Source organism: Watersipora subatra, chromosome 1 (genome assembly GCF_963576615.1).
Source record: "Watersipora subatra chromosome 1, tzWatSuba1.1, whole genome shotgun sequence".
Lineage (NCBI taxonomy): Eukaryota > Metazoa > Bryozoa > Gymnolaemata > Cheilostomatida > Watersiporidae > Watersipora > Watersipora subatra.
In genome coordinates, this window is record NC_088708.1 from 64,894,594 (window position 1) to 65,012,244 (window position 117,651).

At 35.6% G+C, this 117,651-nt stretch overlaps 6 protein-coding genes across 9 annotated transcripts; 3 read left to right on the top strand and 3 right to left on the bottom strand.

Annotated features, from left to right (window-relative positions):
* The first annotated feature begins 2,114 nt into the window (after positions 1 to 2,114).
* LOC137404797 (beta-TrCP-like) lies at positions 2,115 to 10,788 on the top strand. Its single transcript, XM_068091032.1, has 11 exons — positions 2,115 to 2,696; positions 3,874 to 3,997; positions 4,875 to 5,087; positions 5,400 to 5,513; positions 6,763 to 6,829; positions 6,881 to 6,913; positions 7,945 to 8,090; positions 8,654 to 8,830; positions 9,713 to 9,814; positions 9,949 to 10,044; positions 10,202 to 10,788. The coding sequence occupies exons 1-11, from the start codon at positions 2,152 to 2,154 to the stop codon at positions 10,469 to 10,471; spliced, it is 1,887 nt and encodes a 628-aa protein (XP_067947133.1). The 5' UTR covers positions 2,115 to 2,151; the 3' UTR covers positions 10,472 to 10,788.
* Positions 10,789 to 18,428: 7,640 nt separating this feature from the next.
* On the top strand, positions 18,429 to 55,795 carry LOC137385794 (putative N-acetylated-alpha-linked acidic dipeptidase). Of its 2 annotated transcripts, none has more exons than XM_068072357.1 (18): positions 18,429 to 18,683; positions 22,834 to 22,987; positions 31,814 to 31,973; positions 33,243 to 33,374; positions 36,096 to 36,221; positions 37,713 to 37,905; positions 40,853 to 41,048; positions 41,656 to 41,741; positions 44,005 to 44,124; positions 44,227 to 44,309; positions 45,550 to 45,681; positions 48,327 to 48,409; positions 48,651 to 48,741; positions 49,307 to 49,574; positions 52,055 to 52,142; positions 52,870 to 52,962; positions 54,317 to 54,434; positions 55,380 to 55,795. In XM_068072357.1, the coding sequence occupies exons 1-18, from the start codon at positions 18,557 to 18,559 to the stop codon at positions 55,449 to 55,451; spliced, it is 2,322 nt and encodes a 773-aa protein (XP_067928458.1). In that variant the 5' UTR covers positions 18,429 to 18,556; the 3' UTR covers positions 55,452 to 55,795. The 2 variants fall into 2 exon arrangements, with proteins under 2 accessions (XP_067928458.1, XP_067928457.1); XM_068072356.1 differs by lacking the exon at positions 37,713 to 37,905 and adding an exon at positions 38,164 to 38,362 and having other exon boundaries at positions 18,432 to 18,683.
* Positions 55,796 to 55,951: 156 nt separating this feature from the next.
* LOC137385795 (uncharacterized) lies at positions 55,952 to 65,846 on the bottom strand. 2 transcript variants are annotated; one of them, XM_068072359.1, is made up of 8 exons: positions 65,804 to 65,846; positions 65,328 to 65,470; positions 64,985 to 65,129; positions 63,824 to 64,009; positions 62,610 to 62,702; positions 61,391 to 61,480; positions 61,011 to 61,127; positions 55,952 to 56,401 (listed from the first exon to the last, which is right to left on the bottom strand). In XM_068072359.1, the coding sequence occupies exons 2-8, from the start codon at positions 65,373 to 65,375 to the stop codon at positions 56,337 to 56,339; spliced, it is 744 nt and encodes a 247-aa protein (XP_067928460.1). In that variant the 5' UTR covers positions 65,376 to 65,470; positions 65,804 to 65,846; the 3' UTR covers positions 55,952 to 56,336. The 2 variants fall into 2 exon arrangements, with proteins under 2 accessions (XP_067928460.1, XP_067928459.1); XM_068072358.1 differs by lacking the exon at positions 65,804 to 65,846 and having other exon boundaries at positions 65,328 to 65,783.
* On the bottom strand, positions 56,707 to 60,180 carry LOC137385420 (piggyBac transposable element-derived protein 4-like). The gene is made up of 4 exons (XM_068071875.1): positions 60,021 to 60,180; positions 59,781 to 59,927; positions 58,022 to 59,401; positions 56,707 to 56,840 (listed from the first exon to the last, which is right to left on the bottom strand). Exons 1-4 carry the CDS (start codon positions 60,067 to 60,069, stop codon positions 56,707 to 56,709), a joined length of 1,710 nt encoding a protein of 569 aa, XP_067927976.1. The 5' UTR covers positions 60,070 to 60,180.
* A 2,823-nt stretch (positions 65,847 to 68,669) lies between the features above and the next one.
* LOC137387871 (exostosin-2-like) lies at positions 68,670 to 83,881 on the top strand. Of its 2 annotated transcripts, none has more exons than XM_068074406.1 (5): positions 68,670 to 68,771; positions 69,581 to 71,140; positions 71,791 to 71,966; positions 72,916 to 73,121; positions 81,783 to 83,881. In XM_068074406.1, exons 2-5 carry the CDS (start codon positions 69,659 to 69,661, stop codon positions 82,013 to 82,015), a joined length of 2,097 nt encoding a protein of 698 aa, XP_067930507.1. In that variant the 5' UTR covers positions 68,670 to 68,771; positions 69,581 to 69,658; the 3' UTR covers positions 82,016 to 83,881. The 2 variants fall into 2 exon arrangements, with proteins under 2 accessions (XP_067930507.1, XP_067930544.1); XM_068074443.1 differs by lacking the exon at positions 68,670 to 68,771 and adding an exon at positions 68,857 to 68,907.
* A 6,058-nt stretch (positions 83,882 to 89,939) lies between these two features.
* On the bottom strand, positions 89,940 to 103,971 carry LOC137407131 (receptor-type tyrosine-protein phosphatase epsilon-like). The gene is made up of 16 exons (XM_068093735.1): positions 103,909 to 103,971; positions 103,148 to 103,232; positions 101,236 to 101,309; positions 101,088 to 101,124; positions 99,210 to 99,307; positions 98,933 to 98,992; positions 97,450 to 97,589; positions 96,777 to 96,924; positions 95,925 to 96,029; positions 95,340 to 95,481; positions 94,554 to 94,624; positions 93,552 to 93,674; positions 93,310 to 93,435; positions 92,237 to 92,370; positions 91,846 to 91,981; positions 89,940 to 90,107 (listed from the first exon to the last, which is right to left on the bottom strand). Exons 2-16 carry the CDS (start codon positions 103,221 to 103,223, stop codon positions 90,033 to 90,035), a joined length of 1,545 nt encoding a protein of 514 aa, XP_067949836.1. The 5' UTR covers positions 103,224 to 103,232; positions 103,909 to 103,971; the 3' UTR covers positions 89,940 to 90,032.
* Between the last annotated feature and the right edge of the window lie 13,680 nt (positions 103,972 to 117,651).

The following is a 117,651-nucleotide window of genomic DNA, read 5'->3' on the forward strand; positions in this document are numbered from 1 at the left end:
TGAAGTCTGATCACAGGAAACTAAAGCATGTGGCACAGGAAACTAAATGTTGTTTTTCGTGGCACAAAAAAAATCTCAAATCTTAAAGAAAAAGCAAGTGAAAATCATCAAAATCATAAGAGTATAGCAAAAGTTATTGACAGCTCGCATTGTATCTAGCCGTAAAATACTAGACAAGTCACATGATTTTGTCGGAATAAAAATTGTCCGCAGATATGCAAACATCTCTAACGCTGGTATATGATTAAAGAATCTATTCAGCTTCATGTTTTTTCCTCATACTACTACTTAATTCAAATAGCTTTGTGTTGCGTATCTGTCACACAAGCAATACAGACTAGACCCACAACTACTAAATTTTTAAAACACACTCTCAATAGAAACCCTCTTGACAGAGCGCAAAAACTGGACCTAACCAACATTCGACAATTGAAATAGATTGAAATAGACGGATATGAAACATTTTTCCATTGAGTTAATACTTATCAAATCCTACTTCACCTTTTTGAGTCTTTCAACATATCACTCAAATAACGCATAACAGTTCAATTTTTTCACTTACTGTACCTCCAATATAATCAAAATGCTAACTTAAGTAATCTATTACATGATATGTATCAACTTGGTGTAACATGAGTTGCTGTAATATACCATTTGTGATTGACTCACTTCAGTTCTAACTTCTCAGAGTTGTGTCACGAATTTAGTGCAGTTTCGTTTATTCTCTCTGGCAGTCGCAGAAACGACACTGATTAAAAACTTTTTTTAAATTTACAATATTTGTATATAAATACATAAAGACTAGCAAAATGTCATGTTAGGCTGCATGTATACTCGTAGCTACTCACATTATAACCTACCGAAATATAAGTAAAATATGACATTGTATAAAGGAAGCTCTCTGACCATTTGGACATGTGAAACGGTCAAAGCATGTTGAATTTCCCTAAAATTTATGTGGACATAAACAGTGGTAGTCATCTAAGTAACATATAATGCTTTAATTTGGATTTGAGATGTACAAAAAATAAAAAAAAATTATCAAATTAGATTAAAGCTGTTTGATTAAATGGCTTTAAACTATAGGGAATACAAGCGTGATAATTTTCAACAAGGGCAATGTTAGAAGCAATTGATGTAATATAGTCCAACTTTTGATCACATGATGAGCATTCAAATTATATTGATCACGCATTTTCTATGGCCACTTAAACTTTAAACTGGCTTTGTACTAAAACTTTCCGTTTATCGAGCTTTGGAGATTTTTGAATTGCTTAATTTAGATAATTCCAACTTTAAAATTTGCCTCATCTTAAAACTGCTGTAGTTTCAGTTTTTATTATGTTGCTTTGCATCTCTCGAAGTTCGTGAACTTTAGCTTCAAAAAGCTAAGACAAACTACCGGCTTGATTAAAACACAACAACTATTCTAGATACGTTTGTAATAAACTTTTATGGAAACATCTAGTTATACATCAAAAGGGCCAATTGTTCAAGAAAAATACACAGTTACAAAAGTAGTATTTGCCATGAAAAGCATGTATAATAATGACGAACTCCAGATGCGTCACCAAAAAATGACATCTCTCAATCTACTTTAAAACACACACTCGTAGAAGAATTTTTTTAAGTTACTTTAAAACACGAGTTACTAAAAGTCAACGATGATATGAAACTACATTATAAATATCGTAAATGTTACCAGAACTCTGTAAATTTACAGACGCAAAATATTCATACACTACGCAATATTCAATACACAAGGCACGCCATGAATATATTTGCGCAGTATGCTATAGCAATGAAATGTACATCCTGCCCGATAGTGTAATCGTTGCTATAAAACAGTTAGTCCAAAATACCAAAAGTATTGAAAGACCTCGTGAGCAGTTGTCGTCCGTTAAAGATATCTCAATTGATGTTATCTATGTTACTTTTGCCAATAGGATTTTTCTTTACCTGTAGTCTAATTATTTTGTTTGAGCGATTCCATTAAAATCATAACTTGTTTATAATTGATCTCTTTTACAAACTATACTGCTCTTCGACTGTTCATCACTGCATGACAATGGTTGCCAGGCACCGCCATTTTAGCACGAAATGGAAAGAACTAATTATCAATAGAATTGAGTAAAACCATTCACGTTTAAAATGCTTTCTGCTGCTACTCCATGGCGAGCGCACGGAAGCTCTCAATCTGTAGTTTCATTTGACAAACAACTGGACAAACTTGCTTTATGGATGGAAACTTGGAATCACGCGCAAAGATGCGAGCTCATCGAAAAACTATTACTTCACATGGAATATGAGCAGTACAGATTCCTCTGGACTGTGATGCAACCTTCTTTACATCGAGATTTTATGTATTCTGCTCAACTTTTGCATCCCTGCTCAAATTTTCAGCCACTCAGTACACATGCAAGCAGAAAACTAAGAGACAATTTAGGAAGAAATAGAAGAAATCAATTTCACCGTGTGAAAAGTGCTTATTGTGAGTTCCCAGAAGAGGTTTTAGAGAAAAACGCATTGCCTGAACTTACCCGACTTAGAAAATTATCGTTTGATTCACAAATTAGGCGAAAGCAGCGAGCAAACTTCTCAGCTAGAGTTCGATTACCAAGCATTAGCGGCGACGAAAACAGTAGTATCCTTCTGGACTCAAAACCAGACGGAGCCAGCTCATTTCCATTACTCAGGTTAATATTTGTGATGTTTAAGATTTGAAGCATTTTTTGCAATGTTAAGGAGAGCAATTGTCTTATTCTATTGCGTGTAGTGTCTAGATTGGTAAATGTTAGTGAGTGGATATATGGATTTGGAACACGTAATGTATTTTGGAAGAATGTTGTTATAGGCTACATCCACAAGTACATCAGTGTTGTGTTTAGGCTGTCGTCTTATTTCATTTTTTTACTATATTTAGTTTGTGCGCTTTTCTGTAAGTTTTGTGATCTACTTTCACTACTTTGATTAATATTGGTTCAGAGGCCGGTGAAAGTGTTAAGCTATGAGCAATACCAATACTTACTAGTAAAAGATCCATTTTATTTCTACTAGCCCAGAACTTCAAATATATAAACTAACCAAATTCTAAAACCATAGGCCTTAATAATAATAATGACAAAGCATTAAAAATGGCCAAAGAAATTTACAAAGCTAGGCGAACTGTTGTCCATGCTCCTTCGCTCAGTGTCGTCAGCTGCCAAGTCTCGACAGTCCATGGAAAGCTATGTAAAGAGAACGTATTTCAACAGTCAAAAGATAAAGACTGCAAGAGTCAGCGGAGCTGTTTTTGTAGATATCTCTGTTATCTTGTGCAAAGATGTTTAGGTGCTCTGGTTATGTTATTTATGTTGTAGAAGGTCAGTGTATGAGTAAAATTGTTTTGTGTTCATCATAGAAGTGTTCTGGTTAAAAAAATGCCTAACTTCTGTTATTCTTGTCGAGTTTGGCAAAGGTTGGTGAGGCTGATTATGTGTCATTTCCTTCAAGTTCTCTTGACAGCTTCCTGGCTTTTTAGTTAATGCATCTTCTTTGGTCGATTATTTTATTTTGGCGTTGTTTTGATCGACCGGTTGATACATCTTCCTTGATTGGTTTTCTTGAGGAGTTTTTGATGTCTCAAATGTGTTGTTAATTAAACAAATTTTGAACACTTTTCAAAAGTCCCTTTCCTCGTAGTATTTGGTTTCACTGATATCTTCATAAGGCAACATTTTTATTTTTTTTTAGTTTTGGTAATTTTAGTTTTGAGGTGCACATCAATGAATGTATCAATTTGCAGAGATTTTTAACAAAGTTTTTGCCTATTGAAGGTTTTTAGCTTTCGTCTCCTTCCTTACCAAGAACAACACTATTTATACTATATTACAGGCTGTCCGATCAGCCAATAAGAAGGCACATACAGCAAGACTCTCTTTCCGCACCTGTATCAGACACAGTATCTCCCATCTCTATATTTAAGTCATTGCAACTTCTGCCTCCTAATGCTATACAGGTAAAACTGTTTAACACTTATCAGGTCATAATGCCACTTTTTATTTTCATAAATTGGTTAGATTACTTCAATTTAAGCATAAGATGGAACTGCTCATAACAAACCTCAGCTCCTGCATTAATTGATTCATAACACTATTTTATATTATTGAATACCAGTAAAAAATAAGTTAGGTGTAGGTGATAGAATACTGTGTATTGTCCCGGCTTATCTGTTATAGTTGTTTACCTGTTGGTCATTGTTTCACAAGTTGTTTTTTTTTGTACACCCTTGAATTTTATTGCTTGCCTTTTGGTAGCCTACTACTGGATAAATTTACTGCAGTAAAAATTTAAAGTTTTGTTATGATGCGATTGAGGCGCGTGTATCTCATGCGTACCTCCAGCGACTTCTGTACAGAGCATTTACTTTGTTTATGTAATGATTTATTTCATTCTACAGGATGTGGTGGTTTCTATGACTTCCATGTGCTTATTTTATGCAAACATTTTTATCTAACAACAGACATGACTTGGGCCTTAGTTGCTGGTCTGATATCTGTTATAAGAGCAATGATTAGTTGATTATGTGGTGTGGATGCAACTAGGCTTGCTTCGCCAAGAATCAGCTGTGCTGCAATGATTATCTTTCGTGTTTTTCTATGTTACCAGCTAATGTAACAACCTTTATCAACTTTATATATGATGAGCTTGTACTGATTAGTCATTTTTCCTAGTGCTCAAGATGATTCTTTCATGTAGTCATTTGATAGCATAAAAGCTATAGCTGACCACATATGAAGATGTAACAACTAAAATTTATCTCTTAAAATTCATCTTCTACTAACTAGAAGTAGTACTGTGGGTGGTTAATGCAATGTCTATGGTTTGTTCTCCAGGTCGTTGACTGGTACACCAATGAGTGGAATGAAACTCAAAGAAGTGAGTTTCTGGTGAAGTTCCTCCTCAAACTTGATGAGCGGCAGCACTTCTTCATATCCAACCTTTTGTCTGTCAAACAGTACAAAGACTTTATATCTTTGCTGCCTCTCCATGTGACACTCAAAATCCTCTCCTACCTAACTCCAAAGCAGCTGGTTAAAGCTAGTCGGGTGGGTATTGAGATGATACTATACTGTCCCTTTTTTTCTCTAATCCAGAACTGGCATGCGTACTGTTACATCATTTCTTTTTCAGTTTATCGCTATTCGTTATACTGGCTTTTAGTGTTATTTCTTTGATAAATTATTGCGAAGATATGTTACCATCTGATATAAAAGTTTTAATTTTTGTAGATAGTCGTATAGCCGTGCATGTCTATGTGTGTAGATTAGTGGGATATTACGTCAGAGCTTCTGTGCACTATATTTTTAGATATCATTCCCAGATGGGTGGTTGTTATGCTCCTGTTCCCTATTTTACAGGTCTGCAGAGCATGGAAAAAAGTCTGTGAAAGAAACGAACTTTGGAAAGCAAAGTGTAAAGAACTGAATATGAAAGTATCTGACTACCAACCATCAACAACTGCTATCACTAAGGTATAATTCTATGACTCACTGTTATCACTAAGGTATAACTCTATGACTCATTGCTATCACTAAGGTTTAACTCTATGTCTCACTGCTATCACTAAGGTATAACTCTATGACTCATTGCTATCACTAAGGTATAACTCTATGTCTCACTGCTATTACTAAGGTATAACTCTATGACTCACTGTTATCACTAAGGTATAACTCTATGACTCATTGCTATCACTAAGGTCTAACTCTATGTCTCACTGCTATTACTAAGGTATAATTCTATGACTCACTGTTATCACTAAGGTATAACTCTATGACTCACTGCTATCACTAAGGTATAACTGTAGGACTCACTGATATCACTAAGGTATAACTCTATGACTCACTGATATCACTAAGGTATAGCTCTATGACTCACTGATATCACTAAGGTATAACTCTATGACTCACTGATATCACTAAGATGTCACTATATGACTCAGTGCTGTCAGAAAGTTATTAATTAGTGTGATCACCAAGGTGTAACTCTATTATTGGTCTAAGTATGACATTTTGGTATTCGACTGAATATTCTCTATGTATTCAAATGCTGTTAATACCTAAAATGTACATTCATTTTGTCTGTGTTCATTGTACATATTGTTACTCCACACTTGCAATGTTTGTCTGCCAAGCAGTCTATTTGTTTATGCATTTATAGGACTCCCAGCTAATTTCAGAGAATGACTCTGAATATGCAGACACACAGGTACATCGTAGGGTCTCCTACGGGAGTTGAACTGTCTGGCTGATCTTCTTTTAAAATTCTATTACACTTATCTACTTGGGCTTCATTTGCCATTCATGTGAACCCACTCTTACAACTCTCCACCCTCGATATCTTATGTTTGACAGTCTTTTATTATGTTTTCGTCTTTCTAAAAATAAGTCTTTTATGTGATACTTCGTCTGAAATCTTCTTACAATACTTCTATATAGACAGTGTATTATAAACTACTCCATCTACAGCCTTGTCAAAATAAGTAGAAATGGTAGTTTTGCCTTCCATCAACACCAGAAGATTTATCCAAGAGACTTACTTTTACATGAAGCTAGTTAACTGCCTTGACCGAGTTCTTCCCGCATCATTTTTTTTTTCGATATAATCGGCTAAGCATTGTTTAGCTGTTACTTCCCTTGTTGGTACTTAGCCGGCTGATTGCTATTTCATATAGCTCGAGTAGGTTTAGGGTTCGATCTACAAGCTGTTTTACCAAATTGACAGATAAACTACAAGAAGATGCTGAAAGACTATTTGGCCACCCTTGAGAACTGGGAGACTGGAAATTATGGTGAAAAAGAACTGAAAGGTCACACACAAAATGTGCTTTGTGTTTGCCTAGAGAAGAAAAAGTCTAACCCTCGACTTGCCTCAGGTAGCTGTATCTTCTATGTCATCCAGCGTTTAAAACAATGATTTTAACTGAGTCTTTTTCTAATCAACTTTCTACAAACCTTTTTTTAGCCAAATTATCATCATCACAATAGAAAAACAAAATGTAAATGTTCAAACACACTAGGCGATTTTATCGCGTGCGTCATGAGGAGTGGGGAGATATCGCTGGCGTGTAGCTAAACACATTTAAGCGATTCACCAGCATACGTTAACGTGGACACGCTCACGAACTGCCAATAAAATTCCGTATCAGTAGTTTCTTCGGAGTTGTTTATAATTTTAGGTAAGTCAATATGGCGCCGTCTAGGCAACGACATAAACAACTTCCGCCTTTGTTATAAGGCCTATCTCACTTTCACGAATTGCACACTACAAGGAGACATAAGAAAAAAATGATTCTTGTATTTTAAACAGTAATATTTTATGATTTCTATATATACTTTACTTTATAGTAGTTTTTTACATTCGATATATTACATATTTACCATTCTCAAGATGGTCAACCTGCGTAACGATTGACTTCAAATGTTGGTTTTCAACTGGGTTTTTGTCTGTTATGATGTACAGAACTGGGAGTGGTTTTATTAAATTTATAAACAATTTACTGTTCGTTCTGATGATGTTTCAATCGTAACAAAATAGCAAAATTGTGCTGCAGTACGTTGGTAAACATCAATAAGAAATAATTATCCGCCATAAAATTGCATTCTGGGCAAAAACAACCAATCGAAATGCATTTCGCTAGTGATAACGTTGTGATAGAGAATGTCTTACATTATCGCTCCGCATGAGCTCGCTGAGCGAGTTCTAGTGCAGATTAGCGCCACACAGCTCGGTATCGCAGTAAATATTGCCAATTGTGTTTGCAACTAAAGTGTTGAAGAATTAACCCACTTATTCACATGTTATTGTATTTGAGTAAGACTGAATGAACCCATCTTGAACACTGGTAGTTGCTACTACAGTGATCGCTATTAAGGACCAATCCTTGTAACTTATTGGTTATTACAGGCAGCATGGACAAGTCCATAAAGATATGGGATACAAAGACTGGTCAATGTACAATGACCTTGAAAGGCCACACAAAAGGAATTTGGTCTCTCAATTTTTATACAAGCACTTTGCTAATTAGTGGAAGCTATGACATGACAATCAGGGTGAGTTGTCAGTTTTAGCAGGTGTATGATAACTGGCATATATGGAGTGTCAGTCTACAGCAGGTGATAGTAACAAAAAGTTGTCTAGTACATAGATGGCCTAGTAAGGTGAAAGTTGTTTTATGAAAATGCAGTGCCACAAATTGACATTTTAGTATTTGAAGTCAATTGACATTGTTTTTGTGAATGAAATTTTTTTTGTTGAGAGAATCTGCATATGAGCTGATGGCTTTTCTTGAGACTTATCGGGTTGGCCTGACATGATCACTGTGTGTATCAGCCTTTTCATTAACGCCATCAGGACTTCTTTTTTTGCCATCAAATAATGGTAAGATTTAAATATTGTTTGATATTTGCCCCAAGCTTCTCAAAAGAGGGCATATGAAGAGCAGTTTTACGTGATACTTTGTCTCTAAGCCGTGGTAGGTGGTTATCGCTATCAAACAGCTCATAGTTAATAGCTAGTATTGTATTCTCTGTCTAAGGAAATTTCCCAAATGCACATGATATGTCGAGTGTTTGTTGGTAGCTTATCGTGATCCCTATTTTGTTCTTTTCTACAGATATGGAATATCCAAACAGGAAAATGTGTAAAGACTTTGCTTGGACACGATGGAGCCGTTTGGTCTCTTGTCCGATCGGATAATACTTTAGTCTCAGGATCTCAGGACAGGTTGGTGAAGGCGTGGGACATTCGCAGATGCGTACTCATCAGAACTCTGTTCGGGCACCAGGCTGCTGTGAGTATTGCTCAGCTTTGAATGTTTTTTCTTATCTATCTCTTCTCCTTCCATAGGTTTGAGTTTCATAGGTTAACACAGCTTAAAGCAGCTTCAGACCATGCATACAGGCCGTGTTATATATACCTGGTAATAACCAATCAGTGTTATATATACCTGGTAATAACCAATCAGTGTTATATATACCTGGTAATAACCAATCAGTGTTATATATACCTGGTAATAACCAATCAGTGTTATATATACCTGGTAATAACCAATCAGTGTTATATATACCTGGTAATAACCAATCAGTGTTATATATACCTGGTAATAACCAATCAGTGTTATATATACCTGGTAATAACCAATCAGTGTTATATATACCTGGTAATAACCAATCAGTGTTATATATACCTGGTAATAACCAATCAGTGTTGTATATACCCGGTAATAACCAATCAGTGTTATATATACCTGGTAATAACCAATCAGTGTTATATATACCTGGTAATAAACAATCAGTGTTATATATACCTGGTAATAACCAATCAGTGTTATATATATCTGGTAATAACCAATCAGTGTTATATATACCTGGTAATAACCAATCAGTGTTATATATACCTGGTAATAACCAATCAAAAAGTCACTTTCAAACCTTGTTTACTCTTTTCATGAGCAAGATTCATAAGCGCATATTGACTGAGTTGGAGAAATTCATGCTTCAATTGGTTATTAGATGTCAGCACAAAGTAGCGCTGCCTAATAGTTCTATGACCTCCTCATAATTTGTATCCTGAGTAAATTTTACTCACTAATTCTTACATTGACCTCTCTGCTTAGGATGTCAATGGCACTCTAATAACCAAGTTTAAAATGGTTTTGATAATTTCCTTGTAGGTCTTTTGCGTGGACATGGACAAAGCTGGTGAATTTGCATTCAGCTCGTCTGCAGACCACACAGTGAGAATATGGAACATCGCTGATGGTACATGCACAAAGGTGGGTATCGCCCGATCATTCATCACTTTGTGCTCCATGAGAGAAAAAAGCATAAATGTAAACACATTTTGACTAAAGAACTTATTCTTTCTTATTCGTCGATGGATGATATTGTGTCATGTGATTGGTTGCAGGTGATCTATGTGAATCAGACCATGGCTGTCATGACTGTTAGCTACAATGAGGGATACCTAGCATGCAGCTATGGAGAGTTCATATCCATCTATAGCATAGGTATGTCGGGGGCTCATTACCAGCTATCAGTAGCATCTATTACAGAATTATTGAATATTTACTGTTGTTTGCTTCATGTATGGTAAGAGTTGTCACTCCCATGTAATTTGTTTGTTGGATTTGTCTCCTCTTTCTTCAGGAGCAGGAATGGACTCCGCCAAGCAGTTGAAGACTTTCGAGGAACATCACAAGAGAATTGAGTCGATAAAGCTCGACATGACCGAAGCAGCTCTTGGTCAAGGTGTGATGGTGTCCGCGGGTAAAGACGGTCTGATAAAGTACTGGAGTGTAGAGGATGAGAAGAGCATACAGACATTTAAGGGTTCACAGGAACAGATTACCTGCGTGACCTTTGACAAGCTTCGCATCGTCATGGCTAGCAGGGAAAATAAGATTAAAATTTTTGATTTTAGCCCCAGCTAGACCGCCCACTTTGGCAGTGCCACATTCCAGAGCAATCATTTCTTAGCTATGACATTGATTAACATTTTTATGATTTGTAAATCTTGACATTTTTGGTGTTATATTCAGTTATTTTGTTAAAGTCAATATTTTCCTATATTTTGTGCTGGCGTTTTGAGTGGCCTTATTGACTTAGTCAACATTTTTTCGGAGGTTTATTTTTACCACATGCTGTAGATACTCAACCTTTGCTCAACCACCTTTCGTACTCGTGTCCCATTGCTTGCCCCTCTGCGATGATATAAGCAATTCTTTGTTTTCTTGTTTTATATGTTGTTCCCACTCTGATTCCTTGACCTGCTATTTAAAGTGCGTATTCAGTAATAAATGTGCATTTCAAGTTGTTTTTGCACTTCCATTATTTTTCTTCCATCCAGGCATTGAATGCATGAGTTGTAGCAAATATGTTCTGTGAATATTGTTGTCTTATCTCTCCTGCAATACTATCAGACGCAATTTATTTTGTTCAGAAATTTAATATTCCTACATGATGGATTTAAAGCAAAAGTGTTCAATAGTTTCAAGTATTTTGTTGGTAAAGTAAAAATGTGAAGATACCAGAACATCTTTGCGACTGTTGTTTTACCTAAAGATAAAAGTGTATGTAATGAGTATGGTGCTAATTTGGTTTTAGAGTCGTCTGCTCCCAACTTATTTCTAATAGGAAATAAATGCACATAATGTACGTACAATGTCCCTTTCTTGCAGTCGGTCATTTTGACAATGACTGGCTTAGGCTTTATCACAACACTGGTCTGTTTCGGCCTTCTTTTGCCATTTTTGTGTCTAGTCCCCTTAAATTCAGGACACTTTTCGCTATATCTGTGTATTTCAGCTTGGGTTTATCCTGATTCTTCTTTCTTTAGTAGAGTTTTGAGCATACAGAATACATGTAGTTATTTTGATAATTGTTCATGATCCATCTTGTGCAAACGTGGCAGCTATAATATATCTTTTTCTATCACAATGCCGGCCGTGAATGGGAGGTCATCCAGTTTTAGGATTTCGATGTTCATAGCCTCATCTTTCCAGACGAGCAGATTCATTATGCTCTCAGATGTATTATACTGTGTAGTAATCTCATCATGACTGCGTGCAGTTTCTTCACTTGCGTTTGGTACACTGTCCAGGTCTCAGATTCATATAGTAGGAGTGTTAGGATTACAGCTCTGTGTACCTTATATCTAGCTCTGATGGCTACATGCTTGTTCCTCTCCAAAGGTAGTACTGGCAGTTCCAATTATGTGACTATGTTCTTTATTAGTACTGCCATTTTAATATTCCTGTAATACATGTACAAGGCACAGCAATAATATGGAAGATTCGTTTTGATCTTAGCTTAATATTTAAATGTATTAACTTTGTTTTATGTTATATTTGCCTCTGACAATATTATTTATTGCTGAACTATTTTAGCTTACTTTAACACAAGCATATTATACTACAAATTTAATACAAGCGTGTTATACTACTACTTTAATACAAGCATGTTATTGTACAAATTTAATACAAGCATGATATAGTGCAAATTTAACACAAGCGTGTTATAGCACAATTTTAACACAAGCGTGTTATAGTACAAATTTAATACAAGCGTGTAATAGTACAAATTTCACACAAGCGTGTTATAGTACAAATTTAACAAAACTTATTATTTGTTTGATATTCACTACTTTGTGCTACCTGGTGTGCAGCTCTATTGCAATGATCAGCAAGTGTGGTTTATCTATGTTTAACCAGCATTGTGTTGGCTCCAAACTCACAGTTATATGAAAATACCAAGCTACTGAATATAACATTTAACCCTCCCTTGACAGCATTAAAGAGATGGTGTGCCAAAGCATTCCTCCTCCCTTTGATGAGTTTTAGTTGATTGGGGGAAGTGTTCCTATTTTTAGTCATTTCCTCAACATCCAGTTCGTATTTTAATACAATACATTGTCAAGTATGCCTATGATATCCAGAAGAGGGAGAAGACTCAATGGAATCAATCATATCAATAACCATAATTGATTGATGGATGACTCTCTGTATTCTATAACAACCCAAAATAGTAGATGAGAGGTTGTTAAACCTAGCATTGGATTCAACATCAGTCCTTCAGCAGAACATAGGAATAAGGCCAATGCCACGCCCTTATGCCCTCATCAAGCTTGCATCTTGCAACAATAAACAATGATTACGGCTAGGTTGTATATTTGCATAATGATATCTGTCACTAACCTCTTAAATTCCTATGTACACAAACCTATCATAGCTTATATCAGTGAATCTGAGATGTGTGATTGCGGATAAAGAGCAAACATCCTGGAGTCATGTCATAATTATCATTAGAGATACCATACTTAGAGTATAGCTTCGATCATATAGCTTATAGCTTCGACCATATAGCTTATAGCTTCAATCATATAGCTTATAGCTTTAATCATATAGCTTATAGCTTCAATCATATAGCTTATATCTTCAATCATATAGCTTATAGCTTCAACCATATAGCTTATAGCTTCAATCATATAGCTTATAGCTTTAATGATATAGCTTATAGCTTCAACCATATAGCTTATAGCTTCAATCATGTAGCTTATAGCTTCAATCATATAGCTTACAGCTTCAATCATATAGCTTATAGCTTTAATCATATAGCTTTTAGCTTCAATCATATAGCTTATAGCTTCAATCATATAGCTTCAACCATATAACTTATAGCTTCAATCATATAGCTTATAGCTTCAATCATATAGCTTATAGCTTCAATCATATAACTTATAGCTTCAATCACACCTTAAAGCTTCAATCACATAGCTTATAGCTTCGATCGCATAGCTTATCCCACCTTTACACAGCTTATAGATTCAAACTTTACAACTTGCAACTCACAGCCTATTATTACTAACAGCAGATCTGCATGAGGGGAAATCTGAAAACACTTCAATTTTGACATCATTAAAACTAGATGCATTGACACAGAATGGAAAATACATGGTTACTTTATTTGCATAAAACAGTCGTTATAAACTAACATTCTCTTCGTTAATCTTTCCATGTTTCCTACCTGACTTGACTGCTACAATTGATCTATGCAATAGATATATGTACTTCTTTACTGTCATACATCAGTCTCTCCTTCTAACTGGATCCCTTCTGTCAGCCTTCAAGTGCTTATTCCCTCTATTTTCTTCCTTCAGAAAAGATGGTGCCATCTTTGCTCCGAGTAACACGACTGACATCAACTTGCTAAAAATAAATTGCTAAAAATATGTGTGAAGTTTTACTGAACATGAACTGCTTGTATAAACATGAATTGTATCTAATTATTATTAAGCCTACTAGTACCGGACAGCCTTGAGTGGTACGAGCGGTCATCAGGTGTAATAGCTATACATACAATTATTCTAGATTTATTCTAGATCGATTGGGTTGAGTGTAAGGTTACCATGCTAAGCATCACAGGTTTGAATCTCAAATGATTCAATCTTTTTTGCCAACCTCCTAAATAGGCTTTAGATAAAAGATTATGTTTTATACGGTAACTGACTTATCTTCGGTTTAAGTCTCAAGTGGCAAAGTTATAGATCAATACATTACATATATTGAAAGCAGAAGATAACTTAAACGGGACTAGTATTTATAACATATAAACTACAAAGCGAGTTATACAGTGCATCCCAGGTTTAGCGACTAGTAGGTAGAGCCTTAATAATACCATCAGAGAAGCCTATTCTCTCAATACTTCAAGCGATCCTCAAAATCCTCATATCCTTACTTTTCCCAAACTAATTCAGCCCGACAACCAGGTCAACCTTCTTGTAATATGAAATAGAAAAATTCTTGCCATTTTGCTTTCTTGGCACTCCAGTCTGTAAGATTTGTATTCTTTGACAAGTTGTTTCAATATGGTTCACATTCATGAATATTCTTATTAGCAAAATATCCCTCAGGTTATAGTAGCTTTTACCATTGACCAATTCGACCTTAAATACCATGACGTGCTTTGCAGCAGACTTCATAAATTTATGTTTTCTTGATTATTTTGGTGCCTCCTACCCCCCTCTATCCCCTATATCCCCCCTACCCCCCATCTTCCCTTACCCTCCTCTCAACCAACCCCCGCCACCCAGAGTGCAGAGGTGGCATGATGTTGCTTTGGTATCATCTAGTATAACTAAAAAGGCTGCTGTTTATCTTACATTTCAATAGCTTGAGGGGTAATATGAGTTTTGCATTCCTATCTGTTGACAACACTTATTGGGATGCCTATTCAATGGTAAACAGCTCTTGATTATATACTCCAGTAGATTAAACTGGAACAGTCTGCCACTGTACATATAGCCACTCCGATATATTCACTGATAAGCTGAGCCTTGCTTATCTAATTACAAATAACATGTTGATGTGAGGGAAAATACTGTCTACAATAAAAAGATAACACTAGAAAAGTACTAGTTGTGCTACCCGACGTCAGCCCGGGTAGTAAAAATCAGCTTATAAACAATGAGAAGTAATGAGAGTTGCCTGCCACTTGCTAATAGCCTGGCATAATGCCAATGTAAAATTGTAGTAAGCTAACTAATGACAATCACTTATTTACGCAATAACCCTGCGTGGTATGCAAAGCCGTTGAGTATGTGCTCCCATATAGCGACTTATGCTAGTGAAGAACTTAATCTCTGTGGCCTACTGGGTAGGGCGTTGGACTGGTGAATGGCAGGGTGAGAGATCAAATCTTTTTTGGTACAGATTCTTCATTCCAAGATTTTAAAAGCTATAGCTGGAAGGCAGATATACAACATAAAACACAAAAAATGTACTTTGGAAAGTATATAATATGTACTTTCCAAAGTACATTTTTGTACATCATGTACATCAAAGTACATCATGACCCAATTATATTATAATTGGGTCATGATCACAGAAACCATGTTTAAGTCAAGATTGTAAGATTTGGAGTTATCTACATTAGCAGAAGGGGAAAATTCTTACAGCTATTTTGCAAAAAAAAACTTTGATTCTAGCTTAATTACAGCAGATTTTATGGTCAATAAACTGAATGCATGTTTACCATTAGTTCGAAAACATCGTTCTGAGAAAACTGGTGTTAAAGTTTGAGAAACGAAAACCATTGCACAATTTTGTTTACATTTCAAAACGTCATAGCAACCAATATCAAGATGTTGTGATATTTATCTAGATTTCTGTATTTATATCCAAAAACTTATGCTGAATTTGAAAATCTAAACAGATTTTAGCTGGTTAATTGTCATAGAAATAGCTGTATATTTATAAGAAAATGTATTACTTAATTTTGCAGATATTAAAAACGGCTTGGCTGTACCGCGATATCGGACACAGCTAAATCATCAACAAAATTTTTAAAAAAATAACCACAGTAACATATTGCACAACATCGGCCTCTATATACTTCGGTGTTGGAAATTCGAATAATTATTCTTATAATTAAATATTGTAAAAATCTTATGTAAATCGTTAGGAAAATATCATCGTAATTCCCTTTACTTTCACTGCTTCTGACATCAGTTAGAATACTAAAGTAGGCCTACTCATTATAAGTGTCCAAAATGTCAGAGTTATCTTTAAAATCGGCAAAAAGAAACGATTATATTTATCGGACGCCATTTTTCAGTACTTCTTGTTTAGCATAGCAAAGGTTTTAAGGTTTTTTTTCCGATGGTTAAAGACTTCTATTAGCTAAACTGACTTCAGATTCAGAAAGATCACTCTTTGATTGGTTCACATGCATGTGTTACAAAAATCATTACCAATGCTATAAATTCAGTTGGTGCAACTTCGAAGTCGGATAACTCAACTTCGTGATTTGCGACTTAACCATGGTTTCTGTGACCGCGACACATATAGATAGATTGTACAATGCTGTACAGTAACATACATGTATTTAGGTGATATTAGTGTAGGTCTAGATTTGGAATAACAAAAAAAAACAAAAGAAAGATTCTTTACTATATTTTTCATTGTGTTTGTGGCTCTGTTTGCCCCAACTGGAGAGTTAGTCACTTTTCTTTGCTGTATATTGTATTACCACATAAAATCTGATCAATGTGGTTGACCTTTAAAGAGTAGACCAAAAGAATAGAGTAGGAAAGGATTGTCGCAAGGTGACTACAGCTTGATATAAGAACCACAAGTCAAATAAAAAGTAACCTGCATGCACATGTTGTGGGCCTATTGATATTACGTCATCCATGTGCTAGAAATATGCAGGTTTTTTCTTTAAAAAAAATGTCAGCCACCTACATAGATTAAAAAAAGCTCATTACTGACCATCTTGTCAGCTTCCCGTGCTGCCAGTATAGCTGAGTCATCCTAAACTATCAGAGCCTTACCGGAATTAATCTTCTGGCATGTTTTGGCATGCACATCCATTAACATTCTAGGCTATATTTAAAATTTGCAAAAGCGATGGTAAAAATAGGTTTGTTATTGAGTTGCTAAAAGCCCAATTACATTCAACTGCTGACTACATGAGATATGCTGCCTGGAGAGAGGAATAATGCTCAATCATGGTTGTACAGAAAGCTCTAAAATAAAGTCTGAGAGATATTAAAGAGTGTGGAAGCTGTTCTGTTTGTTTGTCATGGTTATTCAAGGCTGACACAAATCATTTACTTATACAAGCATGACGCAAGACGTGCACATTCCTGCTGCTGCCATACAACTTAGAAGTAGTCAAGTGCTGAGGTACAGTATGACCAGACAAATTGTAGAGAAAAATGCTCACACACGAGTGCATTTGGTACCAGCATGAGGTCAATGAATTCAGTAGAAACTGCTGATAATATAAATAATATTTCCAGGATGTTTTTTGTGTTGCACGAGTCTTATTGAATAATTTTGTTGAAGTGGAGCATATTCTTTTGCGTTTTGAGAATTTGCTGAACATCTTAAAATAATCATCTTGATTATATAACACAATTATAGACGAAAGAGGCAAATAGATGCCTTTTGTCAAGTATCATCTTGTGTGGCCATCCCTTAATCTCCGCAGCACTAAACTAAACCGCAATTGCTAACAACTTTCTATTCTATGGTCTCATGTCTGAGTGTTGTTTAAATACATCAGTACCCGGAGCTAGTAGGGTGAGAGGTGAAATATTAGTTGACCAATTCCGAATGAATAGGTCAGGCTGTGTAATAGCTAGTGCTGTATGTTTTAGCCTAAGGATAGCGTTCGCTTAAACTCTTTGGGGTTGTACCAGCATCCTCCTTATCTTCATCATCAACTGTCAGTCTATGAACAATAATAATAATGACCAAGATAGTTGAAGCGTTTGACAAGAATTCAACCAGTTATCTATTACATATACATGTACATTATCCATATTTTGTCTAAAAGCCCAACAGCTTGTATGGGCTTAATATCTGCTGGACATCTGCGAACAATAACTGTAATCATCCAATCAACTCATCGGCACCTTATGATCGCATCATGCCCTTTTCTGCTAACCAGATGGGTATGCCTGTTGTACCAGAAGAAAAGGCAGTCATAAGCTAATCAAAGGCCATCCATCAAAATATGCCCAATAATTTTTATCAGTGTTAGTATTTTAAAATAAGAAACAATTTATATTGCAACATAGATAATAGATTGAAAGGGTACCGCAACAACAAAATAATTAAAATTGTTCTAGAAGAAATAAGGAGCAAATGCGTCGATGTTGAAAAGATTTGCCAATTTGTTTTGATCAAACGATTAATTTTAATAACTGTTCCTGGGCAACAATTGGTGTTAGTCATAATTATCCATAAAATATAAACACAATAATTTATACTATATACTTAAAGAATAGAATAAAAGACTCATGATGAGAAACTATATGGTTACATTTAAATATCCCATATTCATTTTTACATGCTTGCAGACCTAACGGCTCACAATATTCTTCCTGTAATTTATTACATCTTTTGGTGTGTATCAGCTCTAAACCTAACTGCTGTTTTTGCTGGCTTATTGTTCATCGTTATGTGTGCCAAATTTTTCTTCCTGTGGCTGTGAAGCCCCTTCCTCCCCTAATGCCTTCACCCAAAACAGTGCTGGGTAAGTGTTCCTTACGAGCGTACGCTTGGCCATCTTCCTCAGTTACAAACATGCAAACCAAGGTTGCCATCGCTATCTCTGTGGCTGTCGCAGCTAGTGCAGGTTCGTATGTGACGTATTACTTGTTGCACTGTTTCATGATGACTTGTTACTGTATGAGGGATACACCACTGCTTCTGTAACAGCAAATATCTGAAAGCATATTTTTGGCAATATATATTTTTTATCTATGCTGGTTTAAAGAACGGGGTGGTAACCTTAATGGGGGCTTGGCTATCAAACTAAATATTAGATCGAAAAATGATTAATTTAATATTTATACATATATTACCATAAATGATTTAGAACTCCAGCTGTCATTGTTGTCAATTTAGCTATTGAGTGGCTTGTGGCTACTGCCACCGCTGGCCTCATAACATAATACCAATAGCTGACTAGGAACTATGTAGGCCTACTGCATGAAGGACTAGGATTTCTCATACGTTGCTTTCTAGACACCTCTGGCATACTCCATATCATTGCTAAATGCCGCACAATTAAATAGTAATACGTAGTAGTTATTATATCCAACTATGTGGTAAGGCATGCCTTTGCTTGGTCCTTCAAACAACCCTGCTGAACATATAACCAGCTACGATACATGTACTAAAGTTAGCAAAAGCCAACAATGCCTTCCCACTTTCCAGTTTGCAAGGACTGAAATTCTATTTCCACAACAGTATTCTCCAGCTGTTCAGCCTGTAGAATTTTTAGTTTCATGACTTCATTCCAGCAGATTTATATCGATAAAAATATCCTGAGAGGACATTAACTTCTTCCAATGCATAACTCTTCTATAGATTGCAGGCTTAAGATATTTTGCTGCTGTTATGTTCAAGAATTTTAAATTCTCATTCGATTTGCATCAAGTTTGGTCATACTACCAAGTATCAAGTTTAGTCATACTACAAAGTATCAAGTTTAGTCATACTACAAAGTTCTATAAGGTGTTTTTAAGAGTTGGCTTCATCAAGTACAGTTTGAAGACGATTTAAAAATAAGTCACACAGTTCATGGGATTGTTACTCTAGCTTAGAGCGTGAAACCGGTGCGGGTCACAAAACCGGTTCATACAATCAAGGTTCATCGGTAGGTACCAGCATCGGTGTGTTAGCGCCTTCTTCCAGTCGTCTTCTGTTTAAAGACGGATAGTGTTAACTACTTCACTAGCCTTCAACCTGAGAAACTCAAGTGTATTCAAATCTACCATAATGAGAGCCCTCTACACTGTCTGCCCAAAACCATGTTAGACTTTATAAAATATGGTTTCCTACAGGATTTTAATTCATGTCATTCACCTTGGCAGCCCGACACCCTATCACCTAGGCAAATCATTGTATACCTTCTGGTATCTCAGAGTAGTTGTGCAAATACCAATTTTCTGCGCTTATTTGGTGCCCCTGACAATCTGACTGCACGCCAGAAGCTGCAGTGTTGAATCTCTTACCAGCTCATATTATTCTAGTGCTGACTAGCCTACTCTGAGTCCCTACTCTCAAAGAGTAGTTGGGCAGCATCCCAACTTGTGGTTGGTTTATGGTTCAAACTAGGTCATCATCTATCCACGGCAGCTTGGTCATTATTACTGCAGCCTTGTCATTACTTCTCCTAACCATCAGCAGTATTCTTTCCGACATGCAAATTCTGGTTCAGTTCTTGTCAACAGCCCCACGCAGTTTCTGGTAAACCAGGCTAGTTAAACACATCTTCAACCTAGAAGCCTACCCAGTCAATCACACTCTAAAGGTCACCCTCGCAAATACGGTGTGAATATCCTTACGCAGCTGAAAAACTATTATTGTATTAGAACTGCATGATAGTCATATGTGGGGCTAAATGTGAATGTGAAGTGGATGACACAGATTATAAGCTAACCAAAGTCAGTCAACCTGCTATTAAAACAAGTCCTCTAGTCTGATAAAAGAAGCGTAGATAAAAGCAGCCTCCTGCGCCTGATTACTTAGATAGTCAGCGAGGAGCGCTAATTTACCTGCGAGTAACTTGCAGTGAAGTAAGGAAGTTAAATGACTGCATTAGTTACGCTCTGCCATGTGCTGCAAGTGCCAAGCTTTGCTAATATGATTAACATGTGAAGCCAATATGATATATGTTATGGCTCATGTACTTCCAATTGCACATCATGATCCAATGCCTTCATTGCTAGCATCGCACTTTGCTGTCACTCACTTTCAGGTATATCTCATCTTATTAGTCAATTATTACTTTCGCATGGCTCTTCAGGGCTTTTTCAGGGGTGCCCCCCCCCCCCCCCCGAACACTAGATCTCAAGCAATCCACAAAATTAATAGAATCTTAATTGAGGTGCCCCATGTGAATGGCATGAATTGTCCATAGAGCTAGGAATCAACTGTTTACATCTTAGATGTTTGTATTTGCAAGTCGTACATTTTAGACTGATGCCTGTCCGCTAGTAAAATAACATTGAATCATTTGTTTCTAGAGCTTGTTACCCACTGCTTGTTAAAGTTTTATACATATCCTGATCGTAAAATTCAGTTGATTGTTGATTAGATATTTTAAAAACGGAATATTAAATTTATAGGGTAAGTTAGTCTTTCATGCATAATTGTAATTTTTTATTATTGCTGCTCATCTTATGATCTGATTAAAAAGTTTAACCTTTCTTCCTGGTTTTATGTTACAAGTTGTCATTCAGGGCTCCACAAGTATCCTTAATATAGTAGGCTACAGTTTTGAAAGTTATGTGACTAGGTTTGCACTGGGTTACTTATCTTTCTATTACAACATTGTATCTATTAAATTTTGGCAATGGCGATCACAGTTTATAATAAATTTTTACGAAAGTACACTGTGAATGTCATACAAATAAATGTATGACATTTCCAATAAATTGAGGCATGTTGTATGTGTACCTAAATAAAAGCTCTCATTGAAAAGACTGTATCTTTAACTGTATGTTTATAGCTAATACTACCATGTCAGTTGAAGAACAGTCGATGCTCCACTCTCCTTTATCACATGTTAAAAAATTTACATATTGAGTTGATGATAAAAGTAGTTTGACCGTATTTACTGCTAAAAGTGACAGACAATGGTCTTACAATTTAACACACTTGCGTCTCTATTATTATGGGAACAATAGATCAAATACTTGATATAATATGACAGTTGACACCAACGTAATCAACAACTCACAAGCCAGGGGTACTAGATTCAGACCTTGACTGAAATAGCGGTTTCTACGAACAACCCGAGGAAAGGCTCAAAATTGAAATATCAGATAAAATCTGGTGATTTGATAATCTTTCTATTGACCATTTGTCAACTGTCGCTATTTCTATAGAGCTCTTCTTTGCCAGTCTTTATGTTTATTGTATTGCTGGAGAGAAGCTTGCTGTCACTGGGCATGACTGACCACGTCTCATTTGTTAGACAAATTATGCTACCAGCTCCTACAAAGTATAATTGTACCTCCTATAACGGAAATTCTACATAACGTAAAGAATTTATGCGAAGTTTTTGCTTCGAACAACGTAAAAAAATCCATGTAACATAAAGTGTTAAGTCGAGACGAGTTGGCAAATTTGATTCGAATGTGAACCTATCTCACTGCACTTGCAAAAGAAGTGTTAAATCTATTATATATTGTACAACGTTCATGACATTCTAGTTCCTCGTGAAAGATCGTCAAATGTGTTGACAAAACAAAGAATAGGTATCTTTGCACTTGTTCCTAAATACTTAGAGGCAGTCGATTGGTGCATGTGTTAAAGGCTCGGTCCATCAAACTAAATTTCACAAGTTGAACTATCATCAAAAGTTATCTTTTTTCCTAACCTTGACCCCGAATACAGATCGACGATGCGCAGGTAGTACCGCTCTTTTTATAGTAAAGCATGTTGTTATTTTGCTTTGTTGTAGACTGCTATTGGTTTAACTTTACAGAATAGACCTTGCTGTTTAGAAAAAATAAGCAGATTGTTGTAAATGAAGATGTGTGCTCCCATCAACTTATTGTATAATTACCACAATTATGGTCTATAAAACCAGTGAAATTGATTAAAAAAAGGAGAAAAGTTGTCGATGCAAACCAATAATGCCCCAATTTATGGTGCGTGTAGAAACATGTGCACCAAAAGCTCATTTCAAGCAGACCCTAGTCACTCTGACACACCTTAGTATTGTTCCAAGATGTCTTCTGTTGATTTACTAAAAGTATCAAGTATTGTAGGGCTTATCATAGGAGGCCTCATTGGTCACTTCGCTACCAAGACTTCTACCGCTCCCACCTCATCTGTGAACAAGCCTGATCCTAGTCGATACCAATCTAATCGCAACTTCTTATTTGAGACAATCTCCGCAGATAATATAAAGGAGGTGAACAGGTAAACAATGTAGATGGGCCAAAATGCTTTATTTTCTGAACACGCCCATATCTGAAAGTTGGCATGTTTGTTACTCTGCTGGCCACAAGTTTACTACATTTGTTTGAGATCTATTAGTTCCATTTTAAGGCAGTTCTTTACTCACTGCTTTTAAGTAATAGTAATGAAGTAATACAAGATCTGAAGTATATGATATTATTAAGACCGTTGCAATTACTGCCTACACTGTCATATATACATAGAGAGACATCATGAAATTGATTATAAAAAGCCGATTCGGTGAGGTACAGCCGACCAATCAACAAATATTACAACTTTACACTTTGACAAAATTGGTCTTTTAGGCGATTGATCACGGATCAATGGCCGAAAGGACAGATCTGATCGACAAGACAGATCTAATCAAAATGGATGTGATCATGGATAGTGTCTGATTAGCCTAAGGATCTATGGCAGTTCAAATAGCAAACGAATTATAGAACAGGCCCTGATATTTAGGGCAAAGCCATTGAAATGCAAGACCCATCCAACTATTTGAACTACTAGATAGCTGGATAGTCGATTGACCACGAAGGTCCTTGATCAGCCTGGTTATCAGATGATTGGGAGGCGTGTCTCATGAGAATCCTTTGATTCCTGTCTATCTTCCACTTCATGCTTCTGCTAGCAAAAATAGCAATCAATCAACACTCCAGATTTGTAATGAGTATGCAGATTATACCGATAAGATAAACATGTGCATATGTTGGCATAGGGGGAGCTGGAGTCGTGATGAATAAATTATCCAGTCTTGTTAGCTGCTTCCAGATGACATTTCATTTTATCACAGCTGTTTGCATTCTTCGATATTCGCCACTTGTGGCATTCTACAATGCATGGAGACATGCAGAGCTATAAATACTAATTCTTAGCTAATAATTTTCCCTACAGCTAATTTTTCATCGAAAACCATATGTTACAAAGTACGTCCAACTTTGCAGCGATAATCATCCTCTGTATGTATAATCCAATAATACCAATATCTATACCCAATATATATATCGATATCTATATCCAATACCTATATCTAATACCTATATCCAAAATCTATATCCAACATCTATATCCAACATCTACATGTATATCCAATACCTATATCCAATATACAGTCAAACATGGATAACTCGAACTTCAAGGGACCGAGCAAAAGTGTTCGAATTATCAGAGCGTTCAAGTTATCAGAGCACTGTCACAAGTCCATATATTTACTTATTTATTAGTAGATACATGTACATATACAAACTATAATATAAATCAAAAGCACAAATGGCTTGTTTCAAATTAAATGCTTCTAATGTAAAGTTTAAAACGTTTTTATGAAAAAGTATAGAGATTTTTCTATCACTTGAGATTGGTTTGTTGTTTGAGGTGATGTAATTGCCAGGACGTTTTTCAGATTGACATTGGCAAAACTTGATCGTTGTTGAAATGCTCAAAAGAAAAGACATTTTTTTCTTTTGGGGTTTTACCCACGATCAATTTTGCCGTTTTTTCTTGAAGTTTATGCAAAGATTATCTTACTTTACCTGGGATTCGTTAAGAGCAACACTCCGAGGCAGTTCAATTAGAAGTTTTACGAGGTTTTACGTACATTCTATATCACTCACGTTTTTTTAATAAATACTTATTGAATGTACACACGTATTCTGTGTTTAGGTCAAACGATGAATAGTTTTTTGTAGCTCAGACAACGTTAAAGTTTAATTACAACAATTTTTAAGACGTTTTAAACATTCAACATTCCAATGTTGATTCAACACGGAATCAACGTCGGAAAACTATTCATCACGGGCTAGCCGGGTCACGCACTCAAGGATTTTCGCCACGCACATACAAAACAAAAACAACATGCGATTTTTGTTTTGTATGTGCGTGGCGAAAATCCTTGCGCCCGTGACCCGGCTAGCCCGTGCTACTCATCGTATAGCAGTATAAATCAAATTTCACCAAACCTTTAGAAAAGTCGTTGACAAAAATATTTTGCCGATGGTGGTAATAACGACGCTTATGAATTACGAAAAGATGAAGTTTACCTCTATGGCTTTGAATAAAGTGACTTTCTAAAGCGATAACAACCGTTTCGGTAGCCGTTGGGCAAAAAAACAGTTCAAATTAACAGTGTTGAGTTCGAGTTATCTATAGCAATTTATCATTACGTGGGAACGGACCAAAGGAAATGTTCGAATTAACCATGTGTTCGAGCTATCCGTGGACGAGTTATCCATGTTTGACTGTATATATCCAATATCTATATCCAATATCTATATCCAATACCTATATCCAATACTTATATCCAGTACCTATATCTATATCCAGTACCTATATCCAATATCTAGGTTCAATATCTATATCCAAAATCTATATCCATTATCTATATCGAATACCTATATCCAACATCTATATATCCAGTACCTATATCCAATATATATATCCAATATCTATATCCAATATCTATATCCAATACCTATATCCATTACCTATATCCAGTACCTATATCTATATCCAGTACCTATATATCCAATATCTATATCTCATACCTATATCCAATATCTAGGTTCAATATCTATATCCAAAATCTATATCCATTATCTATATCCAATACCTATATCCAACATCTATATCCAGTACCTATATCCAATATATATATCCAATATCTATATCCAATATCTATATCCAATACCTATATCCAATACCTATATCCAGTACCTATATCTATATCCAGTACCTATATCCAATATCTATATCTCATACCTATATCCAATATCTAGGTTCAATATCTATATCCAAAATCTATATCCATTATCTATATCGAATACCTATATCCAACATCTATATATCCAGTACCTATATCCAATATATATATCCAATATCTATATCCAATATCTATATCCAATACCTATATCCATTACCTATATCCAGTACCTATATCTATATCCAGTACCTATATCCAATATCTATATCTCATACCTATATCCAATATCTAGGTTCAATATCTATATCCAAAATCTATATCCAAAACCTATATCCAATATCTATATCCAATATGCAACAATCTGTCTGTATTGAAGATGATATGCAAAGGAGCACCCGCTCAGACATATCTGCCAAACTACTCATTAAGAAAATCATACTTGGTGTGTGAGTCACTCTTAAATTTTACGTGAGTCATAAAAATGGCATATCGATACTCTTAGTGTAAATATCGAGTGTTACGGGTTGATAGACCTCTAAGCTGTATGAACCTTAGCTAGATTTCCTCACCATATTCGAGTAGGCTTATCTATGTGTATATATAGACCTATATATGTATATACTTATACATACTTTTACGTACCATAAAACTGCTAATTGAATGCCACTTTTATTTGACTGCCACTATAGGAAAATAATTGAAAACAGAGCACCATGTGTACAAATATATAGGTTTTACAGTATATATGTTTTGACTGTTCGAAAGACTAGCCGTAACAGTTTCCACACAATCCCATAATTTTTGTGGTTAGATTGTTGAAAACACTTTCTTTCAAATGTGAGAGTTTTCACGAATATTAAGCCCAGTATTTTTGTGTATTTTTAGAGTTTTTTTATATTTCTGCGCTGAACAGATATTGCTATGGTCAAATCCCAAATTGCACAACAAGTTCTCATGTTTTATGCCACGTTTGATGGCAAAATTTGCATCTGATGTCTCCAAAGTGTCCTGAAAATAGAATTTCAATTTCGAGTTAAATGAGTAAGTTTGTATTGAGTTACATGGTATTCTGGGCATAATTGTGAAATATTGAAATAACTAAAGCTGTTTAACAAAGTTAGGTGTTTCCTATTATGAATGATTTTACACATGTAACATTTATAACTAAACATTCAATTTCTTTAGAAATAAGAGATTTTTCAGATTATGATGGTAGCAGATATTACTGTCAGCTGAATTGCCTCCGCAATACTTGTAGAAGTTTTGAAATAGGGTAATTTTGACAGTTTTAAACCTTATTTGCGCCATAGAGTAACCATTTTTCGCATGAGATTCAAAAGGATCAAATTTCGTTCCTCTCATAATAAAGCATAGTAGTCATTATTCTTTTGATGTCTGTCAACCTTTTGAAATCCAGTTCTTTCAATAAAGATTTTGATTGAAGGTTAACATCTGGGTGTCAGCTAGTGGCCGGAAAATCAAAAGTATATCAGCATGCTTGCTGACACGTGACTAAAGCAATATAAAAAAACATGTTTTCCCCGTGGGGTGCAATGAGTATTTTATTCCAGAATATTTCATTTAACAATAGAGAACTTTCTAGCAGCTGACCTTGACTGTCTCAGCTACTGGTCAGCCAGTCCTAGCATCAGAGCTCTGACTTTATAACTACTGAGCTAGTTCAATGGATATTCAACTCTCTATGCCAACTGGGTTGCTGCTAATAACTGCTAACAAACCACTTTACCAGCATGAAATTTTCATTTAGTATGCTCTGTGCTTAGGTTTAGTAGAGGTTCAACAGGAATTTAAACTGAAACTCGTCGTTTACAAAATTGTACGAAACTAAGATCGCAACTTATAAAGTTGGTACTTCTAGGAGACTTCTTCAACAGTCTATTTTAGTCAAATTGCAAGTATTAATAAAACTAAAACATTGAAAAAGTAAATTTAGAATTAAAACAATGTACAGCAGCAACATTCCTCTATTTTGCTTCTTACATAAACCATTTTGTTTTCAAACATTGGTGGAGTTCCCTCCCCCTAACAGGACCAAATTTTTCACCTACCAACCTATTTTATTGAGCAGGCGTTTACAGAAGTTGGAAACTGGTAAATGTTAATACTTATTTTAGGTCGTACGTGTCTCCTGCTTATCACATCTTCTTGAGTAAATATATTTAGAAGTAGGCCCATGTAACTGACACTATGCTAACTAATAGGTAAATAGGTCAATCAACACACGATGATCTCAGTGCAGTTTTTCAACACTTTTTAAGTGTGTATGAGGGGTAATATTAAGCCATTGTTGCTGGTATTTGAGCATGAAATTATAGCTCTTGTTATTGAGTAGTTCAGTATGGGTACCAGATAGGATCAATGCTAATCCTGTTCGACTGCTTTCTTTCCTAACAACTGAAGTTTCATCACTCAGTTACTAACTCTTTCTCTACCGTAAGCTGATATATCGGCTTTTCAATATGGTTTCACTTTTCTTTTAATTACGAAACCTATACAATAGCTAGACCAATAAAATTTTGTCTCCATTGAAACAACCTTGTTGCCAATCACTTGCTATCAATAAAAAACCTTTGGCTTAACATTTCCAACAATTTGCGGTGATAAAAGTACCAACCGTAAAACGATATATCGGCTTATTAATAGGGTTTCACTTTTCTTTTCATTACGAAGCCCACACATTAGCTAGACCAATCAAATATTGTCTCCAGTGAAACAACCCTGTTGCAAGTAAAGTGCTGCTAAAAGAAAATTTTTTGGTTCAACTATTCCATTTCTGATTATTTTTCAAAACGGCAAAACCAGATCGCTATCGTCATGGCAAGGAAAAACCTACGCGTTCGTTCAACGCAAATAAATTGTTGGAGATTGTACGAGAGTGAAATTCACTTTATACTTGTCTTGTAGAGAATTTTTGTTTTGGATAATATGCATTTTACAATAAAACGATATCTGCTTTTATTCTCGAGATATTGCTTAAATACTAGCGCTATATTGGTTTTTCGAAAAGTTTGTTTTATTAATTCGGGCAGAATATTCATTCGGTAAGATTTTAATGCAGTAGTGAAAGAGTTAAGAACTATACCCGGTTGCATAATTGCTAGCGCCTGTACAAGGGGATGTAGCATGAGAATAAAAAAAAACTTTTTACTGTAGTCGCGTCATCATGATGGGATTTAAACAAAAACCAATACCTCCTTTGGCGTTGATTTTTTGAAATGTAGGAAGAATTCTAAACAGTTTGTTTTTAGATAGGCCTACACTATATATACTTCATACCTGCGTATACATCAGAATGTTAGGAACCCGGGCTTGTTTTTGTGTTTTGTAGCTACAAAATGGGAAACTATGTATGTCATGTTTTCAGAAACGAAAAGACAACTAATATTAATTTTATCAGAGTTGTGAGCGATTGCAATAGCAGCATAGTAGGCCTATTACTCCTCTTCATAGACAGCAGCTAGTAAAATATCTAAATTCCTAGGAATACTTATTTCAAGAATTAGATGACACAAAAAGGGCCTGTACTTATATTTGTCGTAAGTATGGATTTGTGAACACGTATTAGTTATTTGAGGAGATAATTGATACATCTTTGCTATAATATGAACAGTGTCTGTTTGTCCATCTGTCTGGAGCCGTGCTCGGAGGTTAGGAAAAAATTGCTTTCAACAGGACTTGAACCTCAAACTTTCAACTTGAAAGACTGAAACTGTAACACCTGCACCAATCAACCTATTAAAATTGTTGTGCAGTTAGTTACTCACTCTGACTGAAACCTGCCTGCCTGGGCTTTAGTAACCATAGCAATAACACTTTTCGTTTGTCCTTGACCTGTGTTACTGCTTTCCAACTACATGCCAAATTTGATCAACAAAGTCGATGTTCTGTACTGGCGGTGTATCGGCCAATAATGTTGTGAGCCCAAGGTCATTTCAAGTTCCTTATCTTTTTAGCTCTCTATACTTGCAAACATAGTTGTTGCAGCGATGAGGCTATGTTAATCTTTACTTGTCAACACGAGATAAATACGCTCATGGCTGATGACAAGTGGGTGTGACCCGACACCAACATGCTGGTACCATGAGAAAAGGTTACTGAACGTGTTGATGTTCCTTGTGGTGCTTCCATCAGCCATGTAGCTACCCACTGTGCTAATAAAAGACACGACCAAATATGTACCAAATGATGAATTAGATATTTCTTACTTGATTTGGCATAAATCTATTTTTGGTGAACCATGACAAGAATATAAAACATTCTGATTGCAAATATTAGGTTTGCAGGTCGATACATATCCGCCAGCTTTTCATCATAATGACATAGCATTTATTGTCTTATGTGGTCTCTGACTTCCAACTTTTTGATCTGTCGAGCAACATTATGAATGAAATGGCACGCGATTGTTAAAAAAGTTTATTTGTCGACTAAAGAGCAGCGGTGCGCATAAATTTTCTTTTTATACATGCAGAGCCGTATAGTTTCACAGAGTCCCGTGACCAACAGAAGCGTATACGAGAGCTCGCTCGATTCCAAACAAACAGGCCACGCCTACTATTTTTATATAAGTTATAATGGAGAGGCCGCAACATTAATCAACAAAAACTACCACTCTCATTAGAAACCTACTCGCTTTAAAGTTGATTGTTGTATCAAAAACCATTTGGAAGAAAACAAAATTTCCTACAAAAAGCCGCTAATAAAGTTTTTGTTAAAACGTAAAGTAAATGCAAAAAAGAGCGGAATTGAGAGTGAGGTATAAATATTGCATTAGAGATCAGTATGTCGATCGGGTTTGTTTGGAATCGGACGTTTTTGTTTCCGGTTTTGGTCGCGAGACTTTGTAAGGCTATATGACTCTGCCAGTACAGAGCTGTATAACTTCACAGAGTTTCGCTGCTAACGGATGCGCATATTGGAGCTCGCACTGCTCCAAACAAACAAGCCGCGCCCACTATTGTTTTATATAAGTTATAATGGAGAGGCCGCAACACTAACCAACAAACATTACCCCCATTGGCAGTCGCTCTGAAATTGATTGTTGTATTATAAACCATTTGAAAAAAGACAAAATTCCCTACAAGAAACTACAAATGATTTTTGTAATAAAGTAAAGTAAATGCAAAAGAGTGAGATGTTGAGAGCGAGGTAAGAATGTTCCATTAGAGATCAGTATGTCGATCGGGTTTGTTTGGAATCAAGCGTTTTTGTTTCCGGCTTTTGGTCACGGGACTCTGTGAAACTATACGACACTGTCTACATGGAGTGATCTAGCAGGAGTAGGTTTAACCTAGGAACAGCCAGAGTAACCTAGCAGGAGTAGGTTTAACCTAGGAATAGCCAGAGTGACCTAGCAGGAGTAGGTTTAACCTAAGAATAGCCAGAGTGACCTATGAGGAGGATCTTTAACCTAGGAATAGCCAGAGTGACCTAGCAGGAGTAGGTTTAACCTAGGAATAGCCAGAGTGACCTAGCAGGAGTAGGTTTAACCTAAGAATAGCCAGAGTGACCTAGGAGGAGGATCTTCAAACTAGGAACAGCCAGAGTGACCTTCGTAGCAGGAGTAGGTTTAACCTAAGAATAGCCAGAGTGACCTAGCAGGAGGATCTTTAAACTAGGAATAGCCAGAGAACAGCAGTACTACACTGCAGCAGTTAGGACTATTATGTTACATGATGATAGAAGAAAGATGTTTGTCCAGATAAAAAATTAATATGGTTTCACCCAAACCAGTTTCCACGTAGCTGCCTTTGCAAATTAAAATGTAGTTTGTGTGTAACCTAACATAAATAAAATTTATGCTAGGTCATTGTTGTTTCGGATTCTGGTTGAATAATGCAGCCTTGCTGAATTAGTTTAGCATGGCTACAGCTTGTTCTCATACTAAAATGACTGTAAGTGGTTTCTGTAGATTATGGATATCAGCGCCATTTGTGGTATGCACAGTGCCCCATCAATCTAGAAGATTTCAAAAGGCTAAAATTCAACATACTATTTTGGTCGCCTATGCAATGTGACTGTCATTATTCTGAAGATTAACGAGCATCAGATGATGCTTTAAATGATGTATATTACAGAGAATACAGCAGCAAGCCTCATCTGGCAGGAAGTGAGAGAAATAATGAGCTAGCTGATATGATTGAAACCAAGTGGAGAGATGAGTATAAGTTTAAGACAAAGCGAGATGTTTTTAATGTGCTGCTCTCGTACCCAGGAGGACCGGATGAAAGAAATCGGGTAGCTATTGAACCCATCCGACTCTCACATTGTTCTTCAACTCTTTTCCTACCAAATTAATTTTTTACCGGCATTTTTAAATATTTGATAAATCCGAAAATTTATATAAATTGTCGTAATTTTTGAACCCATGGTTTATAAAAGTTATTTTGTCACCAAAATAATCCAAATAATTCTAATAAGATTCAGCAGAATGATCTAAGAGACTTCTTCAGTAATTTTCGCAGCAGGCTGTGAGCGTGCTGCGGATTCTAAATTTGAAGACATATTTTCCTTTTATATCTATATTTAACATTGGTGAATAAAAACTCACTGCAATCATTGATATGTTTGCAACAGTTTGCAGTCAAAACTAGGTTTTATGTGCAATAGAAGTGGAGTTATGAGCATCGATCCATTGTTAGCCGTGTTAAGATAGCCGCAGGGGTGCTATTAAATAACATGCTATAAATCTGCACATTTATAAGTTATATAATGATAATCTATCAAATGCTACAAATATATACCCATGAACAGGTGACATAAACTAACCATACTTATATTACATGCAGAAACAAAAATTAACGTTTTTAAAGCAAAAATATTTATATCGTTTGCTCGGATAGCTACATTCTGATTATTGCTTTTAATGAAATGAACATGGTCTAGTTGACCAATATTTTCCACAATATTTTCTGGCCTCAACTCTTTTTCTGCACTGCTAAACTAGTCGATATTAGCGTCCAAACAATCTTTTAGCAGAGCAAAACTTTTATGTGTTGCATTTAGCACAAATGCAACGCGTAAAAGTTTGCTCACTAGACGTAACCTTTGGCCCAAAGCTTGCAAACCGTTTTTATATGCATGCTCTTCGAAGTATTAAGAACGTGTTAAACAAGGAACTACTATTAGCCTGAGACTGTTATTGATTATTTCTATGGTGTTGCTTTTAAAGTTTTAACAAGAAAAAGCGAAAAGCTTTGGAGTTAGACAATGAGAGAATTAATTGTTAATAATGTAAATGATTTGTTATTAATACAATTTTGTAGACACTTTTCAACTGATCACTTGATATTATGGGTTGATAAAGATCAAAGATAGTCAGTGGCGGTCAAATGGAGGTGACGTTCAAATAAAGGGCGGCTCTTTATTTTTCAACCCTTCTCTCAGAGTGGCGGCCAAGTAGAAGGGGCATTCAAATAGAGATGGTGTTCAATTAGATGTTTTACTGTAATTGTATTTTTTTATCTATATCTGTTGTCAGGATTGTGGAAATTATTTCCCTTGCAGGCTTTCATAATCAATGCAACAAACCAAGTAGAGATGGCCAGCCAGGAGGTGGAGAAAGAGCTGGTGCCCAATGCAGATGCAAGTGATGTTGTCCCTCCTTTCAATGGCTATGCTAAAGCTGCTGATGTCACGGTTAGTTTTTTTTGTTCTTGCAGAAGTTTGTACCTGTATGTGTTTAATGTACCCGTATGTGTTCAATGTACCTATATGGGTTTAATGTACCTGTAAGTGTTTAATGTACCCGTATGTGTTCAATGTACCGGTATGTGTTTAATGTACCCGTATGTGTTTAATGTACCTGTATGTGTTTAATGTACCCGTATGTGTTCAATGTACCGGTATGTGTTTAATGTACCCGTATGTGTTTAATGTACCTGTATGTGTTTATGTACCTGTATGTGTTTATGTACCAGTATGTATTTAATGTACCCGTATGTGTTCAATGTACCGGTATGTGTTTAATGTACCCGTATGTGTTTAATGTACCTGTATGTGTTTAATGTATCTGTATGTGTTTAATGTACCCGTATGTGTTTAATGTACCCGTATGTGTTCAATGTACCGGTATGTGTTTAATGTACCCGTATGTGTTTAATGTACCTGTATGTGTTTATGTACCTGTATGTGTTTATGTACCAGTATGTATTTAATGTACCCGTATGTGTTCAATGTACCGGTATGTGTTTAATGTACCCGTATGTGTTTAATGTACCTGTATGTGTTTATGTACCTGTATGTGTTTATGTACCAGTATGTATTTAATGTACCCATATGTGCTTAATGTACCCGTATTTGTTTAATGTACCCGTATGTGTTTAATGTACCCGTATGTGTTCAATGTACCGGTATGTGTTTAATGTACCCGTATGTGTTTAATGTACCTGTATGTGTTTAATGTATCTGTATGTGTTTAATGTACCCGTATGTGTTTAATGTACCCGTATGTGTTCAATGTACCGGTATGTGTTTAATGTACCCGTATGTGTTTAATGTACCTGTATGTGTTTATGTACCTGTATGTGTTTATGTACCAGTATGTATTTAATGTACCCATATGTGCTTAATGTACCTGTATGTGTTTAATATACCTGTATGTGTTTATGTACCTGTATGTGTTCAATGTACCCGCATGTGTTTAATGTACCTGTATGTGTTTAATGTACCCGTATGTGTTTAATGTACCTGTATGTGTTTAATGCACCTGTATGTGTTTAATGTACCTGTATGTGTTTAATGTACCCGTATGTGTTTAATGTACCCGTATGTGTTCAATGTACCTGTATGTGTTTAATGTACCCGTATGTGTTTAATGTACCTGTATGTGTGTAATGTACCTATATGTGTTTAATGTACCTGTATGTGTTTAATGTACCTGTATGTGTTTAATGTACCTGTATTTGTTTAATGTACATGTATGTGTTTAATGTACCTGTATTTGTTTAATGTACCTGTATTTGTTTAATGTACCTGTATTTGTTTAATGTACCTGTATGTGTTCAATGTACCCGTATGTGTTTATTGTACCTGTATCTGTTTAAGGCACCATTTTTGTTAACAACTTTTCCAAATGTCGCTTTTTGGAAGGCTTTTGTGACTTGTATAAAAACGTTGAGGCCCAAAACATAAAATCTTACAACAAAAGTATTCAGCGTATTTGATTGTGGTACTCATTAAATTTGTCTGTTGAATTGTGTACCGGTGCTGCAATTTTGTGAGGACTAGCTATTTTGTTATATTTTTATCATTTTCTGTTAATCATTTTAGTTTAAATATTTTATTTTCTTAAAATTACTTTGCAATGCTCAAACAGCCAACACAACAATGCATGTATGTTAACCGATTTTGTTTGCTCTGTGAAAGTCCTTAAAGAATAGAGAAAGCATAATAGTATTATGCTTTATTATTTATCTTGAGGTGTTGACGACTGATCTTATAAAAAAGAATCAAGGAGATTGACCCACCAGAAGCTGAGCTATAGCCAGCCAAACACAGGTCTACCTAATAACGAATTAAAGGAAAACCCCTTCGAAAATCCTGAGAATTGTGACGTATGAAATCGACTTAGTGGACATGTGCCGGAGTTGCGCACCCTCACCGCCATTACATATACTGATTGTTTTAGGCTACGAGATATGACACGCTTCTCGCGATAGTAAAGAATTTAAAAACTAGCTCTGGTTTCTCAGGAGAACCAAGCAAATATTGTGTGGTAAAGGCAGTTGCCCACAACCCCTTGCCATGATTTTTCAAAACATAAGAGCAGATTTTGACTATTGTGCCTCAAATTTTAACTCGATCTTCACGGATATCCTCCGAAGATATTCTGTTCAACGAATGGTGCGTGTATAGTCTATATTATACGATATCCATGATTTGCAGTTTGTTTAGAATAAGAAATGGGAATGTGAATTTTTGTTTATTCATATTTTTTCCAACTTACACCCGTGGCTTTGGACGGATCGACAGACAGACGGACACAGCTCTTATTATAGTAAAGATTTGCATAAGATTGACATTGCGTCAACATCTTGCTGCATATGAAAATCTAAAGTTGAAGTTCAATGAGCAAACCTACAATAATACATGCTTTAGAATGAAATAGGTTGCTGAGTTATGGTTTGAAGTAAATTCCCACCTAAAAAGAACAACATACTGCAATATATAAGACAAGACAGTTACGCTTGCTTCCGTGATAACATAGTATTGACAGCTCGCCAACTGCCGCTGATCAAACTGTTATGCATCACATTTTAGGCGCTCCTGCTCTTATGTATGTTTGACTACATGTAATCTATTTGTTTCATTTGACATATCCAAAACTTTCAAGTTACTAAGGCTAGCATTGGTTTGTAGAGAACTAAGGCATACTATGTAAACTACTGCCGGGCTGAAGATTTTGATCACATGGTCGAGAAGGGGCTCAACTTGACTGACGCCATTGTTATATGCAGATATGGCAAGATCTTCAGAGGAAACAAGGTAAATATATATTTTTAGCTGTTTTTTGGCATGTGATATTCCTATATTTAATGAACCATCTTAATTGGTAGAGCACTTACAGAAGCCGCGTGCATGTTGAGGCTGTTTTGGTAACCAACCCACCTCAAGGGTAAAGAAATGAAGCTGTTATAAAATATCTCACTTGTTGAGGGATTCCTTGTATACAGTAATACTTCAACTTACGAGTGCTCCAACGTACGAGAAACTTGAGATACGAGCCAGCTTTTAAGCAAGTTTTAGCACTAACATACGAGCCATGTTTGAGATACGAGCACGTGAGTCAGTTGCCAAGTATGCCGGAGGTGTTTTATGAGAACAGCATCACTCTGTATTTTTCAACTGCTCAGGTTATACTTTTGTACCGTGTTTTTTTTGCGATTTTCAGTGCATAATTATGTGAATTAAAAGTACTCTGCGTTGACCGAAAGTTTGCCAGTAAAATGAAAGATAATGCAAAAAAAAGCGAATAATAACAGTTGACATTAAACGGAAAATTATTGAAAATATGCAAAATGTGTATGCGTGATTGAGCTAGCTCAGTAATATGACAGAAATACATCCACAATTATCAAACCGAAGGATTATATTCAGGGCATTTAGTTCGCAAAAGGACTGGCCATAGTTTCTAAACGACGCAGCGATCTTCACGACCGCTGATGGAGAGACTGCTCAGGCATTGGATAAACAATTGGCCGGTGACAGCGTAACTGAAACGATGTTATATGAAAAGGCCGGCGCTATCTAGCAAAACTATAAAAATAGACATTCGGACAAGTTGGCTAATGGTCGCGCATTAACCTTTTGTGACGACACCTGCGTTCGTCTTAATCGCAACATGTCGAAAGGGCGACAAAGGCAAACGTCTTTAGATAGGATCATCTTAAAACGACCGGCTAGTCGTGGAAGCGAAACAAAGGAAAAAATAGCTAACCAGCGAGAAACTTCAAACCACAAACGCCGAAGAAATTTTAATTACGTTAAGTTAAAAATGAAATATTGCTTTTAGGTTTGCATCTACGTTTGTCTTTTAAGACATTGATAAAATCCAAATTTATCAAAGTCAACTGTTGTAATGAAGGATAACTTATATTTCCCTCTCTGGAAAATGCTAGCGTTAGCTGCTATTGTATGTATTTAATTTTACATTTTAATTAATCACATTTCCTGGCATTATTTTTTAATTGTTGCTTTTTGAAAGCATTTGGTAAATTAGGACAATAACCAACATGTTCTTTCGGTTACAATATCTTGTTTTGAGTGTTTGATTTGCATTTTTTAGAGTATGGAAACCAATCAATATATATTTAATGGTTTTATATATAAATAAATTGCACCAACATGCGAGTAAATTAACATACGAGCTCGGTCTCGGAACGCATTAAGCTCGTAAGTCGAAGTATGAATGTATTAGCGTTTTATTCAACTATATCTATGGCGAGTATGTGTTGACAGTATTCATTTCATCGATAGGTTAAACTGGCTCAGCAGCTGGGTGCAGTAGCAGTGATTTTATATAATGACCCAGCAGAAAGTGTTTATGGGGTGAATGCCACTTATGAAGAGACATTCCCACACAGCTGGTTTTTGCCACCTTCCGGTGTAGAACGAGGTGGCACCAGCACAGCCAAGGGAGATCCTTTAACGGAGGGATACCCAGCTAAAGGTATACTTGCCTCTGCAGCGGAGTTGCTTGCTCTTTCTTCTCCGTCGCCTGTACCAGCTTACAGACTGCGTTTGCCTGTTACGCTACCGATTGCTTGCCCGCTGCAATGGCTCCTACTCTTTGACAGAGACTTTGGGGGTCTAGCGCAAGAAATAGACATACCACAAAAGAAAATAGACAGAGATATGGAGAAAGAAACTCTTGGAATGAATAAAAAATGTCATAGTTTCAACCTATCCAAGTCTATTTTCTTTTTAGGTAAAATTTGCCCAACAATACGGAGCAGTCGGGGTTTTAATCTACAATGATCCACAAGAAAGTGTCGATTTAGACAAAAAAACAGCTAACTATAATGACACATTTCCGAATTCCTGGTTTCTGCCACCGAGTGGTGTTGAGCGAGGCTCTGTTATGGAGTTCTCTGGTGATCCACTTACTGCTGGTTTCCCTTCCAAAGGTAATTCCAAGTTTTGTCTTGGGCAATAGATCTGGACTGTCTTTGAGCTTATGCAAGGCTTACCAGACAAAACTCCTTTACTGTCATAACCTTGATCTTTCAAACTCATGCACTGCTTGCTTGCAATGATTGGCATGTTTTGCTAAAGTGGCTTTCTGGCTGCATGATGTTCTTATTTTAGAAATATTCCAATGCAGGCATTTACATTTTGTTTAACTATTTGTAGCACTTTTTCCCAAATTAAATCAAAATTTCAATTTATAATTAATACCCTGCAGGATGAAATTACTCGCGGAGCTAAATATTGCAAAAACTGTCTTTTCATGCATATTCGCGGGTGAACACCTTCGCGAATAAATTAATTCGTGAATGCAGCTATCTATAAAGTAAAACCTTCACCTGCGTATACCACGTGTCTAGGTTTCTATTTAGCTGAGAAATTTATGTGATCATGCTAAGCTATAAATTTCTGGCTGCATCCAGAAGTTTTCATAAATATTTATCGATTTGGAGGCCTTTGGTAAACCAACAACTTGTGGTAAGTTATGAGTTTTTTTCAAAACCATTCACTGAATTAATCAAATTAAAATTTACTTTGGTTCCTTGATAAAACACAACATTTATTTTTTCCATCCCTACCGTTCCTCATCTTCACGAAAAACCAGCATAGTCTAACTCATCAAGTTCCGCTACTTGTTTCAGTGTGAGAGCCAATCATCTGCACAGATAACTTGTGACAACCTTGTATAATTTTATAAAGAAGCGTGATGCATTGGTAATAGGCATAACTCAAAGCCCCAGCGATGATTTTTAAAGAGTTTTGAACATACATTTACAAACTCTGCCTCGTGGCTAGTTTTTAATTTGCTGCAGTAGTTATTCTCCCTTGTGTTGAAAATAAAATTAATTATTTGCAGATTTTAACAATTCACGGAATTGGTTACGCAAAATCGCGAATTATTAAATCCATCAAATAATTTAATCCGGTAGGGTAATACATGAAATACAGTAACATGTTTCTTTGTTAAAATGTTTCAGGAACTTTAATTTTGTTTTTATCAGCTTTTTTATCTGAACTTTTCATTTGTTAGCTATTCGTATAACGCTAAATGTTAGTACACTGTATAGGTCATTAGTAGCATTGATTATTTGTTTCATTACCAATATAGGTCATTAGTAGCATTTATTATTTGTTTCATTACCAATATAGGTCATTAGTAGCATTGATTATTTGTTTCATTACCTATATAGGTCATTAGTATCATTGATTATTTGTTTCATTACCAATATAGGTCATTACAAGTACCCGCAACTAAGAGCAATACCAATGTAGGCCATGGCGTACTCCAAAAACTTTTAATATTACCAAAATAGTTACTCATACCAATACTTGAAAAACTGTCAATATAGGTTATTGTTAGCGCAAGAACCATAAAAATACCAATATAGTTAATCACCACTACCAACCATTTTGAATAAACTCGATTTGGACCATTACTAATATCAAAAACGTTCATCAGTATCAGAACAGGTCATTATGAATCCATTGTTTTTTTTACGTCATCCCCCTGTTTGCACATGCGCTCGTCCACGAAAAAGCCACCATCTTTGTAGAAAACGATCGTCATTCTCTTGATTAATAGTATTTTTCGGTGTTGTTTTGATACTAAAACAAACAATTTGCAAACAAAAGCATTGTTTGCAATAATTAATTGCAGAAGCTTCGTGTTTTTAACAATAAAAGTTGTCCATAAAGATGGCAGACAACAATAGAATGACGTCACAAAAAGCGAAGAATACAAACATTTTTTAGCAATACTAATATAGAATTTGACAGGCCTATGGGCAAACACTTTGAATAACACTGATGTAGGTCATGACTAGCGCCAACAACTTTGAAGAACCAATGTAGGTCATAGCTAGCGCTGACAGCATTGAGCTATATTGGCATTATTTATTTTTTCTAAATAAATAGTGCCAAGAGCCTTAAGTACATGTAGATGCTTGTGAAGATGCTTATGCATGAATTATAAATATAGTATAATGTCAGTGGTATAATATAATAGTGACGGTGTAAAATTGGCTTTACCATTGTTTTATTAGTTCTTATCTTGTTTATATTGTTCTATATTTTGCAAAAATTTGTAAGGCTGATTTTAAAAGCATAAAATGAGTCTTGTCATATTTTTATTTTGTTACAAACATTAAAATTATCATCAAAAGTTTTGGTCTACTTCGGCCTTTGCAGAAACAATCGTTCAAAATTATTGTTTAAGTTCAAATGTTTTGACAATTTAATATTTGATTGTAGTATTTGCCAAAAGTAGATATGCGATTTTGTTTAATTCTTGACAGGGTAATCTTCAGTTTAAAAAAAATAATATATTGACTACTAAAATATTTTTACTACTTAGTGTTCAACCACAAATTTCTAGAAGCAGAGCAAATGGCATCCAAAGTTTTTGATGATATATTATTTACTAAATACAGATTATGCCATAAGAAAGTCTGTGGAGCAAGTGAGAGACGAGAAGCTCATTCCTAACATTCCAACCCAGCCTATCGGGTATTTCGACGCAAAGCACTTCTTTAAAGCTCTCGGTGGTGACGAGGTTGCTAATGACGATTGGAAGGGAAGACTTGATGGTATAACATACAGATACGGAGGGGAATTAAAAGACAACAAGTCAGTAGCAATTCTTACAAAAATACTTTCTAATTTTTTTGGTTAATCAGTAATAGAAATATTTATGACCCGCTTAATGCACACTCGCTCTGTCGTATATCAGTTAGAGAACCGACTAAGAGGTTATAGTTGTATTCGAAACCAGCGTTATCTAAAATGTAAAATCTTAAAATGCTTTTCTATTTTATTTTATTCAACAATCGTACCCATGTAGTCAAAGGTTAAAAGGTGTCTGATTGGTGCAGGGGTTTGAGTGTTGGTGTACCAAGCCAAGAGTTGAGAGTTCGAATCCTGTTGACAATAATATTTTTTCATAACACTTTTAGCGTTGTTTCGGAGAGAAAAATGGACGAACCAATGGGCATGGTTAATATTATAGTAAAAATTTTATACAGTACTCACATAACAATATTTTATTATTTGTTAAAGTTGCATGAAGGCTTGCATCAAACCTATCGTAAAAACTATTACAATAATTTGGTTAACTAGTCAAGAATGTCCCTATTGTTATTGCTGATGATTTATGCAGTTGTATCTGTGATGCAATGTGAGACAATATATGGTACCGTTCAAGTAGGTCAAATATATGGAACGAAAAATATTTTAGGAAATTTCGGATATTGAACAACAACAAGGATGAGAGAAGAAATATTACCAACGTATTTGGAATAATTGAAGGTTCGGAGGAGCCAGGTAAAAGCCAATTTCAATGATCTCTCAAGTTAGATACTAGTAAATGCTGTTACTTATAGTTCCATAGTGTTGGATTACTTATAGTTCCATAGTGTTGGAGTACTTATAGTTTCATAGTGTTGGAGTACTTATAGTTCCATAGTGTAGGAGTACTTATAGTTCCATAGTGTTGGAGTACTTATAGTTTCATAGTGTTGGAGTACTTATAGTTCCATAGTGTTGGAGTACTTATAGTTCCATAGTGTTGGAGTACTTATAGTTTCATAGTGTTGGAGTACTTATAGTTCCATAGTGTTGGAGTACTTATAGTTCCATAGTGTTGGAATACTTATAGTTCCATAGTGTTGGAGTACTTACAGTTCCATAGTGTTGGAGTACTTATAGTTCCATAGTGTTGGAGTACTTATAGTTCCATAGTGTTGGAGTACTTATAGTTCCATAGTGTTGGAGTACTTATAGTTCCATAGTGTTGGAGTACTTATAGTTCCATAGTGTTGGAGTACTTATAGTTTCATAGTGTTAGAATATTTATAGTTTCATAGTGTTGGAGTACTTACAGTTCCATAGTGTTGGAGTACTTATAGTTCTATAGTGTTGGAGTACTTATAGTTCCATAGTGTTGGAGTACTTATAGTTCCATAGTGATGGAGTACTTATAGTTCCATAGTGTTGGAGTACTTATAGTTCCATAGTGTTGGAATACTTATAGTTCCATAGTGTTAGAATATTTATAGTTTCATAGTGTTAGATTACTTATAGTTCCATAGTGTTGGATTACTTATAGTTTCTTAGTATTGGATTACTTATAGTTCCATAGTGTTGGAGTACTTATAGTTTCTTAGTGTTAGAATACTTATAGTTCCATAGTGTTGGAGTACTTATAGTTCCATAGTGTTGGAATACTTATAGGTCCATAGTGTTGGAGTACTTATAGTTCCATAGTGTTGGAGAACTTATAGTTCCATAGTGTTGGAGTACTTATAGTTCCATAGTGTTGGAGAACTTATAGTTCCATTGTGTTAGAGTACTTATAGTTTCATAGTGTTAGAATGTTTATAGTTTCATAGTGTTAGATTACTTATTGTTCCATAGTGTTGGATTACTTATAGTTTCTTAGTATTGGATTACTTATAGTTCCATAGTGTTGGAGTACTTATAGTTTCTTAGTGTTAGAATACTTATAGTTTCATAGTGTTGGAGTACTTATAGTTCCATAGTGTTGGAGTACTTATAGTTCCATAGTGTTGGAGTACTTATAGTTTCATAGTGTTAGAATATTTATAGTTTCATAGTGTTAGAATACTTATAGTTCCATAGTGTTGGAGTACTTATAGTTCCATAGTGTTGGAGTACTTATAATTCATAGTGTTGGAGTACTTATAGTTTCATAGTGTTGGAGTACTTATATTATATTGTCGTTATACTTGCTAAGAATGTTAAAGCTGGAGTAATCAGTACTTGACCGCATGCTTAAACAACCAACAAAAAATTACTTAATCTTGTTTAATGAGTTTATATAGTACTACAGTCCTACCTCAACATACAAACTTAATGCGTTGTAAGACAAACCTCATGTGTTAATTCTCTCATATCTCAAATCGAGTTTTCCTGTCTAATTTAATTAAATACAGACGATCCATTCTCACCCTCTGAAAAACCACCTAAAAACATGATATCACAATGGAAAACTTGTTTCTGGTTGGTCAAATTTGCCACCTGCACTCACAAAATAACAGATGCCTTTGCAATGGTTATGGTCTGCAATAAAATGAAACATAATTGTGTGCATTAGTGTATAAAGTTCCTACTTTCAAGACATATGGTAGAGGGAGACGCTTGATGGCAACACGTTTAGTGCCCTACATTTATGTGGCGCTACATAACATATACTTTAAGTTTAACTTGAATGACTTTGGCGTATTATGCACACACTTAAAATCAATTTTAATCCTACACTAAACTTAATTCTAATTGTGCTTTCGCGGTTTTTTTATTATGTTCTTCCGGCTTGCCTTTTTTCCTTGTTTTTAGACTCATTTTCACGTTCAGTCAGTTTTCTGAAATCTCTTTTGATTTGACAAGAACAGTCGAGCGATGCTGTTCTCGTAAGCAGCGTTTCACATACTTGTATCTTAAAATTGTCCCAAATCTCAAAGCAAAGATTTGCTCGGAAATTTCCCCGTATTTTGACATCTCTCGTATGTCGAAGTACGACTGTATACTAATTCTCAATCTTATATAATCCATAATAATGACTTTACAGACCGATATGTAATCATGGGGAATCACAGAGATGCATGGATGAATGGAGCCGTAGATGCTACAAGTGGTACAGCAGTAATGATGGAGACAAGCCGTGTTTTCTCTAAGCTTATGAAAACTGGTAAGAAGTCACTGTATGACTGTATAATCACATGTGCTGCATGACAGATGGTCACACCGCATGCAGGTTTGCTAAAATATGATATTATCTGTGAATATTCAGGGTGGAGACCAAGAAGAACCATCATATTTGCGAGCTGGGATGGAGAAGAGTACGGTATCATTGGTTCAATAGAATGGTTAGACGTGAGTACGGTATCATTGGTTCAATAGAATGGTTAGACGTGAGTACGGTATCATTGGTTCAATAGAATGGTTAGGCGTGAGTACGGTATCATTGGTTCAATAGAATGGTTAGACGTGAGTGCGGTATCATTGGTTCAATAGAATGGTTAGACGTGAGTACGGTATCATTGGTTCAATAGAATGGTTAGACGTGAGTACGGTATCATTGGTTCAATAGAATGGTTAGATGTGAGTACGGTATCATTGGTTCAATAGAATGGTTAGACGTGAGTACGGTATCATTGGTTCAATAGAATGGTTAAACGTGAGTACGGTATCATTGGTTCAATAGAATGGTTAGACGTGAGTACGGTATCATTGGTTCAATAGAATGGTTAGACGTGAGTACGGTATCATTGGTTCAATAGAATGGTTAAACGTGAGTACGGTATTATTGGTTCAATAGAATGGTTAGGCGTGAGTACGGTATCATTAATTTAATATACTGGTTAAATGTGAGTAAACAACCCCCCCCCTACATCAGTCGCTTCCAATAGTATGCTTCATACTATTTGTGGATTTCAAACTAACAGAAAACTGTCAGAGCTTTTTTGCAGATATCGAGACATGACATATAAACATGATATAAATGGAAATGTTTGTTTTGGTTATACCTTTTTTCCTCGCTTGGCTAATGTGAGCTGTGACAGGCTTGTGCTAGAATTGTAAAGTGTCCAATATGAACCAGACCTAACTAACTATTCAATATATTGCTCCGGTTGTGGCCTTGCTCATCTGTGGGAACATCAAGTGAAGCCACTCTAGTTACTTCTAGCTACTTCACCCTAATCCTCTTCTCAGTTAGGTTTGTACAATGTTCTTGTTGTATCAGGCTATAGACTAGCTCTTCTGTTGCACAGATGTTTCTTACGATTTAAATATTTCATAAAATGGACTACAAAGTTGCCAAATTGAAATGCTAAATATAGAATATCTTATTATTAGCAGTATTTGCTTAGCAAATTGTTGCAAGCCTTTGGTTTTATCATCAGCACCAAGAAAGTGAAGTTTTTTTGAAATTGAAATTTTTTTACAGAAGCTATCTATAAAGTACTTCCTGTAAGTTTGCTTTAAAAATAAGTGCTATACACTTAAGTAGTGTGGGAACCAATTCTTCAGTCTGTTGGAGCACAGGCTAAAACATTCAAATTGTGCAGTTGTGTTATCTCTAGACATTTATACATGTATGCTTATCTTGCAGGAAGTGAAGGTACTGCTGGCAGCAAGAGCTGTTGTCTACCTCAACTGCGACAGCGGAGTGGTCTACAACCAGTATCTACTGGCTGGAGCATCTCCTCTCCTTCACAAACTTATGTATGACACGGCTAAAATGGTATGTATTTCTTACTATAATTGGTCCATACGGATATTTGACATCAGCATTCGAGAATTATTTTCGAGTGAAATTGTCCTCAATTATTTTCTATTATCTTTTAACATCACCCCTTTCCTTTTTATGTTCATAATGAGTTTAGTTTTGTTTATATAAAGTACCAAAAGAGATTTTTTGGTATTGAACCCTATTTTTTTATTATTTGACCATTGATGCCTGAGAAGTTTTTACTCACAATGTCACATGTAATTTAATATTCACATGTCTTTCTGTTAGTAGTGCATATGGTGTTCTCGTACTCACCTTTCCTATTTCAGTACCACATAAAAACACACACAAAACAATGCAAAGGTTTTAAACACCAGTAAATAGTTTTATAAAAGTGAGCCACCAAGGTTTTTCTATGTCCCAACTCTGCAAAGCTTTGTACCAGCCACCATCTATAATTCATCAGTGACTGACTATTTTTATATTTATTTACTGAGAACTTTTGCCGTCAGAAAGTTTTTAATGCATAGACAGACCACCAACAGTTGATGCAATTTAGAATTGTACAAAGTATTTTAGGTGTCTTTGCACATAGAATGCATAGTTTCTAGGTCAATGTAGGTTTGTTGGTCAATATGTATTTATAATATACGTATTGACCAACAAAATATGTGTTTATAATTTAACATTAACGAAATGACAATGACCAGTGCCACAGAGAGCGGTTAGGAAGAGTCTAACAGTCATTCAAAGGCTTCATAAGCTGCAGACTGATTTATAAGGTGTTCTAGCTGGTTTTTAAAGGAGTTGTCTCCTTCTGTTGAAGCATGACTCTTCATAGCAATGGTAGTGTCTAGGGACAACTATTTAGATGATCTTAATTCGATACACCTAAAGCGCATGCAGTAGAATCTTTATTATGTAGGTGTTACAGGTTTATTTTCATTATGATGTTACTGGGTATTGCACCAAACTTGCAGTCGACTATGTTTTTTCGTTACTAAATACATTGAATAATGTATTTAAATATAAATATATTCAATATTTAAATTTGTTCAATATCAAATTACTGTACTTTTCTTGATTGCACCAAACTTGCAGTATGTTTACTCAATATTAAACACATTAAATAATATATTTAATTATAAATGTATTCAATATTTAAATACATGCCATGTTAAATAAGTGCTGATTCGTATCGTGTTCCTGATATGTTCAAGATTATTCGAGGTGCTGCCAGTTAATTAACATCCTATTTAAGCCAACTATCACTCTACCTATTTTAGCAGAGAAATAATAAACAGTACCTTACTAATAGTGTATTACTGAGTTCTAATGAAACCAAAAGCCAAACAGAAAAAACATTATTTCTATTGCGTATACTTCCTCTCTAGTTAGTAAGGTTCACAAATATTGGTATTCGGATGTCTATCGGCGTATACCTTCACCATTTTATCGTCGTGCAAGTGAGGAAAAACTAGAAGCGTATCAGACAACGATACAACCAATGCATTTTGGGTAGTTAAATTAGCTTTAGTAGCATCAAAGTCGATATAGTAGAGGAAAATCGGTATGGGCAGACAACTTTACGTTAATCAAGAATAATTTCTTAACTCTTAGTCTCAATCTAAATTCTAAAACTTTTAAGTCATCGACAAGCGGGAATTCCTGTTGTTATAGTCATCGAGCTGATATCTATCCAACTAACTAAAAGTAATCAATTTTAGTGCTATTACACAGGCAGTTCCCTGCGCCGTGAGAAAGATCATCAGGTGTAATAAGTAGCAGCACAGTTATTCCATAATGTAGCGAGTTAGTTAAGTGGTGCATTTGAGGGTTGATAAGCTGAATATCTGAGTTCGATTCCTGTGCAGTGCTTTTCTTTTCCTAACCTCCAAATATAGTTTTGGACAGACGAACAGCCATGACTATTATTATAGTAAAGATACAGTTATTACCGTTTTTGCTGACTAAAGCTTTTGAATAACTCTGTTCAAGATGGCCTTATAGCCATCATGGGAACAAATGTTACTCGATACTAATATAATTATGGGTGGTCTGTAATTCTCCTTAGCTCTTGGGAATCTCATCGATAAGGAATTTGAGTCTATTGTATGTCGCTGTCTATCAGTATGAGCTATATTAGTTTTGTTCTGGCAGCACTTTTAGTCTTCTATCTTAGTGGTCGCCTTCCTGTAGCACCAGCATAAACTCACAAATAACGAACAGATAAACTATTTTGTAAAAGCCAATCTGAGCAAAAAGAGTATATTATACAGTTGTTTATCTATTGATTTCTTTGTCTGTCGTAGTATAGGAATGCAGTGCTATGTGGTGAAGGGTCATGTTTTCTAGTTTACAAGGTTTTAAGTTATCAAAGCTTTCGGAAAGTTTGCAAAGAATAAAATTAACAATTTAATAATATGTCTGTTTTATTCATACCCTTCTATGATATAACCTGTTCGTTTTTGCTCTTGATTATTTTAAATTGTTATAAAAGCTTTTCAAAGTGATGTATTATTATATAAATAGTTATGTTGCCAATACTCTTCAAATTTGATAATTTTCAATTCAAGTACAAACCCGTATAATCTATGCCTAACTTTGCTGTCGGTAGCCAGATAGACTTTCGATGTACTGACAATAGCCTATTGCAGATACCAGTGCCAGGAGGCCAGAACCTCTATGAACAGTGGTACGATGCTACGGTTGATAAGGATGACCCGGATGCTAAACCCACGTATGCTCCTACGTTTCTTACCTCAATAATGACCTTCTTTAATAGGTAGCATGTCAGTATCGCTCACATGCAACAAACTGGCACGCAGCAAACTGGCACGCAACAAACTGGCACGCGTGTTGATGCAGAAGCTTATCATAACTACTAAAAGTTCTTATGTTCTTTTTTAAACTTTTAAGTCAAGATTTCATTTTAGAAAAATATAGTTTTATAATTGCTTACTAGACTTATCTGTCCACAGCATTGGTGATCTTGGCTCAGGGAGTGATCACACCGGTTTCTATCACAGACATGGAATTACAAGCATGGATGTAGTCTACTACTATGATAAGGTAGTCTTTAAGTCTATTCCCAACTACTTTAGAAATTAAACTTTGAACAAAGATTGGCTGCTAGCAAAGTTTGAGTTCTGTTGAATGTTTTACAGTTAAACTCCTTAGTAATACGTTTTCCCACTTTTTTACATAGGAATTGATTGGCTAGTTAGTAAAACAAAACAATTTATGGGTCAGTAGCACAACGATGTACCCTGAATGTTGGCTAATGTTTGGTGCGCTTCTGAAGATTTAGGTAACTTTCAGTGCTGCCGACTAAAAGATTCTTTTACATTTGCTTAATTTATTAAGAGCTAAATATAAAAATGATATTAAAAACTGAACTATTTGATGATTCAGATGTTCTGCTACTAAATTCGCAGCTTTTCCTTGTTTGACTTGAAAACTGCTATTAACAGCAAAATAACTCTGATAATTCTGACAGCAGTTTTTTTATATTTATTGGCATTTTCAAGCTACAAGGGTAAACACATTTGTGTGACCTTTTATATTATCGCTATCAACTGCTGTTCTACTCCAGGGAACTGTTGAGTTACGTTTGAATGTTTTTGATGAATTACAGAAAAAGCTCAAAATTGGATCTTACTACCCCCTCTATCACACCTCATATGACACATTCCAAGCTATTGAACTTTATGACCCGCAGTTCCTCTATCACAAGGCATTAGCCTCTTTTTTTACCGAGATGATAAGAAGCCTTTCCGACTCTGTTATGATTCCGTTTGTCGTCAGCGACTATGCTGTGAGGTTGAGGCAAGTTTACGACGCAATGAACGCTGGTGTGAGAGTTGAACTGGATAAGAAAAATGCTACTTTATCCAAGTCACTCGGTGAGTTTTGAATATAGTGATTAGCTTGTGCAGATAACGTGGGAAGTCGTCTACTCATAACAACTGTAAATTGACTAATTCGTTTACTGAGCCGAAGTGTATATTGCCTGGAGCTGGCTATAAATAAGTGCAGGTAGGTAGGTAGTTAAGCCTGTGTTCTACATCAATGAACTAAACTTACAGGTGCTAAGGCTTAATTGCCTAGTTTTTTTCAGAAATTGGCATTTACAAACTTGGTTTTTGAAATGAAGTTCTTGCCTTTTGTTAATTAATATTGTCTAATATCATGTATTTTACATATAGAAGGAGTTGTAGGCAAGTGTAGTAGGATATTTTTTAAACAGATAGGTAAATTTTTTTATTTATATGTTAATTATAACAAAATAAAAATTACACTAAAAATGAGCACACACTGATTACCGCCTTGAACATGTAGGAATAGGTAATTTTATTCCGAAGAGATATGCAAAAAAGATAAACTTGAAAAATAACTAGTTTATCAGATTTGATGTCTATATACATAGCAGCTGTGGCTCTAGCGCACTGAGACCTTGGCATCCACTTTGAAAGACAACAGGATGTAGTCATTGAAAAACAAAATAGCTCAAAACATTCACTCAAAAATGCTCAAAACAGTTGCATCAATCTGTATGCTCTGTTACAAAACGCACCTTATAATTTCACGAGAGATGTCCTGTTTGTCAACAGGCTTTCTTTTGCCAATGAAATACAGTTGAGATGCTGTCTGGGGCAGACATACAAATCAAAAAACTTTTCTGTATTTTTCATTTTTGCAAAAGCCCTCAGTGTGGCTGTTTGTCACTTTTGCTCCAACAGCCACACTTACAAATAGTCAGCCTTACAACATGCTGTTTTTAATCAGCGGCAAAAAGCGTTGTTTTTGGTTCAAAGTGGCGTCATAGAGGAATTCTAAATTCAAGAGAATCTGTTTTAATTAATACCTCAAATGAGCATGAATTCATATCAAGTAGGTCGGGTAAAGCTTGTTGGACTAGCATAAAACTGGCAGGTGGAATATATAGAAACATATTTTTTCGTAAACATAAATACAACTGAGGGTTTGACTTGTCAAAGGTGAACAACTTGTCGTTGTTCCTGAACTGGTGTCGAAGTATCAAGTAGAAATACATGTCTGTTTCGCATTGCGGGATGCACTTGTAAACATAAATATTATAAAAAGGGGATTGAATTGACTACAATGGTAATTATCTCTCCCCGACTATTCTTGTCACATAAATATTGTAGTGTGTATCTATGAGCTAAGTTACATTTACTAGTAACAAAATAATATATTATGTGAAAAATTTCTGGGTTTTAAACTGTTAAAAAGACAAGTAGTCCACCGACATATTCTAATGTTTTGTGATGTCACCAAGGGTTTCCTGCATCTAGCTTATTTTTAAGTTGATATAGAAAATCAGAGCTAACTATAGCAAGCAAGATAATCCCACACCTTCCATTGACCGCTAATAACTAAAATCTATAACCTTATTTTGTATATGAATTTGTATGCACTCTGCGGTTTAGCCTGCTTGAATAAAAAATAATTTGGTTGTACTGCCTGGTTCACATACAATTCACAAAACGCTACAAGAGACATGAAAGTGATACATGAAGTTCATTGTGGGTCGTAAAGTGTAGAAGGGAGACGAGACTTGACGAGAATGGAGACGTGAGACGAGAATGGCTTACAAAGTAACAAGTCTTATTTTTTCTGAAAAATGAAATCATAAAAGCAGCATGTTTTTAGGTGCTCTGAAATTGTTCTTCCACAATCTATGTGGCTAGTTAAGATATGTAATTGCTTTAAAAACCTGTTGGTACAGCCTACTTGACGCTAAACTATGGAATCCATGCAAAGCAGGCTTAATTAGAACCATTTCTGTTTGAGTTCTGAAACAATTTTCAATTATAGTGCTCTCTACATCAGTATGATAGTTTAAATCTGGAAAGGTGGGAAATCTTATACGTTTGAAGTGCAGAAATGCTTTGCGCATACTGCATGCGTATAATTGATGCTCAACCAATTGTGAATATTGGAGTTGCCTACTAGTGGTCAGGCAACTCCATTGAGTGGTTTATGTACGCTAGTACAGATATCTACTAAAGAGTGCTTGACATTTGACTTAAAATTTATATACCAAAAGCAAAACATTTTACAGAATGTAATGCATACATTTAATGCTACAACACTAGTCCTTGACATAACACACTGGGAAAGCACTTTTCAGGGTGGTACTCGGGCTTTTCTTTCTTTCGTTATCGTTAGATGTGCATGCCAGAGCTTTTTTTCTATTATATATTTAAAGCAATTCCAATTACATCATGTTGGTAAAATTTGTGCAAAAATGAATACATTAATGACTGATTATCATATATTCTAGGGATAGTCTTGCCTGACTTTGATCTCTTCAGTCCTAAAAAATGTTTAAATAACCTGTCAGCGTTTACTTGTTCAGATCACCTGTCACAAGCAATAACCAAGTTCAGCTCCAGAGCCAGTGAGTTTGACGAGAAGGTTTCCAGCATACTCAGCGGAGACCCGAGGTGAGGTGACAGCCATGCTTTCTATTTATTACATGAATGTCTGACGTTTTTATAGTGGGCGAAGCTTATGTTAGTCTGCAGCCATTGCTAGACGAGCTCAGTATCACTAGTAACACATACACCATTATGATCAGCCGTGCTTGAGATACTGTATTTACTAGGAGCAAATAGAGGGGTAGGCCAGCCATTCGTGGTAATTTTCCTCATTGCTGTGGTCATGAGGTCATTCTATAAATAGCAATGTTGAGAGTCTTATCTATTGGCCACCCTGGGTGTTTTATTGGCCACCCTGGAGTTATGAGATAGCCGCTGCAGTATCCATTTGACTGACACACTTTATGTCCTACCTGATTAGTTTATAACAATAACTAGTACGCCGATTATTTTGAGAGATAAGTGGAAGCGTAAAATGTTCCTGCTCTAGTCCTCAGAATCACAGCAAAATATTTACATTGTGTAGAATTATTCTCATCTGTTATATAACACACCTCAGGTTTCAGCTAAGTGACTTCATCTTTGTATTAAAGACGTACATTTAATGCACCCTTATAAAAGTTTGCAATATTAGCTTCTGTTATGCTGCAGAGCTGTGTAAGTTGAAGTCATGTCATGTTTGGATAGCCTTTGGCCCATCAGTGGTTACCGTAAGCAGTTCTAAACGATCACCTTCATGATTATAATAGCTCAAATAAGCTGTGCATGTAAATGACTGCGTTATTCAATGTAGTTGGGCTGAGGTAAGGAGAATCAACGACCAGCTAATGGCTTTAGAGAGAGCGTTCCTCTATGACCTAGGAATTCTCACCAGAAAATATATCAAGTGAGTATGACCATACAAAGAAGCTTAGGGTCACTAGAAACAGCTGACATTGTTTGTTTAGGTTTCTGTTCACCGACTGTGTACTTTGTTTCTGGGCTTGTGCTTGTTTCTGTGCCTGTGCTTGTTTCTGCTATTCATCTAGCATACTTTTGTTACACATTGATAAATATTTTTCATAGCTGTCTATATATCTAGCACACCCTCAATACATATATATCACTGCATTTACTCTCCGTTTTATACTTACTATACCATTCTATATATCTAGCACACCCTCAATACATATATATCACTGCATTTACTCTCCGTTTTATACTTACTATACCGTTCTATATATCTAGCACACCCTCAATACATATATATCACTGCATTTACTCTCCGTTTTATACTTACTATACCATTCTATATATGTACTTTATTCGCTTTACATGTGAGGTACGTGCGTATAATACTCGCTATACACATATTATACTTACTTTATATGGGCTCTCCTTACTATACATATACATCACTGCATTTACTACCCTACAGGATGAAGTTATTCGCCGAGTTAAATTTCGTGGAAATTGTCTTTTTAAGCATATTCGCGGATCAAGTTATTCATGGATTAACACATTCGCAAATAAATTAATCCGTGAAAGGAGCTAGCAATAGAGTAAAACCTTTATGTGCGTATAACACGTGTTTAGGTTTTTTTTTAGCTAATAATTTTATGTCGATCATGCTAAGCTATAAATTTCTGGCAGCATCCAAAGGTTTTCATGAATGTTCATTGATTTGGAGGCCTTTGGTGAACCAACAACTTGTAGTAAGTTATGAGTTTTTTTAACGTAAAGAACTGCAGGAGATTTCTTTCAATGAAGATGCCTTGCCGAATTCCAAATAACTTGTGACAACCTTGAAAAATTTGGTAAAGAAGTATGATGCATTGGCAATGGGCTCAACTCAATGCCTCGGCGGAGATTTTAAAAAAGTTTGGAACTCAGCTACGTTTACTAACTCTGCCTAGCGGCTAGTTTTTAGTTTGAGGTAGTAGTTATTCTCCCTTGTGTTAAAAATAAAACTAATTATTCGCAGATTTTAATAATTTGCGGATTTGACGACGTGAACCCGCGAATTATTAAATCCATCGAATATTTTTATCCTGCAGGGTATATGTTTTATACTTACTATATCACGCTATATTTGTACTGTTTTATTATACACATATTATACTCGCTATACACATATTATACTCGCTATATATGGGCTCTCCAGGCTATTAATTTATTATACCATACTTTTATTTGCTATACATGAGCTATACTTGCCATATATGAGCTATATTTTGCAATACACGAGCTAAATGTTGCAGGCATGTGGTCTTTGCACCAAGTGCCACCGATTCCTACGCTAGTTCAGCTTTCCCCGGCATCTCTGATGCCCTCTATAAGATTGAACCGAACGATGAAGCTGCCTGGGACCGTGTTAAGGTAGGTAACTGTTCAGCCTATCTGTAGCATATTTACCGCTGTATGCACTGCTGACATCACTAGTGTTACACGTTACATATTTTTGTCGTATTTTTCATCTTTGTAGTATGTAAATGGTTTCAAACGTCGCATATTCAATTGTTTGAAGTGATTCAAACCTCCGATTCAAGGGGGGTATTTTCGAAAACATCATATCAACAACGAAGTACTGCGTATGATGTAAACATCAATATTCATATTATTGCACAATTCTTTGCGATCAGTGGTTGGATTTTCATCGTATTCATTGATTACATCCTTAAAGCATCCCTACACAGCTCTGTTTTCAACGCACGTGTTTTAAAAATATTTTAAAACACGTTTATTTTAAAATGTCCAAACACAATATTATAAAATGTCAAAATTTTTCTTTTAAATTTGGAGTTAATTTCTAAAATGGTGAACGCTCTGTTCTCAGAGGAGTTAATTATCACAATACTCGACCTAGTGGTTGCGTTTAACATTTATTTAATGATAGATGGCCGAAGAGAAAAAAATGACGCTGTGTACAACCATGGCAGATGCTATAAATAGTCATTGTACATTGGAGGGGGACGACATCAACTCCGAATTTGAAAGAAAAATTTCCCACACATTTGACCTTGAACGCATGTTAATAGTGTCAGCCGCAATATACAATATGCACCCCGCTGTAACTAAAAGCGCAACAGGTTAGTATAGAAAACGCGGAGTTGTGCAACAATTTCTTCGTAGCATGTGAACTTGTCAGCTACGAACAATTGGAAGCCGTGTGACCACTCCTGCGTATCATGTAAATACGTCCTCACCATTCCTGCACTCAAATCCACAACTTTGAGGCTCAAAAATTCGTAGCATGTAACACTAATGATATTCACTAGTTCAATTATATCACTCTGGTCAACTGGCGAGTTGTTTGTGTTGTAGGAGGAGCTGACGAAATCAGTCTACACAATAGAGTCAGCAGCCAAGGCTATCACAGTAGGAATGATAATCTAGAGCGAAACTGTAATAACGGGCGTCTAGCAATCAGTTCGTACCTTTAAACTCAAACCAGTAAATTAATGTAAGGTCAAGGCTAAATCACCAGCGCTTCCATGTAAATGAAAGCTTTATTTTTTATATGGCGCTCATTTGTTGGAAAGCGAACGTCAGGTTTTGCAGAGTTACAATTCTCAGGCTAAAACTAAGAAAGACTAATGATTTTACCCCTTTATACCCATCCACAGCTTTGTATTCTAGAACCCCCACTATCATTTTACTTTGACCTAAATATCTATGCAAATGTAACGACGCTTTTGATCATATTTCTTGTAAAATAAATATATTTTTAGTTGCTTATATCATGTAGGCTTTACGACAACATTGTAGCAGATGGATGGTGAAATCCTTTGCTTTCTTCAATCACAATGTCAGAATTTAATTAATATCATGTGACAACTTGCCCGCTGATGGATTGTAAAAGGAACAAATGTACTTGCTGAGAATACTAATGACAATATGTTAATCAGTATACTTTTATTATCAGTGTAATTTTACTTGGCAACTGAGTAGATGGAAGGTCTTAAAAAAGGAACTATTAGGTGAGCAATGTGACAAATAGCGAGTCAGTGTGCAATCATTCATGAAATATCATCAGAGTGTAGGCATAATAGCAAACACAAGACAGAATCATGCTAGTAGTGCAAAAGAATGATGGCCATATCACGCAGAAGATGCGAGTAGAGAATGTTTAGGAAAAAATCATTCTATTGCAATAGAAAAATAATATCTTCTATCATGCGCACAATATTATCAAAATATAATACAAAACGCTCACAAAATGATTGCATTGTAATATGACCACAGGTGACATGCATCCAACTTTTTTACCTACAGCTAAAATTAGGTTTCGGCTTCTGTTGGGACGTCAACAATACCGCAGAGAAGGTTGGCCGGAAGAGCTCGATCTAAAAAAACATTCGGGATAAAACTAAAATATTCATAGTAAAACTTGCATCATATATACATGTATGTATGAGGATGTCATAAGACCACATACTTCTTAACAATGCATATGGTTTGAAATGTTCATTAGCCATGCCGCTTCATATTTCAATCTCATAGAAATCACGTAAGTTTTGAAAGACAAGCCCGATAGGCACTTCAAGTGACACGGTTCTAGAAGATGTAGACATGCTCATGCAGGTGTTGACCAATGACTAGAAACACAAACCTCGCTCTATTTGTCATAAATTTATGCACGGCGATGCCCTTAAGCCTGGTTCCCATATCGATTGCGAGACTCCCGCGGTAACTTGCGCAGCAAAACTTTGGCGATGTTAGGCTTGGCAGCATATGTTCGCATATAAGCTGCATCGCTAAACATAATCGCGTAAAGTACCTGCTCTGATAATAACAAGGTTGCTCAACGATAACTTCTGATTATGAACTTATCTAAATCTGTCCAATCTAAACTAGCCTGCATTATAATTGAGCAATAACAGATATTGTATATAGAAAAGTTTGCTATTTAATAAATGCTTAAAAGTAAATATTGATAGAATAGTGTTTTATATATAGCAAAAATTATTGGACAAAAATAAGATTTTTATTACATTTGGTATTATCATTATCAAACTATTCAAATGAAACATTGAGATAAGTGCCTAGATGATAGAAAAACTGAAAACAATCGGAATCCAAAACCTACTCAATTTCCTGTTAATGAATTGCCTTTTAATTTACAAAGTAGAATTCTACAGAAATTATGTAGCCTCAAACATGATAAATTTTGTGGTTGAAGAAGAAATTTCGTTTACATTTCCTATATTATTGTGACTGAAATATGTTGTTCAACAATCAAGTTAATTTTAAAAATTAATAGCTCTTAACCCTTTCCAATCTAATTATGAACGCATCAACTGTCCTGCTATGACTAATTAACTTTTCATGCAATTTCGATATCAAAACAAGTGCGCATTAAAACTGTGATTGCTTAGTCTAAGATGGTCAGATTTTGTTCTAGTCTTTTGCATTAGAAAGCTGTCATATTTTCCCACCAGATTGTATTGCTTGTTGAGCTATAATTCTTTTTCAACATTGTACAAAATTACAGATAGTGCAGGAGGCTTCGTACAGCGCTTCAAGTATGGCAACTTTGCAAGAATGATATGCTTTTTAAAAGTGTTACATCACAGTAAAACTTTGTCAGATACTGCTTAGATATGTTATAAGTAAGCTCACAAAAAATCACAGAAAAATATATACTAGATCAAAAGATACAGCAAAATAAGTACAGAAACTTCAATTGGACAATTAGCAGAGATATCACATCTTACCAGACATTATTGACAGCACAATGTTTTAAAGGATTTAAATTGAAATTTTTAGTTATTCACTATTCTCTTTACAACAAAATACATTTACACAAAAAAACATTTATTGCAAATCGCGTTCAGTATGCCAGCGCCGGAAACATGGCACTGGGCAGAGGGGTATATTGCCGCACTCGGCACAACAATATTTAGTTTCTACTCGTTTCCGATCAGTGCTACCGGCTGTTCTGTGCCTTGAAGCATTACACACACGACATCGACGGGCAACTGGATTTCCTCTACTGCTTGTTGCTGGGTTGAAAGATGGAAAGTGGTGATTCGTGTTTAGACGAGCAAGATCAGTGCCGATTGACCGTGGTCTTCCACGCTGGCCGCCAGTGCATGTAGGGTCTGGTCCAGCTTCATTCAGGAGGAGATCGACCAGTTTGAGCCGAAAATCAAGCGCAGAAATTGTTGTACCAGTGTTCTGCTTGTAAACTACATGTGTGTGGCAATGTCCAATAAGTGGAAAAAAAAGCTTTTTGTACCACTTCAAACTACGGCGATCCATATTATAATATTTGATGCACTGATCTGCCAAATCTACACCACCCATGTACTTATTGTAGTCGATAATTGGCCCGGGTTTAACTATCTCCCTGTCATTCCATGTTCTTTTTTCTAGGGTTTTAAGAATAAAATCAGAATGTTTGTTAGAGCCAAATACAATAAAGTTTTTATCTCGCCAGCAGCCGGTCAACACTGGTGGACAGGTAAAGTATTGTGACTGGCCTTTAGCGAGTGGTTGATTTGATGTGAAATTTTTAATATCTTTTGGCACATGCTTTCTGTTGGAACGGAGGGTTCCATACGCATAAGTTCCGCGTTCATATAATTCCTTCAGCAACTGAGGGCTTGTGTACCAGTTGTCCATGACAAGTTCATGGCCGTTGTTGAAAAATCCGTCCATCATATCCAAGACGATTCTGTGTGCTACGCCTTGTGAAATGTCAGCATTCTCTCTATCCCGACCTTGGTATAGTGAATATCGACAGACATAGCCGGTGTCACTTTCCGCTAAAACATAGCCTTTCATACCAAACCTTGCTCTCTTTTTTGGTATATACTGCTTAAAAATCAGGCGACCTTTGAACAGCAGCAATGTCTCATCAATCGCTATATGCTTTTTAGGTCTATAAACGCTCTCAAATCTACGATTTAGTAGGTGAATTATTGGAGAGATGCGGTGGATACGACTGGTGGGCGCCAAATCATTATCCACAAAGTGCAGGGCATTCAAGATTTTCATGAATTTGTCTCGTGACATCACGCTGTTAAAAAGTGGGGTGGCCAGTTTGGGATCAGTGCTGAAATATGACTGAAGTGTAGGTTTTTTGATTATGCCAGTCAGCATGATGAGAGCAAAGAATCTCTGAAGATCGTTCATGTTGATTGGCTGCCAGTTCTGGTGTTTGGAGTTTCCAAATCGGTTTGTCTCTACTAGGATCAAATTCATAATTTCGTCAGTCAAAAACAGCTTGAAATAATCTAGAAGTGATGCATCTTGAGGCATACGAACTTTCAGACCAGGAGTGCCACTAAATGGGATTTCGCGGTTCTGCTGGGGAGTATTTTTCTGCCATTGCCATCCACCTAAATCAAAATCGAAAATACTAACACAACTGCTGTGTAATAATGCATTACTAGTCAAACATTATACACAACATACATGAAAAGCATTATACTGCCCAGATCTGACAAAACACGGCAACTCAAATTCTCATATTTTTCACTATGATGAACTTTTTACTTTTTTCTACACAGTAGCAGTGGCATTTTGAAATAATTGGGTTATAGAGAAGATAGGGTAAAAAACACACATGTGGAATTACAATTTGAACATAAAATGTAATTATCTCTTCATTAATTATTCCGTAAAATATTGGAAAGGAAATATTTTACAGAAATTTGAGTTACTATGCTTTGTCAGATCTGGGCAGTATAGGTAAGCAATCATAACACCTGCATGTACCTTGTTGAGTTTGGGGAGCTCCAGCGCCACCGTGAGTTCTATCTGCACCTATTTGACCACGTCCTCTCCTTCCACGTTGTCGACCACCGAGAGCCCCACTTCCACGAACCCTACCACGACTTCCTCCACGCGTGCCATCACCATCACCTGCATTATGATTTGAAACTAATATAAGAAATTATCACAAAGGTACTACCATAAGTCATACAATTGAAACAAACATTTCATGTAAAAACATACCATGTTCTGATCTTGTACTAGATTCATCCTCATTAATCATATATGCCATGTCCACGTCATTACTGCTAGAATGATCTACTTGAGGTGTTGAGGCTCTTGGTCCATGATCAACTCCTACATCCTCACCTAAATGCAATGTAAGGGATCATGGTATTTAGTGTTTCATGCATGCAACTGATTCCAATAAAACTACTTCAACTCTTAGTTCCTAATCACTGGATCAATTTAATAGCAGAATATTCACATACACAAAATAAATCATCAAACTAACTGTAGCTGGCTATAAATCTCCCAATCTCTTTCACTCGATTGACAGCTGCGGCGTTGCTATGGAAACGATAAAATAAATATATTTTGATCAGCTAAATTATTTTTCATTTCTAATAATTACTAGAACTTGTACTCACCTTGTTCTTCTAAATGTTCTTCAAAAGTGTCATCATATTCCCCATCATCTGAATAATCTTCTTCCCCAGAGCTAATAGCAATGTTAGAAGCATTTAAAAAACGGCTTTCCATGACTAACGATCGCGAGCAAAATGGCTGAAAAACGCTCGTAGCGTATTGCTTTTTAAAATATGAATAAAAATGGAACGGCCCCCCTCAGACAGTTAGAACCAAAGGTATTATATTCCGAAAATGTCTGAACATCGATTACAACAATGATTTTTCCTATGGCTTTACTGGACAGTCAGTATACTATATCTAAACCGAGCCCACTTAGAACCGCGGTTATACCGGGATCAGGGTGAAGAGAACGTAACTCCTGCGCGGAATATCCGGTCTCAGATTTAAGAGGGTTAATAGCTCTGTATGAGTAATGCTATTGAAGGCAATCATTATAATTTTCAATATTGAAATTGTTTTCTAGCAATAGAGATAATTTAACTAGATTTATTCCATAAAACTAAAGTCAGAGTAGTGGTAGCATAGCTGTGTAAGCTATATCTTCTAGCAATAGAAGGCCCTGCCTCCCCATCCATAACTTACCGATCTGTTTGGGATAGGGCAGGTTAAGGTTATTCATCAGCTCGATGAATTCTTCCTTCGTTTTAGAGAGCCTTGGATTGAACTGCTTCTCTTCTCCGACAGTTGTCCATGGTTGACCTGTGAACACGCATGACTGCATGACTGCTAGTAGCTCAGTCAATAAATACGAGTACAGTAAGAATTCACATGAAGTGTACCAAACTAGTCAATAAAAGCTGGTAAAAATAGCTGGGTAGGACACCCCACAGTGTGTATGACTATGACAACAACAGAAGTGGCAGGTACAGAATATGCAGGTACACTTGAAGGAGTGCAGAAGCTTAGCTATGGAACTTGAGAAAAGAACAAATAGAAAATAGTAAATTTTATGCAAATATAACCTGTGTAGTCGTGAGCAGGATAGATCACATAATCATCAGGGAGGGAGAATATTTGAGTATGGACTGACTTGTACAGCGTATCAGCATTGCCTAGAAACAGATGGTAATGGATGCTACAGATAATAGTATATTGTATAACAAGAAGGAGTCTTATTAAAGACATCAGATATGCAGCAGTGGGTACGCATGTATGTACAGTGTATGAATAGCTATTAGAGTATATGTGCTTATTGTCCAATGAGCACATGAGTCATACCAGCACGACCGAGTTGTATGACTTAAATCTCATGCCATTAAATACCGCCGAGCACGTATTTGGACTCCTAACTAACGAAGACGTGAATAAAATCAAGCAAAGGAATGCGGATAGCATATTAATCACCCGACTCATGGTTACACGGCTATCCGCTTAACCAAAAACAATAGCATTATGTCACTATACCTTGCTCCTCCATCTGTTTAGTTGCAGAGATGCAGCTGCTATAAGCAAAAACTCCCTGAATACAACTCTACAACCTACTACATGTAGGTCGTTAAAGATTTGGCATAAATTGACGAAGCGTAATCTAAGCCGTATTATGTAAGCATCTAGTCTGAGATTTCAAAGGCTGGGTACATGCCAACTAAACAGAAGCACTATTACGCGAAGTCAAAGTCAACTCAGGAGATTAACACGGTTCCAGTGATTTTCTGTCCTATTGTTACCCAATTCTATTTGTCGATGCTCAGCCAGCCAGTCAAAGTTTAAAACGAGAAGTAGTTCAACAACCACCTTAGGCTTTACCAAATTGAGTTCTCAAAGTTGCAGTTGATTGCTCAAGTCACCCATATAATAGTGAATAGCATTATATGTAATATTGATACTAAATTATTACAGACAAATACAAAATGTTGCATTTCTCCATAGCATAAAGCAGAGCTTGAAGTGTCAAGCGCATAGACCCGTTTAGTTCACACCATCTGATTGATAGACATCTAGACAAAGTGAGGGTATTGTCTAAAAGTGAGAGGTAATTTATTTTACATTGTCTTAATTTAGAGCTCTTTGAAAAGCATCTGTAGACAACCCCAAACTCTCAGTTTCAGCTCATTACACCTTCCACTAGCAGTTCACCGAGGTCACATGACACGAGCTGAGCTACTGTCCCACGACTCTCCATACTGCATAGATCTTATCTAGTGACTGCTATAAAGGCTGCGAAAGCAGTAAAAAACAAACCCTGCTGGAAATCTGTTCGACCACATCCCCTGATGAGCACAGCATCCCCAGAGAAGACACACTTCTGATCATGCCAGACAAAGGACATGCATCCTACAAAGAGAGCACCCTGATCAATAACTGTTTAGAGGCATAATAGATGAGATTGACATTATAACCTATTCTCGCTAGCAATATCACCAACACTACTATGTGTAACGTATGGTAACTGCGTTCAGAAACATTAATTGAGGCGTGAGAGACAACATGAGCTGCCTCCCTTGTTAACAAATATTTATATAGACTAATTTTCACAAATGAACAGCAGGCTTCTGCCATGCATACATAGACTACAGCACTTCACTTCGGCAGATACTTAAAACCATGCCACTTACTCCCAGTACAACTAATTAAAACTGGATAATATAAATCATTTTCTTTTATCTAGCCTTAGCTGTTAAATTTCAGATTAGTTCCCAAACTAATACAAAACTTACTTCGAAGTGCCAGCAGCGCAAAGGCTACTAACTTGTGCTAACCTACACTAGATGAACAGGAGCGAATCGGAGTAACTGGCTGCGAACTGAATACAGGTCTTCATTACAAGTCAGTGCAAGCATATTATATTGTTGTTACATCGAGTCCGAATTGAATAAAGTGTATTACTGCACCCCTTTTAATTTTTCACTCATAAAACCCTCTCAAATAATACAAAATTAGAGTCTCCAAATTTTACCCACGCTAGAAACATGCAAACATTTCCACTTGTTCACCTTTTGCCTACATACACTTATATGAAGTCTTCTTTGGTAGCAGTATAACGATGAATAGCGGAGAGTGTTTTATCTAAGCAGTGTGCAAAGGCTAAGGTGGAGAGAACTTAATAAAAATTTAGTTTTGACATTTATCAAAAGAAGAAAAAGTGAGTTCTTTATGGAGTTCCTAAAAGTCTAGCATATTTCTATTAAACTTATAGAATGTTCAAGTAGCAGAACTTGACTCCTAGGTTAAGGAAAACAAAGAGTACATAACTCCAACGAGTAAACAGCTCCTGTGTATTTGTAACAACTATTTCTGTAAGAGCTGTGAATTTGAATTGAGTAACTATTCGAAGTGACACAAGAAAGATAGATAGTGATGAAGGTTTACTAATTGTGTCAATCACATATACCGCAGTGTGCCAATCGATTACATACCATACAGTGAGTTAGTAAAGTACATCACGCAAGAGTTACCATTGGTATGTCCAGGAGTTTTCCGTGCCTCGAGCTCAACATCACCAAAGCACACTTTCTCTCCTTGGCCAATATACATGTCGGCTTTAGCTCCAGAGTCCACACCCAGTATACTGGCTGATCCTGGCAGCTTTGCCTTTAGTTTGCCACTCCCAGTGATGTGATCAGCATGTACATGAGTGTTAACTGAAGGATAACGGTAACAATAAAATGTTTTCTCTATTTTATAGCAAAATCGTAAAATACAATGACTAAAAATTATGTACCAAGTTGATAGAAGAGACAGCTTAAAAGAGTATGATCACTTCCTAGCACTAGCATATGCCAAGTTGAATACATAATATAAAATGTAGAACTGAAAAGGGAGCAGAGATCATCAAATTGAGTTGCAAGTCTAGAACCAGTCACCGAGTGGCTGACAGTGCAGCATTCTCAAAGAATTTGGAAAAGACTAAACAAGAAGAATTATTTTACAATAAATAATTTGTTTCCATATTTTTTTTGAAATTGAAATGAGCTGGTCTGATATTCCAAAGTTGTTTTGCAAAAGGCTATATGCCAATTGGTTCAATTGGTGTTTGGCAGGTTCACCAGAGCTAAATGAGTAACTATGTTTGGTACCTGGCGGACTACAACCTACAATTTTATGTTATGCTATCAATCACCCTTTCATTGTCTCGACTTACATTGCTTAACATAACCCGCAAAACATAACTTTTAACGTTTATAGAGGCCTTTGAATAGACATGTACACAAAAATTTGCCTGTACTATCATGACAGTGATTGTTTCTTCTGTTTAAAAAAATTCTTTTTCAGTTCATTCTTTGTGTATACAATTGCAGTTTTATGTAAACTATATGTTATGAGATAAATTTCAGAGGCTACTGCCAAACAATTTGTCTAAGCTACTTGTATTGAGCGCTTTGCAAAATTCGACAAAAGATTTATTTCTTTATGCGTACACTTCGAATGTCCTGGCTCAGCTCCAATAAAGTAGTTCAAAAAAACTCTCAATCATGACAAATGCCAATATAGGCTAGCTGCCATGTTCTATGAAATGTCCATCAGGTATGAAAGCTTCACTAAATACTATTTTAATTACATCGATTTTTTTCGATAGTGACAACGTAGACACTTAAACAGCGCTGCAAACTACTCACTAGCATATTTAAGGGCAAGTCCCAGCTGTTCTAAGATTCTCATATCTCGGGGTACCATTTCAATCACTGGATCGATTATAACAGCTTCTTTAGTTTTCATGCAAGCCAAGAGATAGGTGTACGTATAGGACTTGTGCTCAAATAGCTAAAACAAAAACATCTGTCCATATAGTTTGATATGCATAGAATATCAATCATCCAGCAGTAAGTCACAATTGCATGCGGGTATTTATTTTAGCTTTATGCAATTACGCAAGCTAAACGCATTTATCGGACACTAACAACAGCTATGAGAAGTCTTCAGTAAAAAAATAATTGCTAAAAGAAGTATTGAAATGCTTACCTGGCGAAACAACACCGGAGAAGCCTTCTGAACATTTGGCATCGACATAGCGTATCTAGTATTTTCTGCTGTACTGAAGCTTCTTTGAACTCCTTTTCTGAATGACTTGGTTAGTACAAAGGCTGACGTTGTGTATTGAGAGCCTATTTCAAAACATCGATAAGATAAATTTTTAAAACCTCTGAAAACACAGCAATTATATGACGAGTTGGTAATAGCGGATTGTGAAACAAGTTTGTCATTAAACCTGTTTGTGTTTAGTGTGCTATATCGCGACGCGAAACTTCGTCTGGAAAATGCAAGAGTCGATTGTAGCAGAAATTCAGTATTAAACATAATTACTATTTATGAGTTGCGAACAGAATTGCTAACATAACTAATATAATATCATCTAATCTATATACGCCGCCGTCAGATGCGAGGATTGAGCGCTGTGGCGCTGCAGCAATACAACAAGGCACTTGAACTTAACTAACCAGAAGGTCGCCGAAAAAACGGCGCAGTCAATACAATTCTGAAGAACATGCAAGTGTGTTTCATTTTGCGGCGGAACGTTGGTTTTTATTAGCTGGGCAACAAATCGTGCTTGTATTGACGTAAAGGAATGCTAGCCATTTCGTAAAATATTACAATTGTTAATGGACGCGGTGCGTGACTAATAGAAAATAAAAGGAAGGAGAAAATAATTCCACAGTATGCTTACAAACATGACAATGATAGCGCCTTATGCCGGTGCCAGCCACCAACGACCAACGTGGCTACAGCGGATTAGGTAATCGTGGGAGAAGAAAACTTCAATTTACTTTCATGTTGACGCCTTACGTTGAACGCCTTAGTTGTAGCGAGTGGTTTAGCTGAAGACGACAAATGGAAAATCAAAAGCATTTTCAGAGAAGTGCAAAATCTATGCCTATTAACCTTTAAAATCTCTAGCTTTTTACGCATACTGCTATATTCTAATAAAAAAATGTAATTTTGTAATCGACTATTAGTCTATTTCGCAATAACGTTTGAAAGTATGTTCTCAAAAATATAGGAGGACAACGGAATGAATAAATTAAACATTCCTGTTTAATAATAAACAGTAACAATGTTTACATTGTTACTGAAATAACAATGTAAGCTTCAGCCATACAATACGGGTTAGTTAGTTTTAGTGTATAAACACATGCCTGATGCTACCTATGATTTCGATCAGTGGTTGACCAAAGGAGGTGTCACTAGTTTATGATATTGGCCTTACCCGTTGTTAATAAATATTTGATTGTCATCAAATTTTACATAATGGCTATTGCTATGTAATGAACCAAACATAAAGTAATGTATTTGTATACTTGAATGTGTCTTCTGACATAACAATAACACTCCCTACAAACTCAATAGAATAGGTTAACCATGATAACTAATTTGAGTAGGCAAGAAAAAACATGAGCCAATATTTATTCACCAAAGCAGTGGTTCAGACTTGCTTACACAAAATATTCTTCAGCAAAAAATTTTGCTCATGCGCTTCAGAGCAAGCATGACAAATGTCTCATTTTTTCTGTTTAGGTAGGTATTAGTGTAATATGTTTGTCTACAATAGGTAGAAAAACATATTACAATAATAAGGAATAGTGCAATTCACAAAGACTGGTCTAAATTAATACTTGTGCAATATTCATTTTAAGAAAAGAGCTAAATTTAAACATCTAGTCATATAGTTGAGCTGAATGAATTTTTGCTAGTTTACTGTTTCTAGGTACATGTGGATTTGTTACTAGCATTAATCAAAACTTAATAACACCAACTGTTTTTACTTCAACTGCTAATATAGTAGAATGCATGTCTCCGTTGTTCCCTCAGCTTTTCCACACCAAAAACATATATAAACTTAAATGCAAAACCATCTAAAGCTGTGTAACTTCGGTTGCGCTCAATATTTTTCATGCAGCTCTAATAATCTTTCAACAACTTTGTGAGAATAGTATTTCCTGTGAGAGTTTTGTTCCTTCACTTCTTGATATTTACTTTCATGTGTTTTGGTAATGCAGCCATAGTTTTACATAACTCCCTGAAAATTAATAATGTAACTGACAGCCTTGTAACTGTGTATTAAGTATGTTGCTTGTTTTGGCAAACTGAAGAGGCACTCAGTTATATTACATTCAGTAGACTCAGAGAATTTTCTTAAAAAATGTTTGATACTTTGGCTTTTTTTTGCGACATTTTTGTAGGACTAATGCTAGCACTTCCCCTAATGAAAATGCTACAGATTGTTGAAGCTAAGAGATTAGTCTAAGATTACCTCCTTCAAAAGAAAAATACATGTAATACCCAGAGAAAAAAGATAACAAAGCATAAACTGTAAAAATACTTATGTTGACTAGTTGTTTTTTTTATGCGAATAACGCACTGTTTTAAAACACAAAACATTCTTGAAGATGAGCACCGCATGGCAACAAATAGTATTTCTTCCAATATTTGTGACAGAATGTGATGAATTAGAAATCTTTTTCTGCTGGAACAATGCAAAATAAAAAGTGTGCATAAAATTTTGAGGAAGTTTATTAAGTGTGAGCAATGATATACAGCCCCCATGATCATAATGGTGACAATATTGGGATACTATATTTATTTGACAACAAAATGAATTCAACAGATAAGTTAGATAACCACTATAGTTCAAAATATTTGTAAATTTACAGGGGCTTTGTTCAGCATATTTGTTTGTTCGGGTGCCGTGTTTGGGTTCATCCCAGCATAGCTCTATCATTAAACCCCGCCCATATGAGAGCCGTCACCTATCTTTGGGGGGCTGTATATCATTGGTGTGAGTGAGACATCAAAACACCTCTCTCAAACAGCTGCGATGAGAGGCTCAGAAGACTCAATGTTTTACATACAATTGCTATTTAAATACACTTTTTATTTGATAAATAAGGGAAAAGTTTACTATTTAACTAGCAACGTGCAACTAAAGAATTTGTTGATCTGTAGTCTCGTATCTAATTGGTATGGTACATAATAGTGTCATACCTAGCTAGATAGCTAGGTAGCTAAAAAGCGCAAAGATTGTTAACTCGAATTTTAACATTATTGTAGTTGTACACTCCCACAACTCTTAATAACATGAAAACGCAACTCTCACTTTACTCAATGTTGGTCTTGACCTAACTAAATACTGCATACAAAGTCGCTGTCGCGATTATAAACGATGCGTTTGGTCGTACTGCATTAACTAATGTGCAGCTACTGAGTGCCGCCCTATCTATTTTTTAGCCCCCACTTATTCGTCCAACGTAAAGTACTGTACCAAGAGCTATGAAATCGCAATGCCAGCAATCGATTGAACCTTGTTGACGAGTTGCCATTCGAGTTGTTGACGAGACAAGCTTATTTACGGGACATATATACGTATCACACCAAAGCAATGAATCCGCAAAGGCTGTTAATTTTACCATTGTGAGTCTGCTATTACGCTATTATGGCCATTTTCAACTAAAAGTTCGTCAGTCGCGTCTAGCAAACAGTTTCATCAAAGCAATAATTGAGTAATAGCCTATAGTTACGCTTTTTAGTCGTGGTTTTTAAAGCTGAGGTGATTATTCAAATATTTAATTAAAAACCATTACGTTTTGTTTCATCAGCTAAAGAACCTATGACAAAATCATATTGTACAGGAACAAATGTTTGTAAAACATTGGAACCTGCTTCACGCTTTGGATTATTAATCTTACCTGTCCAGCCGACATTAGCTCTATTCAGCTTGGCCGCTTATTTGCTATTGTGCTAATTAAATGGAAGCTAATCACGCATTAATTTAGTTTTAAGTTTACACAAAAGAGCATGCTTATACACAGCACTGTTTACTAAGTTGGTAGTCTAGATCTACTAGCTCTTCTTGTATGTCATTACAATATCTATAATTGATTGCGTTTCAAGTTAAGATTAATCAGCACTATTTAAAAGCATTGTAATAGTATAAAAATCTGAATCCATAAACTAGCGACTTGGTTTTGGTTATAATTAATTCTGTAAAAGCAAGAAGCAGCTCAAATGTTTTATTTTTCAAAGGAATTGGTGACTATAAACTTTTGAATGTAGGCCTATTTACTCTTTAGCAATTCTTACTACCAATGTAAACGTTGAATTTGCGAAGATCCTTTTGCCAACACATTTTATTTTCATACATTGGTGTTCAAACAGTTTATACATAGTTGCTAATGAATTTGAAGAGCCTATAGGTTTTGATTTCAGTTGTATTTTTGTAGGTAGAAACCTCCCCGCCATGCATCACATAGGCACTGCGACATTGTCATAAACTAGATACTTTCTTCACCTTCTGCGCCATGGGAAAATTGAGGAGATATGAAAAAGATTTTTTCGTCTTTTTGCTTATTGTTTTATCAGCTCTTGTTTTGAGTACATTGTTACAGTTTAAGCTTTCATTACCTCCAGATCAATTATCAGATGGAGAGCATCATCATTTTCAAGAATCCATATTTAGCAGGCGAAATGAAATTGTTAAAATAGATCTTAACATCACACTCACCCCAACGCATGCCCAATGCACCTACTGGAATTGCATTGACTCTTATAAATGCATTGAAGATGGTTTGGGTAAAATGTCGGTGTATGTGTATGACATTGTGCGATATGTAGACAAAGATCTTAAAGACATACTTCCTCTGCCTTCTAAAGAATATGTCCAGATGCTTTGGGCTATCACTCATAGTGAATACATAGTAAGGGATGTACAGAGAGCTTGTATATTTATACCCTCGATAGATCTGTTAAACCGCGAAAACTTTTCACCAGAAAGTGCAGCTAAGGTACTATCTTCATTGCCTCACTGGAATAATGGAACCAATCATTTGTTATTCAATATGCTACCAGGAGTATTTCCTGACTACTCATCTACCCTCACCTTTTCTCATGGCAAGGCAATGCTGACAAGTAGTGGTTTTACTCAAAGGTCTTACAGACGAACGTTTGATATTTCAATACCTTTATTTAATCCTCACCAACTTGATAAAGACTTTACCAAAAGTAGCAGCTTAAGCCGAAGTATATTTTTTATTACAATGCAACACACATACTACAGGAGTATTCACAATCAACTGGTAAAACTTGCCAATGGGAGATCTGATGTAGTTATTCTTACGAATGCTTCCCATTCCTCATCCAATTTCCGACATGATAGCAGGGGCAAAGTGCATCAATATCCATCAGTACTCACAAACTCTAAGTATTGCTTGATAACAAAGGAAAGGCAGCTGGCTAGCATTTACCTTCATGACTCACTACGTGCGGGATGTGTACCAGTGGTATGCATGGATACATATGTTATGCCATTTTCAGAAGTGCTCGACTGGGCACGGGCTGCCGTTTTTTTAAATGAACATAGTCTCGAAGAACTTCCAATGATTCTGACTCGTCTTTCATCAGATGGAAATGCTTATCAGCAGCTTCAGGAACAGGGATTGTTTTTTTATGAGAACTATTTCAAGTCACCAGGTAGAATTGCTCTGGTTACTTTAGATATATTGAATGCCCGAGTGGTCCCATATCAGGCCCCATCATATGAGGACTGGAATAGACCGTTGGTTCCGGCAGCACCTAAGAATCCCTTTTTCGTTCCCCTCATACCCAGTCAAAAACGAGGCTTTACTGCTGTCATACTCACATATGACCGTTTTGAGCTGATGAAGCAAGTCGTACTCAACATCGCCCGTAGTAAAAGTGTTGCTAAGATAATTATCATTTGGAATAATCCAGAAGTAAAGCCTCCCAGTGACAGTCATTGGCCAATCATAACTGTTCCTCTTAAGGTAATTTTACGTAATATTTAATTTTGATCAACTAAAACCTTATGCGTGTAAGTAGTATTCCATAAGTTACACTGACTGCTCTTGTGATAATTTTTACTCAGTCATTGAATTTTATATATGTATCAAGTAAGACAATTATTAAGAATGCACCGTTAAAAATCATTGAAGGCTTCATGTGGACAATAGCTTGGCTAATTGAGGTGCAGGGCCCAGTTGGTAGGCGAGGAGCAGTGTGGCTCGCATGTATGAAAAATATCTGCGATGTTTGCGTAGATTTCTTTGGTTGTTTGACTCATAGTACATCCAAATTGTGTTTCATCAATTACAAGTTTCTCATTTACTAATGTTCTTGACAATTATATTGTACAAAGAATCAAATATCCCAAGAATGACTCTGACATATTTCACAATAAGTATTTTATCAACTGACAGAAAAAATACAAATCATTAATTAAAAATTGCTGATGTAACCTGATGAATCTTATGCTATTTGCATTTTAGTTTTATCTTAGGATTTTCGACTGAGGTTGCGTCTTAAAGTCATCTATCATAAATCTTCCTTTAAATAAGCTGCAGTTGTTATTCTTACCTTCATGTCTTGTGTGGTCGTAGATAGGTGCCAGCCATGAGTGTAAACACATTTCTGACAGGTGATCCGTTCTAAACACAACTGGCTTAGCAACAGGTTCTACCCGTATGAGGAGATAGAGACAGACTGTGTGCTCACCATAGACGATGACATCACAATGGTGCCTGTCGAAGAACTTGAATTTGGCTATCGGGTCTGGGTGGAGAATTCTGATAGGCTCGTTGGGTTTCCCCCAAGGTATATATATATATATATATCCGGTGCATATATGCACCGGATTTGTGAGCAGTAAAGTTGACTTTGCTTTGCCAACTGCCATACTTTCCATGACTACATCAGTGACAACAGATGGAAGTCCTAAATAGCTTATTTAGGATTTTCAGCTGTTGTTTTGGTTGGGTCGTGATATTGTTTGAATTCATGTTTTTTTCTATGCCTCTCTTACTGTGTTTTATTTTGTTAAGCATAATTATGTGTTCTCTAGTTGCTTAGCAACAGTGTATATGTGCCATACTTTATTTTAAATTATTCTCTTATGTTCCGCATTTAACTGTATATATTTATAGTGATATGTATGAAGAATGTGACATCTATGTACCCATATATAGCATGTCTTTCATGACATTCTCCTTTTAATGCAAAAGTTGATGAGGAAGTGATGTTAAATGAATGCACAAGTATTTAATTACATCAGCATATGAGTGTACCTGTTTGCTGGTACATATTTGCACATCTTTGCTGGTACATCTGTGTATATGTTCGCTGGTACATATGTGTATATGTTTGCTGATACATATGTGTATATGTTTGCTGGTACATATGTGTATGTTCGCTGGTACATATGTGTATATGTTTGCTGGTACATATGTGTATATGTTTGCTGGTACATATGTGTATGTTTGCTGGTACATATGTGTTCACATAACACTATTGTCTAAGAGAAAAGGTACACGATAGTACTTATACTTGTATGTTGATATACATGTACATGTGTACTTGTATGCTAATATGCAGATGTACATGTCTGTTGATATACATGTATATTGACATACAGGTGTACATGTATGTTAATATGCAGATGCACATGTATGTTCATATACAGGTACGTATACATGCATGTTGATACACAGAGGTGCATACACAATGTCTTTTTGCCCTATTTCCATCTATAAATTATAAACTACAGGCTGCATACAATGAATGGTACAGAGCTCAAGTATGACAGTGAATGGATGAGCAATATCAGCATGGTACTAACTGGTGTGGCATTCTATCACAAGTACTATCACTACCTCTTCACTTCCTCTCTGCCCTCAGGCCTTAAACAGTGGGTCGATAAGAATATGAACTGTGAGGATATAGCCATGAATTATCTCATAGCCAATGTAACAGGTCAGTATAACTCAAGGGTGTGTTGACTCATTTCATTTGTTTCTGAGCTTCAAATTTATCCTTAGTAGGACTTGTTATTCCTTTGAAAAAATAATGATAGGTTGGTTTTCATACAATCCGAGGAGATCATATTATAGCCAAGTTTGACGAATTCTGCGGTCATAAGTGAATATGACCGAATCATAGTCCTGTGTGAGCTGCACAAAGGCATTATTAGGTGCTGCTGGAACAAATTAGCTATCCTAGTTCTTATACAGCGCGCCCTCGGGTTACGATATACCGGTTACAATATACCGATTTGTATATACCGATTATGATATACCGGTTACGATATACCAGTTATGATATAACGGTTACGATATACTGGTTACGATATATACCGGTTACGACATACCTGTTACAATATACCGGTTACGATACCGTACAGGACGAATTTATTCGCGGAGTTATATTTCGCGAAAATTGCCATTCATGCATATTCGTGAATGAATTTATTCGCGGCTGAAAACTGTCACTCTCTATGAAGAGTTAACTTTATAGCGTTTTGCAATAGAGTTAACCTTACGCATGCGCACATTGCGTGTCTCGGTGTGCGCATACACCATAACCGAGCTTAGGTTATGGTGTATGCATACACCACAGCTTGCAACTACGAGTCGATCATGCTAAGCTATAAATTTTTTGCTGCGTTTAGAGGTTTTCACGAATATTCATCGATTTGGAGGCCTTTGATGAACCAACGATTTGTGGTAAGTAATGAGTTTTTTCAAAACCATTTACTAAATGAGTTGAATTTTACTTTGGTTCTTCGTTAAAACGCAATATTAATTTTTTCTATCCGACTGCTTCGTTATTTGTTTTAGTGTGAGAGAGAGATTTTTCATCATACACGGAGGCACCATGGCTACAAGGGTGGTAGAGGTCATTCTTAAAAAATCACCAATCATTCAGGGAGGTCTTGAAATTAGGTGGAAGTGACTGCAGCTGCTAAAGAGAACAATATATCTGTTTTAAAAAAGGAACAAAAACGCCTTTACGAGCACAAATTTTTGGCCAACCGGCAGAACTTTGCAATAGTTAGCCACGAGGAGAGTTCTGATGATAACTTTCTTACCAGTCATGTAGTAGCGATGGAATTGCCTTTAACATCTACCCAAGACAGTGACAGCGATATAGAGCTGCTATTACCAAAATAACTAGTCAGAGTGCACCATTACACGCTAGTATTCACTTATCAAGAGTACCAGTTTAATTTTATTGCTAGACAACCGCCATATGGACTAAACTGTTTATATTTACTCCATCGTTTGTAAAATTTTATTTGTATTTGAAATATTTTATTTGTACACTCAAGTTTGTAATAAATTATAATATATCTATACACGAAATAAAATATATAATATAATCATGTTTGTTGCAGCGATATCAAGGATTCGTTGTCAATGAAGGGGTCTAGGTTGACTGGTTGCTTCTCTGCCAAATATTCCTGCCTTGATGAATATTACTACTTGTCTCTAATTTTCGTTATCGGACTAGGTTGTTTCATTCTCAATCTGCTGTAAACACAAAAAAGAAAACATATTAATAAGTGCAAAAACGTGCTGTGGTGCAGAAGTGCAAAAACAATAGCTGAAGTATTTAATAAAAGCGATCAGTTTTTAAACAAAAGAATTAACTAATGCAGTTAATTATGGAAAAACGTATCTGCACTGCAAATCAAATACTTACCATAATGCCCAGATCAGAATCATGATCGTCCTCAACTTCGGTATTAAAGATTGATGGAGTTGATTTCAATGTAAACAGACTAGGAGAGATTTTTTGCGATGACGAAGCCATGCCGAATAACTTGTGAAAACCTTGAATAATTTTGTAAAGTTTGATGCAATGGCAATGAAACTCGAAGCACCGGCGATGATTTTGAAGAAGTTTTGGAACTCAGCTACATTTAGTACTTCTGCCTAGCGGCTATTTTCGCGATGACGCCATTCTGCATATTCTGTGACGACCTTAAATAATTTTGTAAAGAAAAGCTAACACCATTAGCAATGGTGTTAGCTCAAAGCTCAGGCAATGATTTTAAAAATGTTTTGGAACTCAACTACGTGTAGTATTTATATTAAAAACTAGCCTAACAGCTAGTTTTTAATTTGATGCAGCAGTTATTATCCCTTATGATTAAAAATAGAACTAATTATTCACGGAATTTAATAATTCGCGGAATTGACTGTTCACGAAATCGCGAATTTTTATAACCAACGAATATTTTCATCCTGTAGTTTATAAGGGTTACGATATACCGATTACAATATACCGGTTACGATATACGTGTTACGATAAAGGCGTTACAGGCTTTGTTTTTTGGCCCATGATGTAGAACGCGGGGATTTTTTTGACTCTCCATATGCAATATTTTTCGCCATATGATATAAAAATTTTTTACAAGCGTGTTGATACACATTTGATGTTGCAATTCTAATTTGGCAGTCGGTGTGCTGATTATATCAAAATAACAAATATGCCAATATGCTATTCACTGAAATCCCTCTAACAACGATTAATGAGATATGATGCTTGATCTCCCTCAGTGTGGTGTATTAGTTATTGTGAAAATGAAACTGGACACAGATAAGTGATAAAATTCTGTCGATGAGAAAGTTGAAGTTCAGTAAAATAGTTAAAAAATACATACTAAAACATAGCTTAGCATGGGTTTAGTAAGCTAAATTAATTTTAGTTCAGTTCAATGTTTATGTTATGCGTCTGTCTTGAGGTAAGAACTCCCTTCGGTATGTATCGCATGTAGTACATTGTAACATTACATTTTATTGCAGATTATAACTACTAAATCCATTAAAGTTGCTGTAGGTAACTATAGTTACTAAGGTTAACATATTATTTTGTTACTAGTTTTTAATATGTATAGTACGTATATTAAATTTTGATAATTTTTACCAATGAGTTTTTGAATAAGGTATTTACTATAGGGTTGTATACTATTCTGTTTGAAATTTTCACCTAATGATGCCAACACTAGAATGACTTGTAATCGTATGGGAAGGGGACTACTCAAGCATTCACTGACTCTAAAGCAACCAGAGCGACTCTACCTGGTAACTTAAAATATTTTTTATAAAAACAATCCTTGACCATGAAGCTGCTGATTATCAGGTTGAAAGAAAAATAGCTTCATGAACTGATGAACTGTTAAACTAATTGCTCATGGCTGTTACTGTACTGTTTATAGCGGCTTAGTTAAAAAGGTCAGCGACATCCTTGAGATTATTTATAAATTTCATAGGTATTAGTTTTTATGGTTTGGTTTCAATTTAAAATTACATGTTATTAATTTGTTCATTATAGTCATCTGAAGTAAACACAAACTCCTCACGGCAATTGAAATCTTTGTCTTTTCCTTTGGTTGGAATATCCTTTATATCATCCTTGCTTTAAAGAGTATGCTTGGATTTGTATTTTCTTTCTATTTGGTGATGAGAAATGATGGTAGCGATTAATTTGTATTGTCCCTGATAGTGTTTCTACACAAAACTTCACTAGTGTTACATGCTACGAATTTTTGAGCTTTGAGGCTGTGGTTTTGATCGTAGGAATGAGGAGTACGGATTTACATGATACGCAGGAGTTGTTGCACAACTCTGAATTGTTCTTAGCTGACGAGTTTACATGCTATGAAGAAATTGTCGCACAACTCTGCGATATCTAGTTTAACCTGTCACACTTTTAGCTAGAGCGGGGGGGGGGGTGCATACTTTATATCACGACTGAGATGATTAAACTGCGTCTAAGGTCAAGCGTCAATGTCAAAACGTGTGGGAACTTTTTCTTTCAACTTAGGAGTCAATTTTTATTTATTTCAGAGATAATATAATTTAAAAAACCTGTGCATTGAAAACAGCTGTGTAAGGATGCTGTAATGATGTCACCAATGAAGACGATGAAAATCCAACCTGTGATCGCGAAGATTTTTCTGCAATAATTTATGAATATTGAGGTTTACATCATACCGCAGTACTACGTTGTTGATATGATGTTTTCAAAAATACCCCCTTGAATCGCTTTGAAGAATTAAATATGCGACGTTTGAAACCATTTACATGCTATGAAGATGAAAAATACATGTAACATCTGTAGTATGTAACACTAGTGCTTGAAATGTTATGGCTTGTTAGTAGAGTTAATCAGGAGGTCAGCTAACCACAGTCAGTCTAGTTCTAGTGTAAAACAGTAGATATTTGACAGTAACATACACGTACAAGTGTAGAATACTAAGCGGCATGCTGACTAGCATATCTCTGGCTGTTCCTCTAATGAGAGATCATATGTGACAAAGAGCCAACCACTAAATTTTAAGCAAGCTGTCTTGTTGCAAGGGCTATTTTAATGTAAATGTTTTTATTACCTTTTTCTTTTCTTTCATAACCTAGTGTTGGTGTTTTTACGATCTCTCTCAGCAGCTGGATATCCAATTTTTCAGTTTTTATTAAAAATGAAAAGCAGTACTATTAAAGCATAACCGCTAGCACCGCTTTTGTTTCTAATATGATGGGAGCCACATATGATTTGTTTGTTCTGACGGGGTGTGACAACTTAACCTGAAGAATTATCTCTTACAAAAGCTCTTTTGTGTGGAAGAATTGTCGTGTTGAGTTCATGTCTAACTGCACTGCATAAAGTTGAGGTTTTTCTACTTCAACGATTAGAGTAGAAGTCCAAATAGATTTATTGGTTGTTTTTGATCGGAATATCAGTGCATGTGGCCTATTTTATATATTGTATCGACGATGTGGAGTAGGTTGTAGCTGATGGCATTGTTGAATAACCAACAAGAATAGGAGTGTGAGATATATAGACATAAGCTTTCCTAGTTAATACATTGATAGCAGCAAATGCTTGATTAGCACATGAATGGCTGACATAGACATATCTATCTGACATTTGTCATCAGGCTCTATTGCCCCTAGAATTTGACAGCAGATATATGACTGATTGGCTCCTGTCTGACATGTAGATGTGAGTGCACTGACTGTTACTACTACTACAAGCAGTGGGACTGCTACAAGCTTTGAGCTTATCAGATAATTGCTTTTCTTGGATAGCCGATACCGGACTGTCAATCACTGTTGATTTCTGAAAGTATTGCTTTGTTAATGATATACATGGTGGGCTTAAAGAGTACAGATGGCTAAAATTAACTAACTTTAACCTTAGCAGCAAATTTTACACATTCCCTTGTCTTCCCTGAGCAGATTTCTTATAAATTTAATTTTCATGTATTTTATGTATTTGATGAATGACACTAATGAAACCAGTAGTTAGTCGATGCTGCTAGACTGGCATATATTAAAAAGGAGATTTTTGGCACTTTGCTCTGCTGTTTTTGATTATAGTTATAGCTACTGGCATAGCTATCAGTGGGTGATGTGTGATCAGGAGAATTGAATCTTTCTCAATTGCATGCTTGAACGACCTTTCTACTGGCCCTTGTGACTCCATTGTTCTGCTCCTGTCTTTGTGTTTCAATAGATGCTAAGGAAGATTTATCTTGGCTTTTTGTTCTTTGCTAAGCATACACCCTAATGACAAATATCAATGCGGGTTTATTGTAGCCCTCCTCCACTCTAGCATGTACAGTCAAACATGGATAACTCAAACTTCACGGGACCGAGCAAAAATGTTCGAATTAGCAGAGCGTTCAAGTTATCAGAGCACTGCCACAAGTCCATGTATTTACTTATTTATTAGTAGATACATGTACATATACAATCTATAATATAAATCAAAAGCACAAATGGCTTGTTTCAAATTAAATGCTTCTAATGTAAAGTTTAAAACGTTTTTATCAAAAAGTATAGAGATTTTTCTGTCACTTGAGATTGGTTTGTTGTTTGAGGTGATGTTATTGCCAGGACATTTTTTAGATTGACATTGGCAAAACTTGATCGTAGTTGAAATGCTCAAAAGAAAAGACATCTTTTTTTAGCGTTTTACCCATGATCAATTTTGCCGATTTTTCTTGAAGTTTATGCAAAGATTTTCTTACTTTACCTGGGATTCGTTAAGAGCAACACTCCGAGGCAGTTCAATTAAAAGTTTTACGAGGTTTACGGTACATTGTATATCACTCACGCTTTTTGAATGGATACTTATTGAATGTACACACGTATTCTGTGTTTAGGTCAAACGATGAATAGTTTTTTAGCTAAGACAACGTATACGTTTAACTACAACACTTTTTAAGACGTTTTATACATTCAACATTCCGACGTTGATTCAACACGGAATCAGCGTCGGAAAGCTATTCATCACGGGCTAGCCGGGTCACGCACTCAAGGATTTTCGCCACGCACATACAAAACAAAAACAACATGCTGTTTTTGTTTTGTATGTGCGTGGCGAAAATCCTTACGCGCGTGACCCGGCTAGCCCGCGCTATTCATCGTATAGAAGTATAAATCAAATTTCACCAAACCTTTAGAAAAGTCGTTGACAAAAATATTTTGCCGATAGTGGTAATAACGACGCTTATGAATTACGAAAAAATGAGGTTTACCTCTATGGCTTTGAATAAAGTCATATTCTAAAGCGATAACAACCGTTTCGGTAGCCGTTGGGCAAAAAAACAGTTCGAATTAACAGTGTTGAGTTCGAGTTATCTATAGCAATTTATCATTACGTGGGAACGGACCAAAGAAACCGTTCGAAACAACCATGTGTTCGAGCTATCCGTGGGCGAGTTATCCATGTTTGACTGTATGTGCCAAACACCTTCGCTTTCCATCAAGTTTATTAAGTTTTCACAGTATTCCATTTTGGCTGGCAGAGTGTAAACTATTTTTTAACATCAAATACTTTTTCTAAAGTGTATAGCGATGTCTTTGACCTAACTACAGTTGATTCTTTACTTCTATGTAATTGTCTCAGTTGTTACCAAGCGGTATTAGGGCTAAAAGTACTGATACCGATGGACTAGCTTTCATAGTGATAGTTATCATAATCTGCAGTGAAAATAACTGGTTATTTATCATCATGTATAAACAATATCCTGTTTATTCTGACGCTTTAATATAATTCACTACGTTGTTAATTTGTCAAAAGGAAAATACGCATTAATGACTGACTGCGGATAGAAAGGGCTCCCTAAACACTCAGCTAAAGGAATGGCAGAACGAGTCTCCCAAATTTGGAGTTGAGTTAAGGAAGCAACTCCTCATTATCGTTCAGCAAGTTGGTTAGGGGAGTGTAGTAAAAAAATGGGAAGTTGACTCATTGGTTGTATTCACAACCAGGTATTTTGGTTAAACGAGTTATAAATAGTTTTTCTGTATATATTATTAATTAGTTCATGGTAGAATAATATTGATGAGCTCTGTAAAAGCTTTATTAAACTGATAATAATCATTGACAAGCATAGACTTATTAACTATACCGTATGCCTGTTAACTATACTGTATATATAAGTCTATGTAGGTCTATGTTGACAAGATATTAATGAACAATTTAAGTAAAGACGATCCAGAAAGTTGCATGATTGCATAATATCACTCATTTTTAATGTTTAGTGATTGACTGAGGACAAAATTATTCATTTCAATCTACAAATGGTGTGACCTCCTCCCCATCGTGTTACTGATGCATAATGCATGGTATTTCTGGTGCAGCTACAAATAAACATGAATTTTTGTGTTTACAATATCTAAGTTTGATTTCAAATAATTCGATAGGTGACAGCAAAATGATTTGCCTCTTACTAATATATGCCAGCCATATGTTACACATACTTCTAGCACTGCTTACATAAGGATTTACACACAAGTTCAATATCAAAGTTCTCGCATTGCTACTGATATTAATATTTACTATCTCAAATAAGGTTCTACAGCGAACCTTAGACATAGAAACCGTGCAACAATGTATCGGTAGTGTAAACGTTTCAGCGTACAGAGCTGGTAGTCAGCCACATCACAGTTTTGATATTACGGTTTTATTTAATGTGAAACTAATCACTGCAATAGCAGCCTTATTGTTTTTGATAGAACACAAAAGTATTGTATTCATTGCTAACAGAATGTGCCGATTAGGTGCAAGTGGTGTGAAAGTGTTGTGAGCAATCACCACTGTATTGGTTCGGCGTCGATGCCATCTGGAGTGTGTATGAATACGTTGGCACCGTGATACGATGTAACCACTAATTTCTCAGTACTAATTCCTTACTACGCTCACTACCTGCTGTGTTTCCATGCTTAGAAGATTGCTTCTCCTTACCTTCCTTCTATGCATGGAAATACCTGAAAATTGTGGAAATTTAAGCTGAAAACTTAAGCTGAAAATTTAAGAAATTTAAGGCGTGAGAACTGATTTCTACTGAACTTCCAAAAATGGGTAACATCAGAAAGGAGTATTTGATACTATAAGTTAATAGAAACAGTCGGAAAAAGGGGGCAATCATGTGAAATTTACTTGCTGGCGGATTAGTTTGTTACATTACGGCACTCAAATAGAATTGTTAGCTCCATTTGGTCATCTCTTTGTGTCTTGAAACACCAGATGCTATTATCTCTTCTAAGGAATAACAACTCCTCCAAAAGGGACCTTAGAAATATGAAAACTATCCTTCGCTATGCTGATATTGTTGTGTTTTAGGCAAAGCTCCAATTAAACTTCTGGCGAGGAAGAAATTTAAATCTACATCAACGAGTCTATCCTCAAACATGGTCTCACATCTGGTTGCTAGAAACACCTGCATGATGACATTTACGAAGGCGTTTGGTGCTACGCCCCTCCGTACTGTCGAGTTTCGTGCGGACCCTGTGCTATTTAAACAAGAGGGCTACTCTGATCGTATGAAGCGCTATAAAACTGAGGGAGAGCTGTGACTCTGCAGCGGTGACCCTCTCTTGTGACTTGTGATGCTTCTCGTGAACACGGCTCCTTTTCCACTCCAGGTTGTTTATTCTCCATCTCACCACACACCCTGACCTGTTGTCTACTTCTATCACTATGGCTGTTGCCGATCTTTTAATTGTATTTATCACCTTATACGCGCCAAAGATACCTCGAGTCGGACTTCCGTTTCGGTATAATTTTAATATATCACTTAAATATGTTGAAATCTTACACTAGCATAAACATGAGCTGTGTGTGCACTAGCCAATCATTGAGGAGATTTTACTAAATATATCGGACTGACTGATTAGTCAGATCACTTTTTGATGATTCGGCTGATTCAAACATTGTTGGAAAATTATTTAAATTTTCGAATGCTCTCTAGTTTTTGGGTGATTTGACATGGCCACAATAAGCAATCAAAAAGCCACAACACCCAAATGAGTCCTGCTTCGTTTTGTCATGAACAATGAGCAGTTTCCTTTTCAAACAAGTTTGGTTGTAATAACTTGCATACAAGTATTCTAGCTATTCCGAATTGTAAACATTGCTTAACATGGCCAGACACAAGCTTTTTATATTTCTGTGACTGTTTTAACAGAAAATGGTTGTCAATAGCAAGAGAAGCTTCTAAAAAGCTCCTATTTGAACAACTTTGTATATTCCTAAATTAGTTTTAACTGATTTTAACTTAATATTTGGAAGTTTCAACGATGATGCTGAAAACCTAGCATCTTCCTAGCAGAAAGAAACTGGCATATAATAAAATAAATTTATTACTTGATAGAGTATTCCATCACTTGATTAAACTAAAATCATTACTTTCAGAAACGTATGATTATTTCTAATAATAATAATTACAATATTGAAGCACTTACTGTGTGTAAAACCACGTATTGCTTGTATTTTCAATATAAATGGTTGCTTATTTTGGAAATTGGTCTCGTGCAGACTTGTGAAAAAATCTACAGGTGGATTATTGGCTAGTGTGCATATAGCTTAAAAAAATACATATCAATTGGGGTGCACAGCTACAGTCCCTTACTATCAAGGAGAACATTGGCTACTAGTTGTACCATCATGTCTCTCCCAATCTTCTTTTTAAACATATACAATATTTCTTACGCTTTTTAATCATATATTAACTTTTTATCAAACTTAACAATTTTACTTACAAGGTGCCCCTTCCAACTTTTGTTCATCCTACCATTTATGAGTAAGCCGCTATCAGGGAAATTACGATTATTTTTAGCTTTTAAATTCGTATTTCTAAAAGAACTTGGTAGCCTGTGAACTGTCGTTGTGCAACTTCAGGGTCGTCCATAACATATTATTTAAAGTCCTTTACAAATTTTGTAACTTTAAATAATTTGCTTGCTTATTAGGTAAATTTTCTTTGTGTACGAAACAGTTAAAGCTAGTACATACTTCAGCGGCCCCATACTTGTTTCTCTTAATTAAAATGATGTGTGTGCAATATATTCTTGAAAACTCTTTTAACTAATGATTCGGCATAGTTTGTCGGAAGTCGTCCACGCCATGTCCGTAGCCTTATCATAGGCACATATTTTCTCATTTGTTAACAACAACAGGATTTGTGTGAATTGTTTCTATTGTTTATATTTTATACTACATACTACTAACATGTATATGTTGTTTGCTGTACAGCTGTTGCTACCAAACTGTTGTTTTGTGCAATGGTCGGCCATGTTTTTCTGCAACCATCAGCGTGTTGTCTTTCACTGTATCTTACGCGACGGATACTTACGTTTCATCTGGTGCTCTCTGTATTATTCTGCAATCCTCTCTTTTATACTTAACACTTAGTTTGTTATTAATAAACTGTTAACTTGTCTATAGAAATGTCAGCAGTTCTGCAACCAGCTATCTGCTTTAGGATACATCAGTTATGTATTCAATTGGCAACTCTGATCTCATCTCTAATTATTTTCTCTATAAAATTAAACATCTTTGCTAACTTTATAACTTGGTTGGATCATAGTCGAGTGTAAAGGAAACTGTAGGTTTACTCTCTGCAAGAATAAATACACCACGTGTGTCACCAATGAAAATATATATTTGAGCAATATATATGTATAAATGCAGTAGACGCACCTATAACGTAAATTCCAGATAACGTAAAATAGTTATGGGAAGGTTTGGCTTCTTACTATGTACAAAATTCCATGTAACGTGTCAAGTCGGGCGAGTTTTCAAATTTGATTTTAATGTTAGATTAACTCGTCAGCACTTGCAGAAAAGAAAACCGTCGTGCGTATAGCATTATACATAAATTTCGCGACATTCTAGTTGGTCGTAATAGATCGTTAAATGTGTCGACAAAAAGGAGAATAGGTAGCTGCACAATTGCTCATAAATACTTAAAGACGATTGATTGGCGCAGGTGTTACAGCTTCGGTCTACCAATCTGAATGTTGAAAGTTATCTTATATCCTAACCATAACCCTCTGGATATAGATAGACGACGGCTAGGTAGAACCGCTTTTTATAATAAAAATATTTTCTTGTTTTGACTTATTATACACGTACAAACTATCTGTTATTAGTCTTACTTTGCAGAATAGAATTGGCTGTTTAGAACAAATGAGAAATCGTTGTAAATGAACGTCGAAAATGTGCAGTACTTATCAATTTGTTGTAAAATTATCGCAATCACGGTCTATAAAACCAGTCAGATTGATCATAGAAAGGAAAAAAGTGGTTGACACAAACCAATAATGCTGTCGTTACGGTACAGCACGCAAATTAAAAGAGTTAAGTCAAGTTCTTTTCTTTTGCTTGGACAAAGGGGTGATTTTGGACAGATCTTGGAACAGATGAGGCAAATTACATGTATTTTAATGTTCGTATAATGTAAATTCCTATAACGTAAACGGTCCTGGAACGGATTATTTATGTTGGAGGAGCACCTACTGTACATGAAGTTAATGTTTGTGCATGCAAGTAACAATATGGAGGGGGATCGCCGTTATGATGCCGCTATCTATACCTCTCCTATCATTCTCATCAGGTTCATTATACATATAGCTTCTTCACTTGCTTGGCCCCGCCTCCTTGGCCCTGCCTACGGGACTCGGCTCCGGTATATAAATTCATAATATGGCCAATGCAAGGTCGGTTCACACTATATCACTGTCAGCGTTTCCCTTTTGGCGTTCATCGTCGATTATGTGAACCGTGAGTCGGTGGTATCGACAAAGCATCGTGGACACGTCGGGAAAGTTAGCAGCCATCAAACTTTCCCGATACTTCGCCGAACATTGACTGTGTGGCCCATTTCGGTGATGGTAATTCGCCGCCGCTGATAGAGTGATTTATTCATATCCGTTTATTATAGTCGCTCCAGGGCTAGTTTTTGATTCTAGTAAGCGAAAACAAAGAGGTTTCTTCGCAAAAATTTAAAAAGATAGATGAAAACACTACATCGCGGAGTATCTCCTGATGCAAACACGGATGGGTATGTGATAGTGTGTGAACATGGTTATCATCAACGGCCACCGAAATATCATGGCAACAACGCCAGAATACGGCGATATAGTGTGAACCGGCCTTTAGCCAAGCCGACTTCATTGTCTTTGACAGCCGGCCTCGTCGACTTGATCCCGTTTAGCCTGGTTCCCATATTGATTGCGAGACTACGGCAATAAATTGCGCAGCAAAACGCTTGCGACGCTAGGCTCGGCGGCATCTGTTCACATATAAGCTGCATCGCTAAACATACCCTAGTACACTTATGTATTCGCCTCATCTAACTTTCGCGGAGTCATCCTTTCACGAAAATTTCATGAGTGAAACTAAACTATCATAACGAACGAGCGAAATTGCGAAATTAAATAGCTTTGTTTATTGATACTGTTGAATGGAATTTTATAACGAAATTTATTTTAACGTTTTAATGACCACTATAGCATCGTTAAAATATAAACCAACAAAATAATTTGACTCAAATTTTATTACGTGATTATTTTGCACTTAATTATGATTATTTTCCCATTAGTAATGATTTATAATGATAGGAATTTGATGTCAATGCACACGCTACTGCGTTATTGTTTGTTGGGGACATCAATCAATGCAGTGAGCACTGCCGTGTTGAAAGAAAATAAGACACACTGACACTCACAGTACTACACAAGCAGCATGGCTCTGGAAAAGTTTGGATTCTCCACTGACACCTCTTCAATAACTTGTAATGATTCAGAAGGTGAGGCAATAGAGAAAGAGTTAGGTCTGATAAATAACACTAATAACAAAGGAAGAGAAGAAGTTATAATAACTACACACTGTGCTAGTAGCTGTAGTATTACTAGCAGCTGTATCATGTATGTATTTGTATACAACTTGTAATTACTGTAATAAAAAGGTTCTGCAATTATTAGCAGCAGTTGAGTGTTTGGGAAAACGTTAAAATTAATACCTATACACAACACCGTTGATCGTTAAAATTAAAATACGTTAATATAAAAACAAGCTAAATTGTGACAAAAACTTTAAAATTTTCAACGTAATTAAATTCCATTTTACAGTAGTCCAAGAAACAAATGGCAGCAAGCGATCAAATTTGCTTTATCGATCTCGGCCATACAATTCTACCTGCGGTTCACAATTACAAACTAGTCCCACAATGAAATTTTTTTTCATTTTGGGACTAGTTTGTAATTGTGAACCGCAGGTAGAATTGTATGGCCGAGATCGATAAAGCAAATTTGATCGCTTGCTGCCATTTGTTTTTTGGACTACTGTAAAATATGGTAAGCATGTTTTTTTAACCTTAGCTCGAAGGAGTGCAAATAATTCTCTGATAAACATAACGAGCCTGTTGGTCTCCTGTGATAGTAGAAAAATGCTGCAGAAATTGTTCCCGCTATTTGTCAGAAAGTATGGGTCACATGATCAGATTACGACTAGATGATTAGACCAACCCGAGACAAAACTGTAAAGTAGCGAGCATCTATATTTGTTACAGGTTTTCTAGTAGAACCCAGTGTTTGTCATAAACTAGTGCTATACGAAGTGTTATATTGAGCCTTTTATACGCTTTTAATTTCGTGTGATAACACTACGTGTCAAAACAATAACCAAAATGTTTGAGAACGTCATCAATTTAATGATATTCCAAACTATGGCATTTTCGTGATGGCGGCGATTAACTGTTCATTTTTGAACTTTTAAGAGCTTGTAATCACCCTTTCACATATTTTGCACCTACAACACAGCAGAGTAAGACATGGTGAATCTTATGATACCAAATAACTGTAATGTAAATTTTGTGGCAAGTCAACCTTTAAATTTAGAACGCTCAAATAGACAAACCTACTTGGAGCCATCAGTAGTTTGCACTGTGTAGAAAAAGAAAAGGGTGAACAACTTCATTTTCTAGATTTGAAAACATTTTGAAAACAGTTCTGTCAACAGTCATGCTTTGCGTGCCATCAAGCTTATTGGAATTAACGCAAGTCATAGCATACATGCATTTTAAGATTGACAGCTATAATTATCTTAGCTAAAAACAAACCAAGATGACCAACCTGACATATCCCTTGACATGATGAAAACAACTTGAGGTTATTGTCTACTCTATGGGACACTAAACTTTCAATATTTCCTGAACAGTATATCAAGCAGAGAATGCTAGCTGCCACTACTTATCACATAATTCATTGAATCTGTAAAGAAGGATGCTCTGGTCTTCAGTACTAGAACCGTAATTCCCATAATCTAGATGAGTAAACACTTTTAAATATATGACAGGAATTTGAGTGCCTACTGAGGGTAATGTTTGGTAATGGGGTTGATCCAGAAACGCAGCGTTCCCATGCTTGTGGTGTCAACACTAGCTTCAGTGATGCGGTGCTGTTCAGAGCACATTTACATCCCTGGAAAATCATTATTTCCTTTTGTTAGCCACATAGCCTATGTGCTTTTGAATAGTAGTATTACTAGCGATGATATGCTTATCATTATGATGACTGTATCTTCATTAGGTAATGTGCAATCAAAGTGGTTATTACTGGAACATAGTTTCTTTGTGCAGCATTATGAGGGAACATTGGCACATTTGATGGCCTTGATGACCTCAGCTCAATTTTCAAGAAATCTATGAAGCCCAAATTCTGACGCGGATAACTGATATTTTTTCTGGAAGTGCAGTCTATGCTGTAGAGCAAACAAAGACAACCAAGCAGCAAGTGAGCACTTCATCTTACAAAGCAATAATAAACACTTTAGGAAGCAGCTCACCGCAAATCTTCTCATCAGAATTTAGCAAAAAAAAACACTGATGAAGTACGATTGAAACTTACAGCTGCAATCTTATGTTACTTACATCTACTTTGTATAACCAGTTTTTATTTTTCTAAGGGATGGAAATGCTCTCAAAAATATGATGCAATGATAAAATAAAATCTGTGTTTATATATTTGTTGTAAGAAGAGCTATGTATAGCAGAGCCATCCAGTCATATTCTTTGGCCAGAGCTAGCTAATGATGCAAGTTGTACTTGACTTTGAGCTGAAGGCATGGTCGCTAATATGGCTTAGTCCAAATATGTTGTGCATGCCCATATATACCATAAGAGGTGAGAGAGAAATATTCATGGTCAATGAGGTAGCAAGCTATTTTTAGTAGGCTTGTATGGGGAGAAAACCAGTTCAGAAAGTGTCATGCTTTTGTGGTCTTCGTTCTTCCTCTTGTCCTAGGTGTGTCTAATGTTTATACTAAGAATTTATATTGCAAGTTTCTGCAATAGGAAGGTAACAAACGTCTCATGATTGATGTTCTCATTTATCTGGACTTATTTTAGAAATGACCCATAAAGTTGTGCATATAATTTGTTTACTACTTGGTTAACTAACACCACCACCAAAAACTCCACAATGGAAAGCAATCTTTGACATTTTAATTTTGGTTTCATCGGCTTGGTTTTTATATGACAAATGATAGTGCCCTGGGTAACTGTTTGCCCCTTCATTAAAGAGCAGCAAGAGCTCTACGAGTGTCATGGTGCACCCCTCTCATCCCTATTCACCTGCCATAAGGAACTCAACCGTACTCATATTCAATACCGAAACCATCTTTGATCTTATCTTATTCATAGAGTTTTTCTTCAACTGTAAACCTGAGAACTTGCAATAAGGATGTGGAATGTTCATCAGAGTATTAGAATGATTACAGCTCATTCTCTCTGCAACAGCATAAAGGTTTGTGTTTTTAGTTTTAAGTTTTTCATTAGGAAGACTACAATAATAACGTAAAGAATCATAGCTATGATAAGTTTTATCTCAGAAGTTGCAAACAAAATTATTTGTGTTTCAGTTTGTGATTGATCTGATTGGTTGAACTCCTTCACTGGTCAGTTCAGCCATCAGTAAGTGCGCTTCAAAAAGCCTTATAGCCGCAAGTCAAGAGCACGTTTGACTAACTGTTATTCTAAGCAAAAGAATGATAGAATCCAGGATTATTACATAAAGCAGAGTTTATTTTGCAATCAGGTTGTGAGAGAATAGAAAGGTATAGATTGTATAAATGTAGAAATATCGATGAGGAAGTCTGAAGCTTCAGCTCGTAAACGTTGGAATGTATATAAAAGGTATTAGTAAAATCATTATAAATACTGTGGTAATAGTAGATACTAAAATGTTAAAAGAGCAAAATATTTACGGTATTACCACTGTAAGATTATAGATATCTCATCAGTAAGCGATAATTTTGTGGGAGTGAATAACAACAGCCAAAAACAAAGCTTTCTCTATGATTGGGTACTTGGAAATACTAAATTCTGAAGATTTTTAGTCAGAATTAAGTGTTAAATAGTGAATATTTAAAATTAGTGGCTGAGTTTCTTGCAGTGAAGATTTTACTCTATTTTATAAAAATATCACTATCTACTGTAAAAGATAGAAAAAACAAATGGAATATTTCAAGTCAGTATTTTGAGCCAGCCAGTCATACAATCGAGTGATGAAGAGCTGTGGTACTAACTGTGCATCAGCGAAAGTTGGCGTATTCGCTGAAGTCATTCAAGTAGGAAGAGATGAAGTCATAGAGGAAGCTGAATGAAGCCTAAAAACATCACAATAGAACTACAATGAGCATGCAGTGTGGTTATTTGACAGACAGCATAGTTATGAGTTATATACACATACTACTACACCCATAGTCTTCCGTTATATACACATTCTATTACTCACATAGTCATCAGTTATATACACATACTACTACTCACATAGTCATCAGTTATATACACATTCTATTACTCACATAGTCATCAGTTATATACACATACTACTACTCACATAGTCATCAGTTATATACACGTACTACTACTCACATAGTCATCAGTTATATACACATTCTACTACTCACATAGTCATCAGTTATATACACATATTACTACTCACATAGTCATCAGTTATATACACATACTACTACTCACATAGTCATCAGTTATATACACATATTACTACTTACATAGTCATCAGTTATATACACATACTACTCACATAGTCATCAGTTATATACACGTACTACTACTCACATAGTCATCAGTTATATACACATTCTACTACTCACATAGTCATCAGTTATATACACATATTACTACTCACATAGTCATCAGTTATATACACATACTACTACTCACATAGTCATCAGTTATATACACATATTACTACTTACATAGTCATCAGTTATATACACATTCTACTACTCACATAGTCATCAGTTATATACACGTACTACTACACACGTAGTCTTCAGTTATATACACATTCTACTACTCACATAGTCATCAGTTATATACACGTACTACTACACACGTAGTCTTCAGTAATATACACATTCTACTACTCACATAGTCATCAGTTATATACACATATTACTACTCACATAGTCATCAGTTATATACACATACTACTACTCACATAGTCATCAGTTATATACACGTACTACTACACACGTAGTCTTCAGTTATATACACATTCTATTACTCACATAGTCATCAGTTATATACACATACCACTACTCACATAGTCATCAGTTATATACACATACTACTACTCACATAGTCATCAGTTATATACACGTACTACTACACACGTAGTCTTCAGTTATATACACATTCTATTACTCACATAGTCGTCAGTTATATACACGTACTACTACACACGTAGTCTTCAGTAATATACATGTACACATTCTATTACTCACATAGTCATCAGTTATATACATGTACTACTAATCACATAGTCATCAGTTATATACACATACTACTACTCACATAGTCATCAGTTATATACACGTACTACTACTCACATAGTCATCAGTTATATACACATACTACTGCTCACAGAGTCAACAGCTATATACACGTACTACTACTCACATAGTCATCAGTTATATACACATACTATTACTCACATAGTCATCAGTTATACACACATACTACTACTCACATAGTCACCAGTTATATACACATACTACTACTCACATAGTCTTCAGTTATATACACATTCTATTACTCACATAGTCATCAGTTATACACACATACTACTACTCACATAGTCATCAGTTATATACACATACTACTACTCACATAGTCTTCAGTTATATACACATTCTATTACTCACATAGTCATCAGTTATATACACATACTACTACTCACATAGTCATCAGTTATATACACGTACTACTACTCACATAGTCATCAGTTATACACACATACTACTACTCACATAGTCATCAGTTATATACACATACTACTGCTCACAGAGTCATCAATTACACGTGCGTAATACTCACAAAGTCAGCTATGAACTCTGGTCTGCTCCGTCGAGCCAATTTAACTTCCAGAACGATATCTACTTCCTGTTCAATGCGAGCCCTCAAGAAGAGATTCATGGCTACCACAAACAGACCACTCAGTCTGTTACCATTGCTGAAATACATATTAAGTACAATGAGCACTGCTCTGGCCTAAATGCAAATCAATATAACAATTTTGTATCATAAATTAATTAAAAACAGACCAAATGTACCAAATAGATCAAATTCATCCAATAGATCAAATGTACCAAATGGATAAAATGTAAATATGTGGTTTCACATGAATAGTTCTTGTTTTTGAATCTCTCCAGACAGAGTGTTCACCATAGGACACAACCGTAAATTGGTTGTACAGTTACCGCTTTACCTGCACTGCACAGTGATAATATCATTCTCAGATGTTGCATACTTCTGCAGCTTGTTGCATAATGTTACCATCTGGCCGGAAGTTGGTAATTTTGAAGACATCTTCACTACAATCAATGTTGTCCTATGCTCTGTCTGCAACATGAATGCGTAAGGCCTTTTACAAGTTGTCCACAACTTTGTTGTGCACAACATGGCTTACAACTTGTTATCAAATCTGTTCACAAGTTTTTGTTGCTGCAGCTGCCCTAGGTGTGGTCTGATAACTGCACAATATGAAAAACTAACAAACAGTCTCTGGTAGTAGTATTGGCTAGTCATCGACTTGAATTCTCGCTGTACTCTCATAATAAGAGTTGCAAGACAAGGCCTTGTGACAGTAAACAACCCATAGATATATATACTATAGGTATATATATCTATGAAACAACCCCACACCATAATTCCATCGTCAACAAGTTGAGTGAGTAGATAAAGAATATGAATTCTGCGCTCAATCTTCAACACATGTTTTATCCCCGGGCTGATGAGACAAATTTTGTACTATAATAAAAGCTGTGATTGTCTGATGCCACAGTTAGAGGTTGGAAAAATGTTGCATTGTACAAGATTTGAACTCTCAACTTTCAGCTTGGTATAATTGTATAGATCATTATAAATTACTCATGACGATCTCCAGGGCACACTAGACTGTCATGGTACATACTAGTAGTAGTAGTAGTAGTACAATTGCCACAGTTAGTGACTAGATATGATTAAGCTGACAATATAGGAATAGTGGAAGTCAATTCTTAGTTTTTGACTGTGTGACTGTTAGATGATGTCCAAACTCTTCTCTTTAGCCTAAGGGTAGCGAAGGTGTTCACTCATTAAGCTACTTGTCTCTCATGCCTCAACCTTTGTACAAGAATGCAAGGGTATGACAAGCCCTCAAGATTGAGTGTTTGGTTTTTTACGGTGACCTCTGAACTCTTGCTCTATTTTTTAATACTCGTGTTGCATCGACTAGTTTCTAGGCTACTCTAACAGTTTATACCAGCTAACTGAGAAATGTGTAAGAGAGGAAATGCGTACCGATCCCATGGTGCAACAGATCTCAACCTCTTTGTACCAGTTGCATGGGTTGTTTGTTCTCAAGCATTCTATGATGAAAATTCCAGATTGGATGGTCAGCCCATCAGTAGGCCAGTATTGTTTGTTCTACAACGATAGTTGAACTAACGTGTAATGTAGTTAGAGACATTCCTAGAATACATAGACCATAGTATATGATATAATTATATGTGCTGTGCTAAATTAGTAATATCAAAGCTTACTTTGGTGTCATTAAAGAACACAACGACTGGACTCTGTATGGTGATCACCATATTCCAGAAGTCATATGTGGTGGTTGGCAAGGGAGTCTGAGTTGCCACAAATCCATTTCGATGATGGTAACCCTAAAACAAGCATTCATGTGTGTGTCTCACCTATTGTGGCTACAAACCTCCTTCCACTCCTACTTGTAAACTAAATCATGAGTTGTACTTGGTGAAACCATAAAAGCTCAATTAAGCTGAATTGAAATGACTGCATAGAAAAGATCAGTAGTGGATCATGCTTCAATCCAATAATCACACATCTTCCATCTGCTTGTAAAAAATGATCTCTTTTGTCTTCACACACAAATATTTAGTTTCAAGTATTCTTTCTGAAAGAGACTGATATTTTCTGCATCAAATCATGATTATAATTGACTGATTCCTAATGAATTTCACTGGTGAAGACCAAAAGTAAATGACCTGCTTGTTATAACTCAAGAGCATAAATATATAAATCTCCTGTCGATTTGCTATGCAATTATCTCAATTCAAGTCATATCAATTGGCCAGATGTAAACATGTCTAAGAGTCTGACTCTTGCATTATATACACTTCACTAGCCATAGCAACCTAGATATTATTTTATATACACTGTAAAAATTTAAGTGACCCAGATACATACATGTAGACGGTCTTTTCATGATTGTTATAATTGATCTTTTTTATTGCCATTTTCTATACATGATTTACAATTCTAAGCTGACTATAAACTAGTATAACGTTGCCAGCATTATAATTATATAAGATAGTTTTAAGAACACCAGAGTAGTGTCTGGATAGATAACTTACTTGTTGCTGCTAATACTGTGAGAACATGTATTTAATAATATGTACATGTAGTACAGCAGCTCACAGTACTTATCGAATCAGAAACTTTAAAAGTGAGCTGGTCTACCCGTCAGTTTGTATAAAACTCATAGATAACAGTTTTTACTTAAACTACATGCAGCCACTCACATGAATATATACAGCATTGATGAAGTCTGTGTCATCTGCCACAGCAGAGATCCTTACTCTGTGTAAGTCCACTGCAATTAGCAAAGGGTTGGATCATGTTACAGACACTGGTCAAAAGAATTATTTAAATAATGTATCTAGTGCATGAGATAAAACTGAGGATGGCTACTGCTTTTCATTACTCAACACATTCAATGCTATCATCTGGTAAACTCACTCTATAAGAAATTCATTGAAATTAACATGGTTTGAGCTCATTTCCTGTTTAAATTTGAGTCATTCTATGTTGCTGGTGTAAATTTAGGCTTTAATGTTGTGTTTAAAATAAAATTGAGCTAAACTCTAAATATGTTTGTAAAGGTTGCAGAATTAAATACATCTATGGTGTTAATCAACGACTAGAACTGGTAAAAACATTAATAAAGACTGTTTAGTACATTTGAAAGATGGTTCAATAAAGAATGTTTTAAACAACAATTAACAAGTTTTCCAATACAGACAACATGACCTTCATTTAAAAACCATTTAACCTGTTCATATTAGTTATCACAGCAGACAAAAATAACCTAATTTTATATGAAAAAGATTGAGAGAAACAAGGAGTTTTGAAGTTAAGAATAGGAATTAGGTAGTAGGAATTTGGATCAATAGTTAAATTAGAAATGTATATGTTGATATCACAAAAACTGAGACATGGTATGAAATTCTTTTGATTAAAATGTACAAATTTGTTCAATATGATAAAAGAAGAGCTAAAACTATAGCAGCAAACTGTCTACAACTCACGTGGAAGCACGACAGAGTCTCGGCTCTTCGGAACATTCTCCTCAGAGTAGGCAGCAGAGTAGCGTGAGGCAGCAACTTCTACAGCAGCTGCATTCATTTCATCAAATTGTTTCTCTATGACACTCTTACCATTCGGTGCTGCCTGAAAATTCAAGTTAAAGACTAAATAACATCCTATTGTATAAAATAGGGGCTTGACAGGCAGGTGTGCAATCATGCTAAAGCTTGATGGCTAAAATAAATATATAGTTTTGATAAATGCATCTACATTGTGAGTCTGAGCTCTTACTCAAGATAAGTCAGAACACACCCACAGATACCATGAAAGTTGGAGTGTTTCTTTCTGTAAACATAATCAACACTTATTAATTTTCAAGTCACAAATACCTCTGGGTAGAAAACTGTTGTAAAGTAACTTGTTAGATAGCTTTGGAATTCCCTTGAATTAACCTAGTTTATGACACAAAAACACAGCAGTAAAATACCGCTAAATAGTTTTTAATATATAATACTCACATACCCAGATATAATACTTATTAATGTGTTTGTTATTAGAAGGAGGTTGAAAATAATAGGAAGTCTCACCTTCCTCCACTTGGCAAGAGTTTCAGTAAACTGTGAGCAATCAACAAGACTGTCACCACCTGTAAGTGCTTCAGCCAACACTTCATACAGGAACTGATACTGGTCCTATAAAAAAGAGCAAAAAGCTGCTACTGTTACGAACTCATTGAGGGTAAAATAAAATTGGACTCTCACTTCTGTCTCATACAAACTCTCATAACAGTTATATATCACAAATGTACTTCGATTTATAGTACTATAGTGAAAAAACGGTAATCTAACGGTAATCGTCAGTGTTACAATAATCTTAACAAACACAACAAAATACTAGACATTTTAAACTACTAGACAATACTCTTTCTCAAGATTGCACTAAACTTGGCCACGAGTCTCCTTTTGCACAACAAATATTGTGGATTTTACGCTATGTATCACGCTTTTATGAATCTAGGACAATACCTGACAGAGCTACAAGTCTAAGGGCACATTAGTAAACTTCGAGACTTGTCGCAGCAAAGCAATAAAGTGAGTTTTGAGATAGCCTAGCTGTGAAAGTTTCATGCAAGCGAATCAGAGGTGCTAAATTTTGTTTCAGCCTCTGGATTACTATATATTTTTTACCACTGTTCAGTTTTGTAACAAACAATATGGAAGGCACAGCCAATATCCAAGTGACTAACTGACCTCAGAGTACACCTCAGAGTGAACAAACATCTTAGTTAGTTTTTGGTGACATGAAACAATCAAAAGAAAATTTATTTTATTTTAATTTTATTTACAGTCTTTAAAGGCTTGCATCTGCACCCAACACAATCCATATTTGCTAACAACTCTGCTTTACCACAGATTAGACTTAGCTGTATATTCACTGACATGTGTCTGAATCATTTTAGTCCTCTGTTTCCTCATGTTGTAGACACACTTCATCAGGTTGACAGCTGGCTCTCGCTTGCTCTTGTCATGAGCCTCATCAATCAGAATGTCTAGCCCTATAAAAGTGCCAGTTCTACCCACACCAGCGCTGCAATAGTTAACAATGCCAACAATGAAAGGTGCCAGTATTTGTAATGAATCGGATTCATGAACAAGAAATTTCCAATAATGCTTTAATAACAAAGGTATTGCTGGAGATGTGTAATAGTGTTGTGCACACGACACGAGCTTTTATCGTAACATCCATTATCAGACCTTTTGTGAAGATCAATGAGATCTTATCTCACCAACAACATGCAAGTTTTTCTTTGTAGTTATTTCTTCATTTAGATGATAGAGTATATCACAGCATTTTATAGCATATTATCAGAGTTTTCTACACTATTGTGCAACTACACAATAATTTTTGCACATCACATAAAATACTACTACATGTATTCATGTGTTGACTACTATGGCTTTTAAACCAAAAACAGTCATTTACAAAATACATGTCATGTCATATAATGGTCATTTACAAAATGTACTTACAATGATTGCTCTGTTCTTGTTGCCAAGATTCGTTTTACAGACTATTCTGTTCTACCTATGTCAATATTATTTCTTATTCTACCTGCAGTGAACTATCACTGGGGCTTGACTGCGTGCTGCATCCTGTTTGACCCTCTGTCTGAAGCTGAGCAGCCCTGTTGTAGTTGGTACACCATGATCAGGCCACTGGGTGAAGTGAAACTGCTTCACAGTTCGTGATTTCTACAGTATAAACTAACAGAGATGAGATGGTTACTCATGACATAAATGAGTGTATAAGCTGTGACATGAGTATATAGATCCATATCATGGTTACTCATGATAATGATAAATGTATAGACTGTGATATATATGGTAAGTTTGTTGAGCACGACAGAGCCTTTTTTCAGAAGTCTATAACATCTTCCAGGGTGTTAGGGTGACCTAGTGGTAGTGCTTTTGACTCTCAACCAGGACGGTTCGAGTCCTAATTAATGCCGATCTGACAAAAAGCTTTCAACGCTAAATTGCTGAGCCTTTCGGATCTAGACCATAACTCGGAGGCCTCGTGTACCACACTAACAACAAGAGCATGTTAAAAATCCACCTCTCTCATTTGCACATTGTTACCTATGGTAGCTTTAGTGTATTTTGTGGTTATGATCTGAAATAAAATGTAACCTTACTATAGATGGTACACACCGCATACTGCCTTACCTTGTGGACAAACATATAGGCCTAACATAAACTTTAAATTTAACTCGAATGTATTTATCTTACTAAACATACATATAAAGCTAACTTTTAGTATGTATTTTAATAAACTACACTCTAATTTTGGCATCATCTTAATGTTTATTGCCGGTTTCCGGTTTGTTTTTACTGCAATTTATAATGAGTAATGCTGAGCTGAGAGAGAAAGCGAGCATCGTATCTCTTTCAGGCATTGTGGGATAGATTTCTGCAAATAGCATATCAGCATCTTTGTTATTTTAGTGTATTGATCCCATTGAACAGCAAATTTGAATTTCGAGAAACATTTTTGTTGATGTAGTATGGCGAAAAAAGTCTTATGGAGGGCGCAAAAAACATCGTGTTCCACATCGTGTTCCTAACCGTGTTCTACACCGTAAGGCAAAAAACCGTAAAACAGGGGCGTCGTAACCTTGGGTGTTAACCTGGTAGACATTGTAACATGGGTCTAATAAATTTATGACAAATCTTTAGAAGACTGTAATTTAATAGTTATTGTTATAAAATAGAAAGTTTAGAGACATACATTTATTTCTCTAGATATAATAATCTATCATATAAAGAATAGTTTTTTTTTGTAGATGAACGATACAACAAAGATTAAAACAGCTAAACTGCTTGTTATGGGGCACAACCTAGACAATACAAGGCAAACATCTGCAGGTGAGACAAATGTCAACAGGTGAGGCGAGTGTCAACTGCAGCAACAAAATATAATTTACTGTAAATAAAACCTAAACTGCTACAAAATAGAAGTCACTTACTCCTTCAGTCGTGTAGACCAACTTCCTAACTTTGTACTCAGCTAGGATCTGCTCCTCTGCTAGTTTAACTTCAAACTGACCAAACCTCTCTGGAGTCTTGCTCATGGGCCAGTAGACTGCACATTTGTTCTACAAACCATAAAAGAAAAGTCAGCCATATATGTCAGCATTTCACAATCAGTTGGTATTGTTTTGTCATGACTCAAAATCACACTTGTCCAATCAACTCTTCTGTGATTGCTAATCTCATAAACATATTTTTTATAGCTGCAGTATGCTCTCTGGTCAAGTAGAAAGAGTTCATTGTAAGCGGATAATTGTGTTGACCCTGCTATCAGCTACTAACCTTGGTAGCCTCAACAGGATTTGCCAGCATAACAATCGCGGATGAGTTGGTGTCATGAATCATCCTCCACATGTCCTCAATTGTCCCAGGAAGGGGTCCTACAAGCACAGAAATATGGTACCTGTCACCCAGTACAATCCTATGTTAGCTATGAATGATCCAACCTTCTGTCTTTTGACTGTTAAAATCTATGTCCTGCATGCCTGCCTTGGTTTGCATTACATAATAGCAGTCTGGCGTTATGCATGTGTCTCATAAAAGTTTGTATCACTTGGCTCATGCTGCCAATACAAATTGTAGATAAAATTACTCAACTAAAATATCTGCTAATTCTGTTGTGGTAAGGGCGGTAAGCATTGACAAAGGTGTCAAAAATTGTTAAAATGATGCTATTGAGATCCAAATTGTCGTGGCTTCTTTTCATTAAAGTCTTAGAGAGTATTACTGATAGGCCTCCAATAAACACACTGTTAAGGCCTAAATATTTAAGCCTATGTTCACTAATGTGTAAACTACATGTATTAGCTTCTTTATCAGATTTTAACCAAATCTACCAGTGGCAGGTAACGAGCCTATCAGTAATTAACACTTGTACTTAATTACTGTACATGTAACTGTAATTAACTGTAAATTGTAGTTAGTTGTGACATTTCCTCACTTGTAAGCAAGAGAACTGAATCTCACTCTTAATGAATGAGCTCTAGAAGGCACACACAATAACCATCTGTATGCATTACTAGAGACTTTGAAACCGACCTCCATACAGACTGTGTGATTTTTAGTACAATGAGCTTTAGCCTCTGTGCATTACCATATAAAGTACACTTATACTGAACTAAGGCTAGGTTGAACTCAAGCTAACAGAGTAATCACGAAGGTAGTGAGTTTGTTGAATAAAGCGGTGATGACATCCGAGGAATTCCCTATTAGCAGACATATATTAACTTTTGCAAACATAGAAAACTTTCAGCAGGTAGATAAAGGGATTGACCAAAACAGTTAACAAAGCTGGGCCTTTTTTATATTTATATTACGGCTAGATGATTGCCCAGCGTTGCACGAGTAATGAAAAAGGTTTTTTGCATAAAACATTTCTTTTTAGTCAAGTTGCGCATCATTTACCATTTTGACTTTTAACTGAAGGTATTTGTTTGTTTCTGTGTGTCTGATCAATGCATAAGTCAAATATTCGAAAGCTCAAGACAAGTAAAACAGATTGTTGTAAAAGTTGTTTCTACTTGTTATGCTACACATTCATTTAAAACAACTTATAAACTGTGGCAACTGTATGAGGAAATGTAGTTGCCACAGGCTAAGTTTCTTTACCCAATGAATTTGAGTAACATAAGCTAGTTACTCGAGCTAATATTCTACTCTTTACTATAATAAGAGCCGTGTTTGCCCAAAAGCCACTAAGAGCGTTAGGAAAAAAGATTGCACCTTACACATATCGAACACGTACATTCAGATGCTCAGATGCTCAGATGCTCAGCCAAGCGCACTACCAGTAAACAACCACACAGCCACCATCTCAAACTTGGGAATAACTCTGCATATAATCATAACGCATCCTGATCTCCCACAGTGCATTAGAGTAAAAGCATGCATATTTCAATTAAACTTTACTAACTGGGTATACAAATGATAACAGACAACTACTAGATTATATATATATAGTTTAATTATTAGGTTGATTTTCATACATTTTCTGATTTCAAATGAAACCACTAATTACTAGAAGTTTGATAGTTTTAATAGGCTGTAAACTTACCATAGTTTTAGAGAATGTGCACCTGGTTTTTGTCAAAGATTTATGTAGGCCTATATGTGTTTATAATAGCTCTATGAGCTCTAGAGTTAGCCTGAAAGGAATCTCACCTTGCGCAGCTACAAAAGAGCTTGTCCCTCTATAATCCTAAAATGTAAGAAATATAACTATTTAAGATATATGTACGAACAGTTTGTAAATAAATGTACATGTACATGTATGTGCATGTTAATGTATATTCCTGGACTGACCACTGACCATGATGTAGTTGGCATTGATGTAGTCTGTGAGATAACCTCTACTTATGTTCAAAGTCACTCTGTTGGAGTCCGCTACAACAAAAGGAACATTCAGGTCCAGTACATAACTTGGTTTCGTGTCAGGAGTGCGTGTTTAGTTGTGCTGGGGTTGAGACATGTTCTTAAAACTTGCAATAATCAGCGAAATAACTGCAATTTTTTCTTCCAAACATATAGTAATATAAACAATGAGATGAGATTAGCCTTTGGTTAGTCTTACATACAAGTAATAGTGATTGAAAATATTAAGAGTGAGTCACTCATGTTTTGCCCTTTCTATGTTTTCATGGTTTTTATGTCTTCTAGATGGATCCCATGCATTTTTTTGTCTGATCATGTCATGCCCTCAAAGCAGCTGACCTATGAAACATTTTATACTTTTGAATATTGCAGTGTCAATAAGACACTTGCTTGATGGGAAAAATATTTTAATCAGACCAAACTAAATTGAATTGGTCTTCTTAAGACACTACGACAACAAAAAAATCTCTCACAAAGTATAAGAATTTCGTAGGTTGGTTAGTCTAGTCATCACCCAATAAGGGGTCACAGTCACTGTGATAAAACTGATGATTTTTATAATGAAGATTCAGTTGTGAAACATTTTCTGACCCATGACACATTTTATACTTTTGAATGTTGCAGTGTCAATAAGACAAAATGCTCGATGGGAAAAATATCTTAATCAGCCCAAACTAGATTAAACTGGTCTTTTTAGGACACAACGGGGATGCACCAACCTCTTGCAAAGCATAAGGATTTTATAAGTTGGTTGGTCTAATCAGCCTAAATGAGTAGTCACAGTGATAAAACTGACCATTTTCACAATAAAGGGACCGTTATGAACCATTTGAAATTTAATTAGCAGTAAGAACAAGTAACATGCACAAGAAATACTTTATCATTATAAGTCCAACACTTAAAATCGACTGATTGTCTGACCTGTTTAATATCTTGGTTGCTGTTCACAAACATCAAACACTTTTCAACTACTATTTTCAACAACTACAATATTTTGAGTAGGCTATACTCAAAATATTGCAGTCATCAGCGTACCATTTATGCATTGCTGTGTCTCTACAGCTGTTGCTAAGATTGGTCTTTTAGCACTAGCATATAGGCATGTGTTTTAGTTGTTGATGGCATCAGCAGCCCATTTGGGAACATCAACATGAACCCGTTTTAAGCACAGCGTGTTACAATTGTTTAATAAAGCCTAGCAAAACGCCTTACAGCAGCGAAAGGTTTGGCTACACATACTGACAGAATGATTCACTTGAACAACCAACATGCTGCCGAAGTGTTGTGTTTGAATAAACATGCCAGCTTATATTGATGAAGAAAAAACCGACACATTTGTGATTTGCTGAAATTGCTGATTTTAGCAGATATAATCTCTGTTCCAGGGTATTCATTTCAGCACAAGTAAAACTTGTGAGATTTCCTTGTAAATAAAAATGACACAGATCACTATCTATCCATAACAACATTCCCACAGACAATAGATATGTGAAGACTACTGGTATAAACTGAAACCATTCATGGAGTCTTTAAAATATTTTTAGGTATTTAAACCTTGAAAGCTAAATATTCTCTCCAGTCATCTGATTCCTCTTCATGAAAAAAGAACTATTTTGCAATTTTTTATTACTAAGATGTAACGTTTCTCTTTGAAAAAGTAATTCAGACAGGTGCATAAGCATTATTGCCATCATAAATTGCTGGTGATCTATAGTGGACAAGTTATATACTGATGTCACTCCAATAAAGACAATGGAAGAAAATCTAGCAAATATCTACACCTATATGAAGCCTTGACAATGCATTTTGTCAGTGTAAGTAGTCAGGCCTTATGATCAACCACTACTTACTTGCAGTTATGTTTTTAAATCTGTTCTTGGGTATGTTGCCTTCCTGTCGACCAACTAGACACTCAACTGACGGCATTCCTATTTTCTGCAAGAGACAATGCTTGTTATCCAACCAGTTCAAAATGATTTCCAAAATTATATAGTGTGTTTCACAGGTTGACCCTTTAATGGTTAATACTCAAATTGAATTGTAGACCAACATGATGTTGGTTAACAGCAGCCTGGCAAGCACTTGAGACAAAGCGGATATCCATTCAGTGCAAGCCAGCAATATGGAAGTCACCTCATGGAGTGCATATTAATATTGAGACACGCTGCAAGTTGGATGAAAACATCACACAAGATCATTGCAAGATAAATGCTGTGGTTAGAAATCTTATGAAGATCAACATGGCACATGCAGATTTGATGTGAGATAGTGGAATATGTGTATTAACCAGTAAACAATTCAGCAATTCAAAACCTAATGTGATGTGACAAACATTGTAGCCAAAAAGTATGTTTAGGTTTCAAAGCATCGCTCAACACAAGTTCATGTTAATTTTGAACCATTGAATAAACCCATCAAGGATAATGTAAAATCAGCATGTGATCCAATGTTTCTATTCATGATGTTTTGCTAAAAAAGGACTTCTTATATTAAAATGAGGCTATGTGAAAAGCCCTTGGTATTATTATTTATAGAGATGATGCTATGCAGCATGGCTTTGATGTAATTTGTCGCATACATTGTACATGCCAATAGAAGTGAAACTACTGACCAAATATTCCTCTAGAAAAGGCTCTGCCGCATTGGCCTGTTTCTTTTCCTGTATAACCCTACGTAGATCTGACACCAAGATATCTGGGAAGCTAACGGGGTCTTCAGAGGAAGGAGTTGAAGGTGTAATGGGAGGTACTGGCATTACTGGCTTTGGTTCAGGTACTGTAACAGATGAACCAAATCTACAAGCCACACTGACTCTTGCTATAAGCTAATACATTCCTAGGATAAAATGGTAAATCAGAATTGGCATTAAGTTGTTAGTTAAGCGATGGTGTGACTATTAATACTACATTATTTATAGAGATGCATAAAATTACATTTAGTTTCGGATTAAAGTGATGGCTTAGATAACAAGTTATTCGCAGAAACTGGCTCAACTTGAGATGTATTTGAAACCTGTCAGTGGTTTTTAACTATGAGCACCGTTATAATAGAATTTTTCAACGCTAACAAGTTTGGAAAGGCGGGTCTGATACGCAAAGAAATCAGCACACATTTCAGCCAAGGATTATAATAACACCAATCATGAGGCTGATTAAGACGAATGGAACAAAACACTTCTAAAGCCCTTCTGAAAAAATAACTTGGTAGTTTTTAACAAAGACAATTAAAATGACTTGTGGTTTCAACTGCTGAAGAAATGGGAGTTTATGCAAATTACGGTAATTTGCTACTGTGTCACTTTAACCAGAATAACTGCGGCTGATACAGAAATACAGAGAAAAAATTTGTTCATTAATAAGCATTAAAATTTCAACATTGTCTTGTAAATAAAATTTTTTTGAAGATAGATGTTCTGAGTTTATAATCTGTTCCAGGTTGTTTAGCTTTTTCTATTTTGTTAGCAGTAGAAAGTGTGTGAAAAATAGTAAGTAATAGAAAAAGTGCGGGACCCAATTCAACTGGATTATAATTAGAGGCAGCAAGGTTACGTAATCAAAAGCTGTGTAAAGTAAATAAGCTATGATGATATTGTCAACTACGTCAGGGAGAAAGTTCTTACTTACCTGGTGGTTTCAATAAACTCCTAGAACGTGAAGTTGAGTTGTTTCTTATTGAGCTGTCAGAGCATTCACTAAATGAATTAACAAAACAAAATAAGCAACAAAACAAAATCAGACATATGAATTATACAACTTGCCATAACAAAAGCTAGCTAACCTTTTTACGTGATTAGGTTTCCTAGTTTCTCCTGGCTGCATGTAATGCTATCAGACACTCGTTGCTTTATCAGTTACTTATTAAATTAGACAGTATTAAACAACAATCAGCACTCACAGTATAGTACTTACTTGCACAAGTGCAATTGGTGACTGTAAACATGGCCTGTGGATTAATACAGTGAAGTAATAATGTAACATATACAACTCATATCTAGTCTAACTTCACTTATAAAGTATGGCCATTAGGTTTATAGTTACAACTATCTGTCAAAAATCTCCCAAGTCTAAGTCCAACAAGTTAAGTTTTGGTACTGTTTTGATGGTCGTCAGTTTTAATTTTGTCTAAAAAGATTTGTTCAATATGTGAGAGTAGGAGTCATTTCATTACTGAGTATAATGATTGCGTTTTACAAAGGCCTGTGTAAGAACTGCACCTAAAGTGAGTTATCTGATTTGGTTGTTTGATCTACTTCAGAATTTTTCTCCTTACTTACATGTTTGGCAACTAAAATGGTCTATCATAATCACATAGATTATGGTTAATCCACAAGTTTGTGTCATCCGCAAGGGAAACTCAAAATGGAAACAACAAAAACATGTAAATCAATCAAGTTTTGTTACAAATTTTAATCAAATGTTTCATGCAAGCAAAAAATTGAAACAACACTTGTGAAGGTTGCACAGGAAAATGCCGCGCATGCTTTTCCATTTTAAGCATTTTCCACACATTGATCATTCCCATTTTGATTGGAGTGAGAAAGTAGTGTATCGCTATGACTTATGGCACAGAACTCTTCACCTTCTTTAACAAACTGTGAGTGTAGATACAGAACATGTGAATGTCCATTGAAACACTTATCATGCAGGAATTCAACATGTGCACACAATTCCAAAGTCACATCATTCACACAATGGAAGCATAGTGATGATCAAGCTAAGGATCTGACTAGGTGTAAAGAAAGGTTCCAGGCCAAATATTCTGATAGGAAGCAGGAACAGCTTTATATGCATTATTTTGAAAACTACTTTACTAATGATCTTACTTCTGCCGTCTTCTGACCACAATAATGGCAATGACAACAATGATGGCGGCAGCGACCCCAACAGAACTTCCAATTATTGTTCCAATTGAAGAAGGTGTACTTCCTTCGGTGGTGCTAGGATTCTGTTGGAAAGCTGTTGGTGGATCTAAAACACGGTGGATATGATTGAATATTATGAAAGTATGTTTAACCTTATAAGTATGGTTTTCTTACAGTTGAGTAACAAAGTTAATAATAACCCCAAGTGAAGCAGCAAAAATGAAAACACCCGGAAAGAAGATGAGTACCTGAAATGCTAGCTGATGGGGAAGTAGTTTGCTCATTCAATGTTGTCTCAGCTGCTGTAGCAGAAAGTAAGGCTACGATAGCATCATTTGTGTAGCATTAAGTCTAACAGTTAGAACGCCTCGCAAATCCTAGACCACAGATTCATAACCATACAAGAGTAACAACCAACCTTACCAGGTAGTATAGTCTATATCCTACACCACAGATTTATAGCTATACAGAAGTAATAACCAACCTTACCAGGTAGTATAGTCCCTATCCTACACCACAGATTTATAACCATACAAAAGTAAGGACCAACCTTTACTGGTAGTATAATCTTTATTCCAGACCAGAGATTGATGACCATCCAAAAGTAGTAGATAGATAGACAGTCTGAATGTAACTCCTTGTTGTTTATGAAAGCTCCAGCTACTTCCTTTATCCAAGTTATTTAATTCACCTGTGTCATAAGTGACCTTGACACTTACCACACATTCATCATTGCTCTGTAATAAATAGAATAGAATAAAAAGAATTTAATTTATGTCACATATTATATGTAGCATTACTGTCTCCAATTACAATGATTGATTCAAATTTTCTAAATAACTTGATTATACAATATAGTCCGTAGAAAAAAATAGTACTTGTACTTGCTCAATAATAAAATATGTAATTTCACATGTGCTTCAAATTCGCAGGGATAACCAAATGAGCAATTGACTTCCACTAAGAGTAGCTCTAAATGATAGTGTAAATGCAGCCTACTGTTGACAGCAATAGACTAACACCTTGGTTTCACTACATACACCTACATCGAATGGTCTGAAAACTTTGGTGATGCTTGTTTCTTTTTTCTATTATAATTTTTATTAACTTACAATGTTTGGTACAGTCACATTCACAGTTCTTTCACCGTCAGGTATCAGCTCTCCTGATTCCACAATAGTTATTTGACTCTCTTCTAGTAGCCCTCTTTCTACAATATTAAAGAATAATTAACCCAGCTAGCACTTTGTCAATACAACTTCTTTGGCCTCATATTGTTGAGTTTCTATCTATAGCATCAGTTTTATCGTAACAAATGTTTTTGCAAAAAATAGAGTTGATCATATTAAGTTTTTTAAGAGCCACAAAATTCTAAGTGGTATTTTCTATCATAAGTTTTGCAAAGACGTAACTGAAGCTTTTTAGCATAATGACCTTTTAAAAAACTGGCACTCATAAAAATTGATGTGAATTAAAATTTCCTAGAACAACAGCCATGAAACATAAGCATACCACCACAGAGAGGATCCCCTCCATTTACTAGGTAGTACTGATCATCAGGATTCTGTACAAGAAGTTGATCATAGTAGGGTCTGACTATGTAAAGTCTAGCATAGTAGGGGTTCCTAATATCTCTTGTGTCTATCACTGCTTCTTCATTCTCCAGCGGAATAGAAAGTGTTGAAATATCAGTCAAGTCTGGGTTTCTGGAATATTCTAATCTGACAAGTCCACTTCCTGCTTGATATTGTCTTGTAGGTAGCTTCCATGTCACTCTAATCTGGCCTTCTGTTAGTAGAGCATTGTGATTGGAAGATGAAGACTCAAGCGTTAAGTATTCTAAAAAAATTATATGATTGTTGAGTGAAAACTGCAAGCTAAGCGTAGCTTAAAATGTTTAGATGTCATATTAAAGCAATTTAAACATTGTAAATTAACTTAGCCCTTAATCAACAAATTAATAATGGTGTAAATTAACTATGACTCCTCTTCCAATCAATTTACTGCAAACTCTAGTGAACTAGCTAATAGGGAAAGAAATATCAATCACTAGCATCTCATCTTCAGGTGCCAATTCCTAACTTTCCCTCATGAACTGTTAAAGAGAAAACATTAAAGCTGCTTAAGTATTACTACTAGTCAGCTCTAAGTTAAACTTGCAGCTCACATAATAAATACTCAATCAATAGTTGATAACACCACAGTGTGGTGTTTTAATAATTTCTGCACAATACTAGCCTTCAACAACATTTTACAGTCTCAAAAGTAGACAGAAAAAATGGTAGAATTTCACTAACCTCAACTGTAAACATTTGTAGTAGTATGTTCATAATTGTTTTAAAAACACTCAGTTTTGGTGCAGTAATATCTAAATAACTATTTCCAAAGCAAGGTTTTAATTCATGGGAGTAGAGCATGCACTGATAATTTTTGCAAACATTTTCACAAAGTTTTACAAACAATTTTTAAAGACATTTCAACTTTACTGTGAGTAAAAGAGTAATTTACTGATATCACCTCCAAAATCATGAAACAATATTGTTAAGGTCAAGCGCCTTCCCTTAGCTGGCTACTGCAATCCACCCCTGTTTCAGGCAGAGGAAGAGTTTATGAGGTCAAAGTGAATAAGTTTGTATTTAACTGTAAGCGCCACAATCTATGTACAACAGAGGCATTCACAACTCCACTGGGAGCCTGGCCCATCATGCCAAGTCATCCAATTTACTACCATATAAAAGGAAGGTTGATATGTACAAAAACAAGTAAAAACATAGCACACGGTCGAAAATGAATATAATAATAATATAAAAAAAAGTATAAGTATGATTAAATAATTATTGGCGTCGCCGATTAAAAACGTACAGAGTAATAAGAAATAAGCACATACAACAGACAGGGATGACGATTCACGATATTTAAAAGGACAAGACAGTATAAGGCATAACGGAGTAAATAAAGTAAATGCAACGTCGGCCACAATATTATAGCAGCAGCTAAAAAAAAAGACACAAATATACTACAGCTCCCTTTTTTGTACTTTAGCAATACACTTTAGCATTGCAGCAAATTAGCAGTGTTGTGAACACACAGAAAGTGTTCAAACAAACAGTTGTAGTAAGCCAATTGTAGTCGGTTTATGCATTGGCTAGTCTATATTGACTTATATATTATTATGGTAAAACAAAGGCCAGTAGTTTGATTAAAAATCATTCTAATGTAAGTGTGAAAACTGTGCCTCACAAATCACTTGGTTTGCAAAAGAGATCATTTAATAAATTCGAAATTGATTGTTATGAATGAATTATAACGATCCATTACATTGTAATCTATAATAATGTAATAAATCATTATAGATTTCTAGCTGTTGCACAGGTATTCTATGTATATATTTCTCAGTGTTAGTATGCGTGTCCTTCCAATTACAGCTATTAAAATATTGGAATTGAATTTCCATGATTATGACATATTTACACTCACGACGAATGCATCTGCAAGATTTTTATCCAAGCGCTCTACCACTGAGCTACATAAGCCTTTTTGATCAACGAAATTATCATATTCCCTATGCACCTTATTATTATTATTACTGTTGTAAAAGTTTTTCTTTACAGTCGTGTGGTGGTAGGTGATTGGTTGTAGTCCATGTTGAGTCCGGGTCTTAACAAAAGGCCAAAGGATCCAACATCTTCCTCAATTCCACTAAGAGAGGACCTTCCCCAAAAAGTCGAGCTGTTCCTAAGATGGCCGTCTTCTGTATAGTCTCAAAAGACATGTTCACTCCTACCTCAGCCAAGTATGCTATATGCCTCATTGATATTGTTCCGAGTGCACCAATTACTATTGGTATGGTATTATTATTATTATTATTATTATTATTATTATTCATTATTATTATTATTCATTATTATCATTATTATTATTGTTATTATTATTATTGTTATTATTATTGTTGTTATTATTATTGTTGTTATTATTATTATTCATTATTATTATTATTCATTATTATCATTATTATTATTGTTATTATTATTATTGTTATTATTATTGTTGTTATTATTATTATCATTTGTTATTATCGTCATCTGTGGGCGCGTTGCACTGCCCCTGTTAGGAGATATTTTTCATAAGCTTCAATTACTATATTTGGGGTCAAGGCCTATTCTTCTAATGCGAACAGTAATATTATTTCTGTAGGAAAAGCCTCAACTTTCTCTCTCCATTTGGTCAAACAAAAACAGTACAATATCTCATTTTTTCATCTGTACCGGTATCGAAAAGTACCAGTGACATCGTATTCCAAGTTTTGACGGATAGTTTCTGGTGTAACAGTAACCTTTTTTTTAAACACACACAAAATATAGTTTTCGCATTGAAAATTTATTTTTAATCAAAATATACAACATTTACCATCCTAACTTTTGAATGATGGCATTTGTTTATATCTGCGTGTGTCCAGCAAATGCATAATTACAAAGTTTAAAAGCTCGAGGCATAGCTAAAACAGATTGCTGTAAAACACTTCAAACTTCTTATCCTGCACATTCATTCAAGAGTTACAATAGTTCACAAAAAGTAGCAGGTAATGTAGTTGCCATTGGCTAAGTTTCTTTACCCAATGAATTTGAGTATCTTAAGCTAGTAACTTAACCTAGAATTTTAATCTTAACTATAATAAGAGCCGTGTCTGTCCTTCAATCTGGGTGGTAGAAAAAAATTGCACCGCGTAGGAATTGTACTCACTGATGCGGATGGACAGTTGTTATACCATGCACACTACCACTAAACCATACAGCCAACTCGCCACCATGCAAAATAATTTGGGTCATAATCATTACACATGATCTTCTCACACGCCGCATTGGAATGCAAGCATTATTTTTTGGGAAAGTCTGTGCATGTACTTTTTTTCTAGTAGTTCAAGCCTGCTTTGGGCTTACTAGTTGCTTCTAACAGTTCAAGTGCTGCAAGCATGCGTATTTTAGCCAATTCCTATTAACTTGACATACGAACGACAACAAATAGGCACTTCAATTTATATATATATATATATATATATATATATAGATTGTAATTGTAAAACGGACTCGGTTATTCTTTAACAATCGCATTAAAGATCATCATTTATTAAGAATTAAGTAGCGATTTAAATTTTTCAAAGCTATGAACTCGATTAGGATAAGTATCTTCTAGCTCAGTTTATTTAAGTATGTTTAGTGCAGCTTAAGTCAGTTTACATATTCAACATTATATTAATTAAGTTCATACAAAGGTGAGCCATGATAATGTGTCTGTTTAATCATACTCTACTATACTAACCAGCTACATATGCTCTAATAGCGAGTGTCCTATTTCTTGTTAATAAATCCACTGAGTCTTTTGGTATCATCTCAGGTCTGCTGTTAATATCTTCTCCTTTATATTCTAAAGCTTGCTCCTCATCTGATTCCCCTTTAACTGTGATGATGTTACCCTCACATGCTCCATCAGACTCAATATGGATACCTAACAAGTCACCAGCTTTGACCTCTACTGTAGAGCTCTGTACATACTGAAATTTGATTCCTATAGAGGAATCCTCTGGCAGTATACGAGTCTCTATAATACGTCTGTATTGAGTTGTCTCATTTCTCCACACTGCAGCGTATGACTCACAAGCATTTTCTGTTGTTATTCCAGCAAAGTACTGCCATGCTACTAGATAGCCATCAATAGGAATCTTTCTGGTAATTGACAAATGGACCTCATTCCTTTGTCTTGATTTGCCCGTCAGTACTGTTAGTACCGTTGCTTTAGAAAAATTCTCTGCAAAAAATAATGTGTACAAAAAAGGTATACCTTACTGGCTCACTAGGTAGTTTAGGGGCTAAAGTTCATTTTCTATAGCCAAACAGTGTAACAATTGTCTGAATAAAAAACAACTATTATATATTTATATATTCTCTGCACCTTTCTACTGCAATAAACAAACTGTTCTAAGGAAATTTAAGTTTGTCTAACGAATAAAATACTATTCTAACAGACATCCTTATTAATACCCATACCATTCACCAGGGACAGTCAGATCTCAAGTATGGGACTTGCTGATTGAGAGCATTCAATGAAATGATGACAAGAAGCAGGTAGTAGCTGTAGTTTACAGCCTTTTTTAATAAAATAACTGAAATTACTGCCCCACACCATAGTTTTTGGTAATAAAAAACCAAAAACTAATACCGAGGCAATAACTTGGCTCTGATGCAACATGGTATATTAAGGAAACGGGAGACTACAAGGTGTTAGTTAAGGTTGGTAATCAACAATGCCAGCTAGACTTTGTCAGACAGGGTATTAAAAAGTTATACGCACAGAAAACTAACTCTATGTAAATAGCTGAAAATGATATTTTCACTTTTAACCTGTAATTGCATTCTACTGAGTATTCAAATGAAAATTTTTGAATTTAGCGTTATAACTGGTGAAGGGAGACAGCTTCTAAAGCATTCTTATTTATTTGTATTATTTAGAAAGTGGAAACCAAAATATAAATTAATGTGACTATAAATGTTTACTTAAACAGATAAAAGTTGAACTTGAACTGAAAAAGAGAATATATGTACATAAAGGAACAGTCAATTTTGCTTAATGGCATAGAGAAAAGCAAACATAGAAAATTGCGGATAAAAAAATCACTCTATTTTGCTGAGTGCTATGGCAATCACTAGCTCTTTCAGAGCACCTGTCAAAAGTTTTTAAACACCCTTATACATCACTAATGGTAGCAAAGGCAAACAGCTAAAAACTGAACAGAATCACTTACATGTAGGTCAAATCGACCAATCTACCTAGGTCACAAGCAACCTAATCTCACATTTAAACTGATAAATTTGTGTTAGACAGTGCAGTGTTCACTTTACATAGTAGTTTCCAACAAAGAATTTTAATAGTTGCAATTATAAATGTAACAAATAAAATAGCATGACAGGTACTAAATGTATTGATATTAGTTTGCTGAGACCAGCTCAAGTTTTTGTAGCCAGTTGTTTGTTACTAAAAATATGACCTGCAAAAGTGTATGTAAATGGTGTGTCACCGGTTTTTAAATTTTTTTTGGTTGTAGGTAAACTTTTTTGTCTCAAAACTGATTGCGTTGCGTTTGTATAAAAACATCTTTCTAGGCTGTAAAACCTAGCTCATATACATGCCCTAAAACTACAAGTCTGCAATATTCATTGTTGCACCACGACTGACTAGCAACAAGAGTATCAGTGGAAAGATGGAGATGTTGCTATATGTATTAACTACCAGAATACAGCACAATAAATGAAGGAAATTTCAGAAAAACTTGGTAAGAATAATAAAAGCACTATTCTGTCAATTTGTTGGTTTTTTCCAGTATCCGTTATAGTTTGAACTACATACCCATATACACCCACCTGTAATCTTTAATGTTAGTGCCTTATACACTGTAAATAAAGAGCTGTTTAGAATCACCAATCAATCAGCTCAATTACTTTACAGCCTCGCATATCTCGATTGCGTGAACTTGACAATTATGTGTAAAAGATCAAAAGTTTAGTGGCCATCTTGCAAAAATTGAACTGTAAAGCTGAGCAGTTCATAAATAAGAGTAGCCTTTTTATCACATAGTTTAAAAACAATTGCTCCGTATAATCTTTCACACTCAAATGGTTAAAAGAAAGCTTATTGATATATTGTTATTGCAATATAGGTCTATAATAGCCAACTACAATAAAGAAAGTAGCCCGTGCAGTATGTGCAAATGTTCAATTACAAATAAAATGATCATTTTGTCCAGTAAGTTGCTTGTATAAAACACAATATTACGACCTTGGCAACTCACAAAAGATTTTATGTAATAATATGCACAAACAACAGGATGAATTTACCAGATTATTTTTTTAAGCACAGAAATGTTGATGCATTCTTTGCGGGTAGTGACTATTTATGAAGCGGCTTTCTTCAATCCCTACAGTAAATAGATTCTTACTTAGCCTGAATACTATGAAGTATCAAAATACTGTGAGATATCATAAGTCTACTTTATTGAGGTGCCACCCAGGTCTTTCCAAACACAATGGTCACCGTTGTTACTCGCTCTGTTGTTCTACATACTATACATTAGCTAGCCTAACAGAGACTTTTCAAAATAATGCATAATATAGCCAACTCTGATCTCACCTCGCTATTATGCAGGTCTATCAGAGTACTCTATACTATCTTTAGTCCTACCTTACCTAAATACCATGCAAGCCTATCAAAGTACTCCATATTAAGACTAGTTTACTTTCCTTAAATATAATGCAGGTTTATCAAAGTACTCTATGCTATCTCTATCACTACTTTACCTAGAAACTATGTAGGTCTATTAAACTACTCTACATTATCCCTGCCACCACCTTCTTGAAACCCATAAAAGTCAATTAAACTATTTTATACTATCACTAGCACTACCTTACCTAGATACCATGCAGGTCTATTAAAGTACTGCAGAATGCCACTGTCCACTGTATTTACTCCTTCATCATTAGACCTCACACTGTTTATCGTACATGTCTCCTCAGTTCTATGTTTGCTGATGGATCTACATTCAGATGCTGTGCTGCTGGTAGCCAGGCAGGTAAACATACAGGACCTTAAATCAGGAGCATCTACTGTTTCTCCTGCTGTTACAGTTTTCCCTCTCACAGACTGCCATGGTTGCCATAGTCCTGCATATAGATAACATTTTAAGCTCACAATGCTGAATGCATATATAGTTTTCTTCACTTCTAATAAAGGTGAACGCTTATAAATACACTGATATTTAGAACAGAGAAATAACTATTTAGAGGTTCTTGATGACACTGAGTTCCTGTACTCTATCATTCGAGTCGACGGGATGTTAAATTACTTTCAATTCTTATTTTATCTGATTCACTCACAGCTGTTTCAGATCTATTATGGATAGATAGATCTTATACTTCATCGTATTAGATCTTGATTTCATGTGCTCATCATCCGTTCAAAAAATCCCGTAACGGCTTTTATTTGCTAAAAAGTTGTACACTATGATAACAGTATCCTAGCACAATACTCAGTGATTTGTTACTCAGAAGTTAACTTAAAAGACTCCAAGTAATAGTCATGAATGCTTGTAGCTTTGGTGGTCAAAAGTGTTATTATACATGTAAGTACGAATTGAAATGACACGAAAGTTTAAGTGTTTCTGATTAAATATCTTTTAAACAATCTAAAAAGCAATTCAAAGCACAAAATTAGTAGAAACTGACTAAAATTAAGCTCTACAGATTTTCTCAATAACAGAAAAACTTGTCGGTCTGTTTTGTTTCTTTAACTCTAGCTAATAAAATTTGTTATACTTAAGCTTATTCTTCATTAAATACTCAACATATTTTCATACCAGGTGATTTATTCACAAAAACAGCTAAATGTTTCACATTAATTTTCCCACATTTTTATTATATGCATTTGTTTTATTAATATTTGCCTGAAGAATTTATCCTCATGTTTTGGGATTATGAATAAAAGTAAACGAAATGCCGTGTATTTCAATGAGTAGATCTGCTTCACCATATGACAGTTTTAACATATAAGAATATATTGAAGAAATCTCATTATGTCTCATTTGGCTGGAGAAAGATACAGTACAGCGGCTTGTACACTAGTTAAAATCTGTTATTTACTTTTGCCCATATTTTGTGATGGCTGATTTGCTTCACAAATGAGTACATTAAATGATCTACAGTGTAGATTAGCATTGCACACGCAAATACATGTAGGTGCATCATTCTTGTGATTAGAACACTTCAAATCTGCTCTAACCTCATCTGCAAACTGAACAAGTTCAACCTCCAGTTTTGCTGATTATTTGAAACTCTTCAAATCAGCCAAAAAAGGCAGTTTTTTCAAACCTTATAAGTCCCTCAAAATTTTGGCAAAATCCACCGAATAGTTGGCTAGTGTGCACACAACCCAAGAGTGCATGAAAGTTTGTTACCAAGAAATATTGAAGCTGCATTAGATCACGAACACTAATGTTATCCATTTACATTTAAACTTTGACGTAAAAAGTTACTCCTTTCTGTTATTTGCTACATACATTTTGTTGGAGCAAATATTTTTATAACAGTTCGTTGTGCTTTGTCTACCTTGCTCTACATGAGAAAAACTTAGTCAAATCTACTAGAGGTAGTTACATATACACTGTAAAATTAGAACTAAAGTATTATATTAAACTAGGTAAAACACTCAATTGTACAAAACAAACAACATAAATAATGTAATAATCACTACTAGGAGATTCTGAGTCTTATTTCACTTTTACATGAAAGACAAGATAAGCTGATGTGTAGGTTTGGTGATGCAGGATGTGGATGACACCTAGTTACAGGTCACCATAAGAATAGAAAACAAGTCTAACTTTTTCTATGTGAGCGTATATAAAGAAATTGAATATTTATATATTTTCCTTGTTATTACGCTTAAAATAGTTTAAAGTTTATTGTTAATTATCATGACCAAATTTACTTGTTTCAGACTATCTTTACTCCTTGTCACTATCACTTCCCTCTACACAATAACTGCTAGACAGCTTAGGAAATCTTACAAGGCTGATTAAATAATGGTCACTCCTTACTGTTAATAATCTCTTCTTTTAATGTTAAGGAAAGTATCACAGTCTTTTTTGTGTTTTCCTGCTAATGCAACTTGCAATAGTCTTCAATGAAAACATGATTTTAATAATAAAAATTGAAGGCAGGAAGTTTTGTTTAATATTATTTGAGCTCCATAGAAGCAAACTAAGTAAAAAAGAGCGGTTTATACATGCCCTGATTTAAAAAATTGCTATGCTTTGAAAAAATTGGCCATTTAAAGCTGAAGGTTACTTTATGTCATGTATAAAACATTAGTTCATATTCTACATTAGGTTGTACGCCGACAAAGTTGAATTTTGCGGTGTTCATAAGTCGAGGTTCGAGTCTATTATGACAGCAACTCTATTATGACTATATTAACGAGTACTTTCAGTTACTCATGTTCAGTTATAAGTCTTATAAATTTACTGCCGACTGCCATAGGAAATTATGAGATGCTCGCACCTCATACTCTTGTTCGAGTAAGTTGAATTCTTATTAGCATTAACTAATATGCTGGCTGTCTCTACTGTAAGAGATTGTAATGTGTAATAACTATGTGCACAATAATTCTGTGACCCTGTAAAGAGGTACAGTTGGAAGGTTGGTAGAGAGATTCAACGTAAATATAAAATCTGGGTTTGATTCCCATGTGATGAAACACTGTTCCTCTCACTTTTAACGTGGTTTCAGACAGTTGACAGACAATGCTTTTCAAATTAATTTTGTTTCTGCAGCTGTTGTGGTTCACAGGCTTGCTAGCGAGTAGCTATATCTACTTGAGCTTTTTGAAACTTTTCACTCCATGCAGCTTGAAAGTACAACTAGCCTTGTATTGCACATAGAGATAATCTCTCGA

Bases quoted from the DNA above. Each gene is read 5' to 3' on its own strand.
- LOC137404797 (XM_068091032.1), top strand. From the start codon at position 2,152: ATGCTTTCTGCTGCTACTCCATGGCGAGCGCACGGAAGCTCTCAATCT. The intron at 3,998-4,874 runs GTAAAACTGTTT...TTTGTTCTCCAG, and splicing joins TGCCTCCTAATGCTATACAG to GTCGTTGACTGGTACACCAA. The intron at 8,091-8,653 runs GTGAGTTGTCAG...TCTTTTCTACAG, and splicing joins GCTATGACATGACAATCAGG to ATATGGAATATCCAAACAGG.
- LOC137385794 (XM_068072356.1), top strand. From the start codon at position 18,557: ATGCCTTCACCCAAAACAGTGCTGGGTAAGTGTTCCTTACGAGCGTAC. The intron at 44,125-44,226 runs GTAAGAAGTCAC...GTGAATATTCAG, and splicing joins CTCTAAGCTTATGAAAACTG to GGTGGAGACCAAGAAGAACC. The intron at 48,410-48,650 runs GTATGCTCCTAC...ATCTGTCCACAG, and splicing joins GACCCGGATGCTAAACCCAC to CATTGGTGATCTTGGCTCAG.
- LOC137385420 (XM_068071875.1), bottom strand. From the start codon at position 60,069: ATGGCATATATGATTAATGAGGATGAATCTAGTACAAGATCAGAACAT. The intron at 59,928-60,020 runs GTATGTTTTTAC...ATCATAATGCAG, and splicing joins TAGTACAAGATCAGAACATG to GTGATGGTGATGGCACGCGT. The intron at 56,841-58,021 runs GTGTGTGTAATG...TGTTATTATCAG, and splicing joins TCCAGTTGCCCGTCGATGTC to AGCAGGTACTTTACGCGATT.
- LOC137385795 (XM_068072358.1), bottom strand. From the start codon at position 65,663: ATGTTTAATACTGAATTTCTGCTACAATCGACTCTTGCATTTTCCAGA. The intron at 65,130-65,327 runs GTAAGCATTTCA...TTTTTGTTTTAG, and splicing joins CTCCGGTGTTGTTTCGCCAG to CTATTTGAGCACAAGTCCTA. The intron at 61,481-62,609 runs GTTTGTTTTTTA...ATCTGTTTCTAG, and splicing joins TCGAACAGATTTCCAGCAGG to GCAATGCTGATACGCTGTAC.
- LOC137387871 (XM_068074406.1), top strand. From the start codon at position 69,659: ATGGGAAAATTGAGGAGATATGAAAAAGATTTTTTCGTCTTTTTGCTT. The intron at 71,141-71,790 runs GTAATTTTACGT...CATTTCTGACAG, and splicing joins TCATAACTGTTCCTCTTAAG to GTGATCCGTTCTAAACACAA. The intron at 73,122-81,782 runs GTCAGTATAACT...GTTGTGTTTTAG, and splicing joins TCTCATAGCCAATGTAACAG to GCAAAGCTCCAATTAAACTT.
- LOC137407131 (XM_068093735.1), bottom strand. From the start codon at position 103,223: ATGCCGTCAGTTGAGTGTCTAGTTGGTCGACAGGAAGGCAACATACCC. The intron at 98,993-99,209 runs GTTAGTAGCTGA...TATGGTTTGTAG, and splicing joins ATCCTGTTGAGGCTACCAAG to AACAAATGTGCAGTCTACTG. The intron at 95,482-95,924 runs GTGAGACTTCCT...TTGAATTTTCAG, and splicing joins CTCTTGCCAAGTGGAGGAAG to GCAGCACCGAATGGTAAGAG.